Source organism: Microcebus murinus, chromosome 10 (assembly GCF_040939455.1).
Source record: "Microcebus murinus isolate Inina chromosome 10, M.murinus_Inina_mat1.0, whole genome shotgun sequence".
Classification (NCBI taxonomy): Eukaryota; Metazoa; Chordata; class Mammalia; order Primates; family Cheirogaleidae; genus Microcebus; species Microcebus murinus.
This window is the reverse complement of record NC_134113.1, coordinates 92266734-92410912: the sequence shown is the minus strand read 5'-3', so window position 1 is coordinate 92410912 and position 144179 is coordinate 92266734. Positions and strand designations below refer to the sequence as shown.

The 144179-nt window shown below is 36.7% G+C and overlaps 4 protein-coding genes and 2 pseudogenes across 10 annotated transcripts in view; 2 read left to right on the top strand and 4 right to left on the bottom strand.

Annotated features, from left to right (window-relative positions):
- Window positions 1-2884, bottom strand: part of CD69 (CD69 molecule) — an 8260-nt gene extending 5376 nt beyond the window's left edge. Inside the window, exon 1 of the mRNA XM_012739983.3 lies at window positions 2679-2884. Coding sequence (XP_012595437.1) covers window positions 2679-2745 — 67 coding nt within the window. The 5' untranslated portion in view covers window positions 2746-2884. The remainder of the gene's footprint in view (window positions 1-2678) is intronic.
- Window positions 2885-42429: 39545 nt separating this feature from the next.
- On the top strand, window positions 42430-60144 carry KLRF1 (killer cell lectin like receptor F1). The gene is made up of 7 exons (XM_020287637.2): window positions 42430-42625; window positions 47206-47304; window positions 48396-48551; window positions 54508-54644; window positions 55040-55152; window positions 57280-57373; window positions 60058-60144. The coding sequence occupies exons 1-7, from the start codon at window positions 42541-42543 to the stop codon at window positions 60094-60096; spliced, it is 723 nt and encodes a 240-aa protein (XP_020143226.2). The 5' UTR covers window positions 42430-42540; the 3' UTR covers window positions 60097-60144.
- Window positions 60145-70656: 10512 nt separating this feature from the next.
- CLEC2B (C-type lectin domain family 2 member B) lies at window positions 70657-96487 on the bottom strand. 3 transcript variants are annotated; one of them, XM_012739956.3, is made up of 6 exons: window positions 96285-96487; window positions 88664-88705; window positions 87930-88007; window positions 75538-75701; window positions 71804-71907; window positions 70657-70833 (listed from the first exon to the last, which is right to left on the bottom strand). In XM_012739956.3, the coding sequence occupies exons 1-6, from the start codon at window positions 96370-96372 to the stop codon at window positions 70725-70727; spliced, it is 585 nt and encodes a 194-aa protein (XP_012595410.1). In that variant the 5' UTR covers window positions 96373-96487; the 3' UTR covers window positions 70657-70724. The 3 variants fall into 3 exon arrangements, with proteins under 3 accessions (XP_012595410.1, XP_075863789.1, XP_012595411.1); XM_076007674.1 differs by having other exon boundaries at window positions 88664-88707; window positions 96288-96376; XM_012739957.3 differs by lacking the exon at window positions 88664-88705.
- On the top strand, window positions 93055-143944 carry CLEC12A (C-type lectin domain family 12 member A). 5 transcript variants are annotated; one of them, XM_076007670.1, is made up of 9 exons: window positions 93055-93440; window positions 104145-104393; window positions 130003-130106; window positions 132185-132318; window positions 137111-137209; window positions 137491-137679; window positions 138706-138857; window positions 140193-140296; window positions 143648-143944. In XM_076007670.1, the coding sequence occupies exons 2-9, from the start codon at window positions 104274-104276 to the stop codon at window positions 143808-143810; spliced, it is 1065 nt and encodes a 354-aa protein (XP_075863785.1). In that variant the 5' UTR covers window positions 93055-93440; window positions 104145-104273; the 3' UTR covers window positions 143811-143944. The 5 variants fall into 5 exon arrangements, with proteins under 5 accessions (XP_075863785.1, XP_075863784.1, XP_075863787.1 ...); XM_076007669.1 differs by having other exon boundaries at window positions 93055-93538; XM_076007672.1 differs by lacking the exon at window positions 104145-104393.
- Window positions 116162-124903, bottom strand: LOC109730895 (cell division control protein 42 homolog pseudogene; annotated as a pseudogene).
- Window positions 124986-126016, bottom strand: LOC105857537 (mitochondrial glutathione transporter SLC25A39 pseudogene; annotated as a pseudogene).
- Window positions 143945-144179: the final 235 nt, after the last annotated feature.

Below are 144179 nucleotides of genomic sequence, written 5' to 3'. Positions count from 1 at the left end.
GGCCTTGTGGTCATACAACTGTCATAACTCATTAAACTGTACATTAAGCAACTCATTAAATAATGATCTATGCCTTAAACTGTACATTAAACAACTCATTAAGTAATGATCTATGCATTTGTTGTATGTAAATTATACCTCAATTAAAAATCATATGTGAATGAACAGTCAAATATTTGAATTTTCCAAGAGAAGTTAAAATAACAGAGGAAGCATAACAATATTATCAACCAAATATCATGTAGAAGCTGATTTTTTTATTTACTATTCTGTATAATGGTGAAAAAAAGTAGGAAGAATTTTTTGACACATAAGAAATATTTATGTGGGAGAATTTAGAATAGAAATATGATGTTAATGATGATTCTTAGTTACCAAAACAAAAACAAAAGACCTAGAAGGACATCTGTGATAGAATGTAAGTAAATACATTGAAAACGAGAGAAGGGAATTTTCTGACTCTGATAAGCTATGAGGATTCTTAAAATATGACCGCAGGAGGAGCATACAGGTCCTTATTTATGTTTTCAAACACTGAGTAAAATGGCTACTCCAATGATAACTGACAATGAAAAAAGTCTCAAAATGCAAAACAGTCCTGTCCTATGGATGATTTTCATAACTAAAGGATGCCTACATATGACATATCTTGAAATTCATGTATTTTTTTTCCCTTAAAACATTTCTCTAAAGTTAAACTGGATGGAGATGGGTGGTCTTTTTCATAGTAATTTATCTTGCACTGGCTGTCAACATAAACTTTTGCTTCGTCTGGGGGTTCTTTTTCCCAGTGTAGATTTGCATTCATATTTTGCAAAAGAAGCCTTTACTTCACTTTTATCTAGCTCTATTTCTCTCAGCTTCTCAAAGCAAATATTCTTTTTTTCACCCGTATACAGTTACCTCTGGAAGCTGCCTTTGGTAGATAGGGTAGCAAGTTCAGAGCTCGGTATAGTTTCGCTTCTCACCATGAGAGAGTCAATAATGCGACTTAGACTCAAGCCAACAGTAGCTCTGGCTCCTGGCAAGTTCTGACATGTCCAGATAACTTGTGGACTCCAGAGCCTCGCTCAGCCCATTGCTCACCCAGTGCTAAGCTGTGGAAATGACTCTCAGATGTTACTTTGTTCCCATTTGAGAAGGTTATTGTTACCCTCAGTTTGATTTATCACCTAGGCAACAAAACATTTCCCCCAACAGAGCACTTTTCACCCTAATTACAGGCCCTGTCCATTAATGAAGAAGTTGAAAATAAATCCACCTATTTACTACCTGTTGAATCAACTAAGGGTGATGCCCATGCTTGTTCATACTAATAAAGCAACTATGAAGGCAGCATAAATTAGACCTTCAACAGAAAATTGGAGTGATCTCAGGAAAAGTTAAGCATTTCTGCATTAGGTTCTTCTTCTTTCAACTATGCTTTCTATTTATTGAGTAGTTTTATTATAATAATTTTTTTTGGCAGCTCAACTAAGCCATGAAGTTATAGCCTATCTGGTTAGCTAAAAATTTGCATGCTTTGCGTTTGTTAGCCACACTTAATTTTATTTTATTAAATAGAGGATGTGTTTGTCAGAGATAATTGATGCTTCTCTAAAGTAAACCATTCTAGTAGACATACACTTAGAAACTTAGAAAAAAAATCCCTTCCTCAGAGATTGTTTTTGCTCTGCTGTTTCTAACACACCCCTTTTTTACTGGCTGGCTCTTGCTTATAGATAAACTCTAATTCCTAACTGGTAGTGCTTTAAGGCACCTCATTAATTAAAAAGGAAGAAGGATAAATGAAAAAAATCAAGAAAACCTTACAGAAACAAGGTGTAGAAAAACGATGGGAAAAATTCTGGCAATAGGAAATTAGAATAGATATGTTGATAGAATAAATAAATAGAAGAGAGGAAAATGTGTAAGATGATCATCTTTTGGTGGAAAACAAAGAAAAGGAAAAAAAAAATTGGGGGCTCATGTAGAATTTGAAACCAGTTATCGGAAAGGTAAAATAGCAAGATGAATTGGAGGCAAAGAGTCCTACAAAGAATCCTAAAGCAGAAGATTGTATGTTCGAGGATTATATTGTGACATTCTCCTAATAAATCACCATTGAGCACTGCACTGTGAATGTTCAGATGTTTATGTAGCTATTCTCCCAAAGATTGGAAACCTGCATGTTTCTAGCAACTGAAGGATGCTGTGGTGAGAACACAGGATGAGGCACTCAGAAAGCACACAAAGATACAAAGGAAGGCGACCACAAATGTAATTGCTTATATGGAAAACAGAATTTTCCATAAAGAGAAGCAACACTTTCTAGAACATGTACAGGTAGAAGTGGAAAAATGATAGAGAACAACTGGGCTATGGCAGAAAGGTTCCTAATTAAATCGAAAAATTCAAATGATGTAAACTGAAACAAAGAAAAAGGTCCTTAAAGATTTGGAATTACCTTTGTAGCCTCCTCTCATCTCAGTTATCCCATCTTTTTGTAAAGAAGTATTTACTTACCTCTTCCCCGAAATACAACCTAACCAAGTTCCCTAAAAGACAAAGCCTCATTTTCTTCCCTAACTACCACTATGTATCACATATAGAGAGATTAGCAGTATATCTTCTTTAACTACCATGATATATCATATGGAAAGATATTACCAGTGTATAAGAAATCAGATCCGACTTACTTTCTTTTCCTCTCTCCAGATGCAAAGAGCTGTTTTCTGTTGTGAAATCATTTTCAGAATTCATCATTATCAAGATTCCCTGGTTAATCTCAAGTCAAGCCACTCTACGGCGAAAGTCTTTGCTGGAGCGCTCTTTCAGTCTCTGGCTCTCTGAGGCACCCTAGCATTTATATTCCGTTAGGGTGTCTCCACCCCCTTCCTTTTACCTCTTACTCGCTCAGCTGTGCCAGTTCTCTTTCATCTGTGCTCCACTGGCCCAGACGACACACAGTGTGTTGTGGTGAGGTGTGGGTTTTCCCTGTGTCTGAAATATCCTTTCTCACAGCTGTAGGTGTAGTATTAACAGGCAACTGGGATTTCCCCAGAATCATCTGTCCTTACATTTTTAAACAACACAAATAATTTAGGAGACAGCACAATCTAAGTAAAGGGAATTAAAAGTCAGGGATTCCTATCTTTGAGACGGAAATAATTTGGAGAAGAGTGCAACTTTTTGGGGGGAGGAGGGGAGTCCCATTCACTCATTTATTCATAAATTTAACAACTAATATTTATTAGCCACTTGCTATGTACCTGACACTGCAGCCAGAAGATTTATTGTTGAATAAGAATTTTAAGACCTCTGTTCCCATGGGTCTCTTTCCAGCCTGGAAGAGTTTTGCTTATGAAGCTATGAATTGACGGTTACAAGTATGTCATTCACTTCTTCCCTGGGGACTGGTCCTTTTAAGGTGCCATCTAGTAAGTCGTTGCAGGAAATAGAAAGCTTGTGGTCTGGAACTTCCCTGCTCTGTTCTAAAATTGTTTATCTTGAATTATCTGTTTCATTTATCTCCTGCTAATTTTCTTTTCTTATTTTACTGTCATTTAGATTGCCATTATTTCACCTCGGTAATGTCTTCTATTTTTCCCTTATCAGTTTCCAAACCTTTTGCCATCAGGGACCAGTTTCATGGAAGACAGTTTTTTCATGGATTGGCAAGGAGGTAGGGGAGGGGAAGGCAGGAGGGGGAGCGTGGGGGGGGGGGAGGGAGGAGCTTAGTTGGTGATGTGTAGCCAGTTCCCAGCAGGCCACCAGCTGGCAACCAGGCACGGCCAGGGATTGGAGACTGATATTAAGGCTTCAGACATTTGGAGTTTGATTACTATAAAAAATATATTGCCATGTTGTCAACCTCATCCAGATAAGTTATTATGGTCAACACAAAATGAATACATAATGTTTATGTATGGTGATTTAAAGGGGGGAATCAAAATACCACTGTGGTTAATAATTTTGATGCAATACATTTTATCATTAATACCAGTTCTTTAGAGGAAAGTCATTTTGTTTTCTGAATAAAGTCTTGTCAAAAATGGTATGCTTAGGGTGGTTGGAAATTGTCATCCATAGCAGTTATTAATATTTGGGTCATGAGATGCCTTTGTCTACTAAGACACAGAGAGGTACATGTTGCTCCTCAAGGTTCTCTTTGCTTCCACTGTATTTTTCAGTCAATTTCTTAGCACCTTTTCTACATAGCAGCTTGTTTCATAATAAAGTCACATTTTGGTGAGATGTTCAACTTCTACTCCCTCAGCCCCCAAACGCTTCCTATCAAAAGTACCATAAAACCCAAAGACCTTCTTAGAGTAGGGAAGACTTTATACATAATACGGCCCCTGGCTACTGCTCCTACCAGTATTCCTATTAGTCACCACCCTCTCTGACAGTAACCTCCTTGCTGTTTCACAAAAATGCCATGCACAATGCCACCACAGGGCCTTTAAATTTTCTCCAAAAGATTCTTCTTCCGTCTACCTGCATATCTAGCTCTCCATTTAATTTAATTCATCCACTGTTCAACTGCCACTGGCTCAGAGAGATCTTTCCTTGCCATTATATGTAAAATAGAACTTCACACTCTATGCCTCTACATACCTTTATCTTTCATTATATCACTGTCAGTATCTGATATTATGTCATTGTTTATATCTACTTCCCTTACTACACTGTAAGCTGCTTGGGCCAAGGACTTTGTCTGACTGTTCTTTCTGTGTCTCTGACACCTGCCATAGTAACTAGAACCTAGTATGTGCTCAATGCACACTCATTGAATGAGTGAACAATTAATGAAAAATAAGTGTAAAATGTAAAGTTCTAAAATATAGGATGACATTTATGGAGGTTTGCAGGATTGTATGGTTGAGAAATATGACTACAGACTGCCACTGGATAGCAAGTGTACACTTGAACACTGCTGATGAATGACAAAAGAGCAGTTAGAGTTGATACTTAGAGAAACAGCAGAAGCTATTGCTAATGCTTTTGCTATCTTCTTTACTTTAAAGCAACTTACATAATTTAAATGCTTATTTACTCTCCTAGAATTGGGAGGTCTGATTTAACATCCACATTCTGCCAGTAATTATACGTGACTGTGGTGAAGAATGCATGAGATAATATCACTGTTATAAATCTGTAATATTATTTGAACTGTTCCAAGTGTGTGGGGCCTAAAGAAACAGAATGAAAATATCCTTACAGACACTGACAACTTTTGCCATGTGTCTTTTCCACAGGCAAAGGACTTTGCTCCAGCTGACTGGACTCACGTGGACATCATGGTCCAGTTTTACCATTTACTAATGTACTTTCTCCCCTGTAGTGATTCCCATGCAAGTGTTAAGATATTTCTGTAGCTGGATACTAGCTATCCTTGAAGTTTGCATATTCCAGAACATTCCAGGCAAGTTAACATTATGAAAACAGTGCAGGTTTTACACACAGATAATCACCTTCCATCTTTTGCTTCATGCTGTCTACAGGCCAACTAACTACATTGACCTTTATTCTGTTCCTTAAAGAAGATAAACTCCTTTTCTTTTATAGGGTGTGTTCTTGTTTCCTGTTCTTTCTGCTCTCAGATTTTTCTAACTCTTTCTTCTCATTTCTATTTAACCTTACATAGCATGTCCTCCAAAGGCCTTCCCTGGCCAGCTATGTAAACAGCCCCCATCGTTATCTCACTCTCTTTTAGTTTGTAGACCATATTGGTATCTGAAATTTTGAAGTTTGTCTATTTTTATAAGCTTTTAAAATCATTATTATTATTGTCTCTCTCCTGCTACTAAAAAGTAAGGTCTTTCAAGACCGGGGACCATGCTGCCATGTTTAACAGTGACTCTCTAGTACCCATCAGAGCCCAGAACATAGGAGTTCAACAAGTATTTGTTGGGTGATACACAAAGGAACGTGCATGTGAATATGGATGCAAGCATTTGTCACCTGTGTGACTTTGGAATGGAGTCACACAAATCGATGGAGCTTTGGCTTTATTATCTGTAAACTGAAAATATTTACATCTAATTTATAAAGAAAAAATTACAAATTAGAAAATTATTTTTTTAACATAGTGTTTGGTATATTTTAGGCACTCAAGGATGCGTAAGGAAGTGAGAGTTTGATTCAAGTTATGGAAAGAGAAATTTCCTCTCGTAAGGCACTCAAAGATAATGACTGAGAAGTCACAGTATAATTGCTGACGCAATGTAATGTGTCTCTGAGAAGCAGACAGAGGAAGCTGCAATCTCCTCCAACTGCCTCTCACAGGTTTCACAGGGCTGGGACTCTTGCTTATGTACTCAAGAGTTTTTGCTTCTTCAACCATAATCAGGTAAACAGATATTATATATACATTTATAAATGTGTGTGTATATATACACATGTATGGCCAGTGGGCACAGAAAAATGATATCTAGACATCTTATTTTAAGACAATAAATATCTTTAAATATTATGACATTGATCAAAATCTGTTACCTTTATTCTGAAGTCATTTTTTCTGTTTGTCTTTATGGGGCAGCCAAGATACTTTGTTGAAATCAGCTCTTGGGTCAGTGGGAGAAGGCGGTCACCACAAACAGAAAAGCAGCCAAATTACCAAGAACGTAGTTATTGGTGAGCCTCATAGATATCCAGTGGGGCCCATGCTCTTCAGAGTTCTCCTTGAGAGACTGAACTTTGTTGCAATATTAATTTTTTCTTCATTAATCTTTCCTCCTCTTCCACAACTCTATCTTTTAAGTGTAAGAAATCTCTCTTAGATTTGAGAAAGGAATCAACTTAACTTCGTAATGAATAGGGGGTGCCTGGCACCGCCCTAGCTGACACCTGTTGTCCTGCTGTAATTCTTAAGAGCATGCCTTTGACTTGTGAGCATGTCCTCTTAGGTATAACAAATTTATGCTGACACTACTAATCAATATTTGTTAAGCCAAAGGCAGATATCTCTACATGTGAAATAGAACAGATCAAAGTATAATATAGATGGTCAAGATGCCATGTGAGTGAAATTTGGGGGTCAGAGAGTTTATCCACATATGTAAGCAAACTTCTTGTGTGGTCAGCCCTGATGGGTTTAACTCTCTAAAGCCAAGAAACACATAAAGAAACATAAACAAAACTTGTGCAAATAAACTCTTTTCAACCCCCTTATAAAACACACATAACAATAATATTGTATATAACTTTCCACTTTTTCAGAGATATTTTATGTCTTATTTCATAAATAATATATTAGAAATTAAGCAATAGCCATAGGGCAGAGATTTTTCATTAATATTTCATTGTTCAATTGAGAAAACTAAGGCTTAGAGAAATCAGTGCCTGGACAAGGTTGGAAGAAGTCATCCAGGGCACCAAAATTCAACGCAGCTCTCCTTCCTGTGTGACCTTATATGAAGAATCCGGGCGAAGGGCTCGGAAAGGAAATGAAGATGAGGTAATGCGAGCTAGATGCAAAGCGGTACAGAGAAGACCGGATGCGCCGCCCAAATCAGACAGCAGCTGCGGCAGGATGCTTCGGTGGCACATGTTCGCAGGGACCACAAGCTTCCGACCTAAGACGATTTCCTGAGACAACCTGCTCTTCATTTTTTAATTTTTTTTTCTTTCAATGAGTTAGATAGGTTTCTGAGTGGCTTTTAATCTTCTTGTAACTCAAGACTTCAATTTAGGATGCTTCCTCCTCCGCTAAATTAATACAAGTCATGAAAGTTGAAAAAATTATATTTAAATCACAGGTGCATGTGTTTTCAAATTGGTTAATCATAAAGAGTCAATAAAGATAACCGTGAGTGGGGGATTTCCAGTTGTAAACACTTTCCAACCTCCCTCCTCTCTAACTCTTTGAACTTTCTAATTTTCCTTTTCAGTGGAACATCTCCTAAAACACAAATATGAGTTTGGAAACTGTGAGCTAGCGTGTTTCTTCTTCTTAACCTGAGATGGGGAAGATAAGAGATGGTATTCATGTATATGTAAACTTGGACTGTGAAAAATTTGACTGTTTTTGAAAGTAAAAGAAGGTGAAGATACAATGGTTAACCACACGCAGTATTTTACGTGAATTAATCCCAGGCTTCTCACACACACAAAATATTTTGGGGGACTACTCTCAAAAACAATGGTGTAAAAATGGCCAATGTAACTTAGAAATTTTAGGTAGGCCAGGGCCTGGACTTGCTTGATAGATGCATAATGAACTTGAGCAGGAGTGCTTGTCTTACCTGTGGATCTGTTTGCACCTAACTTACCTAGTGAGAGAAAAGCCTCTATGTAGAAGATGTTCAGGGACTTTTATGTTTCCTCTGCCCAACCAATTTGAAGTTCAAATGTTTTAAAATATTTCTGATGAATGAACTGGACTTCACTTAACTTCAAGATTTGAGGAAAGTGAATTCACCAGAAAGTTTAAGAGGTCAAGGTAGACATAAAAATCATGATAGTATATTATGAATAACTGTAGGCTAATATACTTGACACATCCTAGACATCCTAGACAAATGCCTTTTCCAAAAATGAAACAAAATGACACACAAAAAAATAGAATGTTCTATAACTATTAAATAAATTGAATCTATATGATTAAACACACCCTCCTTGGGAAAGAAATAAAGCAAACAAAAACAACAACAACAAAAACCTCATGTTCAGATGGTTTTATGTCCCAATCTATCAAACATTTAAAGAAAAAATAACAAATTACAAATTCTTCAAGACAATACAAAAAAATACCATCAGGAAAACACTACAATTAAAACTTGACCAGCCTATTTCTTCATTAAAATCTGTCAATTTTTTCTTCATGTATTTTGAGGCTATGTTATTAAGCATATTCATATTTAAAATATTTGTGACTTTCTAATGCATTGTCCTTTTGACTTCTGCAATATTTCTCTAAATATGTCTTTATTTCTTTAAAATATGTTGTCATTTTTGTTTTAGTCCCCAAATACCCATTAGACTCAAAATGGGACTCTCTTAACTTCTGTGGGTAGTTATGACAGTTAATATTATGTGTCAACTTGACTGGATCACAGGGTGCCCAGATATTTGGCTAAACATTATTTCAAAATGTGTCTTGAGGGTGTTTCTGGATGAAATTAACATGTGAATCAGTGGGCTCGGTAAAACTGTTTGACCTCCCCAGTGTGGCTGGGCATCATCTAATCCATCGAGGGCCTGGATAGAACAAAAGGCAGACAAAGACAGAATTTGTATCTTCTTGCTTGATTGATTGAACTGGAATATTAATCTTCTCTGCTCTCAGCATTCCTGTTCTTAGCCTTCAGACCTAGACTAGAATGCATATCATCAACTCCTGATTCTCAGGCCTTCAGATTTGGATGAAATTGTACTTGATTTATACCACCAGCTTTTCTGGGTCTCCAGATTGCAGAGGGCAGATGTGTGTGTGTGTATGTAAATATATATGTTATATATATATATATATATATATCTTATTTGTTCTGTTTATCTGATGAGCCCTGATCAATATAGTGATACAAATCTTATTTTAATCTTTTTAGCCTTTGTTGCATTGCTCTGAGTCTGTCCTCTGTCCTGCACGTGCCTTTTCCAGGGGCCAGCCTGAGTGTTTTATAACATTTGAACCCATTCCCTGCCTCTCTCCTTTCTGGAACTTTTATATCTTTCTCTGGTCACTACTGCACTAGTCAGGGATCTGCAAAGAAACAGAACCAATAAGATAGACAGATGGAATGTATATCTATTTTTTATGGCACATAAAGTTAATCATTACACTACCATTTCTTTGATTTCTTTGCCTGTCGGTTATGAAAATGGTCCTTTCAGATCTTTACCTGTGAAGGTCTGACAACCCCAGATTTTGCCCCCAAACTTCATCACCACATTTACAACAAAGCCAATCTTTTCATAGTTTCCTCCCAGCCAATGAGCGAGCTGGAAAGGATACTGAGGGAGGCTTATTTCTAGGCAATGTGGAATTCCTCTGATAGGCAGCGTTGTTTGATGATCCCTCTCCGTCTTGACAAACATTTTTAGAGCCGTGCTACATCCTAAGGCACGTTATATAATATAAGGACTCTGCCATCGTTTTCTGAATCATCTTTCATTTTCCCTCAAATGCATCTCCCCTGATAAATATATTGCATGTCTAATCCTTTATTGGAGCCTGCTTCTCAGAGGACCTAAACTAACACATTTTCTCTGGTTTCTCTAGTCAGAAAAATTGTAGGGTTTCTGTTGGAAATTCATTACTTATAACCAAACACTGTGCAGCAGTCCTGGAGGCAAAGCCATAATAATATTGGGAAAACTCGTCTTCATGCTAGTAACTTCTCCAGCTAGTGATTCTCTTCCACAATACAACTACTTTTAATGGCTCTTATAGATCTTTAAATTACTGTTTTTTGTTTTGTGGTATTTTTTTTTAGACAGATTCTCACTCTATTTCCCGGGCTAGAGTGCCTTGGCATCAGGCTAGCTCACAGAAACCTCAAACTTCTGGGCTTAAGCAATCCTTCTGCCTCAGCCTCCCGAGTAGCTGGGACTACAGGCATGTGCCATCATGCTTGGCTAATTTTTTCTGTATATTTTTAGTTGTCCAATTAATTTATTTCTATTTTTAGTAGAGATGGGGTCTCTCTCTTGCTCAGGCTGGTCTCGAACTCCTGAGCTCAAATGATCCTCCCTCCTTGGCCTTCCAGAGTGCTAGGATTACAGGCGTGAGCCACCACACCTGGCCTAATTTACTGGCTAGGTTTGGGTTTTCTTTGGTCTAGATGGTATAGTTCTAATTAATAGTGTGGGCCCATGTGTGTATGCATTTGTGGGAGTGGGGTAGATAATACTACCATATGGAAGCAGGATCTTCCTGTTTGTTTATTAATGTTTGGTTTGTTACTTCTTAGACATTGAGATTCCTCTTCAGGCTGGTTCCAGAGCATCTTTAATATCTTTTTACTCATCTTTAATATATTTTAACTTTTCTTTGCATTCCAATAATAACAAGAATAACTTTTGCTGTAAGAAACAGAAAACCGTGTGTCAGTTGACTAAAACAATAAAGAATCACAATCTCTGGAAAAGAGAAAGTCAGGGAGAGGAATCAAGATGGCAGACGAGAAACACTGCCAGACAGAGTGTCTCTGCAGAAAAGACAGATCCTAGCAGCAATTAAAAGAAAGAAGCAAGAAGACGAGCATACAGCGGATGAGAGTTGGAAGGAGGGGTACCTGAGACCACGGGAGACTCCACGGGAGAAAGTTGTGGAGAACTGGAAGCAGAGACCTCCAGAGCAGCATGGAGACCAGCGGCAAGGGTAGGTGGAGAAGTTAACTTTCCCCTCCCCAGCATCTGGGAGTGCTAATGGGCTCCCCAGCAGGTGGAGAGACCTACAGACACCAGCCCAGAGATGGCGACCGCCAGCGAGTGGTAAGCCTATAGCGGATGTGTCACCAGGCTCCCAACTACCGTGGGGCACCTCCCTGTGCACAGACCCGAGCCACGCAGCAGGCGCCATATTGCCTCCTTCTCCCCTCCCCCGACCCTATCCACGGCTGCCAAGACAGACAATATAGCCACCAGCCGCAGGCACCTTCAGGGAACGGGACCTTCCCTTTTGGGGCCCTACAGCTGACTGAGGGAAACTCATATGGTGAGCTCCCTGTCTGCCAGCCCTCCCAGGTGCTGCTGGCCTGGTGATCCCAGGAGAACAGGGCAGACCCTGAGGCTGAAAGACATAGACTCAGCTTGGGCTCCCCGTGGGTGAATTGGGACTGGCACTCTTCTCCCTGGTGGGGATATAGTTTGAACTCTGGGGCCCAAAGGTCAGACCTGCAGACCAGATCCTGTGCACTGAGCTCTCGCATTGCCCGGGGCACAGAAGGGATAAACGTGAACAGCCTACTAAGGTGTATGTGCCTTCCGGGGAAAATCAACATCCTAGAGGGCAACCCTCCTCCCAAAGGGAGGCAGTGCACCCAGCCCAGGTGGCATTCCTGTGCAGGGAACCTCCCGGCCAGCATCACAGGCAGGGGAGGGCTGGTGGCGTGAGGTCTGGCCTGCTGGCAGAGGCCCAGGAGTAGCCACGGAGATGGGGAGGGTGGAAAGAATCGAGGCCTGCTCCAGACTGCAGGTCTCAGACAGCCCCACCCCCACATGTAGACTTTCTGACTGGGCGGGGCCATCCCAGCCCCTTCCTGACAGCTTCTCCTGGAAGCAGAGAACAGAACTTTGACCTCTGCTAATGGCATTGGTGGTGACTGAGGGCAGGCTTACTAAACCCAGCTCCACCCAGACTTATTCCCAGACCAGCCCTCACTAAGGGGAAGAAAAGGACACACCTGGAAGTCCCAGGGCCCTACCGACCACCTGAGGCACTAGAGTGCCTCTCTAGAGAAACAAGAGCAGGTTACAGGGCACAAAAACAACAGTATACCTGTTCCTCCAAGCAAGCGCCACCTACTGACAGGGAGGACATTCTTCACACCCTTTTCATGGCACCTACTGACTCATCATACAGGGAGTGGTCGAATCTCACCCACAGACACCACCTACTGGCTCAGAAACTAAACAAGGCGTGTGAATACCCAAACAAAAACCTAAAAGAAAGAAGCAGCAACTGATCGACATGGGAAGAAATCAGTGAAGGAACTCCAGAAATATGAGGAACCAAACGGAAACCACACCCCCAAAGAGGAGCACCAGCCCCTTAGAAATGGACACCAACCAAAATCAGGTAACCAAAATGACGGAAGAGGAATTTCAGATGTGGACATAAGAAAATTAAACAACCTGCAAGAACAACTCCATAACCAACACAAAGAAACCACAAAAAGCCTCCAGAACCTGGAACAAAAATTCACTAAAGAAATCAGTACAATGAAGAAGAGTTTAACCAAACTCCTGGAAATGAAGAATCAATTCAGGGAACTACAAAATACAGTGGAAAGTCTCAAGAACAGGGTAGATCAAACAGAAAAAAGAATCTCAGAGATTGAAGATAACACCTTCCAATTAAATAAATCAGTCACAGAGATAGAGTAGAGAAACAAAAGAAAAGAGCAATGCCTACAAGAGCTGTGGGATTATGTGAAGAAACCTAATGTGAGGGTCATAGGGTTACCAGAAGGGGAAGAAGACAACACTCAAGGGTTGGACAAGCTGTTTGAAGATATAATAGAGGAAAATGTCCCAGGCCTTGCTAAAAATCTTGATATACAAGTTCAAGAAGCTCAGAGGACCCCTGGGAGACTCAATGCAAATAGGAAGATATCACAACATGCAGTCATCAGAATGACCAAAATATCAACTAAAGAGGACCTTCTAAGAGCTGTAAGATGAAAGAAGCAAGTAACATACAAAGGAAAGCCAATCAGAATAACACCAGACTTCTCTAATGAGACTTTACAAGCAAGGAGAGACTGGGGCCCCATTCTCACTCTTCTGAAACAGAACAGTGCCCAGCCTAGAATCTTATTCCCTGAAAAACTAAGTTTTGTATATGAAGGAGAAATAAAGACATTCTGAGATAAGCAAAGACTGAGGGAATTCACCAAGACAAGACCAGCCCTAAAAGAAGTACTCAAAACAGTGTTACCCACGGATCAGCACAATAAACACTCACGAATGTAAATCTACTCAAAGCTAATGATCATAGCCCAGATACCACAATGGCTCAAGAGAGGAAATAAAGCAACAAAGTTTAACCCAACATAATGAACAGAAATCTGCCCTACCTATCAGTTATCTCAATAAATGTGAATGCCTTGAACTCCCCACTCAAGAGACATAGGCTGGCCGAATGGATAAAAAAACATAAGTCAAGTATCTGCTGCCTTCAGGAAACACATCTAACCTGCAAGAATGTCATTAGACTAAAGGTAAAGGGGTGGAGAAAGATATTTCAAGCAAATGGAAGCCAAAAGAAAGTTGACGTGGCGGTGCTGATTACAGATAACTTAGTTTTTAAATCAACAAAAGTAATAAAAGACAAAGAAGGTCATTATATAATGGTGAAGGGTACAGTTCAACAAGAAGACACAACAATTCTAAATATATATTCACCCAACCTTACCTTGGTGCACCCAGATTCATAAATCAAACTCTACTGGATCTAAACAAATGTATAAACAACACCATAATAGTTGGAGACTTTAACACCCCACTGACAGCACAGGACAGATCCTCCAAACAGAAAATCAACAAAGAAATAATGGACTTAAACAGAACTCAAGAACAAATGGGCCTGACTGACATTTACAGGACATTCTACCCCCAAACCACTGAATATACGTTCTTCCCACCAGCTCATGGGTCATTCTCTAAGATTGACCATATCTTAGGACACAAAGCATGTCTCAAACAATTTAAAAAAATGGAAATTATACCATGTATCTTTTCAGACCACGATGGAATAAATGTAGAAATCGATCCTGACAGGAGTCCTCATTACTACACAAAGTCATGGAAACTGAACAACCTTCTGCTGAATGATCATTTCATAAACGAGGAAATCAAGATGGAAATCAAAAGATTCTTTGAACTAAACGACAAAAGTGACACAAGTTACCAAAACCTGTGGGACACAGCTAAAGCAGTCCTGAGAGGAAAGTTTATTTCCATAAATGCCTATATCTAAAAGTCAAAAGATCACAAATAGGCAACCTAATGAATTGTCTCAAAGAGCTGGAAAAAGAAGAGCAGCCCAACCCGAAACCCAGCAGAAGAAGTGAAATCATTAAGATCAAATCAGAACTAAATGAAATTGACAACAGGGAAAGTATACGGAAGATTAATAAAACAAAAAGTTGGTTCTTTGAAAAAATTATCAAAATTGACACACCATTGGCTAGACTAATGAAAAGCAGAAAAGAAAAATCTCTAATAAGCTCCGTCAGGAACAATAAAGGAGAAATCACAACTGATGCCACGAAGATACAAGATATAATTTATGAATACTACAAAAACCTCTATGTACACAAACTGGAAAATGTAGAGGAAATGGACAATTTCTTAGAAACACACAGCCTCCCTAGGCTCAACCAGGAATAAATAGAATTCCTGAACAGACCAATATCAAGTACTGAAATTGAAACAGCAATAAAATACCCTTCCTAAAAAGAAAAGTCCCGGACCAGGACTTTATCCCAATTTTACCACAACTACAAAGAAGAATTGGTGCCTATCCTGCAGAAATTATTCCACAACAACGAGAAGGGTGGAATCATCCTCAACACATTTTATGAAGCAAACATAACCCTGATACCAAAACCAGGAAAGGATGCAACAAAAAAGAAAACTACAGACTAATATCCCTTATGAATATAGATGCAAAAATTCTCAACAAAATCCTAGCCAATCAAATCCAGGTTCTTATCAAGAAAATAATTCATCACAACCAAGTGGGCTTCATCCCAGGGATGCAGGGATGGTTCGACATACGCAAATCTATAAATGTAATTCAACATATAAACAGAAGCGAAAACAAAGACAATATGATCCTCTCAATAGACGCAGAGAAAGCATTTGACAAAATTCAACACCCTTTCATGATAAGAACACTCTATATAATAGGCATAGACGGGGTTTACCTAAAAATGATACAAGCCATATATGACAAACCCACAGCCAACATCATACTGAATGGGGAATAATTGAAAGCATTCCCACTTAGAACTGGAACGAGACAGGGATGCCCACTATCTCCACTTCTGTTCAACATAGTTCTGGAAGTCCTCTCTATAGCAATCAGACAAGAGAGTGGAATTAGGGGCATCCAAATGGGAGCAGAAGAGATCAAACTCTCACTCTTTGCTGATGACATGATATTATACCTAGAAAACTCCAAGGATTCAACCAAGAGACTCCTTGATCTGATAAATAAATTTGGTAAAGTCTCAAGATACAAAATCAATACACAGAAATCAGAGGCATTCATATATGCCAACAACAGTACAAGTGAGAACCAAATCAAAGACTCAATTTCCTTCAAAATAGTAATAAAGGAAATAAAGTACCTTGGAATATATTTAACTAAGGAGGTAAAAGACCTCTACAGGGAGAACTACGAAACACTGAAGAAGGAAATAGCAGAGGACGTAAACAGATGGAAGACTATACCATACTCATGGGTCGGCAGAATCAACATTGTTAAAATGTTTATACTACCCAAAGTGACCTACAGAGTCAATGCAATCCCTATCAAAATACCATCATCATTTTTCACAGATTTAGAAAAAATAATTTTACGCTTCATATGGAACCAGAGAAGACCCCCTATAGCAAAATTAATCCTAGGAAATAAAAGCAAAATAGGAGGTATCAATTTACCAGACTTCAAACTATACTACAAGGCTATAATCATTAAAACAGCTTTGGAGTGCCACAAGAACAGGGACATTGACCAGTGGAACAGAACAGAGAACACAAATATAAAACCATCCTCATATAGCCAACTAATCTTCGACAAAGCAGACAAAAACATACACTGGGGAAAAGAATCCTTATTCAATAAATGGTGCTGGGAAATCTGGATAGCCACATGTAGAAGACTGAAACAGGACCCACACCTTTCACCTCTCACAAAAATCAACTCACGCTGGGTAACAGACTTGAACCGTAGATGTGAAACTATTAGAATTCTGGAGGAAAATGTTGGAAATACTCTTCTAGACATTGGCCTAGGCAAAGAATTTATGAAGAAGACTTCAAAGGCAAACACAACAGCAACAAAAATAAACAAATGGGACCTGATCAAATTAGAAAGCTTCTGCACAGCCAAAGAAACTGTCAAGAGAGCAAACAGACAACCCACAGAATGGGAGAAAATTTTTGCAAGCTACATATCTGATAAAGGGCTGATAACTAGAATCTATTTAGAACTCAGGAAAATCAGCAAGAAAAAAATCAAACAACCCTATCAAAAAATGGGCAAAGATATAAACAGAAACTTCTCAAAAGAAGACAGAATAATGGCCAACAAACATAAGAAAAAAATGTTCAACATCTCTAATCATCAGGGATATGCAAATCAAAACCACAATGAGATATCACTTAACTCCAGTGAGAATGGCCTTTATCAAATAGTCCCCAAACAACAAATGCTGGCGTGGATACGGAGAGAGAGGAACACTCCTACATTGCTGGTGGGACTGCCAACTAGTTCAACCTCTGTGGAAAGCAATATGGAGATACGTCAAAGTGATACAAGTAAATCTACCATTTGATCCAGCAATTCCACTACTGGGCATCTACCCAAAAGATCAAAAGTCACTTTATGAAAAAGTCACCTGCACTCGAATGTTTATAGCAGCACAATTCAAAATTGCAAAGCTGTGGAAACAACCCAAATGCCCATCAATTCATGAGTGGATTAATAAAATGTGGTATATGTATACCATGGAAACTATTCAGCTTTAAGAAACAATTGTGATATAGCACCTCTTGTATATTCCTGGATACAGCTGGAACCCTTCTACTAAGTGAAGTATCTCAAGAATGGAAAAACCAGCACCACATGTACTCACCAGCAACTTGGTATTAATGGATCAACACCTAAGTGGACGTAGGAGTAACATAGGAGTAACATTTATCGAGTGTTGGGAGGGTGGGAGGGGGGAGGAAGAGATGGGTGTATATAACCACAGCGAGTAAGATTTGCAAAGTTTGGGGGATGGACACGCTTGAAGCTCTTACTTTAGGGGGAAGGGGGGCATGGGCAATATATGTAACCTTAACACTTGTACCCCATAATACACTAAAAATAAATAAATAAATAAAAAGAAAAGAGAAAGTCAGTAGTAAGGTGTCTGTGTCAATTACTATGCATGTGTTTGTACATACCAGATAATTTGACTCAACATGGTTCAAAGCTTATCATCTAGTTTTAGATTCATAGATGGTGCTTTCAACACTTCAAGAACCCAAGAGTTATCCCCATTTCTATTTTGCTATTCCTGTGTATTAGTTGCCGTTGTTTGCACTGATAGGCACAAAATGGCTGTATCTGTTCCAAGAATCACATGCAGACACAAAAACAACCAGTAAAGAAGAAGTAAATAACTGTAGACAATTTATATTCTAATTATTAGAGTATATTCCTTCAATTCTTCACATAAGAACCAGAACCTTTAGTAATCTCAATGTTCTCGCCTAGATGCAGCATGTCTCCAAGAAAGTCCATTCCAGATAATCTACCCAATTCCTCTTTACCAGGAGCCATCAAGTCTAGAATAATCAAGTTCAGGTTATTTTAATTTTCCTTAAAATTTCTTAACTTAAAATGAAGATAATGTTTATACTTACCCCATAAAGTAGTTGTAAAAATGTAATGAGCCAATACACTGATAACAAAATAATATGTGACTGAAAGTTGGTGCTCAACAAATGTTAGATATTATGCCTTACTGGCCTTTCCTAAACCCATTCCTGGCGTAAAATTGATGTCACCGTGGTTATCTGAACCAGTTAGGATTCAACTTCTGAGTTACAGGATGGGATCTACTGCTCCTGAAACTCATGACTACGTGGACAAAGGTGAGTGCTTGAATGGACCCCAATTGCTATTAAGAAAGATAAAAGGAGGACTAGCCTGCTGGCTATGAAATCACCACAGTCTGCAACAATTACTGAAAAATATTTGCCAAAAAGAAATCTTTCTTATCAATCTTCATAATCGAGCTCTGGAACTTTGTGTCCCTAACTCACATTTATCTTAATCTTCTAACAGGAAATTTTAAAGCCACATCAGATAACTTGAAACTTTTTTAAAAAAATGTGCTATTGTCCAAATACCAGAGAGGTTTTCTTTGATATGAGGTTTAAAGAAGAGGAAACAAAATAGAATTAGTGTGCACATTGGTAGTAAAAGGTTCAAATGCAGAAGGCCTAACAGATATGATGCAAGTGGCAAAGCCCTCATTTGGAAATCATAAATTAATGTGATGTGAAGATTGAATGTTACAAATGCATGAACTTAAGGAAGTCACTGTATTTCACTGAGCTGTACCCATTCAGTCATTCATTCAACAAGTATTTAATGAGCACCTACTTTGTGCCAGACACTGAAGTAATATGTGCTGAAGGTACAGTAGTGGGCAAGACAACTATGACAGCTGTGCTTTTAGGGAGTGTGCAGTTTAGCAGGTGGGCCATCCAATTATTAGTAATTCAATCTTCTCTCCTTTTTACTTGATAATTCTATATCAAGGTTTATCAATTTTGTTGATCCTGAAAAATAAAACTAACTTTTGGTATTGTTTATTTTCTCTATTGCTTTTCTATTCTGTATTTTGTTTATTTTCTCTTATAGCTTATTATTTTCTTCTTCCTTGTTTTTCATTTAGTTTGTTCTTTTTTAAAAATATAGGTGTTTGTAGCAATAGATTTTCTTCTGAGCACTGCTTTCACTGCATCCTATAAATTTTGGTATGTTGTGTATTTATTTTCATAAATCCTGAAGTTTTTTTTCTGATTTGCCATGTGATTTCTTATTTGACCCACTTGTTATTTAGGAGTATGCCATTTAATTTCCATGTATTTGTGAATTCCCCAAATTTCTTTCTGTTATCGATTTTTTATTTCATCTCGCTATGGTCAGAGAACATACTTTGTATGAACCCCATCATTTCCAATTGATTAAGACTTGTTTTAGCTTGTTTTGACCTAACATACAGTCAATCTGGATGATGTTCCATATTCATCGAATAAGAACATGTGTTCTATTGTTTTGTAGAGTCTGTTAGGTATAGTTGTTCTGTAGTGTTGTTCAAGTCTTCTACTTCCTTGTTGACCTTCTATTTAGTTCTGTACATTATTGAAAGTGGGGTACTGAAGTGTATCTTTTTCTCCCTTCAATTCTGTTAGTTTTTGCCTTTCTTTTTTTTGAGACAAATTCTCACTCTCTCACCCAGGCTACAGTGCTATGGCATCATTAGAGCTCACTGCAAACTCAAACTCTTAGGCTCAAGCGATTCTCCTGCCTCAACCTCCCACGTAGCTGGGACTAGGGGTGTGCACCACCATGCCTGGCTAATTTTTCTATTTTTTTTATAGAGACAGCATCTCACTCTTGCTCAGGCTGGTCTCAAACTCCTGACCTTAAGCAATCCTCCTGCCTCAGCCTCCCAGAGGGCTAGGATTACAGGCATGAGCCACCACACCTGGCCCAGATTTTGCTTTATATATTTTGGGATATATTTTTAAGTGCATATATGTTGAAAATTGTTATATCTTTATAATGGATTGACATTTTCATCATTGTAAAATGTCTTTTTTTTGTCTCTAGAAATTAGAGACAATTGTGTTAAAGCCTATTTTTGTATTAAAGCCTATTTTACTTGGTATTAGTGTACCACCCCAGCTCTCCTTTTATAACTGCTTTCATCATATACATTTTTTCATAATTTTATTTTTAAACTATTTGTGTATTTTAATCTAAAACATGTCTCTTTTATATAACACTTAATTGGATCACATTTTCTGTCCATTCTTTCAATATCTGCTTTTTGATTGAACTTTTGAATCCATCTAAATTTAATATAATGAATGGTTTCTTCAGTTCACACCTGACTTTTTGTGCTTCTTATATGTCTTACATTTTGTTATTCTTCTATTGCTCTATTGCTGCCTTCTATTGTGTTAAATAGATATTTTCTAGTATGCAATTTAATTATATTTTTCATATTACTTTATTTTGTTCACTTGTTTTCTTAGTGGTTTCCTTAGGGATTACAATTAATATCCTATTTTTTAACAATCTAATTCAGATTAATACAATCTTAACTTTAATAGTATCCCCAAACTTTGCTTTTCTATAGCTGTCTTCTCCCTTCTTTTGTGTGCTGTTGTCAAATTACATCTTTCTACGTTATATGTCTACAGAAATCTACAAATTATACATCTACACACTTATAATTATCGTTTCATGCAACTACATTTTAATGAGTTAGGAGAAAAAGAGAGTTATAAACAAAAAATACATTGACACTGTCTTTTATATTTACCCTTATAGCTACCTTTACCAATGGTCTTTATTTTTCATGTGGATTCAAGTTACTGTCTACCGTCCTCTCATTTCAGCCTAAAGTATTTCTTTAGCATTTGTTGCAGGACAGGTCTGCTAACAACTAATTCTTTTAGTTTTTATTTAACCAGGAATGTCTTACTTCCTTCTTCGTTTTTGAAATATAGTGTTTATGGATATAGAATTCTTGACAGATAGTCTTTTTAGCACTTGGGTTGTTGAATGTGTCACTGCACTGCCTTCTCCATTGTTTCCAGTGAGAAATTAGCTGTTAATCTTATTGAGGCTCACTTATATATAGGGAGTTACTGCTCTCTTGCTGCATTTGAGATTCTCTTTTTGTTGTTGTTTCTGATAACATTAGAAAGTGCCTATTAATAGTTCTTTTTACATTTATTCTACTTCAAGTTCATAGAACTTGTTGGAGGCATAGAATATTTTTCAGTAAATTTGGAAATTTTTGGCTATTCATTTTTCAAATCTACTCTATTGTTTTTCCTTTCCTGTGGGTCTTCCATTATGCGTGTGTTGACGCATGTTGATATGCGTGTTAGTGTCCCACAGTTCTCAGAGGCTCTGTTTATTACTCTTCCTTCTTTTTCCTTACATCTCCCAGGCTTGATAATCTCAGTTGACCTAAGTTTCAAGCTTACTGATTTTCTTTCTTTAGCCAGCTCAAATCTGCTGTTGAGCTCTTCTTGTGATTTTTTAAAATTTCAGTTATTGTACTTTTCACCTCCAGAATTTACACTAATATTTAAAAAAATAATTTATATCTCTTTATTGACATCTTTTATTTCTTTAGACATGATTTGCTTTAGTCCTTTGTAAATACTTAAAGTAGCCAATTTAAAAATCTTTATCTTAATCTTTTTTTGTACAGAGCCTTAAGGTTTGTCAGAAGGGAGAGTTTAGGGCCTTTTTAGGTCTTTCTGGGACATGTGCATGGCCCTACACATGCACAAAGTAGTCTATATTTCTAGCAATATTTTGAATCTTTTCAAATTTCTCCTATGGACAGCTTATCCCCCAAGTTTCCCTCTTAAGTTTTTTGGTCAGCTTTTCCTTTGCACCAACTGTTATTCCATCTTAGGCAGCTTAATGTTCAGCATCAGGGGCTGATTGTCCTTAGTAAATGAACCTAAAAAAAAGGAAGCTGTTTGCTCTGAGCAACCTCTGTTTCAAATCAAATAAAGTAATGCCCTACAGGTGGGAATTTCCAAGGACATGCCAGATAGTTCAAATGATGACAGTATTCTGAAAATAGTCTTTGAGGACTTCTAAACTCTTTCTGCTCCCTCTGATGTCTGTTAGGCTGCTGTTTTCTACAACTACTATAGTTGTAAGACCTTTGGTTTTTCAAGGTTACTGTGAAACTGTGGAGGTGGGGATAGGAAAAGAGCAAGTTAAAACACCACAAAGGTCACTGGTCTCAATCAGAATCACCTATTTTCCTGAATAATTGCTTGCTAGATTTTTGAAAATCTCTGGTTAATTTCTAGTGCTCTGAGGAAGTGTGCTTTGGCAATTTTTGTTAATGTTCTTATGGATTTTATGAAGGGATAGCTCTTTGTAATTCTTTATTCCACCATTCCTGCTGGTGTCTATCCAGACAACTAAACATGTAATTATGGTGCAGTATATTTAATATTTTGATAGAGAGAATAAATGGTGTTGTAGAACATATCTTGGAGAATTTACTATTGTGTCAGGGCAGCAGTGTGTAAAATTATGTAAATATTTAATCTGAGAAGTGAAAGATGAGCAAAAGTTTGCCAGCTGAATAGGATAAGGCAGAGAAAAACTTTTTGGACAAGGAAGAATGGTACAAGTCATAGAGATAAGAGAAAGTATGGCCTATTAGAATGAGACTGAGAAGCAGGAGACAAAGCCAGATTATAAAAGGTCAAATAAATGCAATTAAATAGTTTGGAATTATTCTAAGTAGAGAGGAAAATCAATAAATTGCTATATATTAGGAACTAACTGAAATTACATATTCATTTTTAGAAGTACCACTCAGGCTGACAGGTGCAAGAGGAACTAGAATGAGGATTACCACAGAGAGATGACTGCATCTAAGACAAGTGTGATGAAAGTGAGATGAAGGAACATTGTTGCATTAAAGACATGATTAGGAAGTACAGTCAATGATTTATTGGATGAAGGCATTTAAGGAGAGAACATGCACAGAGTCAGAGATGGTCCTGATGTTTTGAGTTAGAAAACTATGGGCAGTATTCCTTTAAGTGAGTTAGAGAATAAGGCAAAAAAATAAGATTTAAGAGAGAATCAAAGTGATGAGTTCAGTTTCAGGAACCTGTAGGGTATTCAATTGAGTATTTTATTTTTATTTATTTTATTTTTTTTTAAGACAGAGTCTCACTCTTGCCCAGGCTAGAGTGCCGTGGCACCTAGCTCACAGAAACCTCAAACTCCTGGGCTCGAGCAATTCTTCTGCCACAGCCTCCTGAGTACCTGGGTCTATAGGCATGCGCCACCATGCCCGGCTAATTTTTTCTATATATTTTTAGTTGTACAGCTAATTTCTTTCAATTTTTCTTTAGTAGAGATGGGGTCTTGGTCTTGCTCAGGCTGGTTTCGAACTCCTAACCTTAAACAATCCTCCTGTCTTGGCCTCCCAGAGTGCTAGTATTACAGGCATGAGCCACTGCACCCGGCCTCAACTGGGTATTTTAATATAGACTTTTGGATATATTGTTCTAGCCCTAAGCAGAGGAGACAGATCAAAAAATTTCTCTCTATCTATATATCTATCTTGGCTTGTCTTCATCTTGTGATTTGAAAAGCCATTTTCCATTTGCAGTGGATGCAATGGTGTGTTTCCACTTTGGACTGAAGTCCTCATTCTCTCAGCTGCTAGTGGTTGGCATCTTTGGCTTTCAGCTGAATCTGTTTTTTGTGACTCTCAGTCAAAGAGAACAGCCCTCTCAAATCCACACTCTCTCCCAGGGCCAGCTGTGTCATGTGACTGGGCCCTGTGGGGCTCTCTTATATCAGGATAAACTTGAAGAGCCACTCAGCTGTAGCGCTCCCCGTGGGGTAAACTGAAGACTGCTGAGACTGCATCACATATCAGCTCAGCATCTGCCTATGCCTACTAACCCTTTCTTTCTCATGCACAGGTGTTGGTTTTGATATCCCTTCCTGTTTAACATCCTTTATGCAGTCCTCCTTCTTGAGGAACCTGACACCACCATCTGAAGAAATTTTGAGGACATATCTTAAGCCAAAAAAGTTAAGTACCATCCTCAATCTATTCTTTGGATGATACATGTAACTTACTCCCTATGAGCCATACTAATCAATACTGCAAAAGAATGAGCAAATGTAGACTTTTTCTGCTGCCTTCATCTCAACAAGAACTGCTTCTTCAACTTCTTGCATGAGGAATTCTTGGAGGATGATTTTAAGGAATGTCTTGACTCTAACTAAACACATGGAAATGAACATTTTGTGTGAAACCTGTCAGATTTGTAAAAACCGTAAAAATGACTCATGCGAAAAGGAAGCAAACATACTTCTATTTGCTGTGGTCAGAGTATGTAGATTCATACTCATTCGCAGCTTCGTCTGCTCAGTTTTAAAGCAGTCACTTCAACCAGGAGATGGTGTTTTATGATTGACAATCTCCCAGGACCATACTGTATGGGCAGATAACTTTTCCAAGGAAATAGGAAGGAAGACGATGGGAATACAAAATCTATAACTTTGACTAGGGTAGCTGAAGCTATGTATCTATATAAATGCATTTTTTACATTGACCAAATGATTGGTCTGAATGACAGGTACACTGAATGAAATACGATTGTGAAATCAATGAGCACCTAGTACCCCAAAGTACTATACGGCATATCTAATATTAAATTGAGGAATAAAATTGAAAATATCTCTACTTAACCTGACCTTAATACCAAAAAGCACTATTGTCCATTCTTCACAATAAATGTCAGAAAAATGAGAGCAAGGGAGGTGAAAGAGGAACACCACAGTCCCTGCCCTGTGTATCTGCAGTCAAATTTTAGGTGTAAGTCTTGTAAATAAATCATTTTACCTGCAAAAAAAGTCATTGTAAAATAATATGATTACACAATTACACAAGGTGGTAAAATGGAGAGATTTAATAATAAACTTTGCTAAAGGGCTGTATCATAAGCTAGTTGTAGGCAACATATTTACCAATCTTGCTTTGAGTGTTGGAATAATTTTTTCGAGTGTTATGGTTTTAGAAAAACTTACCTTCTACCTTTCATTAAAATTTTGGAATTCATTCTCAACCAAATGAGGATGTACCTCCTACGCATCTATTTCCTTTACACGTTTCTCTTCATTTCACCACAAAAGCTACGTAATTTATAGGAAGTCAATTTAACTTCTTTTCTTAGAAACAAGAAGTTACAGATTTTAAGGGTATTTTTAGAGGTGTTGCAAGTTTACAATTTCATTCAAGTTTTAACAAAAAGAATTGTCTATTTAAGGTCATAGTTTGTAATGCTAATTAGTGAAAAAAAAAACTTAAAATATATGCTGAACTAGCAAATAACTAAATTAACTTAAAAGAAGATAAAATGAGAACATTAGAGGCCTAACTTGGTGGCTCACACCTATAATCCTAGCACTCTTGGAGGCTGAGGCAGGAGGATCACTTGAGGTTAGGAGTTCAAGACCAGCCTGAACAAGAGTGAGACCCCGTCTCTACAAAAAATAGAAAAATTAGCAAAGCATGGTGGTGTGCACCTCTAGTCCCAGCTACCTGGGAGCCTGAGGCAGGGCGATCACTTGAGACCAGGAGTACGGGGTTGCTGTGAGCTACGATAATGCCACTACACTCTAGCCCAGGCAACAGAACAGAAAAAAAAAAGGAAAATGAGAACATTAGTAAGAAGTGTAAATATAGAATCCAGTGTACCGTATATTCCAGTAAAGCAACAAGTTGTTTTTCTTAAAATGTTCACGTATGAGCACCAAGTGGGCAGAAATTGTAAAATTCTTTTAGGAACAGCAGAATCATCTTTGCATCGTGACAATGTTGAAATTACTGTCTCTTATCACAGCCCTATGATTTGACTGATTTAATTTGGCTTATGTAATATTCCCCTGCAATTATATCCACTTCTCTGCCTACATTATACCTGCACTTGAATAGGTCTAGCTCGCTGTGTAAAGAACACAAAAGCATGCTGAAATGTCTCAGTTTAAATATATATTCCACTTGAAACCAGGTTTTGTACTTAGCACTCCACGTTAAACTCTTCCTGTAAAGGTCACCAATAAACTTCATTTTACAAAACCAACAACTGATTCTCTGTTCTCATCTTGGTTTCTATTTCTTTTTTGTTCTCTTTCTCGCTTTCAATTTGGCTTGTGTGAAACTCTCTCTCCTTCTACGTTACTAACATTTTTCTGAAGAATCCTTGCTTTCCCCTTTTTATTTTCTTCTGCTTACTCTATTTACACCAGATTGTTAGAGTATCTTGTCCCCCATGGCAGTAATGCTGTGCATATTTTTAGAACCTAAATTCCTTAGCCCTGACCTGCATTGTATACTTGTCTATCAACTGCTTAGTCACCCTCTCTACCTCAATGTCAAATAGAATCTCTAACTTAATATATTCAAAACTCAAATTCTCAGTATGCCTTTCATACCAGCTTATTTCCCAAATTTTTATATCTCATTGGTAGTTTCATCACATACCAAAAAATCTTGAGTCATCTTTGTCTTCTCTTTTTCTTATAAACACTACGTCTAACTCATGAGTGACTCCTTTTGGTTCTTCTTCCAAAACATAGAACCACACTTCCTTGAGATACTGCTACCACTGTATTGCAAGCTCACACCACCCCTTGCCTGCTATTGCAGTGGTGCTCTGACAGTGATCGTTCTGCTTCTACCCTTGAAGAAATTGTAAAGAAACTCCTTGTTTTTCATGCCTGAACCCTGCTCTATTTTACTTCAAGTCATTTCCTTACCAAATGAATTATATAGTTGGGTTTTTTTTGTTTGTTTATTTCTTATCTCCCTCCATTTGAATGTAAGCAGCATGAGAGTATCAGTTTTGTTGTAGTCACTGCTGTGTTCCCATTGCCTAGAACATTGCCAGACAGATACAAGATGGTCACTAATTATTTGTTGAATTAATACATAAATCAACATATGCATTCGATAGTGAGTGACAGAGTGGGTACATTGGTGGAGGGTGGTCACATTAGAAAAAGCAGTCAGAAAGGACTTCTCTGAATAATTCAGATTTCTTCTAGACTTCTCATTTGTAGCTATAGTAGTGCTAATGACAGAATCAGGCACTGCAGACATGACATGTTGATATCAACTCCAAGAAATAAGAAGCATAAGCTTTCTAAGTTTGAGATACAATATATCTGCTTTAATTGTACCCTGCTTAGGCAAGTACCATGACTCTGTAGCTCTCTAAGTTTCATTTCCAATGGTCCATTATATACTCACCTTGAGCTTGCTGAAAAAATATTTAGCTCTTTTTTCCTGGGCATGTGATATTGGCAGCATCTTGGCAGGGAATCTAGTCTGAGAAATGGAAGTTTTTAAATATAGTTTACATTGTATTAATTATTTTCTTGTGTCAGTAAACCACCAAGCATTTATCATCATTTTTATATCCTCAAGACTTTTCATATCCTCTTCATAGGAGAAGGGCAGAAATTCAAGGAGCTGCTGAGGTGCTGTGGGAATGAACACGTTAGCTTTTATATGGGTTTTAGGCAGCACCAGCGGACTGACAGTGTTAGTCTTCACATACAGTCTGGCTGTCTAAAAATTGAAAATCGAGCTGAGATCTGGATGGTGATCGTATTTTAGTTTGAGAAGACACTATTGTTGTTGTTGTTGTTTAATATCTGATAGTTGACCCAGCCATAGTCTTCCTTTACGGAGAAAAAAATCTTGGGTCTTCTGCTATAATTATTCTTCAGTATAAGTCTTAGAATCATTTTTTTCTGATTTTGTCAAGGTCATTATTGGTCTGTTGCTATATTCTATATTCAATTCTCAGTTTTCTCCTTACTGGACTTCTCAGAAGAGTTTGGCACAATTGATATTTACTTTTCCTGTATGCACTTTCTTCCTTTGGCTGCTGGAGAAGTAGTGCCATTGACACCATCCATATCAAAATCTCCATTTTCGCCACCTCTAGTGTTTCCATGGACTCTGCCACTGTCAATCTCCTCATGTGAATTATGCAAAAAGGTTGCTCTTTGTCTCATATGAACTTTCTAAGGTGTTTTCTTTAGTCATAATTGTAACTATATTGTGTAGTTTCCTATGTGATCTGATTTTACAGTGGAGTGTTTATACACAATTATCTAATTGCCAAAATTATGCTTTCATTAATTGGGATAGTATTAATTTTTATTCCTTTTTAAAGAAAAAAATGAGAAAAAATAATTTTCAGGACAGTAAATTAGAACTTGACATAGTTGTGTGTTTTTTTTTTCTTTTTTCACTGCTCCTTTTATCTCAATTCAAAGCATTATAAGACACTCAGATGTTATCTGAGCTGGTTTCAGGCCTTTGTGAATAAATTTTTTCTTTTACAAATATTTCAACACGTTTTGGGGGAAGCAGACATGCATATTTTGCTTTACAATTAGGTATCTGCTTCAAAATCATGAGCAAGTGATTAGCCTTTTAGCATCTAATCTTGAGCAAAAATGACTGGCTACAAAGAACTGTAATGATAGCTCCATTATTTAACTTGAGCTGAAGGGCATGTTCCACTTTGTTTACTTAGTAACTGTTAAGCAGGAACTAAAACATAGTTTAGGACAATGAATTCTAAGAAAAATAAATCACATTGAAGGTTTATACAGATCTTAGTGTGACTTAGTTTGGCACAATGCCTGACAGACATAATTCATTAACTCCGCTTTTTATTCAAGAAAGAAAAGAAAGAAAGAGAGAGAGAGAGAGAAAGACAGACAGGAAGGAAGGAGGGAAGAAGAGAAAAATGAATTTTATAATAATGTTAGAATCTTCAGGACTATTTTTTTAAACTTTTTTTTAAATTTCAGAATAATATGGGGTACAAATGTTTTGATTACATGAATTGCTTTTGTACAGTTTGAGTCAAAGTTATAAGTGTGCCCATTACTCATATACTGTGCATTGTCTTCAGGCCTATTGAAGATTTAGCATAGGGTCTCCTAGAACAGTTTGTCATTGCAGATTGTCAACTCCCATTTCCAAGTTATTTTACTTTGAATTTTAAGAGGAAATATGTTTATAAAGTAATGACATTAGTCTATTTGTGGAATATAAAAATTTTTTATAATGGAACTGAGAAATATAAACTAATTTCTTTACCTACTTGAGGGCAATTGACTTTAACACAAGATAGTTACTAATCAATACCATGCATGTTTATTTTCAGTCAAATTTGAAATCCATATTCAGTTATCTTATACGGTATTCAATAACAGGGGGAAATCAAAAAACTAAATTACTTCATATTATTTTAATCATTTAAATTTTTTTGGAGAAGATAATCTTAAAAACTAAATTTTAAAAGGTGAAGCTTTTCATTATCTTTGTTATATAACAGACTTGGTGAATACAGGCGGATGTCAATGGACAGTATGTGGCAGATGGGCACAAATGCTTAATAAATAAATATTAAACATACATAGCTAGATTGTCTTTTCATGCCTCAAGAAAAGAATTCGGTTAATTAATAGAAGCCACAGGGTCAGCCAGTTAAAGCACACAACTTGATGAATTTTAAGTTGCAAGTGACTGCCTAGGAGTAAATGCACTGGGTTTCTGACACTAGGTTGCCTTTCAGCCTTCTTGTTCTGCATTCCCACAAGAGTTCCCAAGTGTGGACGTTCGGTTCTGCTTGTGAACTGGCGCCCTCTAGTGGTTGTGTGAGGCCTTGAAGAGGAGTCTGCTATTACGTGATTGTGAGATAAGACGTGGAGAATGAACTGCCGGGGTTCTCAGGTTGCTCTCCCTGCCACAACCGTTCTTTCCCCTTCCGGACACCTTCGCCAAATTCTGTCTTCCCATCCAATCATTAGCCAAACACGTGGTGGACAAACTGATGGATTTTGGGAATACAGAATTAAAAGTTACAGACTTTTTCTACCTCATGTGTTTCATAAATAATTAGAGCATATGAATAAAAAGTACCGATTTGCTAAGGATAAACTCCATCGTCAATCTTTGGCATTTCCTTTCTTATTATAAATTATTGTCCTTCAGTTATTGCACTCCCAAGATCTGAACCACTCTAGATATCAAATTAATATTGACTGAGTGAATAAAGGAATGAATGTCAGTCTTCAATGCTCAGATATCAAGGGTAGAGCTGCCTTCTCTATTTATGCAGTGTTTATGACCAAGAGAAAAGGCATAGATACGTAAGAAGAAACAGGGGACTTTGCAGTTCATTTTACAAACTTTGATCTTTTTGTACTTTATGTGATTGTTCAATTATCTGGATTTAATATATTTCCATATATAATTGTCAGTTTCGTGTGGTGTGAAGCCTTTCAAAATGAACGCATGTCAGTCTTCATCCTTCAAAATTATATCATCCATTGCATTTATTATGTGATACCTATCTTTTCTGCTCACATGCAAATACTGGGATGTTGTTTTTCCTTTCAGAGGTCATGGTTTGCATAAATAAACAAACAGAACCCCGATTTAACTAGTTATTTAAGTGATTTGTAGAGCAGTGTGTCCGTAGCTATTGGAGGACTATGGGTTTAAGAGCGGGTAATACCAGTTGTACTACTTAGTAGGGAAAGCTAGTGTGGAGGAAAGTTCCATGGGGTTAGATTTGAAGACTCTGAGTCCCTCCCTCAGAATTTTCGCTACCTCTGGATGACCTTGGGAGAGTAACACGAAACTTCTTATGTTCCTATCCTTCATTTTCAAACAGTAATAACAATCTGAGCTGACACAAAAGTATAATAGGGTCCAATGATATGATGTATATGGAATACATTTAGAAATCACTTCATATTTGAATTATTACTACCGTAAGCAACACTCAGTCAGGAAAACTATCTTAATTCCCACCCTTGTCCTGTTAATCTGTGCCCCTTATGGCCAATCAGATGTTCTTCCAGAGCCCTCAAGCCTTGCAATCATACCCCTCTTCTCTATCTTTGAACTTAGCCTGTATTGTAAATATGAAATCCTTTAAGGCAATTCTTGCTTTTATTAATATCTTTATTCCCTAGTACCCAGTAGTACCTAGCACATTAGCCAGCAAAGAATAAGTGTTTAATTTATGAACTTATAATTTATATGTGCTTAATATTACTAATTTTTAAAATAATTAGATAATGAATATATAAACTCAGGGCATGTATTCATTAAAGGTGTGTTAGCAAAGACAGATAATAAACCCCTATAAGAAAGGGGGTCCCATAATTATTTTAAAAGATGATTATGTAATACTTTGCAGTCTTGTATCTCAAGAATATATATTTGCAGTTCACATATTTTTAATATGCAAAAATTTTATTATTTAAATCTTTTAAAAAGACAATTGACTTTTAAAAACATAGGCCTTACTTTTTAGAGTAGTTTTAGGTTCGTTCACAGCAAAATTGGACAGAAGGTGCAGATATTTCTTATGTTACCCCTACCCCGACATGAGCACAGACTCCCTCACTATGAAAATCTAACACCAGAGTGGTATATCTCTTACAGTTGAGGAACCTACACTGACACCTTATTAAACCCCAACTACTAAACCCAGTTTACATTAGTATTCACTTTCGGTGTTGCACAATTCTAGGGGTTTAACAAATGCATAATGATATATCTCCACCGTTATAGTATTCGTACAGAATATTTTTACAGCTCTAATCCTCTGTGCTCCACCTAGTCATCCCTTCCTCCCCACTAATCCCTGGCAACCACTAATCCATTTGCTGTCCCCTTGATTTTGCTTTTTCCGGAATGTCATATAATTGAAATTGTACAGTATGAGCCTTTTCTGATTGACTTCTTTCACCTAGTAATATGCATTTTAAGGGTCCTCCATGCCTTTTTATGGCTTTATAGTTCATTTCATTTTAGCCCTGAATAATGTTCCATTGTCTGGATATACCACTGTTTATCCATTCACTTACTGAAGGACAGCTTGGTTTCTTCCAAATTTTGGCAATTGTGAATAAAGCTGCTATAAACATTCATGTTCAGGTTTTTGTTTGGACATAAGTTTTAAACTCATTTGAGTAAAGAGCAAGAAGTACAACTTCTGGATCATATAGTAAAAGTGTATTTAGTTTTGTAAGAAACTGCCAAAATGGCTAGGTGTGGTGGCTGACACCTGTAATCCTAGCACTCTGGGAGGCTGAGGCGGGTGGATTGCTCGAGGTCAGGAGTTCGAAACCAACCTGAGCAAGAGCAAGACCCCGTCTCTACTATACATAGAAAGAAATTAATTGGCCAACTAATATATATAGAAAAAAAATAGCGGGGCATGGTGGCGCATGCCTGTAGTCCCAGCTACTTAGGAGGCTGAGGCAGGAGGATTGCTTGAGCCCAGGAGTTTGAGGTTGCTGTGAGCTAGGCTGACGCCACAGCACTCACTCTAGCCTGGGCAACAAAGTGAGACTTTGTCTCAAAAAAAAAAAACAAAAAAAAACCTGCCAAAATGTCTTCCAAGTGTCTGTGCCCATTTGATTTCCACCAGCAATAAATGAGAGTCCTGTTGTTCCACATCCTCACTAGCATTTGGTATTGCTAGTGTTTAAGATTTTGGCCTTCTAATAGGTGTGTAATGGTACATGATTGTTGTGCTAATTGGCAATTCCCTAATGACATAAGGTGTTGATCATCTTTTCACAAGGCTTTTTCCATCTGTACAACTTCTTAATGAGGTGTCTATTCAAGTCTTTGGCCCATTTTTCAATTGAGTGATTCACTTTTTTATTGTTCAGTTTTAAGAGTTCTTTGCATATTTTGGGTTACAGTCCTTTATCAGACATGTCTTTTGCAAGGATTTTCTTCCAGTCTGTGCATCATCATATCCAACATCATCCAGGTTTTCTCTTACACCATCTTTTATGAGTGTTATAGTTTGGCATTTTATATTTAGGTGTATGATCCATTTTGAGTTAATGTTTGAGAAGAGTACAGGGTCTGTGTCTATATTCTTTTTGGTTTTGTTTTTCGCTTGTGTTTTTCTTTGTTTTTTGCTTGTGGATGTCTAGTTCCAGCATCAGTTGTTAAAAAGACTATTCATTGCTCCTTTATATTCTCCTGCTCTTTTGTCAAAGATCAGTTTACTGCATTTATATGGGTCTGTATCTGAGCTGTCTATTCTGTTCTTTTTTTTTCTTTGAGAAGAAGCATTTATCTTAGTATTAATTCCTATCAAGCACAATATTTTCTACTTTAAAATGTATTGTGTTTGTTCATTCAAAACATATTGATCTATTTGTCTATTCTTTAGCCAATGCCATGCTCCTCAGTTACTGTAGCTTTATGGTAAGTCTTGAAGTCAGGTGGTGTCTGAATTTGTTCTTCAATAATGTGTTGGCTGTTCTGGATCTTTTGCCTCTCCATATAAATCTTAGAATAAGTTTGTTGATATACACCAAATAATTTTCTGGAATTTTGATTGGAATTGATTTTGATTGATTCAATCCATAGATTGAATCTATGGATTAAGTTGGGAAGAACAGACATCTTGACAATATTGAGACTTACCATCCATGAACATGAAATCTATTTCCATTTGTTTAGCTCTTCTTTGATTTTTGAAATCAGAATTTTGTGGTTTTTATCAAATAGATCTTTACTGATTCTTTCACAGTTTTTCAGAGATAATCATATCATCTATAAAACAAGACACTTTGATTACTTTCTTCTGAATTGGTATACCTTTTATTTCCTTTTCTTATCTTATTACATTATCTAAGATTTTCAGTATGAGGTTGAAAAGGAATGGTGAGGGGGGAGTATACTTACAGGTTCCTGATTTTAGTGGAAAAGCTTCAAGTTAGTTTCTCACCATTAAGTACAATATTAGATGTAGGTTTTTTGTAATTGTTCTTTATGAAGTTGAGGAAGTTCCCCTGTATTCCTAGTTTGCTGAGAGTTGAATGAATGTTTGCCTTGGATGGACACGCAGGTGGCCGCCAGGTCAGTGAGGTTCCGCTTGTTACATTCCTCCTGTGGCGCTGCTCGCCTTTGGCTGTCCGCAGGCTGGGCCCTCTTGGCCTGGGCAGCGGGGACTTACCCCCTGCCCGGTCGGGGCCCTGCGGCACCAGCTCCAGGAACCCACCGCTCCACCCCCCTGGCGCCCTGGCTTCACCGCAGGTGTGCAGGCGTCCGTGCTGGGCCCCTCTCCATGGACCCCCGCCTCCCCTCAAGAAGGACCCTAGGGCACTTCAGGGACTGTGACTAAATTTCACTGGCGGCTGCAGACAAAGGACTGTGGCTGGAGTTACCTGAGGAGGGTGGACCACCGGCTGAGGTCAGGTTCTGAGCCAGAGGCAGCTGCCGGAAATAGTTTCTTAACTATGATACCAATGGTGCAAGCAATCAAAGAAAAAAATAGGTAAATTGAACTTCCTCAGAATTAAAAGCATGTTTGTTTTCAACGATACTATCAAGAAAGTGAAAAGACAACTCACATATTGAGAGAAAATATTTGCAAATCATATATCTGATAAGATACTTATAACAAAAATATATAAAGAACTGTTACAATTCATTACTAAAAACTCATTTTTTTAACTTTGATTATTATTATTATTTTTTTAATTGAGACAGGAGGGATCTCACTATGTTGCCCAGGCTGGCGTCAGGGGCTGTTCACAGGCGTGATTCCACCGTCGATCAACGTGAGAGTTTTGACCTGTTCCATTTCCGAACTGGGCCGGTTCACGCTCCTTATGCAACCTGGTGTGGTGGTCCCCCGCTCCTGGGAGGTCACCGTATTGATGCCAAACTTAGTGCGGACACCCCATTGGCATAACACACCACAGCCCAGAGGAACTCCAAGGGTCAAGCGGTCCTCCTGCCTCAGCCTCCCGAGTAGCTGGAACTACAGGTGCGTGCCACTGCATCAGGCAAAACTCATTTGTTTTTACTGCTAGATAATATTCCTTCATGTAGATATGTCACATATTATTTATCCATTCATCAGTTGATATATATGTGGACTGTTCCCACATTTCAACTATCATGAATAATTTTTTCTTGATATTCATGTATACATTTTCTATATCTCATTGTACAGATAAAAAATGGAAGTATATTTTTATTTCCATTGAGTATATGCCTAGAGTGAAATTGCTGGGTCCTGTAGAAACTGTATATTTGACATTTTGAGACACTGTCAAACTGTTTATCAAAGTGAGGGCTTTTACACTCCCGCTAACAATGAAGGCCAGATCCAATTTCTCCCCATTCTTATCAAGGCTGTCTTCTTTATTATACCTATCCAAGTGGGTAATAGCTGGGCCTCTCGAGATTTTAGCACCCCAGTAATTTTATTGGCTGACATAATGTAAATTCTCATCAGGCTCCTATTTGTGGGCACCTTATAACCGCTCGCTTCCTGCCCAGGGCTCTCCATTCTGACAGTAATTATCTTTAACTACTGGTGTATGGTTTCTGTGGGTTTGGGGAGGTTTTTTGTTTGTTTGATCAAGCAGTTGTCAAGAGACAACGCCAGGGTCACAAAAAAATTCACGAGTCTGTTTTGCAGAAGGAATGAATGTCTTTGAGGAAATTAGCTGCTCATGCTCAGACGGCTGGTTGTTCATGATGTTGAGACTTCACCCTTGGTCCCCAATACACCTCCCCCCTCCCTTACCCAGGGCATAAAACCTCCCCACCTCACGTCTGTGAGAAAACAGGTTTGTGAGATTGCTCTCCTGTCTCCTGGCTTTGGCCAAATCGAATAAAACTTTCTATATCTCTAAGCACTGGTGTCACGGTGTTAGCCTTTAGCTGGGCATCGTGTACAAGGGTCTGAATTTGGGTTGGTAGACAATATTAGAGAGGGAAGGAGCACATGTAGAGGCCATTAAACTCATTGGCCCCTTAACTGACTCCAAACGCAAGCAGGCCCAACCTAAGCTGAGGGAAGGGCGAAGGGTTCAATTAGATAAAACTTGGACTTCAGATATTAGATTGAATTGGAACTCTTATTATTGTTGTTAACAAAAGACCATTGAGATCCATGGAGGAAGGAAAGGAGAAGGTTTTACTTTCAGAGGAGAAACAATCCTCGGAGGGGGAAACCAAAAGTGAACGCTCCACAGGAGGGGGAGGTTGGTACATAGTCCCACAGAGTCAGTCTTACATGCGTATTGAGCAGGGTTGGGGAAAACCTATGACTATCCATAAAGGAAGTCGGATGCTCATGCATAGGGTATAGCTGTATGTAACATACATCTCCTGTTCAAGTTAGGGTGTGGTTTTAGCATTAAAATGAAGTGGAATTTGGCTCTTTACCTAGAGAGGAGAACTATAGAGCACAAAGACAACTTGTGTGCAGTCTCCACAAATTGGCTGAAACTGGCTCAAGGTCTGCAGCCATTTATCAACAAAGAGTGTTTACCAAACCAAGTGACCAACCCTCAGTCCAATCCAAGTTATAGCACCGCTGTAAGGGGTAGGGAGTGGAGTAGGGGGTGTTGCTGGCAGTCTGTCAGGGTCAATTAGGAAGTTTTCCGGCTTGTAGTTAGTTGTTTCTGCAGTGCTTTTCAGGAGCTTATTTCTGTCTAATTACAGGAAAGAAATCTTATGCCAATTATTATAACACTGAGATACGTGACCAATCCCTTATTCTGCTAACCATGAAATTCTGGGTGGTTTTTGTTAATTTTTTTGTTTGTTTGTCTCTCTCATTTTAGCCACAGGGAGTCCATTGCTTCTATCTGTTGGGGTATATTTGAACATACTAAATAGAGAGGACAATATTTATTACCTGGGAAAGCATGGAAAAATTATGGGAATTGCCTAACATGTGGGAAGAATGGAGTCTATAAGTAGGGAGAGTTCTGAGACAGAATATTGTTGTTTTCTCCTTTCCTGCAGTTTGATCCTAATTGTTGAATTAATTAGGATTTTTAGTGTTAAGTACTTTAAGTGCTTGACCTAACTGACATAAAAATCTAGCAAAAATTTTATTTCTAAAAGCTTTGTAGGATTATTATTATTCCTTATTTTTTATTTTTAGAGACAGACTCCTCAGTCACCCAGGATGGAGTGCAGTGGTGTGATCATAGTGTTACTCAAAGCTTGGCCACTTGTCCATGAGGCCAAATAACGTGGACACGCGGTTTGAGAAGGAAGGAAAAAGAGAGTTTACTTTGCTGGCAAAGGAGGAAATATACTAAACCTTTTCTCAAAATCCCGTATTTCCTAAATATAGGCAGGAATACAGAGCTTTTTAAAGGAAGGGTTCTCAGCTTCAGGCAATTACTGAGGTTAACTATTCTAATCCTTCCACCTCATCCAGCCCCAAACGAAGCCTGTAAACTCTGCCAGCCGCCCACCTGGGAGTTTTAACAAAAGATTTAACCTGCCTCAGGGATGCAGGCCAGGCTGCAGTTTCCAAAAAGAGTTGGGGAAGTTTTAAAAAGACAGAAAATCTTTCTGTCCTTTTTTTTTTTCAGCCCATTCCCTCTGGTACAATAGCTCACTGCAGCCTTGAACTTCTGGGCTCAACAATCCTCCAGCCTCAGCCTCCCAAAGTGTTGGGACTACAGGTATGATACACCGCTTTGGCGGTAGGATTTTATTTAAATAGAATAACAACCTTACAATGTGGCAATGCAGCAGTTCAGTTTATTTCACACATTTCAAAAGCAGAGTAAGAGAACTTTCCAGAGAAATAGGCTTCAGGTTTGCTAAATGGAGGCACCCAGCACTCCCCTCCTCCACAATAAAGAACCAAAACGGCGAGTAGATAATCACACTTCAAATATAGCATCCCAGAGAACAATGGAATTCAGCAGGAAAATGGCAAGAAACCTTTGAGGCAAGCTAGAAAGGGAAGCCAGGCAAACCACCCAGAAGGGATTGGCTGGGGGCCCAGAAACTTCCAACTGCTGGGAAAGTGTGATGAGAGACCCCCAGCAGCCCACTTCCCCAGCGGAGACTCCTGCGACCCAAGCCAGGGGAGAGCAGAGACTAGCACAGGGAGCTGCTCTGGGGCGTGCGCAGTGGCTTTGCTCCAGACCGGGCGCTGCCCGCACCCCTGCTACCCCCTCCCCCAAACAGCAGCCTGGCGCAATTTGGGGAGCCCAGCCCCTAGCAGCACCACGCCGGCGGGCCCCGGGCCTGTGGCGAGGTCCCCAGCACTCCAGCCCACGGGCGTGCAGCGCTCCAGGGAGCAGGCAGAGGCGCACCGGGGAGGCTGCCGCCAGGCCGCGGGAGGCAAAGCCCGCGCTCCCCCAGCCTCAGAGCCACCTGCGTGCGTCAGGTCGCCGCCCCTGACTGCAACCCGCAGCCGCCTGCACTTGCCCTGCGGCCAGGCTCTTTCCGCCCGCGGCCACCACGCGAGCACGTCGCCCGGGCCTGGCGATGGTCCCATCTGCCGCGTGCGCAGCATCCGGGGTGGGAGGGCTGAGGACAGTGTGGTTCCAGCAGCCGCAGCCCCAGCGAGGGCCCGAACACCGCCTCCTCCCCCGCCCTGGCGCCTGGGGATCTCCAGTCCCAGCGGTGGCTCTGGAGTGCGAGTGCGCCGCCGACCCTGCGGGCCTGCCAGCGGGCCGAGCGCAGGCGTGGGGCGGGGATAGACCCGTCCCGTCCCAGTCCGCCGCTGCCGGTGTCCACGCGCACCGTCGAGAGGCCTGAGATAGACCTGCACCGCTTGGCACTGTTCCCAGTCCCCAAGTGCGTCATTCAGGGACCTGGGGATCGCCCTGCCTCGTCCACCACCAAGGACACCTGCACACTTCTGCGTGCCCGAGGACCCGCCCACGCAACCCGTTGCTGCCACCGCTGTAAGAGCTAATCTCAGGAAGCAGAGAGTAGAATGGCAGTTAACCAGTGGAGCCTGGTTAATGGGTTCAAACTTACAGTTAGATAGAATAAGTATTGTCCGATAGCACAGTAGGGTGACGTTAACAGTAATGTATTATTATATATTCCGAAGTATCTATAAGAGGTTTGAAATGTACCCACACAAAGAAATGATAAATGATGAAGGTGATGGATATCCTAAATACTGTAACTTCATCATTATGCGTTTTAGGCATGTATCAAAATACCACGTGTACCCCCTAAATAAGTACAAATATCATGTATCAATTAAATAGATAATGGAAATAAAACAATAACTGTTTCTTATAAATCTTGATGACAAATAATAAGATTACAGAAATTGTACATTCAAATTTGCTTGACAAGGCGACTCCTCCTGGTTTTCTAACATGCTAGTTTCTAATTTAAATGTGAAAAGCTAATTATTCCAATGAATAAAAAACTTACTTGTGGAAGTAACGGAAACTTCACAATAGACTATGGATTTGATTCATTTTATCATTTCTACACTAACTTCTGAGAGAAGATTTGACAACAGGCTTCTGGGACCTAGGAGCTACCTACATCCAGGATGATTTTATCTGAGCCATAGATGGACTTCTTTGTTCTTTTTGTGTGATGTCTATTTTCTTTGCCAGAAGATACTCACCACTTGAGTAGCCTGAGACAAGATATAGAGTGCTAGCCCTTCCATGTTTCTTCTGTTTTACTGTCAAGTTAACTGTACAAGATGTGTGGCTCATGTAATGACCTAGATTATCATTCTTGTGGGATGTGAATTCTTGTTAGTGTTTTTATTGGGTTGGCTCAGCATTCTGTTTATGAGAACTATTGGGAAAACTGGTCCTAAAATATGCTACTTTAAATCTCTGGGTTCAAGGAATAGTCTTTCTTACCACACTATAATAGTGACCCAATTCCCACCCGCACCGTGGTCCTCTTCTCTGCCAGTTGCTGCAATGATTCCATTCATCAGGATTATCATGTTCCTCATTAGAATAGTCTCGCCTCAGGCATTAGGATCTCTAACCCCCCAAAAGCACGACCTTGGGAAAAGAAAGCAGTTTTCAAGTGGATTATTAGGTGTAATAGTGTGAGGCCACCACAAATTTGAATCCTAACCCCATGCTTTGGTTCACAAACCTGTACATTCTTGCAATGGCAGGGACAGCAACACACACTGGTAAGGCAAATACTACGTGTTGTAGAACCTAACGCCATATTTGCAAGTTGTTTTATCCCAGGTGATGTCAATAAGTGTGCCTTGGGATAGTCATTTCAATACCTTGTTCAGCCAGTTACTTGTAATAGTCAAGTAAGTAACTTCTGTAGTTGTGAGCTAATTGTCAATCTTTTTTCTTTTCTTTTCTTTTCTTTTCTTTTCTTTTCTTTTCTTTTCTTTTCTTTTCTTTTCTTTTTTCTGAGGCAGAGTCTCACTCTGTTGCCTGGGCCAGAGTGCCATGGCATTAGCCTAGATCACAGCAACCTCAAACTCCTGGGCTCAAGTGATCCTCCTGCCTCAGCCTCCCAAGTAGCTGGGACTACAGGCATGTGCCACCATACCCAGCTAATTTTTTCCATATATTTTTAGTTGTCCAGCTAATTTCTTTCTATTTTTAGTAACGTTGGGGGTCTCGCTCTTGCTCAGGCTGGTCTCGAACTCCTGACCTTGAGAGATCCTCCCAATCTTTCTTTTATGTAAAATGTCAAATACAATATTGTGTGGGAAACCATGACAATGAATAAGATATTCTGTAACTCCATGAATACTGATGGTAGAAGTACTGTAGGCAGAGAAACCAAATCTGTTCCTAAAATATAAGATTTTTCCTATAAAAAGAAAGCACTATCCAGTCCAAGGTGACAGGTGCTTACCTTAAAGATCTGCTACCAGGTGACTGGCTGGTTTCCCTGGGGAAAATGTGCTCTTGCTATAGTCTCTGGACTTGACAGGTTGGTCATTTAGCAGAGGTCATAGCAAAATTACCCTCTATGAGGTTAGACCATACCACTGAGCACTTGTTTAGTTTCCATCCTGTTGTCGTGGACAATTTCCAGATGCCTGTTTAACAAGCTGGGGAAAGAGGCTGACTGTCACCCACAGAATAGGTACTTTGTCCACCTGACTATTGAACTACACCAAAAAGTTGAAGACACATGGTGAGAAGACATAGACCAGGGAAGCAGTAACCCAAATAATGCTACTCTGTCTATGACAATATTAAATATAATAGTCATTAAATCTGATCGTGCAGGTATCATTAGTTTGCCCCTCCAGCTCTGATGCTCACTTTCCATACCTTACTCTTTGCTCCGGGAGACTTACCTGTGAGGGAAACTCTGCCCTCTGGCTTCTACTTGCCCTTGGGCGATAAGTGCTCAGCAGGAGAGCAGAGGAATGAGACTGGAGTCAGGATGGACTGACATCCCTGGGCCCGTCTCTGTGAGGCCAGGGCTGGCCGTGCAGCTTGCAGGGGACATCTGCTCTACATGGCTCTTTCCTCGGTGAAGCCTATGGGGCAATGGCTAAAAGCTTTGGATTTCCATTCTAGATTTGCTACAGTTGCCAGACATTTGGGGTTTATTTGTCAAATTATTAAACTACCTTATTTCAATTTATAAAATTAGTATTTACAGAATTGTATTACTCTTTTTAGTTTGAGCTCAAAGGAAATTTTTGGAGTGTTAGGGAAACTTTGAAGCTGGAGTTTGGTGATGGTTGTTGCAAAGCTCTAAAATTTTGCTAAAAACCATCCAAACATACATATAGTGACAATGGGTGAATTTTATGGTCTTTAAATTAGACTTCACCAAAACTGAGAGAAAAAGGATCTCAAATTTCTGCCCTGTCTCATCAATATTGGGCATTGCCTGCAAATACTAGAAAAAGGTCATTGGAAATATGAGTTATTTCCTCCCTAAATATTTTATTTTTTTGTATTTGGGATAAGTCTTAGAATACCAAAAAATTACCTTTCTATTTTCTCTTCAAATTATATTGTTAAATTATTAGCATGATTTATAATCAATATTTTAGGATAAGGAAGTAATTTGATTGTTAAGTAATTACAATTTATTATATTAAATTAAATATCAAAACATTAGGAAGTATAATTCAAAATTTATATTTATACTTAGGCTAAAACAAAAGATGAGTATGTATTATTTACCTGAATTCTGAAAGGGGCATAATTTCTATTTCCCTGACTTTAGGGGTATATCAGGAGAAATTTTTTAAAACACTCAATATAATATCCAAATCAATATGTGGCAGAGAGTTGAGAAACTATGTGTTATCTAGGTCATGGAAAATCAACTTTTTTAGAAAAAAACATTTCCTTTGAGGTTTTCACCAATACATTAAGATGTGAACCCTTGACCATACTGTGAAAGGACACTGAGGAGAATCTCTGATTAGCTGCAGGTTATTATTCTTTCTTTATTTCATATCATACTTAATGAAACAAAACATACACATAATTGTACACATTCACTCACATTGAAGATGCAAGATGAAGAAGGATACATGACGTTGAATGTACAGTCGAAGAAAAAGAGCTCCATCCAAACATCTCAGCTTAGATTTAAAGGTATGGAATTTGATTTTGTTTTGCAGTTGGTATGGATTAATATAGTAGTTTCCAATATTCTGTTCTATTGTATTCTTGGACTTGATTCTTTTTTTGATGTGTCTCTCTTTCTGTCTCTCTCTCCCCACCTCATTTTTCAGTGTGGCACTAATATTTATTTGCAGTAATTTGTTTAGTGTAATTTCTTAAGGATATTCTCTAGGAAATATATACATTCAATTAAAATTAACATTTTAAAATTGATGAATATTTTGTGCCAGTCATTCACCCCCCTATCATTTGTAAAGTATGGTATTTTAATGCTAGTTTTTAATTCCACTTCTCAAAAATGTCAAAATATGTTCTTCACCAGGTTGACTCAAAATAAAGTTTGTACACAACAACCAATGTTTAACTTATACTTCAAGCATACCCTCTACACATGATGCAAATCCATTCTGTCACCTTAATGTTATATGGCAAAAAGAGATAAATAGAAATGAAAGAGACCATCGCTGTTATAGAGACTGTCCTGCGTTATTGCTTTCTAGATATTTCTCTTTTGATCTCATTTCTGGATTTTTGTTGAGATAGTTCCGTTAAGAGTACACTTCCCAACTTCTGCACCTATGGGAATTTTACTTTTGAGTCTTGCCTCAAGTATCATCCACATCATTAAAAATCCATAACTTTCACCAGAGAAATATTTGTTCCTACTACTGCCATTCCTTCAGTTGGCCTTTTAGCACTCATGTCACAGGTTCATCTTAGAGTTACATGTATTCCTACTTATAAAAAATGTATTGCTGCTTTCATGTGGACTTTTACAGATTCTCACATTTTCAAAAGTCTTTCATTCACTTCCTACATTCAATTTTTACTTTATTTAGGGGACCAGAGACATTAAAGCTGAAGGACAGGCTAAGCACCATGGGTCATGTCTTTAATCCCAGCACTTTGGGAGGCTGAGGCAGGAGCATTCCTTGAAGCCATGAGTTTGGGACCAGCCTGGCAACATAGCAAGATCCTGTCTGCAAATTAAAAATAAAAATAAAAAAATTAGCTGGGGGTGGTGGAGTGTTCCTGTAGTTCCAGCTACTGGGAGGCTGAGGGAGGAGGATCACTTGAGCCCTGAAGTTCAAGGTTGGAGAACCTATCTCTAAAAAACAAACAAACAAAAAAAGCTGAAATACCATAAAATATAGTTACTTCCCTGAGCAGACTTTTCTTTCACACTTTTTGTAGGTGTCTCTGTGAAGCCAAAAATGTGTGGATTTGTAGTTCCCAGATATTTAAGTGATGTGTTAATATGCATGTCTTGTACCTCTTGCTAATATTTCGTAAAGCTTGAGATAAGACATATTTCATGTGAATTGGATTGACAATTTGAGCGTTGTCATTTCTTGATTGATATACACATGTATATCATTTCTCATATGTTGAAAATCTTGGTTGGCAATGATAGTACGAAATTACATAATTGTTGTATCTCACTACTGTGCGTGTGTGTGTATATATATATTATATATATAGTAGTTTCAGAATCACTATAGTAATGATATTACTAATAATATAATTACTTAAAACAGATTAAAGCATTTTTAAAGATATTTTTATCCTTAGTATACATTCCGCTGGGCAAGCACAGTTAAATTATGTTTTATAATAACTTGAAATAATTCTTCTCTCTACAGGGACACCATTAACAATATCTAATTAGGTTCTTTCTTTTCATTTCATTTTCCATTTTATTTTTATGGATCAATATTTTCATTTTGGTTCAATTTATTTCATAGTTATGTAAAACATTTATATATTTTCAAAGCCAAACCTATATAGTAAGGGATTTTAGAGAAATCCACCTTCTATAAATCCAGTTCCCACTCAGTTCCTTCCACCCTGTTCTCTCCTTCCTTCCCCTGTAAAAAAAGTACATATATATATATATATAAAATATATAAAAATATTATGTGTATGTAGTATGTGTATGGATTCCTCAGGAATATATCCTGCAGATTACTCTATAGCAGCTCAAAGAAATAGCCTTTATATAGCAGGGTATTTCTCCATTATGTGGCTACACTGTAGTTTATTCAACTGGTCATCTATTTTATTAATGGAAATTTATGACTTTTTCATTCTTTTCATATTATATTCCTACTCAAATAGTGTTACAATGAATAGCCTTGCACATATGCATTTTCATATTATACCAATATGTCATCGGGGTAGATTTCTAGAAGGGAAATTGCTGGGTATCAACATATTGCCTATATAACATTGCAAATATCTTTTCATAGGATTGTACCATTTTGTATTTCCATCTTTTCACTATTTACTAGCTATTCTCACTTGTTTGTTCTTCCAAATAACTTTATATTAATAATAAATTTTGCAGGTTCACTCACCACAAACAACAAATACTAAAACCTGTTATAACTTTTCGGTATCCTAAATTACTTCCTAATTTATCGATTAACTTAGGGAGAATTTATCTTTTTGACATTTAGCCTTCTTATCCAAGAATATGATTGTATTTTTATTTATTCAAGTCTACCTTCATGTTATTCAGTGTTTAGTTTGTTTTGTTTTCCTTATATTGGTTTGGAGCACTTGTTCAGTTTAGGTCTACTCTTCTTTTTGTTTTTGTTTGGTTAGCTATTCATAAGAAATGTCTTCCTCTCATCTATGTTTTTTTTAATGGTTACTGGATATATGTGGGGAATTGATTTTTAGTATGTTAACTTTATAACTGCAGCTACTAATTATTTTATTATATGTGGGATTATGATATTTTTTTCAATCGATTCTTTTGGTTTTGCCAAATATATACTTATATTGTCTTCAAATAATTTTGCCTCCTTTTTCTAATATTTCTACCTGTGATTGGGTTATTTTGTCTAATCACATTAGATAATATTTCCTAAACAACGTTAAATATTAATAATGATGAAGATTTGAGATATCATTATCTTTCTTTTTCTGGGCTTTTGTAAAAAGCTTTCTCAATTAAATAATATGTTAGCTTATTAGACATAAAACTGTGTAGGTTTAACAGTATTCATCCATTAACTCCTGTTTTGTTTTTAATATAACAGTGTTGGATTTTATCAATTTTATTTTTTTATCTATTAAAATGATGAAACATTTTCCCCCAACTATGTTAGTATGATATTAATGAGTTTCCTACAATTGAATAATTCTTGTATTTCTAGAATAAACCCAATAATATATTTTGGTTAGTAGTAGTATATTTAACATTTTTATATGGATATTACAAAACTGGTTTTGATTTTTTAATTTTGTCTTATTTTTATTTTTTAGTGGTAGAAGGCATATATTTTAACCTTCGTAAGTTAAATTATACCACTTTCTTACAAGGAGAAAGCACAGGATAATGAAAATGTAATTTTTCTCCATTATTCTGAAACTTAATATGCTTTAAGTGCAAACTATGAAGATCATCTTATAGTGCTTAAAAGTAATAATTGAGTCTGAATTTAAACAGTCTTTCAACCCCTTTTTCCTCATATCTTCTGATAATTACTTTTCTGTCTAATTTTTAAAATCAATATATGACATTTTAATACATATGTTTGATTTCTTGTCATTTATTGTTTAACATTATTAATATATCCAAAATTCATAAATAACCTTAAAAAATTCAGGACAGTCATTAAGTGAATTCTGATAAATTTTATTTTAATATATTTGTCAATGTTGTGATGAAAGAAAAGCTGCAAACTATTTCTCTGAATAGTTTATCATGTTCTTTTTTGACAGGGTTCAGCAACTTCAAATGTAGTTTGTCTGTTTCCTCAGATTTAAAGAGTATTTGGAATATGAATTTCAGTATTAATAATTCAATGTGTAGACTGAACAATAGGAATAATCACAGTTATGTGGAGTGATTCTTATCAATTATGCATTTGCGTAAATTATTTTTGATAAGGACAAATTATTTTGCAAGGTATAGAATAGATATTTATTTATTCAGTATAAGATAATTATTTATATAATTTCATAAGTCAGTGCCTGCCAAATCTAAATCCTTTTTAATGATGCTGAAGAAAATAATAAAATATGTAGTGGAGGCACAGGATGAGACTGTCAACTTTCTAATGATAGCAGACCAATGATTAATATAAATCATTGAACAAGCACTCTTACGAACCTGGAAGTATAGGTACAAGAAAAATAAAACAGTTCTCCTTCTTAAAAAGTTTGCCATCTAATGAGAAGCTGACATATTATTGCATGGGTTAGGAAAGATTTCAGGATTTTTTTATATTAAAATGGTAGTATACTTGAAACCATATTTAGTTCTGATTCATGTTATATCCTTAGTAAGTGAAACAAGTGTGAATGACTTGTGAATATTATATTAATTCTTAAGATTTGATATAACATATCATAGCTCTTAATTATACTATCATTATTAAATAAACTAAATATACACCTTTTTCTATTTAGCCTTTATAATTTGTTTGCCTAACATCCTTTGAAACTCCAAACTAGTATCTTAAACAATTCTACCACTACAATTGCTATTACCTCTTGGAAACAGTTTCCTAAGCTAATTCATGTGATTAATGTCTCAGATTCTTCAGCAGTGTTGCACTGGTATAAAATCCGCCTGGGAATATCTGGAGCAGTGAATGGTATTCTGGCTTTCACTTTGGTCTCCTTGATCATGTTGGGTAAGTTATATGATCTTAATCAAATAAAAATATATGTATAAAAATATTTATATGCATAAATATTATATGTATAAAAATAAAAATATTTATATAAAAATATAAAATCAAATCAAAATAAAAATATGAAAGATGCTTACTTTTCTCTTATGGATCTTTTTATATTTATTTATTCACTCATTAATTATATTAACCAAGATTTAATAAGGAGCTACTACACGTGAAGCTCTATGCTACACTCCAAAGTGCTACATTTAATACATAATCAAGTCAGATAAGTAAGTCCTTCCTACTCTAATAGGGAGAAAGAGGTGTTTGTGTAAGTGTGTGTGTGTGTGTGTGTGTGTGTGTGTGTGTGTGTGTGTCTGAGGGGGTACATATGTGTGTGTGTGTGTGTGTGGTGTTTAAAACCATTTTTCTGGAGTTCTTAGATACTTGTCAATAGGTAAAATTTCACTTTTTTCCTTAAATATTTTCATATATTTTATGTAATTTTATGTATTTTTTTGTAAAATTGTGTATTTTATGTAAAATTATGTATTTTATGTATGTAATTTTATGTATTTTCATATATTTTATGTATTTTATGTTATATTTAGTTTGCTTTTACTTTTGTCCAATAAATATTTACTGAGCAACTACAATACTCAAAATATTATCAAAAATTCCCTAAATTATAAAAAAAAGTGGATGGTCGTGATGAGAAATCTCATATTTTAGTGGGAAAAGCAGATGTCAAGTAATTATGGTCCAATGTGCTAAATACAGCATCAGAGGTTTCAGCAAAACATTAAGAAAGTGTGTAAAGAGCCTTTATACTTCCTGGAGCAGAAACTGCTTTATTTACTGTTTTATCACCAGTTCTTAGGAACGCCTGGCACAGAAGAGACCTTTAGTAAATATGTGTTCTATAAATGAATGAATCATGTAATACTTGAAATTATTTTTTATTCATAGACATGAAATTTTTAAAAAATTCATTATCCCTTCAATTATTTCTTGTTCTAATTATAAGAATCATTCCAAAGAATGTATCTGTGAAACGTTACATGAAGAAGATATTTACCTAACCTTAAAATAATCCTGTATTCAAGTTTCTCAGGGGGTATTGCTAAAATGCCCAAGAGGAAACAATTCAGATATCATCCAGTATGATGATGTTGGAAACCTGAAAGTGAATAATGGCACAAGAGGAGATATAAGTAATAAGGACACAGGCCACTGTGTTTCCAGAGCTGCAGACCAGACAGGTATGTCTCAAAGCTTTGGCCTGTACTAGTTTTAAATCTTTTAGATTTTCTAAATTCAAAAAATCCTATTGATTAAATTAATCCAATAGATTAAATTAACAAATAAATGTTTGACAGAAATCTACTTTTCATCTAAAACTTGATTCAGATATTTTTTATTTTTTGCAGTGGGAAAAGAACTGTAAAATTTAACAAAAGAAATAGGCTCTGCCTTCTAGGAATTTAAATTCAAGTTCAGACATGTAAATATAGAAAGTTAGTTATTATTAAAAAGCAGTATGTAAATAACCATTCTTGTCATTTATTTTTTCCTGAAATACAGAATGGATAAAAGTCATTATATCTAATAAATTATCCATTATAATTTTAAATTTAGATTTTTAATCTTAGAAATTCCATTCATGGAGTTTTTTTAAACATTCCCTTCTTTCAATTTTTTTAGTTTAACTTTTTAATACTTAATTCTTTGAACATTTTGACATTTATTTTATTGTATAATATGATATATGACTATATATTATATCACTAGATATGATATCACATGCACACACACAATTTGTTTAACCATTCATGTGTTGATGAATATTTGGGATGTTTCCATCTTTTGGCTATTGTGAATGATGCTGCTATGAGTATTTGTGTACAAGTATTTATTTGCGTGCAAGTTTTCAATTCTCTTGGGTACATAGCTAGGAGCGGAATTGCTGGGTCATATGATATTTCTTTTGAGGAATCACTAAACTGTTTTCCACAGCAGCTATGCCATTTTGCATTCCCATCAGGATTATACAAGGGTTTCATTGTCTCCACATCCTGGCCAACTTTCTGTTTGATTATAGCCATCACAGTGTCTGTGTAATGTTTACACATTGTGGTTAGATTTGCATTTTCCTAATGACTGATGATGTTGAGCATCTTTTCATGTGCTTTCTGGACATTTGTATATCTTAGGGGAAATGCCAATCGAAGACTTTTGCCCAATTTTAATTGAGTTGTTTATCATTGTGTTGTTGACCTGTAAGAATCTTTTATATATTCTGAAACTGAGATCCTTATAAGATGTATGATTTACAAATATTTTCTTCCATTCAATAAGCTGTCATTTCAATTTCTTGATAATATTCTTTGATGTATAAATTTTTAAATTTTGATGAAGTCCAGTTTATCTAAGTTTTCTTTTTGTCATTTGTGCTTTTGGTGTCATATCTTAGAGTGCCAAATTCAAGCACAAGAATATTTACCCCTGTTTCTTTGATGTGTGTAGCTACTGAAGTCTCTGTTCTGTTAACTTGGTAGTGTGCCAATATTTAACAGAGATGTTTCAATCACCTAGAATAGCAACAACAAAAGTATCTCCCAGTCTTTGCAGATGGTCTCTGCTTGTGTACTGGCAAACTCCTTTGACACTCAACCACTTTGTTTATAACTGTATTTTAGCCTTCATTTCTTGCGTGCATAGGCCTAAAGGTCAGCCAGAGGTAAGATCTTAGGACCTCTTCAGATCCTTTCTGAGTGTGTACCCAGCCCAGATGTGTCTGGTGCTCCAGATTTTCAGGATTTTGTGGGAGATTTTCAAAGCCTTTATTTCCTGAAGCATCTCATTCCTTTGCCTTCCCTCTTAAACTTTTTGGTTAGTCTATTGTTTTTTTCCAACTGTTATACCTTACCCCAAGTGACAATGACTAACACATTTGATTTCATTTTTTACAAACATCGCTGTGTAGCCTCGTGGCAAATATAAGTCCTCTTTACTGACAATAATAGCTAATTCTAAAACAATTCAAAAGTCCATAGAAGCTCTGGATTTCATAGAAACTCATGAAAGACAAATGGAGTCAAGAGTAGTTTATGTAAATAACACCTCCTCTGACCCCAATCAGAATTACTATTGATAACAAGACTACCCTTTTCCCAGGCCAAACAGACAACATACAACCAAGCCCCTGTTAAGGGTGAGCCCTAAGAATAACAAGAAAGTTTATATTAGGACTCAACTGAAAAGAGGGTCCTATATCAGATAATGTTCTGTAAATTGGAGAAGCAATTACAGTACTTTTTAGGGTTAGATGACAACCAGTGGCAGTCTTCTCCTTACCTTCTAGAGGCAGACTTTTGCCCTATTCCTGTCTCTACATTAGCTAGTGGTGGGAACCTCCTCCCACAGAAGGATGTGGTGGTCATGAAAGCAGGTACCTTCTAGCAGACAGCCACTCTTCTACCACATTAACTATGGAGTAGTGTCCCCAAATCAAACAACACTCACTGGCTCTGTTGGACATGGGTGCCCAACCACCACCACCCCCATCCCAGGAAGCACTCCTGCGTTCAAGTGACTCTGCTAGGAGGTAACAAACTTGGGAGAAAGTTTAATTAAAAAGGTAATTACTTCCTTAACTATTAAAATTGATCCAGTTTTGCTAAAAGGTGCTTCTTTTCTGGTTGTCCCCCTGAGACAATCCTTTTTTCCATTCTTGGAATGGACCTCCTCAGACAACATGGGATCTCATGGAACAAGCTGAAGGCTTTTCTGCTATTGGTGGGCACTACATGTTGAGAATCTATTAACCTTCCTCTACCAGTGTGGGTGGTAAATATTCCACAGTACCAACTAAGGCAAGGCACTGTAGCATCACACTCTGTCATAGTTGATTTAATCAAAGGAATTCTAGTCCCCATCATTTCATCTTTTAACTTCCTGTTATGTCCTATGCTTAAAGCCACTGCTAATGAGTGGAGGCTAACTATAGATTATAGAGAGTTAAGAAAATTATTCTTTTTATTAGAGCACCTCTATTGGATATCATCACTTTAATGAATGACCTTTGAAACAACATGGGTAAATGGCTTGGCTATATAGACTTAGCTGAAATATTCTACTCAGTAGAAATTTTGCAGGAGAATCAATCACAATTTTCCCTCACCTTTGCTTAGTTGTCACTATGAACTGAATTGTACCCCATCTCCCAAATTTATGTGCTGAAGCCTTAATTCCTGATGTGATGATATTTGGAGATTGGGTATTTGGGTGGTAATTAGATTTGAATGGAGTCATAGGGGTGTGTATTGCTTAGTTTGGGCTGCTATAACAAATTACTAAAGACTAGGTGGCTTCTAAAAAACAGAAATACATTCCTCACAGTTCTGAAAGTTGGAAGTCTGAGATCACGGTTCCAGCATGGTCAGGCTCTGGTGAGGGCCCTCTTCTCTATTGCAGACTGTCAACTTTTCATTTAATCCTCACATGGCAGAGAGCAGAGGTAATCAAGCTCTCTTGGAACTCCTATGGGTACTAATACCCTTCCAATCCTCATGTATTCCTAATTATCTCCCAAAGACTATACCTCCTAATACCATTGTATTAGGAGGTAGAGTTTCAACATATGAATTTTGGGGTGCACATTCAGTACATAACATTCCACCCCTAGCCTCCCAAAATTCATGTTCTTATCACATTGAAATTGATAGTCGGCCCTTGAACAACAGGTTTGAACTATACAGGTTTACCTCTAAGTGGATTTTTAAAAATAACTATAATGAAAAAGTATTTTGGAGATTTGCAATAATTTTTACAAACTGGCAAATGAACCATGTAGCCTAGATATATCCAAAATATTAAGAAAATTTTTTATATATCATGAATGCATAAATATATGTAGATACTACTCTATTTTATCATTTGCTACTGTAAAATATATAGAGATCTATTATAAAAAGTTAAATTGTATCAAAACATGGGCATGCAAACACTTACAGACCATACATGGTGTCATTCATGTTCTAGTTATTAATCCCTTGTCAGATGAGTAGTTTGCAAATATTTTCTCACATTCTACATCTTTTCTCTTCACTTTGTTGATTTTTTCCCTTTGCTGTGCACAAGCTTTTTAACTTGGTGTGATCCCATGTGTCCAATTTTGCTTTGGTGGCCTGCGCTTTTATTATATTATTCAAGAAATCTTTGTCCAGATCAATGTCATGGAGCATTTCCCCAGTGTTTTTAGTAGTTACATAGTTTTGGGTCTTAGATTTCAGTCTTTAATCCATTTTAATTTGAGTTTTATGTATGTGGAAAGATAAGGGTCTAGTTCCATTCTTCTGCATATAGATATCCAGTTTTCTCAGCACCATTTACTGAAGAGACTGCCCTTTCCCCTACGTATATTCTTGGCAGCTTTGTAAAAAATGAGTTCACTATAGATGTGTGGATTCGTTTCTGGGTTCTCTATTCTGTTCCATTGGTCTATGTGTCTGTTTTTATGCAATCTCATAGAGACAGAGAGTAAAATGATTACCAGAGGCTGGGAAGGGTAATGGGAAGTAGGGGATAAAGGGGAGAGGTTTAATGGGTACAAGAATATAGTTTTTTAGCTATATAATTAGATAGAATGAACAGTTAATAGTTAGATAGAATGAACAATATCTGCTAGCACAACAGATTGATTGGCTGTAGTCAATAATAAGTTATGATATACTTTAGAATAACTAAAAGAGTGGACTCGGAATGTTTCTAACACAAATGATAAATGCTTCAGATGATGGATACCCCAATTACCCTGATTTGATTATTATACATGGTATGTCTTTCTGTATTAAAATATTACATGTATCTCATAAATATATACAACTATAATGTACCCATAATAATTAGAAATTTTTAAAAAGCAAGGTACTAAAGGGGATCATATTATATAATCTCATTTATATGATAGCCCCATTATAGTCAAATCTGTAGAGACAGAAAGTAGACTAGTGGTTGTCAGAGCTGGGAGATCAGGGGATAGGTAGTGACTGCTTAATGCTTATGAGGTTTCGTTTTTCAGTAATGAAAATGTTCTGGAATTAGGTAGTAGGAATAGTTGTACAACATTGAGGATGTACTAAAAACCATTGTATTTGCACTTTAAAATAGCTAAAATAGTGTATTTCATGTTACATGAATTTTACCTCAAAAAAAAAAAGAGAGGGACTATAATGATCCATAAGTTAAAATAGATTGACCTGCATGCGTACTTTGTCCTTTATATCTCACTTTTTCTCAGTTTTATGCCAAAAGTGTCAATATTTTCCATTGAGAAGACCTAAATATAATTTTAATTTAGGGAAATTAAAGGACTTGGTGATCTTCCAATTATAAAGAGATTGAAGGTCTGGCGCAGTGGCTCATGCCTGTAATCCTAGCACTCTAGGAGGCCGAGGCAGGCGGATTGCTTGAGGTCAGGAGTTCAAAACCAGCCTGAGCAAGAGCAAGACCCCGGCTCTACTATAAATAGAAAGAAATTCATTGGCCAACTAATATATATAGAAAAAATGAGCCGGGCATGGTGGTGCATGCCTGTAGTCCCAGCCACTCGGGAGGCTGAGGCAGCAGGATTGCTTGAGCCCAGGAGTTTGAGGTTGCTGTGAGCTAGACTTATGCCAGGGCACTCACTCTAGCCTGGGCAACAAAGTGAAGCTCTGTCTCAAAAATAAATAAATAAATAAAGAGATTGAAACTAAATTGTTACTAACCCTTGATATTATCTAGTAGCAAGAGAGAGAAGGGGATACAGACACAAAACTACAAGGAGAGAGATTCTAAAACTTTAAGCGGGTAAATTTTAAGTAAGTGGTATAGATAATATTTTATCTAAAATCTCAAATAGCATTACTGATATATATATATATATATATATATATATATTCATTTGTTCATATTATTTTAGTCAATTGCCTAGATCTTGGCATTAAAATCATCCCTTTATGCTTTTGCTTCATCTTACTAAATTAATTATCTTAAATTCCCATGAATTCTCATTTATGTTGTGGCCACCTTGTGAGTCTGAATGATTTGCTATGAGTGATTTTATTATGGCTCCACTGTTCTTCATATGACACATAAATATTGTTCTCACTGTCAATTTCCAGAAAGGCATATTTAATTTAATTTTATTTTGCTTCCTCCATTTCGTTATAGTAGTATGCCCATCAGAATGGCTCAAATATCAAGGGAAGTGTTATTGGTTCTCTGCCGAGATGAAAACTTGGAATGACAGTTATGTGTACTGTTTGGAAAGAAAATCTCATCTACTGATCATACAGGATCAACCTGAAATGGTATTAATTGGTTTAGTATCATGGTTATGGTATTAGCTTATATGCAGTTAAAAACAACTTTCCTCAAATATCTTCACATCCTTGCATTAAACTATCGTTTATCTTGGTTACTGAGTTTTGAGTACCTAATTTAATATTGTGCTACAAGCAAGTGCCTCACTTTACTCATGCTAGACCTGTCCCAAATACTTGCATTAAACTTGCGATTATATATGTGTGTATGTGCATATTATGCATATTATATAATGAGTGTATAATTAAGATATGAATTTGGTTAGTATAAAATCCTCATGCAGAGTGCTGGCCTTCCAATAAAATTCTAAAATCTTAGAATTATCAATGTTTTCTGAATTAATATATTCTGTTCATTTAGTTATTCATTATCTATTCTATAGGCTTTTATACAGAGAAACCTGAAACAATCAAACTATGTGTGGATTGGCCTTTACTTTACTTCCATGAAGAAGCCCTGGACTTGGGTGGATGGTTCTCCGTTAGATTCAAAGATGTGAGTCTTTACTAAAAGGCAACCCGATTATCTATTGTAGAATATGTCTTCAGAAAGTACCTCTATGTCTACCAAATTTAACTCTGAAATAGTTCTTGGTAATAAAGAACTCAAAAGAATGGAAATTAATTTAATATTCACAGGAGTGAATGACAGATATTGATTTGATTTTCAAAGCAAAAAGATTTGAAAAGAATAATGGTTATATAATGCTTATTTTTTTGATTTTTTTAATAAATAAAAGGAGCTTATTTCTTACAGTTATGGAGGCTGAGAAGACCCAGGTGGGGTCACATCTGATAAGAGCCTTCCTTTTGGTGGGGACTCTGCCAAGGTCTAAGGGAGCCCAGGGCATCATGTGGCCAGCGGCTGAGTGTGCTAAGGGCTATCCTCACAACTTATATGGAAAGGTGGGCTGCACTAATGTCATCTTTTATTTTCAAAGTTCTCAATGCTTACTTTAGCCATCTTTAGTAACTGACAAAAGCAATGTAAAACTTTTTGTGTTGTATGATTATCATACTGTTAAAAGATAAACAATAAATACAAGATAGAACAAAATAACCCAAAATTCTCTCAACAATTGCATGGGATTATTGAGGATTTAAAAATATTTCATCAACAATTTTTCATGTGCTTTATTTTATAATAAAATATTTAATTCAAAATACAAATGATAGATCAGGTAAACTCCAAATGTTATTCCAATGTCTGTAGGAAAGATAAAGTTCCCCAAAGATGCCCACATCTTGATCCCTAAACCCTGTGAATATGTTATCTTACATGGCAAACAAGGCTTTGCAGATATGATTAAACTAGTAATATTGAAGGAGGGATATAATGTTGGATTATCTGGGTGGGCGCAACTAAATCATAAGTGTCCTTATAAGAGGGAGGAAGTAGGGTCAGAGTCAGAGATGTGAAAAGGAACACAGAGATTCACATGATGTGACCCTGAGCCAAGGGATACAGGCAGCCTCAGATTCTCCCCTGGAAGGCAGCTCCGAAGACACCTTGATTTTAACCCTGTAAGACCAATTTTGGATTTCTGATACCCAAAACTCTGAGATAATAAATCAGTGTGTTTTAGGCCACTAAATCTGTGGTAATTTGTTACACTAGTAATAAGAAACTAATGTATTATACTAACCAACCAAATTATGCCATTGCATAATTTTCCATTTGCTCTTATTTCATCATTAAATATTATATAGTTTCTATCTCACTGCACTATCTCAATTAATCTAAGGAAATGAATGAATCAAGACCTTATTTGGAATGAAGTATAAAATTATGGGCATGTGTCATCTGAGGGCAGCTGCTTATGCAGTTGCTAACCTTGGTTTTGTCCTCACAATAAGTCCACTCAACACTGCCCTTAGGATTGAGTTTTGCCTAGGGATTTTTTGTCCAAAAATCAATACAAAATTCAATACTCAATACAAAATTCAAATATAAATTTGAACAAAGTGTAGCTTACAAACTGAAGATTCAATACTTACTTGCCCCCATCAATTTGGAAGCTTTGAAGATCGTGTGCGTCTTTTCCGAGATTCTTTCTTGAACTTTATTTACAGTTCAAACAACTTCCTCACAGAATAAACTACTAACACTATAGTACTTTATAGAAAACTTTATTTTTATGACATATTGCTTTAGAGATAAATAATTATATAGCTCTTACAGGGGTCAGTTTGTATGTTGAGTTCTTTACAAACTTCAATTAATTTAACCTCTATAATAATATGAAGTAAATATTATCATCACCATTGTACAATTAGATATAAGAAACCAAGAGAAGTTGTTAAGTGAGCTGTCCAAGTTGAGTTAATCTTAATTTTTAGTCCAATAAACCATAGAAAGCAATAGGTGGAAAACTAGAGTGGGAATATGGAGGGAAATTTATTCTCTGCTCTATTATTTGCAGATAGACTCCGGAAACCCTCTACCAATCACAGATAATAAATATAAGCTATAGACATTTTGCTGTGGTTAGTAAGTCAAGGTATTTAAAAATGTTTTGAAATTTTTCATTACCCTTTTATTTAAAAGAACGTATTAGCTGAAAACATAAATGCATGTCTTTAGCAACAATGATTAACACCGTATTTATTTTCCCTTCCCTAGGTTCGTCATAAAGGGACCAGCTAAAGAAAGCAGTTGTGCTGCCACTAAGGAAAGCAAAATTTACTCTGAAACCTGCGGCAGTGTTTTCAAATGGATTTGCCAGTATTAGTGTTTAACAAAATTGATAGTGAAATAATTAATAATCACTGTTTTGGGGCTATGAAGTTCTAATATTTGTTAGGCCAGAGCAGAGAGAGAGACACACACGAAGAAGCCTCACGTGTAGCAAAAATGCTGTTTATTTTGAGCATCTGGGTGCAGATGGGTGGAGGCCAAAAGAGTGTCCACCCCGAGGGAGGGGAAAGCCTTGGGTTTTATTGAAGGTTTCTCTGCAGAGAGTGAGTACCTGGGCCAGAACAGCCACTCTAATAATTTTTTTTTTAAAATAACCAATTTCTGGGATCCCTGCATCAGTCTAACCCTGAAGAGATAAGGGAGGGGGAAGCTTTGTCCTTACTGGGGCTGGGCGGTAGGAATACTGGCGTCTGCAGCTGTCTGTAGATGTACAGCCTCCGAACTCTCCAGACTCCTGCAGCTATTGTTTTACAAGCCTAAGTTTTCCATTAACCTCATTCCATCCTATACATGCTTTTTGGCTTCCCACCTGGAACAAACCTAACAATATTAATCTCCAGGAGATACAATTAAACACCAAAATCTCTTCTCCCTTCTCCCTCTATAATCTACACTGGTCCTAACCTCAGAGTAACCCATGTTAACAAACTAAAGTGTACCCTTCAGTTTTTTTGTGTGATAATCCAATGTGAGCTCATGTAATTATATTCAGGATTTTTATTCATTTTTTACTTTATACCAAACATGACCATATTATGCCTGTTTTATTGTATCTTGCTTTTTTTATTCTCAATAATATCCTAAGCAAATTATATATAGTTCTAAGGGTTGATTTATGGTGTGAATTTATATATTTATACATTGTTGAGCACTAACTTTTTTCCAGGTTTTTGCTACTGTGCACTACGCTGCTATAAATATCCTGAATATTTTCTTAAATAGTAGCACTTTTATTTCTATGATCTAAACCCTAAATGTAGAAATTCTGGGTAAAAGTGTTAAATGTGTTGTTTGTTTTAGATTTTATCCAATTTTTATATGTTGTACTTTTTTACCTAAGTTTAGAAACTAACACACTTATAAGAAGATATCAGGTACAGAAAAAAGAACATACTTTAATTCTCAAACCTCTTGAGAATGAGTTGCCACATCAATACATTTCATTATAAAATTTCAAGCATCATTGGATATGTTTGTGTGTCAATACAACCTCCTACATAACCACAATACAATTAGCAAAATCAGCATATTAACACTGACACAGAACTATCATCAAAATTTCAGATTTCGTTCGAGGTTTTCCAACTGTCAAAAGAATGCTCTTTAGAGTAAAAGCCTCTAGCTCAGAATCAAGGTCTGCATTTAGTGACTATTTCTCCTTGGTGTCTTTCAGTTTAGAAAAGTGACTCAGCCTTCCTTGACATTCATGTCCTTGACAATTTTGAATAGTACAGGTTGGTTATTTCATAAAATGTTCATTCAACTGTAATTTGTCTGATTGTTTCTCATGGTGAGATCTAGGTTTTGCCTCCTTAGGAGGCACAGCCAAGAAGGGACACATGGAGACTTGTTCTCACTGCAGCCTGGCAGGTGGCACTCCAAAATATGACTGCTTAGATTAGAGCAAGACAGAGCGAGATACCATCTCTACCAAAAATAGAAAAAATTAGCCGGGCATGGTGGCACATGCCTATAGTCCCAGCTACTCAGGAGGCTGAGGCAGGAGGATTGCTTGAGCCCAGGAGTTTGAGGTTGCTGTGAACTAGGCTGATGCCATGGCACTCTAGCCAGGGACACAGTGTGAATCTGTCTCAAAAAAAAAAACCCCACAAAAAAACAACTATATATATACACACACACATATATATGGGATATTAAAATCTGAATATCAGGTTTAATTGCATGGTAACTATAATCACATAGGGCTTCGTACTGACAGAATGCTTCCTTTTCTTCCAACTTGCACCTTGTTGCTGCAGTTTGCCTGCTCATCTTCACACTTTTTTTTTTTATTTTTTTATTTCGGCATATTATGGGGGTACAGATTTTGAGGTTTCAATAAATTTGAATTCACCTGCTCTTTCCATAATTCCTGAGGGTATTTGTCAAAAACACTGGGAACAATTGTTTAACTTCCTGAGGCAGCAATAATAACTGAGACAACGAGCTAGCCAAAACATTAAGAAAAATCCTGGGTATGAGATGTCTATACTGAGCTTTAAAAAACTCTGATATATTTCTAGGAATCTAGATGGGCGGTGTGCATTTCCAGGGCTGTATGTGTTTCTGAAAACTCAGCATTTGTCCTCAAGGCTGCATCAGCAGAACAAGAACAAGTGGTTTGAAGAGAAGGAAAAAGAACTTTATTACTTTGTTGGCAAAGGAGTCCAAATGTCAGAACTTTTCATCTCAAAATCCAAATTTCCTGAACATAAGCAGAAATATAGAGCTTTTAAAAGGATGGTCCTCAGTTCTAGGCTATTGTGGTTAACTATTCTAATCCTTCCGTCTCTGCCAAAGACAAAGCCCCACCTGGGCCCACCTTGGGGACTGGCACCAGCCTGGCTTGGCTGAGTTATTTCTTGTAACACAAATAACAAAAGCCTTAACCTACCTTAGGGATGTAGGCCAGGCCACAGTTCTCCAAAAGAGATGGGGAGGTTTTAAAGAGACAGAAAATCTTTTTTTCTGTGTTTTTTTCAGGTCATGTCCAGGAATTACCTGAGAAGAAGCTATAAGTGATCACCTCTAGCTGACCCTGAAACTCAACCTATATAGGAAGTGAAGGATAATCAGAATTGTAAACTGCTTGCCTGAGGGTTCAAAGTGTGCACACCTTGAACATCATGCACACAAAGTCTTTCAGCAAAGACTGAGAAATTTGGACTTCAAAATGTACAAATCAATAAAAAAAGATAGATAACACAAATCTTTAAGTGGGAAAAAAATTTGAAGAAACATTTCACACACACAAAAAAGGATGCCAAAATGGCAAATAAGCTTATCGAAACACTCAAATTAGTCATCAGGGAAATAGAAATTAAAACTAAAAGGAGTTAGAACACATTGACTAGGATGTCTAAAATGTTAAAAGAAATAAACAAAAATAAAAACTGAGAATACCAAAGGTTGGTGAGAATTTAGATTAACTCTCATAAACTTATGGAGGGACTGAAAATTGATAGCTACTTTATTAGTTTCACAACTCTACTCATTTGTTAATAGAACCAAATTTGTGTATACATCCAGAGAAAGGTATACATATTCATAGCAATATGAATTAGCACTATGAATTCATAGCAATATGAATTTATTCATAATAGCCCTGAATTGGAAACAGGTATCCATCAACTGTAAAACAGATAAATTCTGATGCATCCATACAATAAGCACTATCCTCACTATATACATAAAAACACAAATAAATATTGAAAATCTACTGATAAGCAAAGATGCCAGAAACAAAAGAGGACAAATTGCATGATTCCATTTTCATGAAGATTTTTAAAAGCCTGAAATAACAAAGGGAAGCCAGACTCACACAAATTAGTACATAAACCAAAAGTGTTTCTTCACAGCCCATGTCAGTGTGGTTTCAGCAGCTTTGTTTCTGTCTTTCTTTTTTTTTTTTTTCCAAAATATTAAGTGAGTACAAATAGTTTTGGTTACATGGATCATTTTTGTAATGCTGAGTCCTGGTTATAGGTGTTTCTGTCACCCAAATGGTATCATAGTACCCATTAGATTGGCTTATTCCCCTTTTCCCTCCACCCCAGTTGCCCTCCACCGAGTTTTCTTCCCTCTGTGCACTCCTATGTTCATTGGTTGGTTTTTATTTATGTATATATTTATTTAGTTAGTTTGTTGAACTAATTTTTTTTTTTTTTTTTTTTTTTGAGACAGAGTCTCACTTTGTTGTCCAGGCTAGAGTGAGTGCCATGGCGTCAGCCTAGCTCACAGCAACCTCAAACTCCTGGGCTTGAGTGATCCTTCTGCCTCAGCCCCCCGAGTAGCTGGGACTACAGGCATGCGCCACCATGCCCGGCTAATTTTTATATATATATATCAGTTGGCCAATTAATTTCTTTCTATTTATAGTAGAGACGGGGTCTCGCTCTTGCTCAGGCTGGTTTTGAACTCCTGACCTTGAGCAATCCGCTCGCCTCGGCCTCCCAAGAGCTAGGATTACAGGCGTGAGCCACAGCGCCCGGCCTGAACTAATTTTTAATTCTTTTTTTTTTTTCAGAGTTATTCTGGGGGTAAAAATGCACTTGTTACATAAATTACCTTTGTACTGCTCAAGTCAGAGCTACAAGTGTGCCCATTACCAGACAGCATGCACTGCACTCATTAGGTGTGAATTTACTCAGGCATCCCCCCACTTTCCCCTTCCCCACACCCTATGAATGTTAATTCCCATATGTGCACATTGATGTCGATCAATTAGTAACAATTTTATGGTGAGTATAGGTGATATTTGCTTTTCCATTCTTGTGATACTTCACTTGGAAGAATGGTCTCCAGCTAAATCCAGGATAATACAAGAAGTAGTTCACTATTTTTATTATCACTAGTAGTACTCCATGGTATATATATATCTCACATTTTATTAACACACTCATGTATTGATGGGCACTTGGGTTGTTTCCCAATATGTGTTTTTTCCCTTTGGGTAGATACTCAATGGTGAGATTGCTCAAGCAAATTGTAGTTCTACTTTTAGTGCTTTGAGGTATCTCCATACTATTTTCCATAGAGATTGTACTAGTTTGCAGTCACACCACAGTGTATGAGTGTCCCTGTCTCTCTTCGTTTGAGCAAGCACTTGTTTTGGGACTTTTTAATGAAAGTTGTTCTCACTGAAGTTAAGTGATATCACATTTTGGGTATGATTTGCATTTTGATATTGATTAGAGATGCTGAACATTTTTTCATGTTTGTTGGCTATTGATCTATCTTCTTTTGACAAGTTTCTTTTCATATTTTTTGCCCAATTTTTAATGGGGTTGCTTGATTTTTTCTTGTTGATTTTCTTACATTCTATATAGGTTCTAGTTATCAGCCCTTTATTGGATGAATAGCATGCAAATATTTTATCCTATTTTGTAGGTTTTCTATTCTCTCTATTGATAGTCTCTTTGGATGTGTAGAAGCTTTTTAATTGAATCATGTCCACTTATTTATTTTTGTTGTTGCTATGATTGCTTTTGGGATCTTCTTCATAAATTCTTTGCCTAGGCCAGTGTCTATAAGAGCTTTTACATTTTCTTCTAGAATTGTTATGGTTTTATGCCTTATGTTTAAATCTGTTATCCATTGTGTGCTGATTCTTGAGAAGTGAGAGGTGTGGATCCTGTTTCAGTCTTTTACGTCTGGCTATCCAATTTTCCCAGCACCATTTATTGAATAAGGATTCTTTTCCTCAGTGTATGTTTTTGTCTGCTTTGTCAAAGATCAGATGGCTGTATGAGGATGGTCTTATATCTGGTTCTCAGTTCTGTTCCATTGGTCCATAGCTCTGTTCTTATGGCAGTACCATGTTGTTTTAGTTACTATACCTTGTAGAATGCCTGAAGTCTCATAAATTGATGCCTCACTTTTTGCTTAAGGTTGCTTTGGCTATATGGCATCTTCTCTTGTTCCATACAAAGTGTAGAATTACTTTTTCTAGACCTGTGAAAAATGATGTTGGTATTTTAATAGGGATTGTATTGAATATGTAGATCACTTGGGGTAGTATAGACATTTTAACAATGCTGATTCTGCCGATCCATGAGCATGTCATGGTTTTCCCTCTGCTTATGTCCTCTGCTATTTCCTTCCTCAGTGTTTCATAGTTTTCCATGTATAGGTCTTTAACTTCCTTAGTTAAACATATTTCTAGGTACTTTATTTTCTTTGTTGCTATTGTAAAAGGTATTGAGTCTTTGATTTGGTTCTCAGTTTGACTGTTATTGGCACATATGAATGCTACTAATTTGTGCCCATTGATATTGCACCTGAGACTTTGCTGAGTTTATTTATCAATTCCAGTACTCTCTTGGCAGAATCCTTGGGCTTTTCTAGGTATAGATATAAGATCATATCATCAGCAAAGAGTTATAGTTTGACCTCTTCTTTTCTGTTTTGATTGCCATTGATTTCCTTTTCCTGTCTGTTTGCTCTGACTAAGACTTTTAGAACCATGTTGAATAGAAGTGGTGATAGAGGTTGACCCTGTCTGCCTAAGCAGAAATGCTTTCAATTTTTTCCCATTTGGTATGATGTTTGTTGTGGGTTTGTCTTATATGGTTTTTATCTTATATGGCATTTTGGTATTACATGGCATTTTGAGCTAAGTCCTATCTATGCCTATTTTGTTAAGAATTCTTATTGTAAGAGGGTGCTAAATTTTGTCAAATGCTTTGTCTTCATCTAGAAATGATCATATGGTCTTTGTTTTTGTTTCTATTTATATGGTGAATTACATTTATAGATTTGTATATGGTGAACCACCATTGCATCTCTGAGATGAAACCCACTTGGTCATGACGGATTTTATTTATTTTTTTGGATGAGCAGCTGAATTCAACTTTCTAGGATTTTATAGAGAATTTTTGCATCTATGTTCATGAGGGATATTGATCTGTACTTTTCTTTTTTGTTGAGTCCTTTTCTGGCTTTGGCATCAGGCCTATGTTGGCTTTATTAAACATGTTAGCGAGGACTCCTTCCCTCTTGTTATTGTGGAATAATTTCTGCAGAATAGAATAGGCACCAGCCCTTCTTTGTAGGTCTGGTAAAATTTTGAGGTGAAACCATCTGATCTGGTACTTTTTTTTCAAGAGGTATTTAATTGCTGCTTCAATTTTGGTACTTGATATTGGTCTGTTCAGGAATTCTATTTCTTCCTGATTGAGCCTAGGGTGGCTGTGTGTTTCTAAAAGTTTGTCCATTTCCTCTATGTTTTCAATATTATGTGCACAGAGATTTTTATAGTATTCATAGATAATATTTTGTATGTCATTGATTTCAGTTGTAATTTATCCTTTTTCATTCCTGATTGAGCTGTTTAGACTCCTTTTTTTCTGCTTGTGGTTAATCTAGCAAGGTGCATGTTCATTTTGTTTTTCTTTTCAAAGAACCAACTTTTTGTTTCATTAATCTTCTGTAGAGTTCTTTTGTTATTAATTTCCTTTAGTGCTGCTCTGATCTTGGTTATTTCTTTTCTTCTGCTGGGTTTGGGACTGGTTTGCTCATCATTTCTTAATTCTTGAAATGATTCATTAGATTGTTGATTTGTGATCTTTCTATCTTTTAGATGCAGGTATTTATGGGTATGAATTTTCCTCTCACGACTGCTTTAGCTGTATCCCACATATTTTGATAACTTGAGTCCCTTTTATCATTTAGTTCAAAGAATCTTTTGATTTTCATCTTAATTTCCTCCTTGACTTGACTATTATTCAGCAGTAGGTTGTTTAGTTTCTGTGACTTTGTGTAGAGATGAGTGTTTTTGCTGCAATTGATCTCTAATTTTATTCCACTGTGGCCTGAGAAGATGTATGGTATAATTTGTATTTTTTTAAAAAAATTGTTTAGACATGTTTTATGGCCTAGAATATTGTCAATCTTGAAGAATGTCCCATGAGCTAATGAGAAGAACACATATTTCGTGGTCTGGGGTAAAATGTTCTGTAATTATCTGTTCAGCTCATGTGTTCTAGAGTTCTGTTTAAGTGCATTGTTTGTTTGTTTATTTTCTATTTGGAGGATATCTCCTATTCTTTCATAGGGGTGTTGAAGTCCCTGTGTATTACGGCAATGTTGTTTATCATTATGTTAGATCAAGTAGGATTTGCTTTATCAACCTGGCCATGCCTGTGTTAGATGCATAAATATTTAGAGTTGTTCTGCCTTCTTGTTGAATTGTTCCCTTTACCGCTATATAATGACCATGTTTGTCTTTAATTACTTCTGTTGATTTAAAGGCTAAGATGTCTGATATAAGAACTGCTATACCAACTTTCTTTTGCTTTCCATTTGCATGGAATATTGTTTTTCATCCCTTCACCTTGAGTCTGAATGAGTCCTTCTGGGTTAGATGTATTTCCTGAAGACAGTAGATATTTGGCTTGTGTATATTTATTCATTGGGCTAGCTTATGTCTCTTCAGTGCACAGTTCAAGCCATTCACATTTATTAAATGAGTTGATAATTTGGGTGGATTTCTGTTCATCCTGTTGAGTAGAACTTTGTTGTTTTGTCTTATCTCTTGAGCAATTGTGGTATCTGGCCTTTGATCTTTAGCTTTTGGGTGATTTTACACTGGTTAGTGTCTATTTTACTGATTCATGTATAATGTAGTTCCCAGTACTTCTTGCATGGTAGGTGTTGTCTTGACAAATTCCCTCAGTGTTTGCTTGTGGAAGAAAGACTTTGTTTCTCTCTCATACATAAAACTTAGATTTGCAGGATACAAAATTCTAGGCTGGGTGTTTTTCTATTTGAGAAGAGTGAGAACAAGGCCCCAGTCCTTTCCGGCTTGTAAGGTCTCAGTTGAGAAGTCTTCAGTTAATCTGATGGGTTTTTCTTTGTAAGTTACCTGGTGCTTTTGCCTTACAGCTCATAGGAGCACTTCTTTCATATTTATTTTGGCCAGTCTGATGACTGTGTGTAGTGGTGTTTTCCTCTTTGTGATGAATCTCCCAGGAGTCCTTTGAGTTTCTTATACCTGAATATCTAGATTTCTAGCAAGGCCAGGGAAATCTTCTTCCATTACTCTCTCAAATACATTATCCAACCCTTGTGTACTTTGTTTGTTACCCTCAGGCATATCTATGATTCTTACCTTAGGCCTCTTTACATAATCTGATATTTCTTGTACACTTTGCTCATTCCTGTTATCTCTCTGTTCTATCTCTGTGACTGACTTATTGAATCAAATGGTGTTCTCTTCAAGCTCTGAGATTCTTTCTTCTGCTCAATCTAAACTATTCTTAAGGCTTTCCACTGTGTTTTGTAATTCCTTGAATGAATTTTTCATTTCTAAAAGTTTGCTTGATTTTTATTTAATAATTCAATTTCTTTAGTGAATTTTTCAATTATTTCCTACATTGTTTTTATGATTTCTTTGTGTTAGGTTTTCATTTTATCTTGCATTTCATTGAACTTCCTTACAATCCATGTTCAAAATTCTTCATCTTTCATTTCAATAATCTGATTTTGATTGGTATCCACTGCTAAAGAGGTGTGGCTCCCATTTGGGGGTGTCCTTTCACTTTGCTTCTTCATACTTTTATAGTTCTTTCACTGATTCCTTCTCATCTGGAGCAGCTTTTGCTTCTTACTTTTAGATTTTCCTTTGTTTAGATAATGGCATGCCCAGTTTAATATTTGAACCATTAGGTGGTGCTTGTGGGTGAGAATTGACCACATCCTGTATGATGAGTCTGTCAATGCAGTAAAAGGGTATGCAAACTGACCTTCCTTTCAGTAGGTGGTGCTTGCTAGAAGGAATAATTTGCAGTGTTTTTTTTTTTTGATCCTGTGACCAGTAGAAGCACTCTACTGCCCCAGGTGGTGGGTGGGTTCTGGGACTTTCAGGTGTATCCTTATTTCCACCTCAGCATTGTCCAATGGGGAATAAGGCTTGGCACGACTGTGTTGGATAAGCCTGCCCTGAAGCTCCACAAATGCTTTTAGCAGGGTCAAAAATCTCTGTAAGCCATCTCTGGGCAATGTTTCCATATAGGGGCTTAAGCGGCCCCACTCAACCAGAAAGTCTGCGTGTAGAGGCAGGGCTGTCTGTGACCCTAGTCAGGCAGTCCGGAGCAGGCTTCACTCCTTTGCATCCACCCCTATTCCATGGTTTCCCCAGACCTCTGCCCACAAGTAGGACCTCCAGCCAGGCAAGCTCCCCCACAACTTTGATGTAGGCTGGGAGGTTTCCCACCCAGGGACCCAGCCTGAGGTGGGAGCATGGCCCTCCCATGGGAGGAGGGATGCTCCACAAGCATGTCACAGCCAGGACCCATTCTGCACTCTCACCCTTAGTTTGCCCCTGCAGACACCCACACCTCTTGAGACTAATCTACAAATATCCCCTCTATACCCCAGGACAATGCAATCAAGGCCTGGGGGTATGGGATCTGGCATGTGGGCCCCTGAGATCAATCCTTGATCATGCTAGGGAGAAGGATGCTGATCCCAAGTCACCAACAGGGTGCCCAACCTGGTGCAATGTCCCTCAACCGTGGAGTGTGCTCTGCTCTGCTGGAGTTACTGGGCAAGCAGCACCAGGGAAGACTGGTGGGCAGGGAGCTCCCAGTCTGTTCTTCCCTCAGTCCCTGCAAGACCCCCAAAGTAAAGGTCCATGCTCTGTTCCTTTTGAAAACCTCTATGTGGTGGCTCAATTGTCCCTCTCAGCAGCCATGGGTGTGGGAAGGGGAAGGGAGAAAAAGAGTCTAGGTGGGAGAAAGTTAGCATTCTGGTCATCTCTGACCCTCTCTCTGGGAGGCAGTGCACCCATAATGACCAGGCTCTGTAGTCATGAAGATCACCCAGGATCCACTTGCCCCTGTAGTCTGGGTGGGAGTTGGGAAATGTCTGTATGGGAAGGAGCAAGATGAAACCTGAAGGGTTGAGGCCCCCTGGGGTGGACAAAGGCATCATGTGGGCTGAGAAGCAACAAGGCACCTGCTGTGGGGTGAGGGGTGGTGCCTTGGAGGTGTTGGGAGCCTGGTGCCCTGTATGCAAAAAGGTATCCACTCAGTTGTGGCAGCAGTCTCTGGGCTCCTGCTGGCAGAATGTCTCTCCAGCTGCTTGGGAGCCCACCAACAGTCTGAGATGCTCCACTTACCCTTCTTGTTGGTTTCCAAGCCTCTTGGGGTTTAATTCACACTTCCTTTCTCCTTCCAGTTCTGCCCTGCAACTTCTTCCTGTGGAGTGTCCTGTAGATTCAGGCACCCTTCCTTCAGACCCTAATCTGATCTGTTTGTCTGTGTTTTTTTTTTTTTTCTCTCTTTTATCTAAAACTTCTCCTTCTCACAGAGACACCCTGGCTGGTGGTATCTCTGGTCCACTGTCTTGTTCCCCACTCCAATTTTCAATTCTTGGTTAGTTCCAACTTAATAGTGAGTAAATGTGGTATTTGAAGAATTCTTGAGATATTTCACTTAGGAAAAGGCTCCCCAGTTCCATCCAGATTGCTGTAAAATGTATTAATTCATCTTTTTTATTTTATGGCTGAGTAGTACTCCATGGTGTACATATACATTTTATTAATCCACTTATTTTTTGGCTTTAAATTTTATTTTTTATTTTGTTCTTGCTTTTGTTTCTATTTTTTATTATTTATTTGTTTTTCAGAATTTTACAGGGGTACATAAATTTTGGTTATATAATTTGCATTTGTAGTTTGAATCGAAGTTGTAAGTGTGCCCTTCAGCCAGTTGTACCTGTTAGGTCTGAATTTACTGTACCTGTTAGGTGCACTGTGCCTGTTAGGTCTGAATTTACCCATCCTCTCTTCCCCCCTCCCACTTACTTGATTTCCTTTGGATTTTACTTCCATATGTGCACTTAAGTGTTGCTCAATTAGTTTCAATTTAGTATTGAGTACATGTGGTGTTTATTTTTCCATTCTTGTGATACTTCATTAAGAAGCTTGGTCTCCAGTTCCACCCAGGTTGTTACAAAAGGTACTAGATCTCTATTATTTTTATGGCTGAGTAGTTCTCTATGGTATACATATACCACAATTTATTAATCCACTCATGCACTGATGAGCATGTAAGAGAGAGGAAGGCATGGAAAAAAAAAATGTGTGTTCTGTCTTTCACTGAAACTGGCTCCCCTGCCTGAGGCTGGTGGTTGGAGTGTTTTCTTTGTAAAATCCCCTCACCCTTTAGAATGTGTGTTGTGTCTCTCACTAAGACCCACTTCCCTGCCCAAGACCAGCAACTAGGTGAGCCAGGGCCAGATGAGCCAGAGGAGTGCTGTCTTTGATTCTTTGCATTGCAGTAGATACAGAGGACCAGAAGGCACTCTGAAGAGACCCTGGGCAGCTCTGCCCAGCTCCAGATCGGTGGGGGGTCCCAACAGATTCTGGAGATGAAAGGATCAGACCATCAACAGTAGCTGACCACAACACTGTGAAGCTGAAAACTCTCCCCTTTAAAAGCTCTGTAGTTTTGCTTATCAGGGAAGAAAAACTGGATTTTGGAATGATAGCCTGTGTTTTTTCTCCCTTTGCTAGCAAAGGAATAAATCACTTTCCTTCTCTTCAACAACTTGTTCTTGTTCTTCTGATTTGGCCTTATGGACAAGAGCTGAGTTTTGGTAACAGGCACTTAGGTTGATTCCGCATCTTTGCAATTGTGAATTGTGGTGTTATAAACATTCAAGTACAAGTGTCTTTTTTACAAAGTGTCTTTTTTTCTTTGGGTCAGTACCCAGTAGTAGGATTGCTGGATCAAATGCTAAGTCTACTTTTAGTTCTTCGAGTAATCTCCATACCATTTTCCATAGAGGTTGTACTAATTTGCAGTCCCAACAGCAGTGCAGAAACGTTCCTTTCTTTTTGTGTTCATGCCTGCATCTATTGGTTTTGGATTTTTTAATATAAGCCATTCTAACTGGGGCAGGGTGACATCTCATTGTGGTTTTAACTTGCATTTACCTAAGGAATAGTAATGTTGAGCATTTTTTATATGTTTCTTGGCCATTTGTTTCTTCCTTTGAGAAGTATCTGTTCATGTCTTTTGTCCACTTTTTGATAAGGTTATTTGTTTTTTTCTTGATGATTTGCTTGAGTTCTTTGTGACTTCTGGTGATTAGCCCTTTATTGGATGTATAGGTTGTGAATACTTTTTCCCATTCTGTAGGTTGTCTATTTGCTCTGTTGATTGTTTCCTTGGGTGTTCAAACGGTTTCTAGTTCTATCAGATTCCATTTGTTAATCTTTATTGATGTCATGATTGTCACTGGGGTCTTTTTCATAAATTATTTGCCAAGGCTGATACTAGAAGAGGTTTTTCTACATTTTCCTTTAGAAGTCTTATGATTTCATGCTTTAAATCTAAGTCCTTTATCCATGTTGAATTAATTTTTGTGAGTGGTGAGAGGTAGTAGGGGTTTTGTTTCATTCTCCTGCATATGGCTTCCATATGTATGTGAGAAGGGGCAACTTCTCTGTTTCACTAACCTCAGCAGAATGCCTGTTATCATTTTTACCAATCTTTGAACTGATGATTCAATGTATCCTCTAACTCAATTCACAAATATTACTTACCAAGACTGATATCAAAATGAATCTATTTCTTTGTCTAAATAGTTTGCATTTATTTGTGTCTTTAATAATTTTATCTTCTATCTCTCCCATCTTCAAGTTAGTGTATATTTTTCCTACAAATCCATCTTCTTTCTGTGTAGCACCGAGCTGTTCCAGCACCATTATCATTAAGGTAAGCACATTCTTCACTGCCTTTCACATTAAACCTGCAATAAAAAAATTAACAATTATGTACTATGGAGTCATGTGATTTCTTCCTTGTCCAGTGACACCTTTAAACAAAAATCCTATTTGTCCAAAGACCTGAAAAGGTACACTGTGATACTGTGCTCTCTTGCAAGGATTGAGATACCTATACTAAGTCGGATTAAAAGAGGCTCTTTTATAAGAATTTATATTTGTTAAACTGACATTAGGTCATTTTACATGTATTTAGCAGAGGTACCAATTTATACTAACCAAAGTTTCTCAACTACAGGAGATTTTGACCCTCCCAGCCAAGGGATACTTGGCAATAGAGGAAATGTCTGGATAAATTTTTGATTTTCACAACTGGAGGCAAGGGTTTGATGGGGTGGATAGTTACTATCAGCTAGTGGGTAGAGGGTTGCTGCAACATCTTATAATACACCTAATATTACCCCATTTCCACAGAAAAGAAGTATTTAGTACAAAATGTAGGTAGTGCTATTGGTGGGAAACTCTAATATGAGCTAAGCAGCTAAGTCACGAAGAGTCACCATCTCAGGTGTGTATGCAGATTTTCAGTTTTATAACAATGAAGATATGAAGCCCAGGACAAATTGCACAATAGTGCAATTGCAAATAAAATCAAGTTAAAATGAACACCAAACTGTAAAAGACATCAGAACACAAGTAACATGATGTTTGTGGAAGAGATGTAGAATTTCAAAAGATAATTTAAAAGTAGCCAAAAGTTTAATTTGAGGGTATATATATATATCTCAGGTCTTTATGTTCAAAACAGCCAACTAGAAGATCTGCTCTTCCAGTCTTTATAGTTGACTCTTAATCTCAATAAATGATGCAATTCCTCACTTCACCTTTCTAACATGCACAAAAATCTAGGGCTCTAGGGAAATTTAGCTAATGCCCAGGTCCTAGAGAACATTGCACTATCTAAATTTAGGTAATCTCAGAAAGAAAGAAACTCACCATTTGGAAAATGGGGTTCCATTTACCCATTGTCCTGTTTGATTTTTTGTCATCTTCAGCCCAATCCAATGATCAGAACCGCATTTGTACCGACTAAGAAAAGACTTTAGAGATAAAGTTAATTTCAAAAATTTACCTCTCAGTTTTCACTACAATCTTTTGTACACCTCCTGCTTTGCAGTTTGTAAGGTGCAAGACACTAGAAAATAGCGATGGAATTTTTTAAACAGTACTTTTTCCCTCTGATCTTTAGTTTATTTGTTTATAAAAAAAGATGTGGGATACAATTTATTTAAATACTTTTTGATTCCAAATTGACAAAATATAATTTAAAAATCTATTCCTTCAGAATTTTCAAACTGTTAGCTCCTGAAAGCCAAGGTTTATAATTGAGTTCTTGTATATCATTCCTAATCACCAGATATTTATTATAATATTTTTCCACTTCCCAGTAAATACTGGTATTTTCAATTTAATGCTATATTATACCTCAATTTATCTCCCCAAACTACATGCATACGTACACACACATACACACAAACACACCTCTCATATATCCAATTCCCTTAAAATCTAACTATCAAATTTTACTTTTCTACCAAACATTTAAATTTCTAAATACATCATTCGGGGATAAATACAATATTTCTTCCTGATATTTATATGTCTATGCATTATTTAACTTTCTTGTTACCTTAGACCTTTTTTTACCATAAAATTACATGGAGCACGTCCTTGAGTACACTCTGCTACTAAATAGCTGGGAAATTATATGCTTAACATTGTATCACTCCATTTTTTTAAATTTTTATGATAATATAAAGGAGTTAGTCCAGATTAGAACACTATGGTTAAATCCTGTCTAATATCAGTAATACTTATAACTTTTGGCATTTTAATATATCAGCTTCTGAAGAATTTAATAAATTTCTTTGAAAACTGTTCAATTCATTGGGCTAAGCTATGGTTTTGCAAAGAAAAAAGACTAATGCAATGTTGTCCCTGAATTCAAAGGGCTTCATTTGTAAAATAATGTAAATATAATATTAGCAAATATTCTACTAAATAAGAAGATAATGTGTATCATAAATACAAGTAAATTGCAGTTTACAGAAAGCATCATCTGAGCCCTTAAGGCAAACTTTTATATAGGATGTACTCTAAGGGAAGAGTAGAAGATTCCATGGTAAATACAGGAGGCAAAGAAGAAAAGGGCAATTCATATTTCTAGGCTCAGGAAAGAGCTTGCTTGAATGCAGAGAAATGTAAGAAAGAATCCATGTGTTGGAAATAAAGGAGTTCAAGAAATTTCATCCCTAAATATGACTCCTTGGTATGAAGAATATTTTGAATTAAAGGCCCTTAGAGATCAACAGGGCCTTGGAAGGAGATTTCATTCTATTTGCGTAGAGAGGCCCATCAAAAGAACAATGGACTTCCCTTCCTTCTTATCTCACTATATTGCAGGAAGGAAAATCAAGAATGCAACCAGACCTGCCTCAAATTATTTTAAATATAATATCTGTCTGTCAAGGTTAGTTTAATTTGCAAAGAGAATCATTTACAAGTCAAGCTGTTTCCTCCATCCATTCATCCTCCCTAGCAACCATTTATTGCCCCTATACATAATTACCAATATTCCTCATCTCCCTCTCCCCTCTAAAAGGAGTGTATAAAAATATCTGGGTCCCATTGGGATATTGGGCAATCACTCTATGATTCTCCGAATGTGCATAGTAAATAAACCTCTTTCACCTCTTTCTCTTATTAATTTGCCTTAGTTGTGAATTAATCTCTCAGAAAACTTTTTGGGGAAAGGAAGTATCTCCTCACCCCCACAGAAACCAACAGAATATATGTTATCAGATAATTGGGAAATTTGAATGAGGCTCAGTAGATGTCTTGGTGCCAGGCAACTGGGAGGTGTGATTCTTAGAGCATGCTGTGTGAAAAATGGTAATCATTATTTGTTCAATTAAGCAATACCCTATGTAGCTCCTTGTTAAAAATGCAAGAATTCTAAACAGGTGGAAATAAATATGAAAAATATTTCATAAACACACTGGATATAAACTCACATTTAACTAAGATGTACACTACTTTATAGTTAAAAATGTATAATATTTTAATTAAACAATCCATTAAAAGTCTTCTATAAATTACTTCCCCACTGCTTCATAGACAGCTTTGCCTCGTTCTGTTTGTCAGTTAAACTTTGCCAATCTATGTAGTACATTAGCCATCTATGATCTTCAAAATATATCAGGGTATTTTTGATCATTCTTTTCTCTTGATCCAAACAATACAACTGTCTTCCTTGATATGTTTAATAATTTCTGCTAAGTTCAAAACTAATTGTTTTTGTGTACTTCTGTTCTTTGTGTTCCTTGATCTTCACTATTTTTGCCAATCTTTGATGACAGAATTCCTATAGTAAATATTTTTTAGTATTGGTTGTGTTTCCATTTCTTTATCCTTCAAACATTTTAGTAACACTCATTATGTTTCCATCTTGCTCCTAGAAAGCAAGCTTGTTTCCATTTAGCTTTCTTTCCCCCAGGAGGAACTATAAGGAGCAGTCAGAGGATTTCTTAAATGTTCATTTTCAAAACTCTTGCAAAATTTAGCAGTGACACTATTGACTATGGAAGCCCTTCCTGTTAAATTGTGCTACCACCTTAGTTCTTCATTTGCTATATCTAGTCTTAACACATCTAGTTTTTCATGTTTTATTAAGCTTTCCATAACTTTTGTTGCCTGCAAAATAGTTTAGTTTTCTTGCCCTGATCTATAAATTGGCCTAGCCTGATTCATGTGCATTTAAATTTGAATGAATCTTCAGGTAGATTGTGTAAATATACTTTATTCACCACAGACATAACACACAGCTGTCTTTTAACAATGTTGACCATTGTGCTGTTCTGCTTCACATTGAAAACACTTCTCAATTGTGCATTATTTGTAAAAAAAAAAAAATTGTAATTAAAGTTCTATTACCTTTTATATATTATTAGTCTCTTAAAGAGACTAAATAAAAGTAAACACACACACTTACCATATAAGGGAGTAGGGGAAAGAACACATTTCTCAAATCCATAGGTACCATTTTATAATCCCTTGTTAAATTTTTTGAAGAGTCTTCTTACTCATAGGAATTTTGTCATATAAATCAATATTTATTCTACCAGGATCCACTAGCCTTTTCATTTGTACCTGACTTTGTGTGATATAGCCAAGGATATAATTTCAGACAAGACGTGGTGTCTGTTCCTTGTAAACTCATACTTTGGTCTGGGGGAAACTTTTCTTTTCACTATTGCAATACTGGCAGAGAGTGTTCTGATGGAGGCTGCCATGAGAACTCAGGGACAGACAGCAAAGCAAGATGGAGAATAAATTTCCTCAAAGGGAGTAAAATGGGGTTATGCCTTCTTCCTGAGGAGATCTTCCTTTCTTGGTGGAATATAAGGTTTCCAAATATTATCAAGCTCTTCTACTTGCACTCTTTAAAATATAAAGACAAATATCAAGACTATTACTTGATGTGAGTCTTAACACTCTTCAAACAAAATATCCCTAGGGTTTATTTAACCTCATATAGCATATTCTGAACACCTTCAACATTCTACATAGATGGGAATGAATGAAAAGTTTTTTAAATTGTAATGAGATTTGAATATTTCTAGTGTTTCAACTCAAGATAATTCATAAGAAATGTTTATTAAATTGCTTACCATTTCCTTATCAGTATCAATCGTAGTTAGATCAGCATATGCAGCAGTACAGTTGTCTCTACTTGATGCCCAATCCCTTTCTTTTTCAGAGAAATAATAACATTTGTCTTGAAAACCAATCCAACCATCTGGGCAAAAACTTTGTCGACACTTAACTGATAAAACTGAAAATGAGACAAATATATATTCTAAAAACCAGATAAAGTAATATGCTATTGTGTTTTTGGATCGCTGGGGAAAGACAGGATTGTAATGTAAAAGATTATGGTCATGACCAAATTTGCATATCTATCACACAACGGGGTAAAAAAAGTGTATTCCTTTTGTCATATTAGGTCAAACATGACAGTTTAGAATTTAACAGGCCTCTTATTTTCCTTTCAACTCCAACCTTAGTGACTGACATATAAGCATTCCTTCCTGGAGCAATCAGTAGTATTCTACTTGCATGGGTCAACCTTGCCATTTCTGGGTAAATGAAATATAATGAAATCCTAACATTATCTGGAAGTAATAAAACCTTAATTTATATTAGACTGTAATAAATCTAGGACACATGATTTAATCTGCAAGGATGTAATTAAAACAATAAAACAGAATATATAATAAGATATTGGATTTCCTGTTGTCAGCTGGTTACCTCCATCACTTTGTAGCTCCAGGTTGGCTAATGAAAGGAATCCACATGACATTTGGAAAGTAGAGATAAAGAAGACATTATTCCTAGAGATCATGGAGACAGGGGCTCCACAGGCGTTTCCATGAGTTTCCCTTTTGTAGTCTTGGCAGCCAGAAGTCTTAGCTTTTGAGACTTTCCTTTAGTGTTATCTGTGTTCCCCAAACACATTGGTGCATCAAGCCAATATCGTTAGTGACTATTTCTCCTCCAGATATATAGCACCAACCTTCAGATATGCATTAGTCCCCAGACCATCTCACATTCATGTTATCACTAATTTCTATATTAAAGTCTTAATTCTTATAATATGTGTTTGTTTTTCTGAACACTCCCAGACTGAATCAGCTTTTGGTATAAGAGTGATACTAAAGGAATAATAGAACCATAAAGATGAGATATAATTTTGGTTTTCTAATATCATTTACTTTAAAGGCATTGATTTAATTATCAGTTATAAATAGGATGCTGATGGTCTATGGGGCACCTATAGTCACTTGATGTCAAGAGCCTATAGAAAGTAAAACTTTTAACACCCTTCTTTCAATCATTGCTCCAACAACAAAGCAAAGTAGTGAGGACCATCATATCTGAACACCATGATTAACAAATATAAGCCAATTGACATACATAGAGAGCTATGTACAATAGCTATAGAATACATATTCTTTTGAGATGTATAAGGATATGTACCATAATATAGGAAAATAAAGTACAAACCACAAATTTTAAAAGATTGAAGGCATTTATAGCATGTCATCTGAATGCAGTGGAATTAAGCCATATATCAATAACAAAAATAAAATTAGAATATCACAAAGGTCGTAAATTAAACAATGCAATGATATACAGCTCACAACTCATAGAAGAAGTCATCATGGGAAGTAGAAAATACTTTGAACTGAAAAATAGTTATATAAATTCTGGTGTATGCGGTACATGTGTCTATGTATATACATAAACACACACACCATATATACTATATCAAAAATATGTACTATATATATACATACATATATATACACACACATACACACACACACATAAACACACTCTTTCTATATCCAAACTTAAGGGATACAACTAAACTTGTGGAACACCACATGCTCCTTTAAAGGTTAGTGGAAAATTAATGTTTTTAAAAGAAAGAAAGAAGTTTTGAAAAGACAAATGTCTGTCTCAAAAAGAGTGATGAATTAAGCTCAAGTAGAAAGACACAATTAAAAAAAACCAGGAATCAATTGAATAGCAAATTACTGTAAAATAGAAAAATTTGACAAAGTAATAAGTTGTCTTTTGTTGAATAATAAAATAGTATAAATCACTAAGAAAACTAATTTTAAAAAATTTAAAAGAGAAAAATAAAGGCACTCACTAGCAATACCAGAAATGAAAACATAGAGAAATTCCTAGAATAACACAATTTTAGCACAACTGACAAAGAAAATGTAGTATATCTTAATATCTTAATTATATATCTAGTTAAGGAAATTAAATCTTAATTTAAAAAATTTCACAAAAAGAAACTCCTAGGCTGGATCACTTGAACCCAGGAGTGTGAGGTTACAGTGAACTATGATCTAGCCACTACACTCCAGCCTACCCAACAGAGTGAGACCCCCTCTCTAAAAAAAACAAAAAGAGAGAGAGGGAAAGAAATAAAAGAAAAGAAAGAAAGAAATCTCCTCGTATAGATGGTTTCAGTTACGAATACTTCTAATCCTTTAGGAAAGACATAACATCAATATTATACACACTATTTCAGAAAATAGAATAAGAAGGAATATTTTCCAACTCAGTTTTAGAAGCCAATGCAATCTTGATATCAATTCATGACAATAGTATTATAAGAAAGGGAAATTATATGTCAATCTTTTATGAACACATATGCATATATCTTAAACAATATATTTGTCAACTTAACCAATGTTAAGTTGGTTAAGAATGTTAAAGGGTTAAGAATGTTAAAAGATTAATACATTATTATCAAACTGAGTCTATGTCATAATTTAAAAATCAGTTTAACATTACAAACTCTATAATTCAAAACATTAACAGTAAAAAGAGACGAACTAAGTATTTCAATAGATCAAGATAAAGCACTTGATAACATTCTATAATTAAAGGGAACTCCCTTAATATGATTAAGAATATCCACAAATACTTTTACCTAATAGAGAAATAGTAAAACCTTTTCATGGGTATTGAAAATAAGAAAAAGATTAAGTTGCAATAACTTCTACTCAACCTTGTACTGGAAGATATAACCAGTAAAATAAGGCAATAAAAATGATTAAAAAGGCATAAGAATTCCAACAGAATAAGTCAAGCTATTATTATTTGCAGATAATGTGAATGTTTACATAGAACATCAAAAAAACCTGAAGATAATTTCTGAAAATTAATAGGTAACTATAGCAAATTTTCTACATGAGACATATATAGATATATGCAAATATACATACATACACATGTATAATTTCTATATGTCAACAATAGACTAAATAGAAAACAAAATTAATAAAAATATCATTATACTACTTATAATTGCATTATATAACATTGGATATTTAAGAACAAATTATTAAAAGAATGTGTATGGGTGGTTGGCAAAATGGTGGATTAGTGATGGCTTCCTGGCTCACTGCTTCCAGAGAAGGAGGTGAAGAACTCAGACAGCTATACACAAGTGGATCATTCCCCCACCTCCTGACCCCCCAGAATAGCATTGTGAATCTGCAGAGAAACAGCATGGGACACTAAGCACAGGAGGAAAGGTGAAGTAGAAATGCATTCACAAAGACTGGAGAGTGCCAGAAACACAACAGGGAATAGACAGCAGCATGGGAGGGCCGGCCACCCAGCCAGTGTAGTACAATCTGATCCATAGGAGGACGCCTGGCTCCCCAACAGACCTCCAAATCCACTCAGACAGGGACACATCTGAAGTTGGTGCAAAGTTGGGGCATGGGCCAGCAGGCTCTGTGGAGAGGAGACAATAGCAGGAAACATTTTTAACTCTCTGGTGGTCTGTGCTGGGACCACAGTGGGTGGGGGAGTGACTGGTCTGAGTGGTTACTTCCTGCATGAGGGAGTTTGGAGACAGGCACTTCACCTCTGGTGGTCAGTGGGATCAGAGTACAGGAGGTGAATGCTGAAAAGGGGGCTCTGCCCCTGGAAACTGCTGGTGACTTGGCCAGCTCATGGGGGGGAAAAAGAGCAGGGTACTCAGCTAGGCAGAATTGATACTGAGGGACTGTGATGCCAAAGTAACAGCTGGTGGCCTACTGATTCAGCCAACCTGACTGGCTTCTGCAGACTCTTGAGTGGTAGCCCCCAACACTAGCTCTCCAGAGGCAGCCAGCTGCCGTCTTTGGGGTTCCTAGCCTGGAGATGCTGCAGCAGCAGTGGTTTCAGGCACCACTCCACCCCAGTCTGGAAACTTTCATGCCAAGCATGGCAGACTCCACCTGTGCAGATGGGGAGAAGCAAAAAAATCCATTTTCTCTGTGTGGCTGGTATGAATCTGTGGTACTTTGGTGCTAAAAAATAGTCGGAGGCCTGTTGATTTGGCCCACCAGACCAGCTTCCACAGACTCTTGAGTGCTCTCCCCAATGCTAGTTCTCCAGGGGTGGGAGGCTGCCATCTTTAGGGTCCCCAGCATGGAGATGCTGCTGGGCATGGTGGTTTCAGGCAATATCCCTTCCGTAGCCTGAGGACTTTCATGCCAGGCACAGTGGACTCTGCCCTTGGAGGTGGGGCAGAGCACGAAAAGCTACTTTTTCTGTGTGGCAGGTGTGAATCTGCAGGACCTTCAAGCTGAAGAAATAGTCAGTGGCCTGTTTGATTAAGCCTGCTGGACCAGCTTAGGCCATCTAATATGAACATAACTCCAGGGCTTGCTCTTTGGGTCCTGGTGGCTGCCAGCACCAGGGTTTGTGGACAGGGAAGGAAAAACATGGCCAGAGACCACAGCAATTGCACCAATTGACCCCACCCATTAGGAGCAACCTTCCAAGTATGGTGAAAGAGCCCCAAATAACATATTAGTAGCTCCCCTTAGCAGCAGGTCAAGCAACCAGAGAAATACACACAGCCAGGCTTCTTGCTCCTGCCCCCACCTTAAGGGGGAACAGGGTCCAAGTAACCCTCAGGAGTGGCAAGGCCCTTCCCAAAGATTGGGGCATTTGTATACCCCAGCCAGGGCACCAGAGCGTATGACAGTTACATCAGATTACCTCAATAACTGGCTCTTCCATGCAAACTGCAATCAATGACAGAGACTGTAACCCCATAGCTCAACACAGTGTCCTTGATCTCAAGCTATTGGACAGCAGTGGAGTCATATGCACAAGTAATCCACCAGCTTGGAGCTTAATCTGAGGGATGAAACTCACTAGTCTCCATTGGCAACAGGTGAAGACAACAGGTCATAGGTAAATCAACTTGCTAAAATACCCCTAAGGCAATAATGGACCAGTGCACCTCTTCCCAGCACTGTCAAAGAATGACCCTTGGGGACTTCGATATAAAGCCATAAACAAGTAGCACCCCCAGTTTTTGACCAAGAAGCCTGTTGAGAAAGAATCAGTGAAAGAATGTAGGAAACATCAAAGATCAGAGAGAAGAGTCACCCCCAAAGAAATCATTAGATCTTTAACAATGGATACTAACTCAAACAAAATGATTACAATGTCAGAGGAAGAATTCTGAATATGGATTGTAAGAAAAATCAATGTAATTGAAGGGAAAATAGAAACTCAACACAAAGAAGCCACAGGAATAATACAGGAAATCAAAGAAAAATTCTCTAAAGAAATTGAAGTATTATAAAAGAACCAAACAGAAATACTGGAAATAAAAGAGGCATTCAAACAACTACAAAATACACAACAGAAAACCTTAAGAATAGGTTGGATCGTGCAGAGAAATGAATCTCAGAGTTTAAAGATAATGTCTATGAGCTAAACAAATCAGATGAAGAAAAAGAACACAAAAGCAAGAGACATGAACAAAACATACAAGAAATGTGGGATTATGTAAAGAAATCAAGCATAAGAATTATAGGCATCCCAGAGACAGAAGAGGAAAACATACAAGGGATGGAAAAATCTATTTCTTGGAATAATAGAGGAAAACCTACCTGGCCTAGCCAGAAACCTAAATATCCAAGGACAAGAAGCACACAGAACTCCCAGGAGACTCAATGTGAAAAGGCAGTCACCACATCACATAGTTATTAAGCTGGCCAAAGCAAACATGAAAGAAGCAATCCTTTGAGAAATAAGATGAAAACAACAAGTAACCTATAAAGGAAAACCAACAGACTAACTGCAGACTTCTCAAATGAAACCTTACAGGCCAGAAGGAACTGGGGACTCATCCTCAATCTTATAAAATAGAATAATGGCTAACCTGGAATTCTTTATTTGGCAAAAATGAAGCTTCCTATATGAGGGAGAAATAAAGACTCTCCCAGATAGGCAATCACTGATGGAATTTGTGAAGATCAGACCTGCCCTGCAGGAAGTACTCAGACCTGCATTATACACTGAACAGCACAATAGACACCCACTAAAGTAAACTCACTCAAGAGTTAAAGTTTATAAACCCCAATTCCACGATGGCTTTAAAGATAAAACAAAACAATAAGAATTTATCCAATAGTATGAACAGAAATATACCCCAAACATCAATTCTCTCAATAAATGTGAATGGCTTGAATTGTCCACTGAAAAGACATAGACTGGCCAAGTGAATTTAAAAAAAAAACCCAAGGCAAGTATCTGCTGTCTCTAGGAAACACATCTTAGCCACAAAGACTCTTTCAGACTCAAGATGAAGGGTTTGTAAACAAACTTCCAGGCAAATGGAAGCCAAAAGAAAGATGGGGTAGCTATTTTTATATCAGATAACATAAACTTTAAAACAACAAAAATAAAGAAAGGCAAAGATAGTCACTATATAGTGGTGGAGGGAAAAATTCAACAAGAAGACTTATCAATTCTTAATATTTATGTACCCAACATAGGAGTGCCCAGATACATAAAGCAAATGCTGTTTGATCTAATTAACATGATAAACAGTAATGACACAGTAGCTGGGGATTTCAACATCCCACTGACTGAACTAGACAGATCCTCCAAGCAGACAATGAGCAAAGAAACAATGGGCATAAATGGAGCTCTAGAACCAATGCGTCTAACAGACATCTACAGAATATTCCACACAAATAAAACTGAATATACATTCTTGTCATCAGCTCATGGAACTTTTTCTAAAATCGTTTACATTCTAGGCCACAAATCAGATCTTGACAAATTCAAAAAATATAAATTATACCACGTATCTTCTCAGACCATAGTGGAATAAAATTAGAGATTAATTCACTCACCACTTCACAAAGTCAGGGAAATTAAACAATCTATTGGTGAATAACTATTGTGTCAAAGAGAAGATCCAGATGGAAACCAAAAGATTCTTCAAAATAAATGATAATAGGGAATCAAGTTATCAAAATCTATGGGATACAGCAAAAGCGTTCCTGAGAGAAAAACTAATAGCATTAAATGCCCACATCTAAAAGACAGAAAGTTCACAAATCAACAAACTAATAACCATCTCAAGGAATTGAAAAAGGAAGAGCAAATCAATCTGAAACCCAGCAGAAGAAAAGAAATAACTAAGATCAGAGCAGAACTAAATGAAATTGAGAACAAAAGAACTATACAGAAGATTAATAAAATCAAAAGTTGGTTTTTCGAAAAGATGAACAAAATTGTCCTCTTCCTAGATTGACAAGAACTAGAAAAGGAAGGACTCTAATAACCTCAATAAGCAATGTAAAAGGAGAGTCACTACAGACATCATGGAAATAGAAAACATTATATTTGAATACTATGAAAATCTATATGTCCCCAAACTACAAAATGTGGAGGAAATGGACAAATTCTTAGAAACACACAACCCCCCTAGGCTCAATCAGGAAGAAATAGAATTCCTGAATAGATCAATATCAAGCACAGAAATTAAAACAGCAATTGAAAATCTTCCAAGAAAAAAAAGTCCTGGACAGATGAATTCACACTTGAATTTTACCAAACTTACAAAGAATAACTCATACCTTTAGTGCAGAAATTATTCCACAACACTGAGAAGGATACAATCCCCCCCAACTCATTCTACATAGCCAATATCACCTTGATACCAAAGCCAGGAAAGGACACAGCAAAAAAAAAAGAAAACAACAGACCAACATCCCTCATGAATATAGATGCAAAAATCCTCACCAAAATTTTAGCAAATTGAGTCCAACAGCACATGAAAAAACTAATTCATCAAGACCAGGTGGGGTTTATCACAGAGATGCAAGTCTGGTTCAACATACACAAATCTATAAATTTAGTTCACCACATAAATAAAAGCAACAGACAAAGACCAAATGATTCTCTCATTAGATGCAGAAAAAGCATTTGACAAAATCTAGCACACTTTTATGATAAAAACTCTTAATAAAATAGGCATAGATGGGTAATACCTCAAAATTATTAAAGCCATATACAATAAACCCACAGCCAATATCATACTGAATGGGGAAAAATGGAAAGCATTCCCACTTAGAACTGGAACCAGACAAGGTTGCCTACTATCTCCACTTCTATTCAACATAGTGCTGGAAGTGCTTGCCATAGCAATCAGATTAGAGAGGAATTAAGGGTGTATAAATGGGTCAGAAGAAGTCAAACTTTCACTCTTTACTGACGATATGATATTATATCTAGAAAATCCCAAGAATTAAACAAAGAGACTCCTGGAATTAATAAATGAATTCAGTAAAATCTCAGGATTCAAAAGTAATACACGCAAATCAGTGGCATTCATATATGCCAATAAGAGTCAAGCTGAAAATCAAATAAAAGATATAACACCTCTCACCATAATATCAAAGAAAATTAAATATTTAGGAATATATTTAATAAAGAAGGTAAGAGACTTATAAAGGGTGACCTATGAAAAACTGAGAAAAGAAATTGTAGAAGATGAAAACACATAGAAAACCCTACCATGCTCATGGGTTGGCAGAACCAATATTATAAAAATGTCCATACTACCTAATATGAGCTATGGAATTAATGCAATCCCTATCAAAATACCATCATCATTCTTTGCAGATCTAGAACAAATAACACTATGCTTCATATGGAACCAGAGAAGACCTCATATAGCCAAAGCAATCTTAAGCAAAAATAGCACATTGGGAGGCATCAGTATACCAGACTTCAAGCTTTACTATAAGGCTACAGTAATCAAAACAGCATAGTATGACCACAAGAACAGAGATATAGACAATCCTCTTATAACCATTTAATTTTTGACAAAGCAGACAAAAATATACAATGGGGAAAAGAATCTCTTTTCAATAAATGGTGCTGGGAAAACTGGATAAACACATGCAGAAGATTGAAACTGGATCCCCATCTCTGACCTCTCACAAAAATCAACTCATGTTGGATAACAGACTTAAACTTAAGGTGTGAAACCTTAAGAATACTAGAAGAAAATGTTGGGAAAACTCTTATAGACATTGGCCTAGGCAAAGAATTTATGAAGAAGACCCCCAAAGCAATCACAACAGCAACAAAAGTAAATAAATGAGACCTGATCAAATTTAAAAAGCTTCTGCACAGCCAAGGAAACTATCATTAGAGATAATAAACAACCTACAGAATGGGAGAAAATATTTGCATGCTACACATCTGATAAAGGACTGATAACAAGAATCTATATAGAACTTAAGAAAATCAACAAGAAAAAGTCAAGCAACTCCATCAATAAATGGACAAAGGACATGAACAGACACTTTTCAAAAGAAGACAGACTTATGGCAGGCAAACATATAAAAACCGTGCTCAACATCTGTAATCATTAGGGAAATGCAAATCAAAACTACAATGTGATACTGCCCAACTCCACTGAGAATGGCCTTTATCAAAAAGTTCCAAAACGACAAATGTTGGCATGGATGTGGAGAGATAAGAACACTCTTACACTTCTGGTGGGACTGAAAATTAGTACAACTGCTGTGAAAAGTAATTTGGAGATACCTCACCATTTGATCCATCAATCCCACTACTAGGCATCTACCCAAAGGGGGGAAAAAGACATTCTGTAATAAAGGCATCTGCACTCGAATGTTTATGGCAGCACAATTCACAATTGCAAAGATGTGGAAACAATCCAAGTGGCCATCAATACATGAGTGGATTAATAAAATGTGGTATGTATATACCATGGACTTCTATTCAACTACAAAATACAATGGTGAACTAGCACCTCTTATATTATCATGGATAGAGCTGAAGCCCATCCTTCAAAGCAAAGTATCACAAGAATGGAAAAACAAGCACCACATGTACTCGCCATCAAATTACTACTAACTGACCAACACTAAGGTGCTCACATGGAAGTAATACTCATCGAGTGCCAGTCAGGTAGAAGCGGGATGGTGGTGGGTAAACTCACAATGAATGTGTGCGGAGCACACTGTATGGGGGAAGGGCATGCTTATAGCTCTGACTTGAGGGAAGCAAAGACATTATATGTCACTAAAATTTGTACCCCCATAATATTCTGAACTTAAAAAAAAAAGAATGTATATGATGCCTACTCTGAAATCCATAAAATATGGGTGAGGGAAACTATAGAACTCTGAATCAACACTTTAAATGTATGATATAACATTAAGATGATGATTTCCTCAAAATTGACTATGGTTTAATGAAACCTCAAGCAAAATTACAAATAATTTATGTGACAATTTAAAGGATCAAATGTTTAAGGCAAATTTGAAGAAGAAAAACAAGGCCTTTAAAATACTTAAACTTCTAGATATCAAGACTTTTTATAAACCTGCAGTATTACAACAAAATTATATGAACATAAAGATAGATAAAATAGAGCAATAGAATATAATAAGAATTTAGTAAAAAATATATCTTTATCTACACAGTTGATTTATGACAAAGGATCAACTGCAGTTAAGTAGGGAAAGTGTGGTCTTTGCAAAAAATTTTTCCAGGTTGATAAAGTACTTAAATGGGGAAAATGCATCCTAATTTTTATTTCCCATATTTATGAAAATCAATTTCAAGAGGATTGTACTTCTAAATGTGAAAGGAAAATAATAACATAATAAAAATAATAGAAACCCTCTTCTACATGTCTCTGGAGTGCAGTGATTTTCTTAAACAGGATGCAAAATGTGACAATAGTGAGAAATAAAGTTATATTTCTTTAAAATTAAGAGATTCTATTGATTGAAAGATATCAAAGAAAGAGTAAATTTTTTTGACTCTGTTTTGGGAAGACAAAGGGCAAATTTAAACTTCATAAGATATTTGCAATAACTATAAAGTGAAAAAGACTCCCATCTAGAATATTATAGAACTCTTATGAATCAAACAGAAAAAGAGAACTAACTTGACAAAATACGGGCAAAATGTTTAAACATGTCTGTCACAAAGTATTTCACCTAAATAAACAGTAAATATGAAGATACTTAACAGTATTAACAATCAGAAGAATGTCAATGAAAGCCACAATAAGGTACCAATATTCACTCATCAGAATGGCAAAAATGGAAAAAGCCAACAATAAAATATTGACAAAGATGTGGAGCAACTGATATTCTCATACACTTCCTGTGGGATTATTTACTCTTTATGGGATTATATACTAAAGCTAATCTATATGTATTCTACAGCTTATAATTCTTCTCATAATTGTATCCTGAATTATATCCACTATCTATTAAAAGATTAAAAACATAAAGTATATTCTTGTATGAAGCCATATTATTTGCAATAGTCAAAATGTGGCATTCCAAATGTCCACCAAAAGTAAAAAAAAAATTAATAAATGATGCTATATACATAGCATGGAATGCACTATACGAAAGGTCTGCAAACTACAGTCTGAGGCCAAAGTCAGCCCATCTCCTGTTTTTGTACAGCCACCAGCTAAGAATGATCTATACATTTTAAAATAATACAAGTAATCAAAACATTTAAAAGAATAATAATATTTTGTGAAACATGAAAATTATATAATATTTAAATTCCCATGTTAAATTTTATTAAAACACAGCCATGCTCATTTGTTTATGTATTTTAATCTGTGTTGGCACTACAAATACAGAATTGAATTGTGCGACAGAGATTGGCTAACAAAGCCTAAAATATTTACTATCTAGTCATTTATATAAAAAATTTTCCAACAATTTTTTACAACAATGAATTAATGAACTTTTGCTGCATGTAATGACATGAAAAAAATCAAATAAGCATAATGTTGAACAAAATAGAAAAGATGCAATACTACATGAAAGTTACATGATTTTACTTATATAATTGTTTTTAAATGAGCAAAATTAACCTATGAAAATAGAAGTCAAAACAATGATTACCATTGGCAAGAAGTGTTGAATGGAATGTGAAACTATCAAGGTGAACATTTTTGCCTTAATCAATCGTGCCTTCATTACATGAATAAGTCATGTAATTAATAATAATTCATTCATTGGTACCCATTAAATGTATTATGAAAAATGGGAAAAGAATGAGTATAATGAGAAAAGATCATGATTGAGACAGGAAAAGGATCATAAAACAAAGCCATGGAAAAGAAAAAAATGAGAAAATAAAGGATGAAACTTACCTATTGTACTCACTGCTACATTGATTGTCAATATAAATAAAGTACATACAATATGCTTTTTATATCTGCACATAAGACCTGAAAATAAAAATAAATACACATTTAGGAGACTTCTAGTTTCAAACTGGTGGTGTAGAAGCAAGCTAGTTTCACTACCCTCTATAGAAAACAAACAAACAAATAAAAAAAATACCCACTGAGATTATCACCAGCAATAGCCCATAACTCAAATATGAGGATGATTCAGTTCCTGGAGTCACTAAGAAGTGAAAAATCTCTGACCTGATAATAAAAGAACTGGACCTCCATATCTATGATGCACCTCCCCTCAATCTGCCCCCTGACTAATAGTTTCTATACTGGAAGAAGTGAGATCAAGGTGGACAACCAGCTTCCCCACTATCTTGGGTTCTCTCACAGAAAACCTGCCCCTGCCTCAACCCACAGAAAGCATCAGGCACGCCTCAAGGAAGAAATATCCATGAGGACATCCAGAGACAAAAGGTGGAGGTGGGCTACTGTCACCAGGCCTGGAAACTCTGTTCTGTTACTTGGCCAAAAAACATCCAAATCAGGGTGACTGTTCAGCAGCACCACACAGGAGGAGGTTTGTTCCACAGGTCCTCTGGGAACAAACCACTAACCAGCATTGGCACACTACCAGGATAGTCCTTTGGGACCTCCCCATTTTGGGATGGGTGACACTCTAATTGTTTACTAGAACAGAGGCACACCTGTTGTAAAGCACCACATAGTCATGAAAAGGAGGCAGCAACCTAGAGGGGGGAAAAAGAAAATCAACAGGTAAATTACAAAGAGTATTTAGGCAAACATATCCAATATAAATCAAAACAACCAGATAGAGAAGAGTGGAAAAAATAGCTAATCCTTCAATACAAAGACATTGATGTATATTCATAAGCAACAGCAGCAAACAGGAAACCAGAACCTCCCTAAATGGACAATGCTAGGAACCAGTGATTGACCCTACTGAGACAGCCATATATGAGCTCTCTGGCCAAGAATTCATAATGGTAGTTTTAAGGAAATTCCATGTTCTCTAAGATAACAAAGAAAAAGCAATGCATAAATTTATCACAGAAGTTTAACAAAGATATTGAAATAATAAAAAAAATCCAGAAATCTTGAAACTGAGAATTACTTTGCTGAACTGAAAAATTCATTAGGGGCTCTTAGTAGCAGAACAGATCAAGCCAATGAAAGAATCAGTAAGCTCAAAGATAGGATATTTGAAAATACACAGAGAAGAAACAAAGAATAAAAAGAAATATAAAATGCCTACATAAGACCACATCTTAGAATTAGTGGTGTTCAGGAGGGAATTGAGCAAGAGCAAGGGATAAAAAGATTATTAAAAAAAATAATAACAGAAAACTTTCCAAAATTTGAGAAAGAGATAAATATTCAGGTAGAGAAAGGTCAGAGAATACCAAACATATCCACCCCAAACAAGACTACTGCTAGGCATATAATAATCAAACTCTCAAATGTCAAGGACAAAGAGAGAATCCTAAAAGTACCAAGACAAAAGAAATGAATAACAGTTAAAGGAGTTCCAAGCCATCAAGCAACACACTTCTTGATGTAAACCACACGGGCCAGGAGGAACTGCGATGACATTTCCAAAGTGCTGAAAGAAAATCAAAGGAAAAAAAAAAAAAAGCTGTGACCTAAGAATACTGTAACCAGCAAATGTATCCTTCAAATATTAATATTAAGGAGATATAAAGTCTTTCCCAAAGAAAAGCTGAAAGAATTCACCACCAGCAGGTATTTCCTACAAAATATACTAAAGAGAGTTCTTCAACCTGAAAGAAAAAACACTAACATGCAAAAAAAGAAAAGAAAAAACAGTTCAGGTTATAAAGCCCACTGGTAAAATTAAGTACATGGACAAACCAAGAATATTCTATTAATAATACTGTAATCATGGTATGCAATCCACTCATAACTCTACTATGAAACATAAAACACAAATCTATCAAAAACAATGATAGCTACAACAGCCTGTTAAGGGATAAGCAACCTGAACATATGTGTGGCTCTTTAGGGTAGAATTTCTTGGCCCTGTAGCTACCTCCCGGCTTTGGCTTCCTTCCTTTGGGGAAATACCAGCACATTCTAACACTGAATATTTCTAAGAAAATCTACTTTTTAAAATGTATAGTTCCATAGATTTAGGGGTACAAGTGGTTTTTGGTTGCATGGATGAATTGTATAGCAGTGATATCTGAGTTTTTAGAATATCTGTTACCTGAATGGTGTACATAGCCCCAAATAAGTAGTTTTTTCTTCAAGTTTATTTTAAAGGAGAGATAGCCAAGCATAGTCAAAAGGTCATAGGTCTTAGAACAATCAATCAGAGTATTTGTATTTGAGATTTTTGCCACAAACATGCAAAAGGAATTTGGGTAAGTCATTTTTTTTCCTGATCTTATATTTCCTCATCTGCAAAGGAAGTAGAACAAAGTAAATATCTGGTGAAGAATTGTTGTTCTCTTATTAGTATCCACTCAGGAGGAAATAAAAATAGAAGACATAATATTTTGAGATGATTGTTTTATTAATTTATGTGATTTAAAAATATTCATCTTCATTATAAAATTTTATAATATTTAAAAAATCATAGAATTTACTATAAGATGTACTAATACTTTTTGAGATTATTGAGCATTTCTATCTTTTTCACCTAGTGAAAAACTAATTATCCTTATGAAGAGTAAACTTTGTCAATATATGAAAATTTAAGTTTATACTACTTAAAGATAACTAGCATTATCATTTGGGTTAACATCCTTCTATCTGTATATCTCTCTAATTTTATTTTCACACATATAACCATCATCTTAAATACACATAATTTTAAGTGATTACTACAATCATAATGCACCTATTATTTCATATGCTAATGTTTTCAATTAGCAATTTGCTCTTTTTGATGTGTGGTAGATTGTTAAAAATGACTTCCAATTAATCATATCTCCTTGTGTCCACCACCCATTTGACACATGACCTTGCTACTCCTCCCATCAAGAGGAATACTGTATTTCCAACACTTGAATATGAATTGGCCTTGTGCCTTGATTTGACCAATATAATACAGTAGAAGACACACTCTGGACCATTGAGGCCTTGTAGTTTCTATCTTCATTCTCAGCATCCCAGCCACCATCTAAAGAAGCCCAGGCTCTCCTGCTTAGGAAGAGGAAGGAAACTGGGGGATGGGGCAGGTGGGGAGAGAGAGAGAGAGCAAGAAAGAGAATGTTTGTGGAGGATAACCAGCTGACATCCAGCCAGTGACTCTGCCATTTTGAATTCTCAGTCTCTGCCCAAATACCCCAGTTGCCATTGCATAGAGGCTTATTTATATAAGCCATTCCCACAGACCCTTATGCATATTTCTAACCCACAGAATCTCAAACAAGATAATGATTTTTGTTTTAAGAAACTAAATTAGGGCATGGTTGCTCATTTGGAGCAATAGAAAAATTTATACATCATATGAAATTATAATTGACATCATAATTATAATGGCTATTATATGACTATATCATTAAAGAAATAAACTAATCCTCTTCTGATATTTAGGCCATTCTATCCCTTTTTAAACCAGAACTGGAATAAATATAATGTAAATGTGTCTTGTATACTTGTCTAATTATCTTCTTAAGATAAATTTTTATAAATAAATAAAATTGGCATATATTGGTTGAATGTTCTTCTGAAAGTATTGTACTAATTTGAAATATTATGGACAAGGCATGAAAATAATAGTACCCATAAACATTCATAGAAAGTAATTTTTGTTAAGTAGCATAAAGAGTGAGAATGAGTACAACACAGAATATCAGCACTGTTTTTGAGCCATCAAATTCAACTGTCTAATATTATGGAGTCATGTCTAACTTTGTATAGTTCTGCCAAATATTAAAGTTTTATTATTAGCTGTACATTTCTTCTGATTTTCTGGAATTTCAAAGCTACACAGCAAGCAAGAACTGCAGTATTTGCAATACTTTACTTTTGAACCAGTACTGTGTTTATTTAATCGTTCATCTTCCAACAAATATTTATTAATCAACTAAAATGTGCTTGTTTTCCAGAAATACAGTAGTAAACAAACAAGACAGAGTTCATGCCCTCCAGAAACTTACATTTGATAAGAAAGACTGATACTAATACAAATGAGCCCAAAATTACAGATTTTAACAAGCACCAGAAATACAATAAGCAAGATGCTCTGTATGATAAGAGGAAACATCCTCAAAATGATAGTCACGAGAGCCACTCTGTGAAAATGACATTAAAACCAATTGAAATATGAGCAGTGACCCTCTATGCCAAATAAACACTAGAAAACACTGCAAGCAAAGAGGACAGTGAGTGCAAGTGTCTGAATCAAGAAAAAACTTAAAAGAATGTGGCAGAGTACAAGTGGATTTAGTTAGAATGGATCCAGAATGGATCCAAGATAGTGAGGAGAATGGTGACTAGCTAGACAGGAGCAAAACTATGCTGAGTTTTGAAGACTTTGGAAGGGGATATTAGGAGTAGAGATACCATGGTTTCAAAATCTTGGTCAAATATTTGTAGTGTGTAATTTTATTTTCTTACCCCATTTGATCTTATATCTCTTTATCCATTAAATAGCACAATCTCTATTTTTTTTAAATTAAAGAGCACAGGTATATTATGGTTTTAGAAAGCATGGCATATAATGGGAATTAAATAAAAGGTAGCTTTTGCTATTATTTTTTTTTGTGTTATAGCTGTCCTGTTTTTCAATATTTTAAATATTATGTATGTGTGTTTGAGTGTGTATGTGTGTGTGTAGAAGGTAAAGATTATTTTCAGATGCAGCGAGTGGAAATATTTTTTGGTATATGTTCATATCCATTATTTTAAGTAGATAGTAGGCCATTTTGATATCCTTTTCTTCATCATTATTGTTGAAAAGAAAACTCAAAGCTATTTGAAATCAACTGCCTTTTCATTTTTCAAAAAAAAATCTTAGCTTTTTGAAGTGATGTTTCTGAGAATTGTGAAGTGATTTTTTAAGCAGGAAATACTCTGAGCTAACAGGAAGAACAAAGGGTGTGCACATCCTGACAATATAAGAAATGATCATTTTCACACACTGGCTGTAATAAGAGCCCTTTCCATGGCAAAGCTGGCAAGATGTCAGAGCATAGACTTTATGGGGCCCGTAGAAATGCTACATCCTAAGTGCTGATGACCCCAGCTTCAGCGAAGATGCATGAACTTCAAATGAGACAAAGGAACAACATGGCTTCTGTTGTAAATGTGGCACAGAAATAGCAGAGCTAGAACTAAAAAGATAATTCAAATTGGAGCCTCCTCTTCTCAGAAGTAATCAGTGAAAACATGACTAAAAGTCATCTTGATGCTTTGATGTCTCACACAAACCTGGGAAACTTCATATAACCTTGGAAGAAACCTCCCACTCTTACCACCACCAAATGACAAAAGGTAAATAACCTGTTCACTCAGGAAGATGGGACCCTGGAGTGGCATTTCGATTCATTTAAAGAGCTAATGAATTGAACATTTCCTATACTGCTTAAAATGTGAGTACAAATCTATCCCTGCTATATGTTCATTCTCTATTTCCTGAGCCCTAAAGTTTCATTTTCTACGCTCAGTATAAGTTGCTTTTATTTCCCTTCTTTTTATTCTTTCCCTTCTTTCTATTCTTTTACTCAATCTTCAGCACCTATTTAGAAGGCTATAACTATTTATATGAGTTACCTAAAACATAAAAAATGAGTGGCATTGGTGGAATAGTGATGAGCATAGCTGCCTTCCAAAACAAACAAAAAATGGTGGTTTCCTATTATGGGACTGATATTTAAAGGTGAATTTCAAAGTTGCTGAGCCTTCCTGATTAACATGTTTGAAGAAGCTATGTGAAAAAGGAAACTCCCCAGGGAAACTCAATAACAACCTATTAACAATGTAACTAACACAGTTCTCTCTTCAAACCTAGTTAATCTAAACAGCTAAGGACTACACCTATTTTCCCCCTAGAGAAGCTTCCCTGAGGGAACTAACCATTTTCGGTGTTTCTGATTCTGATCTCTAAGGAGAGATAAGAGGAAAGATTCAGGGTTCCCAGTGAATCTAAAATGAAGCAAAATATTCTTTTTCCTATCTCACAGCTATAGGAAAAAAAAATCATAAAATACTGATAAGCATAGAGAACAAAATAGAATATAAAAAATAAATTGTAAATAAAAAGTATGCAAATTATATCACTAAATTACCATTAAAATGGTGCTCATAATTTCAGATTACATACATGTATACATAATATACACAATATTATGCATAATATATATTATTCAATAACTTTTAAAACATACTCATATGTAATATAATATATAATGTACTATTATACATAATATTTGCATACATAAATATATCAATTCATACTGTTGATCAATATGTGAGGTAGAAAATAACACTGGTTTTGCTAGTCGCTAGAAAACATTCTTAAAACTTTTGGTTAAGGCTATATTTTTATGTGATCATCAAATAATTGATCTCATTTCTCCCAACTCTCTTTTTTTCTAAGGCAGAATTATCAATTTGGCTAAAGCAAGCGGACCGCAGGGGTGGAAATAACTATGTGTCCTATTGCACTACAACAATAATTTTTTGACAGTAGTGTTACAGAGGGAATGGCCTGAAAAAATGACAAAAATATTTTCTGTCTCTTTAAAACATCCCTCACTCTTTTTAGGGACTGAAACCTTCATCCCTTCAACACTGTCTCAGGCCACTGATGAGGAAGGGTAGGATATCGTCTTTTGTGACTCAGCCCAGGAAGGCAGAGGTCCTAGAGGCCTGGGTGGGCCTCCCAGGTGGGCAGAGGCCACGGGATTGTTTTAGGCAGAGATGGGACAGAAATGGGGCCATTAGAATCATCAACTGTAATTGAACAATTGCCTGAAGCTGAGAACCCACCCTTTATGAGCTCTGTATTTCTGCTTGGCATTATAGACAAGGGTCTCCATCCTCCTTATTTGCCAGCAAATTAATAAATCTCTCTTTCTCCAACCACTTATCCTCATTCTTCTGATGCAGCCTCAAGGATGAGTGCTTGTAAAGCCTCAGGCTAAGTGCTTTCTTTTAGCTTATGTATATTGCTTGTTTTCAAGAAGTTGGGTTGAGCGGGCTGATCACAGTAAATTTTGGGATAAAACAAAAGGGCAAGCGCATAGGCACAAGGGGCCAACCAATCAATGTAAAGGTCAAGTGCGTGGGCACAAGGGGCCAACCAATCAACGTAAAGGTCAAGCGCGTGGACAGGTTATGCACCTGGGGTATAAAGGGCTCCGTCCCACAATGCGCCAGGTCTTTGTCCCAATAGAGGCCGCCATATCGGTGCTCTGGGACTTGGACCCTAGCTTGAGCTAGTCAGTAAAACTCCTTTTGATGATTTCAGCCTCAGTGACCCTGCCTCTTTATTCTGTGGTACTACGGTTTCCTGCTCTAACATGCTGAGCTTTCAGTAACAGTAGCATACGTTAGTAGGTCGAATTAAAATTAAGTGGGAAATATTTAAAGCTCACCATAGTCCCTAAAACGTAGATCGTTGTATTTAACGCACCTTAGTTTCATCCCCTCCCCCTTCACCACATTTTTACTATAAATGGGCCCTGTTAAAATGACAAAGATTTTCTCCTCAGGTTTAGAGTTTGGACCTTACATACTCTGAACTTAAGTATTTAAAAATCTAATATTATCAAGCTGTTTTATAAATGTTCTTTTCTAAAGTACATTCTCATTCCTTATCCTCCTTAGGTTTGGTAAAGACATCTCCAAGGGTATGAGATTACTGGCAATTATTTAGTAAGAGTGGGAAAGGTAGATGCTCTTACTGTTAAATACTTCTAAAACCCAGTATATGTTGACTCCACTCAACAAAGCAATCTTTTAAAATGTTAGAAACAGTGGCTAAGTTTTTTATATTATGTATGCATTCTGAACATTGCCAAAGTATCCGGGTCATGTTTAACCTCTTCTCTAGTATTTGTTTCATGAAACACTTAGTGAAAATGATACTAAATTTTGAGCACTTTTAAATCATGTTTAATACTTCTCCATTATTAATTAACTTAAAAGCATATCGGAATTTATTAGGACAACAGTCCATTACAAATCTTAATTTTCTTGCTACAAAGAAGGAATTTTCTAGTTTGACAAAAGAAATCATAAAACTCAATTCTTTCTTTTAAAAGCTCTTTTTAACTTTATGAGTCATAATTTGGATAAATAACTTTCATTCTGAACAATCGAAAATGTCCTTACCTTGCTTCTTTTTATCAGTCCCCGGGCTGTTGTTCTCAATTTTCGTCACCCCTTTAGCCAGCGTTTTCATCTGGATGCTTTGTGTCATATCTTCCAGAACCTCTTTTCAAAGTTGTAACTTTGTTTAACTTTAATATTAAAATGTTATTGTTGTTTTTACAGCATACCTCCAAACTAGAGGTAAGCTGCCTTTGAAGAGTGATTCAAAATTTACTCAGCTTTTGTTTCATCATTTCCCAAACATTCAGTGACTCTTTAAAACCACGTGGGTAGTAGGAAGTCATGTAAACCACAATATTCTTCTTGTGAACAAAAAGATGTTTGTCAGGGAGGGATGAAGCTTAGTAAAATAAAAATTAAAAGGTAACTAAGAACATAGACACATTTTCTTACTTTCTCAACAGGAATACTTTTCTAAACCACATAACACAAAATTATTCAAGTGGCTATTTTTCCAATTCTCCCAAGAGTGGCACAGAGCTAGTATCCTTCAAGAGCCATAGGAGAGACAGATACTAATTAATTATCACAAAATGCATGCTTTAGGGTATTATTGCTTAATTATCTTGTGTTAAGAAAGACCACCTTAAAAGTAATGAAATCAAAGAAAAACTTTGAACTTTAAACTTTAACCCTTGCTTTAAACCTGGGCTTCTGAAAGAACAAAAGCTATTCCCTGTCTCTCACTCTCTCTCTCTAAGATAAGCACAAGTGCCCAGGCACATGCATACACACACACACACACACACACACACACACACACACACACACTTATGTTACCGAAAGCTCAGCACTTGTCCTTGAGGCCACATGAAAAGAATAAGAATAAATGGTTTGAGGCCGGGCGTGGTGGCTCACGCCTGTAATCCTACCACTTTGGGAGGCCGAGGCGGGGGGATTGCTCAAGGTCAGGAGTTTGAAACCAGCCTGAGCGAGATCCTGTCTCTACCAAAAATAGAAATAAATTAATTGACCAAACTAAAAAATATATATATACAAAAAATTAGCCGGGCATGGTGGTGCATGCCTGTAGTCCCAGCTACTCAGGAGGCTGAGGCAGTAGGATTGCTGAGCCCCAGAGATTGAGGTTGCTGTGAGCTAGGCTGATGCCACGGCACTCACTCTAGCCTGAGCAACAAAGTGAGACTCTGTCTCAAAAAAAAAAAAAAAAAAAAAAAAAGGAATAAATGGTTTGAGGAGATGGAAAGAGAAGTTTATTACTTTGCAGCAAAGGAGGAAAAATGGCAGACTTTGTCATTTCAAAATCCAATTTTTCCTGAATATAAGCAGAAATGCAGAGTTTTTAAAGGGATGACCCTCAGTTCTAGGCTACTCTGTTAGTTATTCTAATAACTAATTATTAGAATAATAATTATGGTTACTAATTATTAGTCACTTTTTATAAAGTGACTTCTTTTACTTGGGTAGATATCTAGTAGTGGGACTGCTGAATTGAATGGTAGGTCTACTTTTAGTTCTTTGAGAAATCTCCATATTGTTTTCCATAGAGGTTGTACTAGTTTACATTCCCACCAAGAGTGTATAAGCATTCCCTTTTCATCACATCCATGCCAACATTCATTGTTTTATTTACTTTTTAATATTGTCATTTTGACTGGGGTAAGGTGATATCTCATTGTGGTTTTAATTTGAATTTCCCTGGTGATTAGTGATGTTGAGTATTTTTTCACATGTTTTTTGGCCACTTATCTATCATTTTTTGAAAGAAATCTGTTTATGTCTTTTGTTCACTCTTGGATGGGGTTATCAGTATTTTCCAATGATTTTATATCCCATCTCCATAAATATATTAGGGAGGAAACTGAGGATAAGAAGCTGATGTCCCCCAAGCAGCTCCAGAATTGCCAACACATTGGTTCTGAGAGAGAAGCTATAAAAGAGGAAGTGGCCTGAAAAAAAACCCCAAAAAACAGCAAAAATATTTCCTGTCTCTTTAAAATTTCCCCCACTCTCTTTGGGAACTGTAGCCTGGCCTGCATCCCTGCCTCAGACAGGTGGTTGGGAGGGGCAGGGGAATGTCTTTTGTTCTTTGTATTACAGGAGATAGTTCAGCAGTCCCAGTCCCTGGCACCAGCCTCCCAGGTAGGCAGAAGTCACAGGCTTTGTCTTTGGCAGAGATGGGACAATTAGAATCGTTAATGACAGCCTGAAACTGAGGCTCATCCTTTAAAAGCTCTATATTTCTGCTTATTGATAGGAAATTTGGATTTTAAGATGACAGTCTACCATTTTCCCTCCTTTGCAGGCAAAGTAATAAACTTCTTTTTCCTTCTCCTCAAACCATTTGTTCTCGTTCTTCTGATGAGGTCTTGAGGACAAGTGCTGAGCTTTTGGTAACAAAGCTGTGAGGGGGAAAAGAAATGAGAATAGAGAAGAAAGTGTAGTATAAAGAAATGAAAAAAAAGAAAATGTGAAGAGAATAAGATACAAGATTAAACACATCTGAGTGACCTCAAACATATAACTCTGGTCACTTTTTGAATAAGGAAATTATGCAAGGTAAAATATAGAAGGAAAGGACAGATGATAAAATTGTTCTTTCCATTTTGGAACAGAAAAAAGAAAGTTTGTGGAAAAATAAATATATTCTACTTTTTTTTTAAACAAGAGATGCTATCCAAACACTATTAGAAATGCATGTATAGAAAAATATGGAGATCATACAATCATGGTTGAGTGATATCTAGTTTTGTTTCTAAAAGAAAAACAGTCAAAATATAAAAATGGACTCAGAATATAAAACATTTCATCACCTCAAAATATTCCTGATGTCGCTTTGCAATTCATCCTCCTGCCCCTGTAACCAGGCAGTCTTTGACTTACTGTCAATAAAGTTGAGTTTTGCTAGTTTTCGAATTCTGTATAAATAGACATACAGAGTTTTCATTCTTAGGAGTTTACTGTCTTTCACTCAGTATAATATTTTTGAGTTTCATCCATGTTGTTGCTTAGATCAATAGTTTATTTTTATTACTGAGCAGTATTTCACTATATAGATATATAACAATTTGTTTATCCATTACTCCATTGGATTTTTTTTTCCATTTTTTGGCTATTGTAAGTAAGGTCAACATAAGCATTTGTGCAAAAGTCTTTCTGCGGACACATATTTTCTAATCTCTTGAAGAAATATCAGGAAGTGGATATTTCCACTAGGTTATATAGAAAATATGTGTTTTATTTTATAAACATAACAAGTTTTCAAAAAAGGTTGTGCCATTCCCATCATTAATGCAGGAGGGTTCCATTTGCTCCACATCAATAGCAATATTTGATATGGCTAGTCTTCTTAATTTTAACCATTTTAGTAGGCATGAAGTGAAATATAAATGTAGTTTTAATTTGCACATCTCTAATGTGATGTTGAGCATTTTATCATGTGCTTATTTGTAATTCATTTTTTGTGACCTCTCTGTTAAAATATTTTGCCTATTGGGGGGGGTTCAATTCACATAGAGAGAGACACACATAGATACACATAGATATGTATATATAAATAAATGCAATGGGTTATAAAATAGTATATAAATAATATGGAAAAATTCCATTATCAGATACATATGTCACAAATACTTTCCACTATTTGTATGTAGCCTTTCAGAAAATCTTTCTTAAAAGTCTTAAAAAATCTAGAACCTTCTAAATATTGAACCTTCTAACCCTGAGAAAGCTATGTACTCTCCCCTGCTAAGGTCTAGCCCTTTTCCTTACCTAAAGAAAATTTTGAGTGCTATGCCATGAAAGAAGCTACACACCTTCCTTATAATCCTCTCTTCCTTCCCTTCCTGGCCATAAGGCCAATAACGAAGAATAAGTGCTAATCCTTATAAGGGGCAAAAAGGACTATGCTCAGAATGAATTTGGACTTAACCTATATGTAATGACAACCTGGAGTGTGCATAGTGGGGTGGGATTCTGGGGGGCCAGATCAAGAGAGAAACATAAAGCTGGATAAGGGGTATTTTATCAAGTTTGGGGCACTCTGTTGAAATATAGAATTTCACGACTTGGCAAAGTGCTGGGAAACGGAGCAGATACTGCTGAGATAACTCCAAGAAGAATGAAGAAAGCAATGGCTCATTCCAAGCAGAGTAAAATGTCAGAATCACTGTGGCAAGTAGTTAAAGAAAATATAAAATGACTTAGAGAAGGTGCATGCTATAGTGGATATACTACATGAGGACAGAAAATTCACCAACTATGTTCCATGGGATGGTATAATAGGCACTTTATTTGCCAACACAATAAGCAACACACTGGTGAAAGAACATGAGTCCTTCACAAGCCTCACTGAGGAGCGCAGCATGGCTTGCTTCTGTAGGCCAAGGATTACAGTAGGAAATTCTCACACAGGGTTGGATTTACTGAGAGATTTGGGAATGATGGGATTTGGAGTAGGAGAGACCAAGAGTCAGAGCTCCACTGGTAAACAAGGTGGACACAATTGTGGTAATGAGTGTTGAATCTGTAATAGCAGCCAGGATTACTGACACACAGAAAGCTTTCTATAGCTCTGATATTTCTATATATCAAATAGAGCCCAGTGTTCCCAGAGGGAATATAGCTAGATAATTAAAACGGGTGTGTCCACTTCCGTGCTGGTCTTTTAACAAATGGTGACACAGAAGAGAAGAAAAAAAACCTCAACAAGCTCTGGTTTGTTATATTTGCTGATTTCTGTGGTATAATTATTCCCACAGTGGCTGATTTCAAGCTACCATAACCAAACACAGAGTTGGGAAGAGATGTGCGATACTACACCATTACATATTATTTCAACTATATAGATGTCAATAGCTTCATGCATACATAATAGTAAAATGTACTAGAAATCATCAGAAATTGATGAGTTCTAAGTATCTTACCTTTGCTTTTAATATTAATTTAATTTTAAATTTAGATAATACAATTTTTGATAGTGCCTATGTTTAACACTTAGCTTACAAAATCCTAAAACTTTAACAGGCAGCTATTGCGACTATACCACTGGTTTTGTTCCACATCTACAACAGAAAATCCAAAGATGGATAGTAGGCTAAGGGCAACCACACCCCCAAATCTTATAAACTATTACCTCAATCTGGTTTAGCCTGAGCCAGTTTTCTGACAGAGGACTCATTAAAGAAGAACACAAGTCTTCAGAAAGAAGACCTCTTCGATACCAACACTACAGTAAATGTTAATTATTCCTTTGGGCTATCCCCAAAGGGACTTGTATTGGTCTTTTAAAAATAAGGGGACACAAAATCTGGTTGGCCTTGTCAGGTACTGGAGGAGCATTGCCATACCTGGGAACTGGGTTCTGACACATGCATTCGGTAATGCAAAAGGCTGCTGGGCTCTCAGAGCAAGAAAGGGCTCTTCAGCAAGTCTAGCTGCAGTTGGAATCATCCCTGCCACTTAAGCCACACAATTTATGAGCCACTATGACACCAGAGTCTCAATAGTGACAAACGATTCTGTGGGATTTATGGCTAAGCCCTGACAGCTGACACACAATGCCAACTAGTCCTTTGGGTTCTGCAGCAAGGCCAGAGCAATTACAGGTGAGCATTATAGAACTTTTGTAAAACAGCTCCTGGTATCCTACTGGACATAAAAGAAATAGATCACCTGACACTGCCTTCCATGAAGTAAGTCCTGTGAGACTCACCAGATATAAGTTCAGGTGGTCTCAGTAGCAATTCATCATAAGATGACATTGATAGACCCTGAGTCAGCACAAGCAGAGTCTGAGTCGAAAGGCAAGCTGAAGTTCCCTACGCCAAGTGGAGGGCAGGCACAGACAAGATTCAGACCTTGTGTTTTCTAACCTTGCTCCACTGGTACCTCTTCCTGGGCTCATGCCTGCAGCTGTTTGAGGTATCTCTTATGACCTGCTGATGGAGGAGGAATAAAGTTGAGTTGATTCTTAGAAGGGTCTGTTTGGGTTGTATGTGTCCGCTCCAAACGGACTATGGTTATACTATAGTGCCACTAACTGAGCTTCACGAGGCAACAAAAGTAGTCTACATTTACAATATATATAAACACCTGGGCAGTGACTAATATGTGTCTCTACTAGTATGGAAGCTCTATGAAACCATGAATTCAGAGATTTTTTTATTTATTTGTTTTCAGTGATCTATCTTGAGTACGTAGCACAGTGCCTGGAGCAAAATATATACCCAAAAAGTCTTATTAAATGAATTAACACATTAATAAACACAATGGTGAAGTAATCATTAAGACATTAATAACAAAAAATGAACAAAGGCATGAATAGTTAACCCATATAACAAAAGGCATATAGTCAACGTATGCACAGTTGTCTAAACACAATGAAAATTCAAGAAATGTAAAATGCAATAATACAATAGCCTATCAGATTAAAATGTGGCTATAAGAGTAACACGATAATTTTGTATGGCTGTGGGAAACCTTCAATTTCAATAGAAATGTAAAGCTTGTAACATTTCTGGAGAGAATAAACACTTCTTTTTGTTAAGTAACTCATCCGCGAGGTTATAAATTTTACAAAAGGTATGCATTTCTTATAACTATTTTGTTATTTTTTTTGTCACCAAATCGATTTAGTATCTCAACCTTTAAAATGACCCTGTCTTTTCTCTTGCATGGGCCAACCAGGGGAGAGGGCAAAAGTAGACCAAATGCTGTGAAGAATGTAGGATTGCCAAGACAGAGGTTGGCCACAGTGATGGCTCTGAAAATGTGCAGTAATAAACTGATAGGGAAACGTACTGGGGATTGTGCTGACAGAACTCCATGACTAAATGAGTAAAAATTATAAATCTAGAGTTTGATGTCTCTATTATGAAATATGTTTCATAATGTGTATTATGAAACATATTTTAGACGTCTTCAGATTGAGGTACTCTGAAATATCTCAGCATTCAATCCCACCAAATCATCTTGCCATCAGACTCATAGTGAGAAAATTAGCCCAGAGACAGTAAAGGAAAAAGAAACAAAGTTTCGGAAGCTACTCGAAGGTGCTTGTGTGGAGCTGAGGGCTGGGGAGCCCAGGATGTGGGTGGGGGAGCAGCTTCAAGCTTCACCAACTTTTGCAAGGTGAGGGGGCTGGGTAGACGTGGGGCCCTTTAAAACTCACCTTCCCCTCCTCTCCACACCCTTTTTTTAGCCTTTTCCTACCTCTATTAAGGCCAATTTTGTTAGTTAAATATTTTGGAACGTATGAGGGGTGGAGAATGCATTAGTGAGAGCGATGCATTGGTGATGGCCTGTTTGTGGCGACTGTTCTCTGTAGATCAGAGGTGGAGTGGGATAAACCACAGTGGAATTGAGGTTTCTGATATTACTGGTAACAAATCTGGTTCTAAAGGTCAAGAGGTTGCAAGTGCCTCAATAAGCAAGAGGAACTGATTGGTAATCAGAGTTTTCATCACAGCAATCTATGACGATGATGAGTTGATTTTGGAGATTTTGGAAATTAAAACATAAAAAGGAAAAACGAAAAAAGAAAGGCTATCCTACTAAGGAACTGCTTGATATGCTAAGGAAAATTCTGGGAGTGTTGACCAGAAGCTTAACTGATGTTTTGAGAGAGGAGATTCACTGTGTCTTATCCAGTTCCCAGACTTCAATGTAGTTACTAGACAAAGCTCTTCCCATGCAAGGAACCCCTCCATTGGGTGGAAGGTAAGCTGGATCCCTATGGGGTGGGGCTATAACATGGTCACAGGTGTAATTATGATATTTATTCCCCAAATATTATTTCCCTGGATGACTGTATACTGGGGAAAAGCTCAGAACCTATGGTGATTCCCAGATTGTGTTTACAAACATAAATAACAAATATTTCTTTGCCATCTTGCACAGGTACATGTCAACTCTCCTAATCTCTGTCATAAGGTGGCCCAGAAGGAGCTAGATTATCCTGGTACAGATCCAAACATGACCTACCTCAGAATTGACTGCATAGACTAGACTCATTACGTTGATGCCACCATGCTAACTGTACCTGATAAAGAGGAAACAGTAAATATCCCACATACTTTAGTAAAATATATGTTCACCACCATACACTCGACCCAACTTGACTGCTTGGAGCCAGTGGACCCTAAACTGGTAAGTGCACAGCAGCATGCTATCAAAAACTCGAAAGTGGCATTTGGGAGGTGAGGTCTGAGCAGTTCCAAAGAGTAAACTGCATGAGCAGATGGCTCAGACTCCCATGGCACATGTTTGCATTAATCTGCTATCTCCACCTCAACCATGCCTGTGGCCTCGGTTGGAGGAGCATGCAGAGGGCTCCACATGATTATATAATTGAAGAGTAAAAACAAAAGGTGGGTTATCAACGGAGATGTAAAATATGGCAGGTGGAAACAGATGCCACCCTACGGTCCCAGTCAGAGGTGGCCCTGAAAGACAGAAGTGAAAGTAAGTCTTTCCATCGAACAGAAATTTGGTTGATATATCTGGTTATCCACCTGGCAAGGATAGTACCCAGAATCACAAATCTAAATTGATGCATTGTCAGAGATCAATGGGTTACGTGGCTGGTCAGGAACTCAAAAAGAACAAAATTGGAAAATGAGTGAGGAGGACATTTGGGTGACAGGTATGTATAGGAATTATGCAGGTGATTCTATTCCCACTAATTTGAAACTTATTGATCTATTATTTTCCTGTTTTAGCCTCATCTAAGCATTGTTATCTGGGCCCTACTAGTCAGATATGTCCCCAAATAGCAAAATGTCTATTTTAATTTTTTTTTAATTTAAAATTTTTATTTTTATCTCTCCAGACACTTGTTTTATTTGTTTGGTGTTTATTTTTTGTTTATTTATTTATTTTTTTTTTTGAGACAAAGTCTCACTTTGTTGCCCAGGCTTGAATGAGTGCCGTGGCGTCAGCCTAGCTCACAGCAACCTCAAACTCCTGGGCTCAAGCGATCCTGCTGCCTCAGCCTCCTGAGTAGCTGGGACTACAGGCATGCGCCACCATGCCCGGCTAATTTTTTCTATACAAATTAGTTGGCCAATTAATTTCTTTCTATTTATAGTAGAGAGGGGGTCTCACTCTTGCTCAGGCTGGTTTCGAACTCCTGACCTTCAGCAATCCACCCGCCTCGCCCTCCCAGAGTGCTAGGATTACAGGCGTGAGCTACTGCGCTGTTTTATTTTATTTTTTTCTCTTGCTGAATATAAAAGACAGGCAGACAGGACGTATGTCTATCTTGTTCATGATTATGTTCCTAATACACCCCACACAAGTGGCTGGTACACAGTAGGTGCACAGTAAATATTTATTGAAAAGAATAGAACAAACCAGCTACCTTTACCTTGAAATATACAAAATTTTGGCCAGAAACTAATAAGTCTATCCATTTTCATTTACCAGCATATCCTGTGTGGTTTTAGATAGCTATTTTCGTATTTCCTTTTAGTTTTCTCTTGTACCTTGCACCTAAGAGAAATATCTGAGACTGAGATTAGTCTCCATTTTCTTTTTACTATTTTCTGGATAATCGCACATGAAAATATTTTAAGAGATGGAGAGTGAAGATGGGCATATGACACTGAATGTCCAGAATTGTTTCAAATCCAGCCAGAGATCTGAAGGTAAAAATATTGCTCCCCCAATTCAGACTGCAGCTTAAAACTGCATTATTCTCCTAAGAAGATAATTTAACGTATTAAAACTGACCATATTCTGGGATTTTTTTAAATAAATAGTTGTAAATTGTCTAAGATAGATTATTTTTTTTTAGATTCATGTAGGCACCAAGAATAAAAAGGTAGCATTTTCATAGCCAAAATCAGAGAAAAGTTTGTATCATATGTAATCCTTGGTGTTGTAATATCATAATTAGAATGTAACTTTCAAATAAAAATAGTGTTTTTTACAGAAATCATTCCTGCTGCAAAACATAGGTTCATGGAAACACTTATGATATCTGTGAAAGTATGTGTAGTGAAAACACCTATTATATTAATAGCTGGAAGGTAAGATCTAGCAGTGGTGGTGAGAGGAACAGTGGTCCCACAGTGATTTAGAAAGTACACGTATATAGATATGTAGTATATTTTTAATTTTCACAAAAGCCCTGTAAGGATTGGCAGAACAATTCATTGGGAATGACAGAAGGGCAAAAGAAAAGAAAACATTAATCATTGCTACTAGGATTACTGTGTCGGTTGTTTTATTGTTTGCTTTTTCAGGTCTGTTACAGACCCTATTTACAAGTTTAATAAATAACATTCTGGTGCCTAAATTCAGTTTGTCTAAAAGGAATTTTGAACCAGTGCACTACAGGTACTCAATTCTCTGTTTGCATGGTTTGATACAGTATGTAAACTGTGGCTTATATTTAAAAAATTGATTTTTAATTCATAGCTAAGATTTTTATAAATGTTATTTGGCAGTGAATTTAAAATCTCCCTCCCTGGAAAGTAGGGAAAGAGGACCTGTTCTACATTTCCAGTTAACTGCAGATCCAAATGCTTGTGATTGTTATCTCCTCATAAAATTGCAGAAGTATATTTTCAGGATTTTCAGCTAACTAGAGGTATTTTCACATTTGCTTGAGCAGAAGAAATACTCATAGGCAAGAAAAAATTTAGAAACTCATTTGGAAGTATTCTGTAATACAGACAGTTGGGTAGTAAATTTCAAAAGTTATACTACATTTAACAAATCCTGTAAGTGTATCCTACAGCTATAATAAGATACACTAAATCCACAAAATATACTGAAGTAAGGCAGCCACAGAGCACTCAGATTTGAGAAATGGCACTTTCTATTATGGCTTAGAAGGTAAATTATTTGTAAAATGCACTACCAAGGTGATATAATTAAGTGTTTGTGTTTATATATATAAACTAACAAAAACTAGGGAATAATTATCAGAGTATCAAATGACTCAACTCTTTCTTTGCCACTTGTGTAGCCAGTTGTCTGGTCAGAATGATTGTAGATCAAGATAATATTCATATTATGTCTGCATGTCAAAGGGTATGTGTCTTCATTTTGTCTGCAAAAAGAGTGTATACATCCAACTTATTCAAAAGTGCTAATATGTGGAAGAAAGCAGATAAAGTTGAAAGAGGATCATAACATATGCATTCCTGTTTAACCTCTCAGGAGGTTACCTGTTTATTCCTCTGTATGAAGACTTTTCTTATCAGTTCTGACCCAAGGGATACTATGGCATAGATTCTATAAAAGGATCATTAATTGGAAATCTATGTTGCCTAGGCTGACACTGATTCACCTGAAAAGTCAAAGTCAGGAAAAAATAATTTATTATATGTAAAAGGTGAAATAACATGTGAATATTACCAGTACAGTGATAGAACTTCAAAAATTTTTCCTTTCCCTCTTTTATTTCTTACAATAAGTAATTAAAATAAAGAATAAGCATAATAGTGCTTGCTATATATATGCCATATATATAATTTATATTATATTGTATATTTATAATATTAATAGGTTTATAATATATAAAATAAATTATTTATATATTAATGTTATAACATATTGATATTTTGTATAAATAATATATATTCCATATATTATATTTATTTGTATGTATGTATAATGGAATAGAATTTAAGACATCATTTTTTAAGTCATCAAAAACACCACAAAATAATTAACAGAGCAAGACAATGACAAAATAATGGCAATATGATCCAAAACATTAAATAATAGTAGCATCTCTTTGTTTTTGGATTGTAGATTTTTTTATATTCAAGTCTTCAATTAATCATAAATTATAATGGAATGTCTAAAATGAACATGAATCATTTCTGTAATAATAATAAAACAGGAAAATGTTTATAAAGTGAATAATCACAAGAGTTCTAAAATTCATGAAAAAAAATTTTAACATTTCATATTTCTCCCTGTATCAACAATATTATACTTTTATGCTTGTATTTGGATGCATTAGGATCATTATTTTTGTGATGAAAGTGATTGGCCTGAACTTTTGGGATGAGTAATGGAGTTTTATTTAGTTGTACACTTTCAGAAGGTAAGGTAATACTGAGGTAAGCTACACAGTCTAGCCCCAAATTGGTAAACTGACCACCCGTATATGTCACATTACAAACTTATATTAAATTTAAGACAAATTAAGAAATGCTCAAGTATAAAATTAGCATTTATTCTACATTTTTTCTTTCAAAGAATCTCCAAGAAATATTGACTTTATCATCTCATAATAAAAATTAATAATGTATTTTTTAAAAAATTATATGTGCTCATTGGTATCACTTTGAGAGATAAAGATTTAAATGTACGAAAGCATTAATTTTTAAAAAAGGACATCTTTGAAAACCATTTTAGGTAGACCACTAGACTTTTCATTTTCTTCCTGAAGTGGTATTTGTATGTGTATTCTGTAAAAACAACCAGACTAGTTTACAATTTCAGTAATTTTCTGTCTCACTCTTATGCCTGTGAGCTGTAATGGGCAGTGTCTTACATATAATACTGACATAAAACATAAACTCTTGAGGCCTTTGAGATGAGATTTCTCAACTTGGTGACCCCTAAAGCAACTTCTCTGAGACAAAGAAGTAAGGGATTTATTTTTGTATTGAGCAATTATATTTGTTTTTATGTTTTTCCTAATACAACAAAGGAATGTATCAGACTTCTCTCAGACCAAATACACATACTCTACTTAATGTAATTTTTCTGTAATTACCAATCTATCTCTTAAATGTCTTCAGTGCTTATACTGAAATCAATTACTAATAATATGAAAATTTCCCCCAATTTAGCTTTCAATATTAGATGACTAATTTTAGTTAGCATTGATTTCTGTTAACCAGCAATTCTAGGGAGTTGAACTCATTGTAATTAATTATAGATGTATAGAATTTATAAATTTATAGATTTATAAAATTTATAGATTTATAGAAATAATATAGAACTCATTGTAATTATTATAGATTTAAAAATGCTCCTAGAATTCAGGAGCAGTTTCTTGTTAGGCACTGAGTATGATCTTCACAGGCTACCATGATCTCTTGTGAATCAGTTTTCTCTTCTGTAAAATATAAATGGTAAAATGACATTATTGATACAATAATCATTCTTTTAGAGACAATGCTACTGAGGAGAAGTGAATAAAATTTGACATATTGGTAAATTATTTGTAGGAAAATTGTTTTTTTCCTAGTGATATGTTTTATTCTAATAAATTAGTGACAATTTGAATGAACTTGAAGGAGGAGGGAGATAGCCATGTGGATATATGGGGGAATGTCATCCTGGCAGAATTGTGTGAAGATCCTAAGACCAGTGTATGCCTGGCACATTCCAGAAAGAGTGAGGAAGGCCGTTGTGTCTGGAGGAAGAGAGTAGTGGGAGATGAGGTCAGATAAATCACAACAGGCTATTTTTGATTTTGGCATCCTAATGTCTCTGGCTAATCTAAGTGAAATGGGAAGATGGACAATTATTTTGAGCAGAATAATAGCGTGATCTGACATACATTTAAAAGATTCACTCTGAGTAGTGTCATCAAGGTAAAGTGGAATGGGATGAAATATACTCACCTAGCCTGAAAAAGTATGCTTTTTAATATGTTTAAATTCCTGCCTGTCATGATCATATAGTTCACCCACTACCCTTTCTTTGTTTCATTCTCTTTCCTTCTTTATTTGTCAAATTTTCATTATTGAGCATGCTGGCTCTTTTTAATATTATTTCCATCTCAGCACAGCTTGATGGCAATTTCATCATTATCTGATGCAATCTGGCCCCCTTCCAATATGATAGTCACCACCCCAGCCATGACCTTGAAAATGCCACATCCTCCTTTTGATGATGATGGTCATCTTTTGTAGCACAATAATCTGAAACATTTAGAAAATGTTTGGCTCTTGCACAACATGTAAATTAATAATAATTTAACAAAGCCTATATTTAGCCTGCTAACACAATTTATACAGTAATAAATTCCAGTCCCTGTAAAGAATGAAAAGTTGTTGACAAAATTTGCTTCTGGTGATGCTAAACATATAACATCTATTTTTTTTTCTATACTTTCCCCCATACTGATTAAATGTCTGCAATGTGCATGAGGTATCACTGAGTTTCAAATGTGGTTACCATTTACTGCCATTGCAGGTAAATAATCCAAGCTTTCATTTGCTCGTTTATTTAAGAAAAATTGATATAAAATATTTACCATTAAAGGGTGAAAATACTTTGAATAATTCATGGTATAAATTAATACTCAAAAGAGAATACTCATTATATTAGGAAATATAAAAATGAATAAAATAAAGCTAAAGTGAAATATTAAAAGGTGCAGATATTTTTAATGATAGCTGGATATCACCTCTTGCCTTCTGTTTGTCCAAGACCTATTTAAGTACTACCCAGAATCTAACTCCCCTAGCATTGTGGGAATCCAGAGCAATCTCCATGATTTCCTCAAGTCTCCAGGACTCCTTTCTTCTTGGTCCTCTCTCTCTCTAAATACGTATGCTCTGCTCTCCATGACTCATGTCACAAACCTGATTCCTTCACTATTATTGGCGACAACAGTAACGACAAATCTAGTTAATATAAGTAATTCTTTAGTTCAATAACTTGACTAAGCACCTAGGGAATCACAGAAAGTTGTATGTGGCTCAGTATGAACTTTATTTCCAGGGAATTTGGGCTCTGGTGAGGGACCAAGATGAGGGACCCTAATCAATTTCCTAATATTTCTTCCATGGACCTTCTTTACAAATTCCAAACAAGTTACATACCACTTAAGGCTGAGTAAAACACTCTTGATCCTCACCAAATGCTGTACCTATTCCATCTCTTTTAAGCAGACTTAACTGAATTTAGGCCAAGTAGAGGCACCTTTCACTCCCTTACTGTTACCTTCCAATCTGTTCCACTGAGGCACTGCTGATGAATCAGTTCTGACCAAGGCCACTATTATGCCCATAGGCTGAGATGTACTGACTTACGTGGTCTAGCAACACCATGTAAAAACTCAGTTTAATTTCTAGGCTTCTTGATAATTATTTAGATGAAGATGAAAGTCATTTATATTCTCATCAATCAACTGAAAACAAAACATATGGTTCATGGGAAGGACAGTGTATCTCTATGAGTTCATAATGCATAGAAACGATGATTTGTTTTAATTATTTTATTTCCTGTATGGGAGAACTCTAAGGACAGTAGCTTTTTCTGCTGCAAATGTACTTTCTTGTATGATTATAATTAGCACTATTTATGCCTGTCTTAAATATGAAGGCACAATCGCCACCTTCTTCAGTATTGAATCTGGAACAAAACAAAGAGAGGAATTCTTTATTTACTGGACCTCCATAAAAATAACTGAGTAAAGCTTCAGATACAAAATATAAACTCTGGCAACCATGTCTCTAAATGTGCAATGCGTCAGCAGTGGAGAAGGCAAAATATGCTGTTTCTCTTTTATCTGTCTCCAGACTTTACCCTGGGACTCTGATAGTGGGAAGAAAAGGACACTGTGGGACTTCACTGCCTAACAACCGAGCCCTGGAACTCTATGTCGGTGATAATGTAGTAAACATTGTAAATCATTTTGTGAGGGGTTGGATTCTTCCCTTTATACTTTAGAATAAAAATTGATAAATCTATTTAGACATTTAGAGATTACATAGACGGGGAGTGTAACTGACATTTCATTGAACTCCTTTCATGTGTTACAAAATTAGTCTATTTTAATGCTGAAATAGATGTTCAGTTGGCCACACTTTGCTACCATCACAATAGTAAAATAGGTGTCTTTTACCTGATAGATTATGATACCTACAAGTAATCATAAATAAAATATCTAGAAAGGATTTCCTAAATTTATATTTTAGGTCATGTATAAACATATGACATTCAAAAATCCAAAATGAGGGAAAAATATTAAATAGAATGATGAGTCATGATACATTTTTTTGTTATTTCATAATTAAAATTATTCCAGACTTCCCTTTTTGGGAACTTCCCATATTGGTATATATTTTCCTTACTTCTAGGGTACCTTCAAATTTTTATCCTGCCTACTCCCAAAATATATGTGCATTTCCATTCTATCCATTCTCTAGTACCAATAGAGAACTCATCAACGATTAGGAGCTGAATTATGTCCCCCCAAATTTCATATATTAAATACCTAATCCCCTAGTACCTGAGAATATAACCATATTTGGAGATCAGTTTTTGAAGAGGTGATTAAGTTATTGTAAGGTCTTTTGTGGGGGCCCTAATTCAACATAACTGGTGTTCTTACAAGAAGAAATAAGTTAGATGCAGACTTGAGTATGCAAAAAGGGAAGACCATGTGAAGACAGATTGAAAAGACAGCCCTCTGAGAAGCAAAGAGAAAGGCCTCCAAAAAAATCAACCCTGCCAACACCTTGGTTCAAAAGTTAGATCTTCGTTCCCTTGCTCGTTTTTCTAATGCTTTATTTACTGGGTTGCAAAAACTGGAACACACAGGAAATAAATATAAAAAGAGATAAACATGATGGTTGTTTGCTTGTTGTTTGTTTTTCTCTGGAAGATAAACAATGATATGTTCCCTTAGGTATAGTAACAAAAAAATAACGATAGTCTCCTCGAGTTTGATATGTGGAGGCATTGCATTTCTTCTTTGGGGGTTTTTAGAATTTTCTGAAAAAAAGTAAGTGACAATTTCTAATCTGATATCCAAACTAGCATTTCTTTCCCTAAAATTGAACAGTTGGAGTCAGAAAGTATTCTCCAGTCCAAAGCATCGAATTGCTATTCAAACTTAGCTGTTTTACCTTCTAGAATGATCAGTCTTTCAGTAAATATTTCTTGAGCTTCAGGCACAGGGCTAGGTGCTGATGATACAAAAATGAAAAATGGTATTTCTTGCCTGAAAGGAATTTACCTTTAACTGAAGAAACAAGCATGTAAGCAAATGGTTGCAACACAGTGAAATGGTTGCTAAATAGATGCTCAATTTGAAGCAGAAGAGAAGTTGATTATAAAGCAGGCTCTGGTGGTCAAGTAAGATTTTACAGAGGAAGTATTTGTGCTGAATCTTAAGGCCAGGCAGGCATTTATCAAAGAATGCCTTAGAAAGAACTTCCTTATTGGAGAATCATATCAAGTGTTATTATGGTGGAGTTAAAAAGAAGTAGGATGGAGAATGGCAATTGCATTACATTTCTCTAGTGCATTAGCACTTTCACTCCTATAGATTACTATTCTACACCTTCTCCTTTTTTTCTTTTTTTTAATTTTTTAACTTTTTAAACATATTTTTCTTTTGCCCCTCACCTGCTCACTCCCTATACCTCCTTTATCTCCAAACTTTTATCACCCTTTTCCTCATCCTCACCCTCAAGTCTATATCCTTGCTTCAAACTTATTCTAATTTTAACATTTAGTAGAAAACTTCCAACTATTTCTATCACCACACCTACTTACTTACCTCCGTTTCTACCTGTCCACGCTGTTTGCCCTCCTGGTACAGCAGATGGAGTGTTAATGCTCTGCACTAGATCCTGTATCCTCTCATTTGATCAGTCATGTCACTCTAGTAATTCTCTTCTCTCCTACATCATTTTTTTCATGTTCAGCTGAAATACAACTGAGTAATACAACTGAACAGTAATACAACTGAAATACAACTCAGTAATACAACGTGGTAGTGTCCATACCCCCAACCTTCAAAAACAAACAAACAAACAGAAAACTCACTGGACTTCTCTTATCCTTTAGCTCCTATTTTTTTTCTCCTTGGTAGAGAAACTTCCTTCGAAAATTGTCTTTGATGGTTTTTTTCTAATTATGTTCTTCCCATTTTCTATTAAATCTAAGCTAAACAAGCTTCCCCTTCTGCTTTTTCCAATGAAACTTGTCTTTCGAGTTCACCAGTAACTTCCATAGTGTTAAATCTAGTGGCCCCTTCTCAGTCTTCACCTTACTGAAGCTATATGCGGCCATTGACAGACACACCCTCTTCCTGAAAAAAATGTCTTCGCTTGGCTTACAAGCTACCATATTCTCATGGCTTGCCTCTCCCCTAACACAGCTCCTTCTATGTTTCCTTTTCTCATTCCTTCTTTTCTCCCTGTGTTAACTCACTGCAGATACCTGGTGACCACCGACAGACTTAAGGAGTGACACGGTTGGTTGTTAGTCACAATGCGTATATGTTGTGTATGCAGTGATTTGTGAGCTGGAAAACAAGCATTCAAGTTTGTACTTTTTACAATTTCTTATAGTAAATATACTATAAACAGAGATAGTATACTGTAACACTGAAATATGAACCATGTTGACAGGGTGACGTTATTTTAATAAACTTGGAAAATGAAGATTATGAATATTGGAACCATGCATACATATAAACAAACATATATGTATATACCTTATTCTACACATATATGATATTCTATACTTATTCCTTTGATAGATTCCTGTGACTTTGGCAATTAGCACAAATTTCACAATCCTTGGTGTTCTACCTTGAAGCTACATCATGCCAATTTCTGCCTCCATCATATTCAGCAGAGGAAAACAGTTGCTAAAATTCTTTTTATTTTTTTTGATGGGTTTTTGTTTGTTTAATACATCTGAAAAGAATGCATACACAAAGAATTGAGAGATAAGAAAATTGGTTCAACACTAACGAATGCACAAGAATTAGGATTTTGGGAAGGTAGAAAAGATTATGTACACATTTTTAAAAGTTGGAAACTGCAACCAAAGTAAGATGATAAAATCTCTAGTAACACTTTGAAGAGTCTTCATAAGACTCTTTCTGTGATTTTATTAAACTAGAGAGCCTCATCTGGCTGTTCCAGGGTTCCTTATCTGCAAAACAGAAATAAGGGGAGTCCCCAACTTGTCCCCATACAGTTAAGTGTTCTCCCAACCCCCATCCCACCCCACCCCTGGCTTCTTCGGGAAGCGGGCCTCCACCCTCACAACCTGAGAGGATGTGAATCATTCCACAGACATCTGTCTTCTAGCACCATCCCTCACATCTCTTCTACATACCAGGTCTTCAGCTGCGTTCTAGAAACACCTTATGATATACTATTGAGTTGCAAATCCATGCTAAGCATATAAGACAATGAGTAACAGGGAAAAAATTTAATTATGAACTCAATCCATTTGGTGTATTTTAAAGGTGCAATACTTTTCTTCATTTGTCAGTGAATGAAGTTAGAAATGAACTTCCAAAAATATGAGAAAATGGCGAGCAAATTTCCCTGAAAGTCACAGTCACATGTACAGTGCATCCTAGAAAAGAGGAGACACGAGGCAGTTTCTACCCACTTTCATGAATGTCGTCAAATACTGGATCTACTCAAGGGTGGAGAGAAAAGGCAACTTCCCAAAAGGAACATGTTATAAAATGAGGAATTTACTATACTCCTTCCTGAGAGCACTAGATCAGGAGCATGTTTTCTAAACTAGTTCTAGGAAGTGGAATGTGGAATTAATCCATTCTCCTCCCCTTAAGGGCTGTCCACTGGTTAATAAATTTAAAAAACAAGACTAAAAAACAACCCCCATACACACTCTCCCCAAAAGCAGAGGAAAAAAACACTAAAATATCCCAGATTACTCTCCAGAGTGGGACCAGAGAGCAGTTCAACAATTCAAATTAGTCTGTTACGAGACAACGCAGGCATGCCTTGCTTTAAAAAAAAAAAAAAAAAAACTTGGAAACTATAAAACAAAAACTAGTACTTGTCACTTTTCTGACAATACACAATTATTCAAAATTAACCATTAATAGTATTGGGAGGGGAAAAGGGGGCCATACCTATGGGCTTCATCTCACACGAGTACAGGTGCAGGACATTTGTCATATTGCAAAAACAAATTTTAATCTTTAATCTTTAGTTTGATTTAAACCTTGCTTTGAGTATGAAGCCAACACCTGCTGTGCAGGAAAGGCTGTGGAGAGATGCTCCTAGCAGTGCACACCTGCGGCTCTTCCTTGCTTCTGGAGGCTCCAGGGCAGTCAACACTGCTGCGTCAAACACATTCTTCAGGCCCCTTCCTGTCTGGGTGCAGAACACGCCACATACTTGACAGCCTGCAAGTCACAGGCCAGCTTTTCAGCGGTCTTTGTAGTGATAGGCTTCTGTTTTTCCTTGGCAAGTTTCTCAATAGTAGAGGGGTCATCTCTGAGATCACTTTGGGTCCTGGTAAGCAAGAAAGGAGTCTTTGGATAGTGGTGAGTTATCTCAGGCACCCACTTTTCTTTCACATTTTCAAATGAGGACGAAGAGACCACTGTAAAGCAGACTAGAAATACATCTCAGCAGTTGTGATCCACCATAAGCTGCTTGCCCCACAGTATCAAAAAGTGCAAGAGTATATAGCTCGCCACCAAGCATCACTGTGATGGGATGATCATCAAAAATAGAACATATTAGGGTAGAAATTTGTTTGTTGCGTAGGATATCAGCAGACATGTTTTACCAATAGCACCATCGCCCACAACAACCGCACTTAGTTGTCTGCATTGCCAAGATTGTTTTAGATCCACTTTAAATATTTCAAATCTGATGGTGACCTCAGCATCTCCACTGGGGCACTGTGCAGGGTCTCCTCGGATGCCGGATAGTGGCACTCAGTTGCTAGAATTCAACCAGAATATTTCCTCCATTTTTTTATTCACCTTGCTTGGTTCATGTAAGATGACAACCTTTTTTTTTTTCCCCCAGAGGCAGGGTCTTACTCTGTTGCCCCATCTAGAGTGCAATGATGTCATCTTGGCTCATTGCAACCTCAAACTCCTGGGCTCAAGTGATCTTCCTGCCTCAGCTTACCGAGTAGCTGGGACTGCAGGTGCACACCACCATGCCTGGCTAATTTCTCTGTTTTTTTGTAGAGACAGGGTCTCAATCTTGCTCAGACTGGGCTTGAACTCCTGACTTCAAGCAATTCTCCTGTCTCTGCCTTCCAGAATGCTAGGATTACAGACATGAGCCTCCATGGCCAGCTTAAAGTGATAACTTTTAAGAGGACTAGAAATACTATGATTTGCTTAAATTATACGCAATTAAATTAGTATGGATAAGGTCAACCTTTCTCTCATAGAAGGGAGTATATACTACACTCACTAAAAGAAAAGAAACAAAAAGAAACCTAATTATTCTCTTCCACCTTTCCCACAACACTCTCAATACTTCACTTCTGGCACCAGATGGGGGAGAGGGAGATGTTCTCCACAAATCAAGAAACTCTCTACAGCACATGAACTGGATGTCCTCTAATTCAATACCATTCAGACAAAATATTTACCTGGAGTTAGAGTCAGATCCCACAGATTAAGGGCTCAGTCCTCCAAGGCTGTCTCCTGCTCAGATGCCAGTCACAAGTCTGGGCTTCTGGAACTTCTGGCTGACAAGCTGTAAGTTGGAGGGTCCCATGACCCCCTCCTCACACCTGATTAAATTGATAGAATGGCTCAGAGAACTCAGGGAAACAATGTTTACCAGTTTATTACATTAATATATATATATATTACATTACATACCATGCATGGGGGAGGTAGGGAAGGCTCCAGGTGCAGGAATGTCTGTCCCTGTGGAGTTGGGGTGCGACACCCTCCCAGCACGTGGATGTGCCCATCTGGAAACTGTGGAACCCTGTACTTTGGGGATGTTGATGGAGACTCCACCATGCAAGCATGGTTGATTACTAACTCTTTTTTAGCCCCTCTCTCCTTTTTGGAGAATGGGGAGTGGAGTTGAGAGTTAATGGCTTGGTCTTTCTGGTAAACAATCTGGCGTAAGAGCCTTCCAAGTGTCACCTCATTCGAACCAAAGATGCTCCTATCTATCACCTAGAATATTCCAAAATATTTAGGAGCTCTGTGCCAGATTCTCCTATCAATCAGGCAATTACAAGGTGTTAGCAACTCAGTGTCAGGAACTGAGGTTAAAGACCACATACTAAAAGATGCTCCTAGCACTACTATTACTCGGGAAATTACAACAATCTTAGAAGCTCTGCACCAGAAACCAGGGGAAATAACCTTTGTATATATATGTTATATATTTTTTATTATTTCACACACACTGACTCCCCACATCCAAAATGGGACTCTACCTGAAATACAGAAGAGGAGAATTGATGTGGATATGTAGCATCTTATACTTGATAGTATCTTATACAGTCTTATTGCCAAAAGCTTTTGAAAAATGTGTGTGAAAAGGTTTTTCACTGCAAGGGACAAAGAAAGAAAGTGGTTCCAGTACCACTCACACACACACTTTATCACCTTGTTACAAAGTCTTATACAGAGAAACCAACTCTGCTCAGTTTCTGCTGAGGTCTCAAAGGTGAAGACAATTCAGAAGTTCTAAGTAACCTGTATCCTAGAGCCAGGTGCTCTATCACTAAACAGGACACATTAAGAGAGTATAAGATCAAGTTGACCTACATTAAGCCATAATTCTCCTTATGAGAACAGAGAAATGTAAGTGCAAAAATAGAAACCAGAAACTTATTTGGAGAGGGTTGTCAGTATGCTGCGCATCATCTCAGTGATCCACAGTGAGAGAGGGAAAGTCCTTTCTACGTATTCACAAAGGTGAGAGGAATCTCCCAGGGACCACCCCACGGATACAAATGTGGCCCCTAGAGTTAGAATGGAGTAGTGACCATTGTCAGACTCTAACTAGGGAAGTCTGAAAAGTGTTTATAGAGGAGCCTGAAGTTGTTAGAGCAGAGAAAAGACTGCAAAGGGGTTCATCTACTTCCACCAATCACAGAGTAGAACCAAATAGGCACCTTACCTTGGGGGCCTGGCTTGGGGTGATTATACAATGTATCCAATACAGACTTAATGCAATCTCTATCAAAATCTCAGTGTTTTTTTTTTTTGCAGAACTATAAAAACCCATGTTAAAATTCATATATGATATATTAAGAGACTCCAAATGACCAAATCAATGATGTAGAAAAAGAAGCTCAAAGTTAGAAGTCTCACACTCCCCAACCTGAAAACTTATCACAAAGTTATAGTAGTCTAAATAGTGTGTTACTGGAATAAAAACAGACATATAGACCACTGGAATAGGATCAATAGCCTAGAAATGAACCCTCACATATGTGGTCAAATGATTTTTGACAAGGGTGCCAAGATCATTCGATAGAGAAATAACAGTAAATGGTTTTCAGTAAATGGTTCTGGGGAAACTGGATATCCACATACAAAAGAATGAAGTTGGACCCTTACCTTATACCACAAAAAACCTCAACTCAAAATGGATCAAAGACCTAAATGTAGTAGCTAAAAATATAACTTTTAAGAGAAAAACCTTCGTGAAATTGGATTTGGCAATGATTTCTTGGATATGACATGAAAAGCACATGTTGCCTGTGCTTTTGCAAAAATAAAAATAGGTAAATTGGACTACTTCAAAATTAAAAACTTATGGCATCAAAGGGCGTAATAATCCACAGAGAGAGATGGCATCCTATATACTAGGAGAAAATTTGCAGATCATATATCTGATAAGAGCTTAAAATCTAGAATATACACAGAACTCCCACAGAGTAAAGAAAAACAAACAAATGAAAGAACAAATAACCTGATTAAAAACTGACAAAGACACGTTCACTCGAATGTTTATCACAGCACAATTCACTACTGCAAAAATGTGGAATCAACCTAAGTGCCCTTCAATTCATTAGTGGATAAAGAAAATGAAGTATGGGCAGGGTGCCGTGGCTCACTCCTGTAATCTTAGCACTTGGAGAGGCTGAGGCGGGTGGATTGCCTGAGATCAGGAGTTCGAAACCAGCCTGAGCAAGAGCAAGACCCTGGTCTCTACTATAAATAGAAAGAAATTCATTGGCCAACTAATATATATAGAAAAATTAGGCGGACATGGTGGCGCATGCCTGTAGTCCCAGCTACTTGGGAGGCTGAAGCAGGAGGATTGCTTGAGCCCAGGAGATTGAGGTTGCTGTGAGCTAGGCTAATGCCACGCCACTCACTCTAGCCTGGGCAACAAAGTGAGACTCTGTCTCAAAAACCAAAAAAGGAAATGAAGTATGTATATATACATACATATATATATGTATGTATACCCACACACACACACACACCATGGAGTACTACTCAGCCATAAAAAGGAATAAAATAATGTCATTTGCAGCAATGTGGATGGAACTAGAGACCATTATCCTAAGTGAAGTATCTCAGGAATGGAAAACCAAACACCGCATGTTTTCACTAACAAGTGGGAGCTAATAGGTGGGTACACATGAGCTCAAAGTGATATAAAAGACATAAGAAACCAAGAAGGGGGGAAGGCAGGAGGGTGAGTGTGGGATAAAAACTTACCTATAGGGTAGAGTGAACACTATCCTGGTGATGGACATACCAAAAGCATTATATAAAATATCCATGTCATAAAAACACTTGTACCCCCTTACTTAATATGTTGAAATAGAAAATAAATGTGAAACCCTATGAATAAATAAATAATTTTAAAACTGGGCAAAGGACTTGAATAGGCATTTTTCAATAAAACATATACAAATGGCCAAGAGGCATATGGAAAGATGTTCAACATCACTTATAATTTGGGAAATTCAAATCAAAACCACACTGAGAAACCAACTCACACCCATTAGGATGCCTCCTTTCAAAAAAACAGAAACTAATAAATGTTATGGATGTGGATAAATTGGACTCCTGTTGAAATTTTGGTGAGAATGTAAAATAGTGCAGCCACTAAAGGAAACAATATGACAGTCCCTCAAAAATTAAACACTGAATTATAATACGACCCAGCAATTTCATTTCTGGGTATGTAACCAAAATAATTGAAAGCAGGGTCTCCAAGAGATGTTTGTACACGCATAGAACGTTAATCATAAGCCAGCTGATTGAAGCAACCCAGGTGGCCCTCAATGGGTGAGTAAATAAACAGAAGGTGGGATATACATGCAATGGAATATTAGCTCTAAAAAGGGAGGAAATTCTGACATATACTACAACATGGATGAAACTTGAGGACATTACACTAAATGAAATAAGCCAGTCACAAAAGGAAAAATACTGTATGACTGAGGTACATAGAGTAGTCAAAATTATAGAAACAAAAAACAAAATGGTGGTTGCTAGGAGATGGGGAAGGGGGAAATGGAGGTTGTTTTTCAATGGGTGCAGAGTTTCAGTTTTTCAAGATAAAAATAGAGGTCTGGAGATTGGTTGCACAACAATGTGAACATACTTAGCACTACTGGACTGTACACTTAAAAATGGTTAAGATGGCAAAAAAAATTTTTTAAAAAGAAGCAACCAAGAGCACTACCAGGCAATAAACTCTTAATAGTGAGAGTCTACAGAACCCTAAACGTTGAGGAGAAATAAGCTGAATAGAAGTATGGCTGACAGGAAGCAAGTTTCAGTTAGAAGGTGATTTCTGAAAAACTCACAAAAGTACTTGATGAGAGGAAGAACCACAAACATCACGCATCTATGCTGCTTTCCTCTCCCCGCCAGGAATCAGAAGCAGACTGATGAGTAGAGAGTTTGATGACGCTAGGGAGGAAAGACGAGGCAGACAGCATGCACATAATAGTTTGGAGTTTTGATTTTGTGCTGCGCTGAACATAATCATTTCTGGCATGAGACTCTCATGTGGCTGACAGGGGGAAATCTAAGCCTTAGCGTGAGTTTAATGGAGAGAGAGAATAAAGTTGATTTCAGTGTGTACATGCAGAGCTGCAATGCTTTTAAAACACCGGATCCACCTGTTTTTCTGTCCTCTGCTTTCTGTGTACTCTGCCCATCTTCATGAATGTGACTGGGGGATGTGGCTTAGTGGTTTGTCCTTGACTGTAACCATAGTGTTGCCTTTCCTGTGGGGGCTGGGGGGAGAGAGGCAGAATCTTAAGAGATGTTTCATCCATGCCATTTACTTTTTTATTATAATAAATATAGTGTTTTCTGGAACTTCATAATTGTGTTGGAGTTTCCCCTGTTTATTTCATTAACTGTTTCATAAGGAAATATTTCCTCTGATTTCTCAGAACATACCACTTCTCTTAAACCTTTGAGTCCTGGCATCTGCCTGTAATTTTTCCCATTATGCTCAGGTTTTTGTAGCAGCCCTTTTTCACTCCTGAGCTCAGTAGTGAAGGAATACATAATGTTTAGAGAGAAGGGGGAGACCAAAGTCTGAAAGTGGCCTCCTCAGCTAAGCTCTTTCCCATATTTATTAGCAAGGATATGTGCACAAGGTGAGGAAGTAGACAAGAATGTGGGAACTCAAGCGAGCTTAGCTCTTTGCAGATAAGGAGCAAGATATGTAGATACCAGCTAATAATTCTTAGAACAAAGACTTAGCTGGATGACCCTTTGCTAACTTCTTTAACAATATCCATACATGGTCAACAGTTGGCACGCAGCAAACAAGCAGCTTCGGGTAGGTGTTTTCGCCTGTCCTTTCATTTACTCTGCTCACATTCTTCCCATTCATCCATTCTTTCTTCTGGGCCTAGCCCCCACAGTTTTTATAGCATTAGACTTTTTTTTTTTTTTTTTTTTTTGGAGACAGAGTTTTATTCCTTCACCCTGGGCTAGAATGCAGTGGCGTCATCATAGCTCAGTGCAACATCAAACTCCTGGGCTCAAGCGATCCTCCTGCCTCGGCCTCCTCAGTAGCTGGGACTACAGGCATGCACCACCACATTTGGCTAATTTTTCCATTTTTAGTAGAGACGGGGTCTCGCTCTTCTTGCTCAGGCTGGTCTTGAACTCCTGAGCTCAAGCGGTCCACCCGCCTCAGCTTCCCAGAGTGCTAGGATTACAGGCGTGAGCCACCATCCCTGGCCTCCAGCATTGGATTTTGAGATGAGTTACTTCAGAATGAATATTTAAATGTTTCAGACAAAAAGTAGAAAATAAAAATTTGCATTATTGATAACTACATTTTATAAGATTTGGAATGCAACTTGAGTGTGGCAATCAAAAGTCTGGAGCACAAGGCTCAAGCAGAGCTGGCGATCCTGGGGCATAACGGTCTGAAGCAGCTGCATTGGTTCCTTGGCACCATTCCTTTGACTGGCCTCACCGCCAGGGACTGCTGCGCAGGGATTGTGGGGTGTTTGTTCCCCGCCAAATCTCCACTTGCCTTGAGAAATAAGGACAGGCAGAGATGATCACTACTGGGCCAAGCATTCTGGTGTATAAGTGCATACTAGCAAACTTTCTTTATGGAAGTCTTAGTAGCTATTCTCTTGCTTCATTCATTAAGCTTCCTGTGAGTCATGCAGGCTGGGACCTAGAGGAGCAGGCAGCCATTCTGTAAAAGAAACACAGTCAATATCCTGATGCTTTTCAGTCATCTGGGAAATATTAATTGGGCATCTAAATACTTGATAAATGTTGGGGAAAAAACATGGGGTTGGGTAGTGGACACATTGATAATGTGTGTGGAGGGGTGGGGAGAGTATAAATCTCCCTTCTCATTGAAAGAATTTTTGCTGCCTATACAAACACGTCTTCATTTTTCTAGTCAACCCACTGTAACGGGCTTATGTATAGAGTGGCCATATTTAGAAATTAAAATACAGGACTTCCAGTTGAATTTGAATTTCAGATCAACAACAAGTATTGCAAAGATGACAAATACAATGAATGAAAAAAAACTAACATTAAAAATAAATAATTTGCATCGGAAATTCAAATTTCACTGGATGTCTTCTATTTTATCTGACAACTCTACTTAGGTCACAAGAATTTTTCTTATCTTTTAAATTGTTTGGTATTTTCTCTACCTACACCTCTGATTACAACCTCCCTGTGAAGCTTTAGGTAGTGATACAGCCTAGGGACTGAGTACAGGAAAGAAATATGCAACAAAAGAAAGAGACATGTGTATCAAAACACCACACTGTATACCTTGAATATATTTAACCTTTGCCAATTAAATATTTAAAAGGAAAGAAAGAATACAAATAGGTAGATAGATTGCTGCCCCTTGACTTCAAGGGTAGAAAGGGTTGTGGAAAAATACGTTAGATTCAGGGAAGCAGCACCTGAGAGCTCTAATGCAAGCAGTTTATTTGGAAGGTGAAAGAAACACTGAAGAAAAGTGGAGAATTGAGATATGGTATATTATCAAGCAAGTTATCACTGGAATAACCAGAACTTAATTTAGCAGGAGACTTTTCTGAAAGCCATTGTAAATACTGCTTAGGGTGTTTTTCTGTTCCCCTTCTAGGACTACAGAGATTTTTCTGTTTCATTTCCCCAGCTACAATGGGTCATCCGTCTCCTGAGAGGGAGAGTGTGTTGCTCTTTTTCCAGTGGCTTAAGTCTTTTTTTCCCCAGAAGTTCATCATCTTTAGACTTAAGGTATTAGCAGGGGTGGGGGAGACTAAGCCAGGCCCAGGGTTTCTGGGCTCCTGGCGACAGGCCCAGCTACAGCAAACACAAAGGGAAACACAAAGCAGGGGTGTGAGGGACAGACAGCAGATTTGGTCTTGAACTTGGAGAGGGGGACAGTGGTGATCCTCAGGAGTGGGGAGAAAGCTGTGTCTGAGGATGGCTTGGGCAGCCCCCAGGACAGCCCTGGCCCCCGGGGCTTGTCACTCCCCTCCATGCTGAGGAAAAGGCACTTGGCTCAGCCTCCTTCTCCTGCTCGCCCCATCCGTGGAAAGACAGGGTCTTCGCTTCCCTCCCCTTCAGCAGCCCAGGAGCTGGGCCTGGTTGAGCCTCTGGAAGAAGCTTTTGCCAAACTCATAAGTGCTGATCATGATGGCGCAGGAGGGCGGCCTTGATGATCCTGGGGAGCAAGCCTGCAAAGAGTCCGCTGGGATCCCTCGCAGCAGCAGCCAGGTGGAGTCCACGTGCACGGGTGTCACTGTCACAGCCTCCATTGCTCCCAATGCGACCCGGCATTGGGTCTTCACCACGTCAAAGGGTAAAGCCGGCACCGCAGCTACAGTCCCTGAGATGCCGCCTGCCACAAAGCTGGTGCCCACAGACGTCTGGTCCTTCGGCCTGAGCCCGCTCAGCCAGCACTTCACCAGCTCAAAGCTGAACCAGTACAGGGCTGAGGAGGGCACATCTCCAAGGGCAGTGGGGCCCCAGCCCAGCCACACTGAGCGCCAGCCGCCCTGGGCCACCGCGGCGCGCACGCAGGCAGCCAGCTCCCGGCACGACACGTGCTGTGGCTGCGGCTTTGTGCGCACAAGCTCCGGGGGAAGACCCCAGTCACGGTGCCCGGCGGGCAAGTGCACCAGCCACCATGGGTGCGTGGAGGTCAGAGATCGGGGCTCGAGCACACAGGAAAGCCTTGAGTTGGTCGTAGGCAGCGAAGTAGATGGCGGTAGCTGGCACAGTCATCGCCAGGTGGCTGGGAGGCCGCTCCACAGGGTCCTGGTGCCTTCATGCCTCACAATCTTCACGAAGGCATCCACGGTGCCAGTGAAGCGGGTAGGGTCCTGAAACCAGGTGGCACAGCGGGAACCACTTGGGCACAGGTACAGGGGCTCGAAAGCACCATTGCAGCACAGAAGACACTTCCATTTGGCATAGGAGACGCTCGAGTCTGGAGGAAGACACCAGCTCACTGGCCACTGATGGGCGCTGAGACTGCACGGACCTTCACCACATCGAGGGGCATCATGAAAAGGGAGGTGACCACAGCCCCAGCGCCTGAGGCCACCATATGTTGGAGGGGGCTGATGCCCCCAGGGTTCTGGTCAGCCATCTCCTAGTTTCAGACTTGGGTCTAGGCCGGTGCAGGCTCCGCGCGCTCGCCCAGCTCTGAGGTCGACCAAAGGCTTTTTTATTTTTTAATGTGGGAGACATTTTCAGGTGGCGCTTTGTGTCTCTGTTCATCTCCCTGATGCCTGTGACATACAGGAACCTCTCTAGAAGTTCCTAACCTGCTCTCAACCTTTCAGCATCTGGTGAAGTCTGCAAAGTGACTACAAGCGTGATTTATCTGTGCCTGCAGCTTACAGGGGTTCTACGAGCTCAGGCAAACCCACACTCTGCCTTTAGCAAACTGTTAAAAAAATTTTTTAGCCGAGTCCTTTATAAAAGCTTTTGTGGGTTAAGTCTTACTCCAGGTATGCAAGATTCCATGTCCTGTCTCTACTTGGAAGTGCCTGTCTTTCCTTGGATTTCAGCTTAATTAATTGCTGTACAACCTCAGATCTCAGAAGGCCTGAGAAAACATTTAAGAAAAGTGATGAATTTGCAGATTATCCAGCTTTACTTTGTTGTTGTAAAAGTGGAAGTGACATGTTCTTCCGCTTTCAACATGCCCAGTGGAACTGGGTCTTCTCTGCCAGTGTCTATCGGCTACAGTGACCTCTTATGCGTTCAAGTGTCTGTTTATGAAGTGAAATAAATTTCAGCTACCCTTTGAAGTCAAGACTAGAATGAGAGGCAAGAATTAACTCATTCAATGCTGACTTGCTTCAGGTTTAGTTCTTTATGTCTCCAAAATAACTGTCTTCAGTATTGTGTTTGAAGCAGTATATATATATATATATATATATATATGTATATATACATATATATATGTATATATATATATATATATTTACGGAGAAAGTATACATTTTATACAAAAGGCAAGAGGAAAAGTTCTAATGCTGGCCATAGAACTGTAGCTTGTATCAGATGAAACCTTCTACAAAAAGATAATTATAAAATACATGAAAACAACTGAGAAAACAACTTGAGGGGCTTCAGTTGATCAAGGTTTACTGCTTATATTCTACCTGCATGCTAGAAAAAAAGAAACAAAACTCTTTTGTAGGAAAAAAAGATACCATTCAGAATCTTTTCCCCCCTTTCACTTTCAGTCTTTGTGTGTCTTTAAAGGTGAAGTGAGTTTCTTGCAGGCAGAATATAGTATCTTGTTCCTTTATTCATTCATTCCCACTATGCCTTTTAATTGGATAACTGAAACCATTTTCATTGTTATTATTCATGATCAAGGACTTATTACTGCCAATTTGTTGCTTTTTATGTGGTTGTTTTGAGACTATTCCCTTTCTTAGTATATTCCTTTGTGGTTAAATGATTTTCTCTGGTAGTATGTTTTATTTATTGCTTTTTTTTTCTAGTGAATGTATTATAGATTTTTGCATGTGGTTATCATGCAGCTTATAAAATATAACAAGTTATTTTAAAGAGATGACAACTTATTTTAGATCACAAAGAAAAGAGACAAAAACTAAAATTTAGTTTTTATTTCCATCTCCCCCACATTTTGACTTTCACTTGTCTCAATTAAAAAAAGTTTTTTTTTTTTTTTGAGACAAAGTCTCACTCTGTTGCCCAGCCTAGAGTGTTGTACTGTCAGCCGAGCTCACAACAACCTCAAATTCCTGCCCAGAGAAATTAGGCAAAAGAAAGAAAGGGCATCCAAATTGAAATGAAAGAAGTCAAATTATCCTCCTTTACAGATAATATGATGTTATACTTAGGAAAACCTAAAGATCACAAAAGAAAACTTTTAGAACTGATAAATGAATTCAGTAAAGTTGAAGGATATAAAATCAATATTAAAAAAGTCAGTAGCAGTTATATATGCCAACACTGAACAATCTGAAAAAGAAATCAAGAAACCAATCATATTTACAATAACTACAAAGAATATAAAATATGTAGGAATCGATGTAACCAAAGCAGTGAAAGATCTTTATAGGGAAAAGTATAAAATTAAAAAGGACACAAAAGGCCGGGCGCAGTGGCTCACGCCTGTAATCCTAGCTCTCTGGGAGGCCGAGGCGGGCGGATTGCTCGAGGTCAGGAGTTTGAAACCAGCCTGAGCAAGCGTGAGACCCCGTCTCTACTATAAATAGAAAGAAATTAATTGGCCAACTAATATATATAGAAAAAATTAGCCGGGCATGGTGGCACATGCCTGTAGTCCCAGCTACTTGGGAGGCTGAGGCAGAAGGATTGTTTGAGCCCAGGAGTTTGAGGTTGCTGTCAGCCAGGCTGACGCCACGGCACTCACTCTAGCCTAGGCAACAAAGCGAGACACTGTCTCAAAAAAAAAAAAAAAAAAAAGGACACAAAAAATGGGTAGCTATTCCATACTCATGGAATGTAAGAACTATTATTGGTCAAATGGCAATACTACCCCCAAAAACTTACAGATTTCATGCAATCTCCATTAAAATATCAATGAAATTCTTTACAGAAATAGAATAAACATCTTAAAATTTACAGAGAACCACAAAAGACCCAAAATAACCAAACAAATCTTGAGCAAAAAGAACAAAGCTGGAGGTATCACACTACCTGAATCTCAAAAATTTACTACAAAGCTGTAGTAACCAAATCTGCATGGTACTGAAAAAAAGAGAGGTACATAGACAATGGAACAGAATAGAGAACTCAGGTATAAATCCACACATTTACATTCAACTCATCTTTGAAAAAGATACCAAGAACATACAATGCGGAAAGGACAATCTCTTCAATATATGGTACTGGGAAAACTGGTTATCCATATGCAGAAGAATGACACTAGACTCTTATCTCTCACCATACACAAAAATCAAATCAAAGTGGATTAAATACTTAAATCTAAGGTCTGAAACTATAAACTCTAGAACAAAACATGGAGGAATTCCAGGACATTGATCTGGGCAATGATTTTCTGTGTGAGACCTCAAAAGCACAGGCAACCAAGGCAAAAACAGGCAATTAGGATACCTCAAGCTAGAAATCTTTCATACAGCAAAAGAAACAATAGACAAAGTAAAGAGACCACCCACAGAATGTGAGGAAATATTTGCAAGCCACCCATCTGACAAGGGATTAATAACTAAAATATACAAGGAATTCAAACAACTCAATAGCAAATAATAATAATAATCCAATTAAAAGATGGGCAAAAGATCTGAATAGATATTTCTCAAAAGAAGACATAAAAATGGGCAACAACCAATGTCCCATTTTTTTTTTTATTATTCTCTTCAAACTCCTCTTTTAATGTATATCCTGTTTTCAATTTTGGACACCAACAGTGAGTTTCTTTTTGTACCTGAGTATATCACTGTCACTGTGGTCTCTTAACTCTTAAATTATGACTGTGAAGGTACATGTCTTAGAATTTTTGTCACCATTTTGTCACCACTTCACTTCTATTTCTTTCCCTTCTTTCCATTGTACCAACCCACAAAAATATAAGTATTTTATCATTTATGTCTAATATTGGAAGACATTTGTAGTTGTGTCTGAAGATCATCTTTTAGTATTTGACTAGAATCAAGACTGATATAGGCTGTGAAGGACACTACCAGTAAATAATCCCATATCTCAATTTGTTCATGTGGAAATAATCATTTTAGCTAGCATTAAACCAAATACTTTGTATGGAGTTTTGGTTACTCAAATATTTTCATCAAGTAAGAACACATTGTAAATCAGACTTTTTAAGTTTTCATTTGCTGCCCCTGCCAATTTGTTGCATACTCTGCTTTCCATAGAGATGACAACTTTCTATGTGAAACAACAGAATGATAGAACACAGAATGCGTTGTGCCCATGTAGTAGCTGGCTCCCACTCTCCCCCAAACAGAGAGATACTTTAATTCATTCATACCTTATTCTTTCAATGTATGTTTAGTTAGGTTCTATGTTGGAAACTGGGGCACTAACCTAGATTATTTATATTTCTGTTACCTTTTATACATTGTTAAATGCTTATTTTTTTTCTCTTAGAATATGAAGATTGACCACGTAGAAAGAGAAGGAAGAAAGGAAAGAAGAAAGGAAGATAGAAAGGAACCATATACAGAAGAGCACTATAAGATACAAAATAAAAAGTAAAAGCCTCTATCATCTTGTTTTGTTATCCCATAGAAATAAAATTTTAAATTATTAACTAATTCTTTTCAATAAAGGAAAATAATTAGCTTGTCAATGATTGATGCCAATTTTCTTATTAATAACCATCTTTTTCTTATTGATTTGTATAACCTCTTTGTAAATTTATAAAATTAGCCCTTTATGATTTATTTAACATATAGTTATATATATTGTCAATTTTTTCAGTATTTTTATTTTATCTTGCCACATAAAGAAATTTAATATTTGTATTGTCAGTTGTGCCAATCTTTTTAATGGCTTCTTTTTCTTTCTTGTTTAGAAAGGTTTTCTCTACTCAAAGATGATGATAAATAAATCTACAGATATGTGTTTCTTCTAAAATGTCAATGTTTTTATTCCTTATATACAAATATTTGATCCGTCTAGGAGGGTTGGAGGGTTAGTCTTTTTCACCAGAAGAAGGATGATAGTATGTGAATATGTATTTGAACAAGGCAGCCAGGACTCTCTGGTTGAATCTCAACTCCACCACTTACAAACTGTGTGATGTTGAATAAAAACGTAACCAATTTGCAGCTCACTTCCCCATGTATAAAGTAAGGTTAATAATAAAAAGACCTGGCCAAAAGGTTATAAAGGTGAAGCCAGCATTAGTACTTAGGATGAAATAGTCATTATATGTTTTGAATATATTTTCCTTTAAATTTTGCTGCTAACATTTTCATGGCTATATTTTCATATGAGCTTCAATAGCCTTTTTAAGTATCAAGAAAAATTCTTTTAGTGTTTTAATTGAATTGACATCATTGAATTTTTTGATAAATTTGTAATTGATCTTATTTTTTATAATATTGATACAATATTGCATTTTTAACAATATTGATACTTCTAATCCAAAGCATGTTTTTCTATGTTAGTTTTTCCTTGATAGTTTTAAAGTTTATGATTTTGTTTGTATACATTTCTAGTTAATTTGTATCTGTGATTTTTTTATTTCTTTTTATTTATTTCACCTATTTTTAGCAGCTCTTACAAACAGAGCCTTTTATTTTTACTATGTCTCCTAACATAATAAAGCAGTCAATTTTTTATTAATTAAAAAAATCTTTATACATTCTCTTTTATGGTAAAAAAACCAATAATGCCTATCCATTTTCTATTATTTACATGTGGCAATACCAATAAGAATTTTAAAGTAAGGTTTACTAATGAAAATTAGGGGAAAACTTAAAAACAGTCTTTCCCCACCCCTTAGCTCCACTTGCATAGTTGATCAAGAAATGAGATCAAGACTACTAAGAATTTTGAATCACAATGATAAGACCCAAATCTGGATGACCTTGGAGACTCATTCCCTTCCCCTTTTGGTACTTCAGCTAAGAACTGGCTCAAATGGGTGGAGTGAGTCTCTATAGATTCATCAAGGCTGATCTTAGTTTTCCTGGCTGGTCCTAGAGCACTCAATATACAGACCTTGACCATTAGTATACATATTCCTGGACATTGTTCCAGAGCCCTAGATTCCTTAATGTATATCTTGTTGGGGAAACTAGGTGTCCCCCTAGCTCCTTTTAGGCAAACCCATGTGACAGCATGAAGGGATGGTGCTTACTCTCTCACTCTCTTTGGAAGTGCTCACTTCTAGCTAAGGCAACTCTACTCTGTATCTTCACCATGATACATACAGAACATCTAAGACAAGCTACTGGTGTGAATTAGTGAGTGTTTGAGAACTGCTCCCTCTCTGTGATTTCTCTGCCTGGAAGTTTTTTTCCAATAAATCCTATGCTATATCTGCACCATGTGATGCTAGTTATTTGTACACCCTTGCATGACACTGATGTTACTGTCCAAATACAATTTCAAAAATTACTTTCTGTAGGCATATAGAAACGAGGAAAAGGAAGAAATATGAGGAAGAAAGTTGTTCCCTTTTGCAATAGTTCTTGTCTGAGACCACAGATGGGTTGCAGCTGGTTTGCAAACTTATGGGTGTTGGGTAGGGTAGGTTTATAAACAGAAATTTAAAATCATAGATCCTGTTTAACATTCAACTCTGTTTTCTTACTCTTAGCTTTTTTTTCACAGTTGGTCACGCTTTCTTTGCATATACATCAATGTCTGAAGAAGTTACTTATGCAGATCTGAAATTCCAGGACTCCAATAAGACAGAAAATATCCAGAAACTTGACAAATTTGGGAACAAAGGTAAGATTTTGATCTATGGATGTGTTATAAGGTGGTATGAGTGGTACATCTCTGCACCTTAGGTATTAGTGAGTGATATTGGTATCATCGGATTTGAATTTTTAATTAATCTTTCCATATTTAAGCAAAGGCATCCAAACAAAATGATCATAAAGGATTTTGTAAAAACATTTTTTAGTGCTTTGAACACTCCCAATCTTTTAAAAATTTTCTGTTTTTTGGTATTATACTCAAGATAACTGGGACAGGCGGGAGAGGAGGGAAATAAAAAAAAAATAACTGGGACAGGACTTTTCAAATGACTGGGTTTTGTAAAGTTTTTTTTTTTTTTTACTCCTATGAGATGAAGCCACGGAACAAGGAACATATGTTGTCCAGGAAAGTCATAATTTTGTGTTTTTTCTTTTTTATAAGAAAAGGCTTTGTGTGTGTGTGTGTGTGTGTGTGTGTGTGTGTGTGTGTGTGTGTAAAAGAGAGAAACAGACAGTCAGAGGGATTTTTCAAAGATTTCATTTGACTATCTACCAAATTAGACACATATGTAAAATGTGTAAAATTTCCCCTATATCTCTTAGGGAATTTTTCCTAACTTACTAAAAAATAAAAGATATTAAGTTAAATCAAATAAATCATTAAGAAATAAAAAAGGAAAAGAAGTAAAGAAATACTGCAAAGCTTAATTTTCAAAATCAGACTGCACCTGGAAGCTTTGTATTTTTCAGTTCTAATTTAAATCATGATACAAGTCTGGACCATCTGTGTTGACTTTCATTTCTTACTTCAACAGGAGTCTAATCTTCATCATATTTATAATCCCATATTTCTTTTATTATATATAGTTCCTATCTTCTGGCTCCTAGCCTTTTGGAGTGTAATCTACCATAGTGTATCTATTCTTGAAATCAGTCTGTTTGAGTTAAAAATAAACAGTGGGTGGGGAGAACACGGAGGGTGATAGAAACAGTGAAATTAAAAGAGAGTGACAGAAGAATTGTCATATATTATTTTAAATCCCCCCCCCAACACACACACACAGAGTGTAATATCTTTACAATTCTGGCTTTGCTAACAACAGAAATTTCATTGTTAGATCTTGGATTTATTTATCATTAGCACAGTAAATCTTAATAAAGGATAGAGATCAAGTTAGTTCTGTGGGCTTTTCCTTTTTTTGAAAGAAGAAGGGTCTAAAGGATTTTACAATATTTTCTGTCTTCATTTCCTAGTTTTTTGTTCTTCTTTAATATTGTGAAAGAGGATGGCATACCATGAAACTAATATTACCAACAATTATCCTTTATGTACCCTATCACACTGCTTCCCACCTCCTTTCTTACCAAGCCACCTTATATTAAATTCCCAACACGGAAATTCCGTGACTCCATGGAAATCTTGAATCCATGTCTTGTTCACTTTCTTAATCTTCCTTATCCAGCCTGGAGTCTATATTACATAATATACATTTGTATTATGTAATAGCTACCTTTACCTCCCTCCAATGTATGTTATTTTTTCCTTAAAGAACTCCTGTTCTGGTTAAACCCAAATATTCACCCACTCTGTGCCCCACAGTTGAATACTGCTGATGAAAAATACACAAATTTTCAAGCTCTGTTTATTCTCATCTTTCCTCCTACTTCATTCTATACTTTTTCTTTCCACTACCAAAATTTCCATTCTGATAATATCTTCCTTCCTTCCAGATACAATTTGTGAAGTAGTTACTCTAACCCAAGAACAGCTCCTTGTTTTATTCTGAATTTCAGTCCGTGTGTTCTTCTCAAAGACACACGTCTGTAAGGTTTTCCTTTCTCTCCTGCGTCATTAGTCTCTCTTCTCTAATTATCCCTTTTTAGTGCTCTAGCATGCTCTCCTACTCCTGTTCAAACAAAACACAGTCCATGCTCAACCCCTTAAACCTCTCCATGATTATTTCATTTCTTTGCTTCCTTTCACAGTTCAACTTTTTGAGAGCCTTGCCTTTGGTCACTGACTCCCAGTTCACTTTGCAGCTCCTTCTCGGCCAACTCCATTAGGCTTCTGCCCCCATGGTTTCATGGAAACTGTACTTCTCTGGGTCACTGAGGGTCTCCCTGTTTCATCCCAGTGTTCTTTCATTACTTTACTTGCCTGCAGCATTCACAAAGTTGAACCGTCCTTCTTTAAACACTTTCTTTGCTCATCCTCCTAGACACGTCTTCATGGTCTCTGCTATCACAATGGCAGCTCCTTCTCCGTCGTCTTTTTTGACTCTCTCCTTAATTCAAACTCTAGATGATGGACTACTCCAGGCCTCTGTTCTGGGTTCTCTTTTCTTGTGTCACTCAATATGCTCTTCAAGGTTTCCTCCCTCAGTCATTTGGCTTTGAATAGGATTACTCCCACATACATCCTTAGGACCGTTCACCGTATCTCAGGACTGGAAAATACAAGTGCCTATTTCACCTTTCCACGTGGAGTTCTAATTTCTTCTTAAATTTAAAATGGCAAAAATAGAAATATTTATTTTTTTTCTTCCAAAATGGTCTCTCTCTCTCTCCAGCCATCCTCATCTCATTAAATAAACATATAAGCACATATTTAAATACAATCACCAAGTGTTTGCTATGTGCCAGCACTGTTTTAATTGCATTACAAAAGTATCCTTTAATCTCTGATACTTTGCAATCTTGGTCTTCCTTTCTTCTTTCTTTCCTTCCTTCCTTTCTTCTTTTCTTTCTTTCTTCTTTTCTTTTCTTTCTTTCTATCTTCCTTCCTTTCTTTCCTCTTTCTTTTTATTCCTTTCTCTCTCTCTCTCTTTCTTTCTCTTTCCAATGCAGAAACTGAGACACTGATGGGTTGAATATCTTGCCTAGGGTCCCACAAGTGATAAGCAGTAGAACCAGGATTCAAAGCTAAGTATCCTGTCCCTAAAGACTGTATTGTGATTTTTGTCACTATGAGATTTACCACCTGTAAATGTGTTTATCTTATTTACCAACTTTTTGAAGTCAAAAATTTTGTAAATTTATGCTATAGATTCTAACTTCAAAATTCCCTTTATATGGATCATTAAATTCCCTAACACTAGTAAATCAAGCTACTATTCTCATTCACATGGTAGATTGCAATAGGTTTCTTACTCTTCTCCCTGTTTCAATACTGCAACTCCACATTCATCCTCAATATGTACACACAGTGATCTTTGTAAGAAACCAATATGGTTATTTTTCCCTCCTTATTAAATCTTTCCAGTGGTGTCCCAAAAAATCCAGCTCCTTTATTCTGGCAAAAGGGGCTGTGAATAATCTGTCTCTTGCCTATTTTAAAAACTTCTTCTACCATTTCTCACATTGACCACAATTCTATAGCCACAAAAAAATGAAATTTATTCTGTTTTTCAAATAGAAACCTTTCCTTTGAACTGGATGTTCTTGTTGTCTGTAATGTTCTTCCCACTGATTTTGCATAGTGGCTCCTGTTTTTCATAAGATCTGAACTATTTTCTCTCTCATATAACTCACCTTCAAATCTCTGCAAACCATAGCCCAATTTGAGATCAACTGATCTATCTACTATTTATTTGTCTGTTATCTATCATTTATATGTGTGTGTGTGTGTGTGTCTATTCATCCATCTCCTCTCACAATTATAATTTATCTCCACGAGAGCAGAGACTTATGTGTCTTGCTCACTTCTGAATTGTTAGTACCTAGAATAGTGTCTGGTATATACAGAAGGTACTCAATAGGTAACTTTCGAATAACTAAATTCATACATAAATGAGAAAACAATTTTAAGAGAGATATACTTAAATTTATAATCTAATCTTAGATAAAATCTTGACCACATAGTTCTTTCACTAGTAGCTATTTTCAAAAGTCTAAAGAAGTTAAGTTTCCTGTTTTATTAGCAATTCTCTCTGGATTTCACAATATTATTGCACCATCAACTGTGAAATGTAAGAAATAGCTCAAAAGTATGCATATAGTAAGATTATCATGTAATCCTGGAAAGGTATTTTCTTTAAATATCTAGTCTTTACATATACACATTATGATCATTTAAATCATAGAGATTTAAGAATAATTAATTCATGATATAAAGTTCATTTTCCTGTTTTTTTTTAATAGGAAAATGATCTGTTCTGGGCATCACTGTTCAATAGAAAAGAAAGTGATCAATAAAGTTTCTTACTAAAAAACATGAAGAATACTGAAAAAGTCTAATGAAGAAATGCTGTCCATCTGGACTAAGATCAAAGGCTGCTGGAAGGACACTCAGCGATATTATTAATACAAGAGACAGCCTATCGTGTATGTTCTGCAGCCAAACTCTCAGGATTATCAGGGGAACACATAAACAACTGAAATTGTTTTCTCTGACATTGGACAATTTTCTACTCAAAGACTGCTTAGATTTACTTCTCTGTTTGCTGCCAGTTACTCACTTTCCCTAAATTTGTACAAAAAAAAAATACACTTTTTCTAGTTTAGTTGGTTTTCCCTGCCCTCAATATAAAGCCCGTTTTTGCCTCTCTGTTTCTTGAATCAGTCTACCAGTTAACAGGTTCTTCTGTGAGAATCAGTTTCCTTGCAAAACAATGAACCAAATATTTTTGACTTACACTTCAAAAAGATTTAAGATATCCTTTAGTTTCTAGCAAATGACATTTCCTTATAATTGACATGTTAGGAAAGAAATAAAGGCAGATGAATGAATGAATGGATAGATGGATGGATAAATAAGTCAAATGAAGGAGTATACCATTTGTTACTCTTTGTTAATTTTGCTTTAATTTTTCTCTCTACAGCACCTCCTCCTCCTTCCCATGTATGGCGTCACACAGCCTTGTTCCTGACTCTCCTATGCCTTCTGCTGCTCGTTGGATTGGGGGTCTTAGGAAGCAAGTGTATGTACTAACTTTGTTTTGATTGAAAGGGAAAGCACCTAGAAATTCAAGAACTTTATAACCAAAGTTTATTCTTCGAATTGAAGCATTGCAATAATGATAAGTGACATGCCCACAAAGGAGACTTACTTTGTGGTACCTAGTCTCTTTCCCGCACTCCTTCAAAGTAACTGCTTCCCTACCCCTCTAGCCTTCTTAATACAACTTCCAAAAAAGATAAAGGGTGATGGCTCTGTTGAGGGTTTAAAATTCTTTGTCATTTCTTTTTTTTTTATTTGTAGTTTACAGAACTTTGAAGATAGACATGGAAAAATTGGATAAACTACAAAATATGAATGAAGAACTTCAGAGAAATGTTTCTCTACAATTGATGAATAACATAAGTAGCTCCAACAAGATCAGGAACTTCTCCATCACACTGCAAAAAATAGCCACTAAATTATGTTATGAGCTATATAGAAAAGAACAAGGTAACCATTGATTGCTCTTGGAGTTATTTGCTAGACAATGAACTATAGAGTCCGTTAAGAATCATTTCATTAGCTCTTACTCAAGGGGTGAGGGGGGGGCATGGGCAATATATGTAACCTTAACACTTGTACACCCATAATACGCTAAAAAAATGTAACTTGCTTTTAACATGTATTGGTTAAGTCTGTGAAATAAAACTTAATAAAAGAAAAAAAATCATTTCATTAATAGCTATCAGCCTTTCCCTGGGAAGCATTTATTTGGGGAAAGGAATTAAATGTGGTTGACAGAGAACTCATTGCTATTTCCATGTAGTTAGAAGAAAAACAAAAACAAGCAATAATAATTACAGGCCCTGAAATTATCAGAGAATGACAGTTACACAATAAAACACAATACAGTTTCTCTTTCGTTAACTACAGTTGTTCTGGGCACCTAGGTCAACAGAAGATAGAGAGGAAATGACACCTCTTTATAGGTGACTTCATTCCTAAATTTCAGGCAATAATTGATAGCAAAGAGTCCATAGAAAATAAATAAACTGAGGTGTTACTTTTGGGATTTGGGGGAGGTGGTCTTATAATATCTATAAATTTCTGTACTTACTGTAGTTAAAATATATTTCTTGTGCTCCTGAGAAGCCTCTCAAATATTCACTAAGTCAGAGAGCTAGAGGTTGGAGGAGGCAGGATTAGTATAGGTGTGTAGGGTTGATTGTTTCTGTACAGAATGTTTCCCATGATTCATTTTTATTGCCATTAAAGCATACAAAAACTGACAAAGGGAGATTGACACAGAAAGATACACTTGAATCCAAGTATTTAATTTAAAATTTATTGTTCAAGATTTGTTTCTGACACATTATAGTGATATACAGGCATCTACAATACAGGATTCATTTTCTTCCCCTTTGATGTAAAAGAGAAGAAACAGTAAATTTGATCCATGTCACACAGAGTAAAAGAAATAATAAGAATGGTAAAAACTATCAACACAAACCAAATAAAACTATGTTCTTCTTCCAGAGCACAAATGTAAACCTTGTCCAAAGAAATGGTTGTGGCATGAAGACAACTGTTATCTTCTATATGATAATATTCAAACATGGCAAAAGAGTGAAAAGCAATGTGCTTCTCAGAATGCCAGACTATTGAAGATTAACAGCAAGAGTGCATTGGTAAAACCACGTCTTTCTTCTTTTGAGGAGGAAAAATACTTTTCCCATCATAGGATGGAGAGCGGTAGGGCATGTTGGGAAGACTTGGATCCACTCAATCATGATTCTAGCTGATTTTAGTTGGAGTATGTGTGAGGTTGACTGAGACTTTGTACATTTATGTCAGGAATTATAGTCAAGGCAAATCATATAAAAGCTTAGCTTAGGACCTTATCATCAAAAGATTCATAGAAGATGATGGATAGATGAGTAGATATGGGGCACCCAGAATCTACAAGTCTATGAACGTTTACAAATTGGAACTCTGAAATCAAATCTCAGAACATAATTTCCATATGATTATGTAAAAAAAAAGGATCTAGAGATGATTTTTGAGATTTAGAGATTATTTAATGCCATAAAAACCACAAAAGTCTGGTTTCTACTGTTTTGTATTAAGATTTTTTCATTTACTAAGAGAAGAAGCCAAGTTATACTAGGATCTCATAAAATATGTATAAACAAGTAGAATTGAGATGAGACAGCAAAAGGCAAATGCCAACCAGATATATTACATTGAGTCCTTGGGTCCCAGGAAAAAAATGGGTTCTCTGGTAGCTTTATTTATTTTCTTTTTTTCCCCCATGTCTAAATGACATCTCCATATTACAATTATTAGTTAACATTCCTGGTCTTTCAGAAAGTAATTGTATATTTTTAAGGAAAATTACATTTTCCTAAAAGTCTCAGCTTCCCTACTGTAAGAAACTTTGTTATCTTTTATAGAACAGGTAAAATCAATCCATAAGCTCTTTTCTGATCAGATTATTTTCAAATAATCCATTCATAGTGACTTACTCAAAAAAATTTTTTCAAGACTGAAATAAAAAAAAAAAAACTATATAGCTGCCACTTTGGCTACAAAATTCTGAGCTATTTCTAAATCCTATTCTATAACCTCTCTCATCTGAGTTTGCTGTATTTTTTCCTACTCTTTTTGTTTCTATTACCTTTTCTTTACAGTTATTAACCACCTTCTTTGCCCCTGGACTGAGTATTTACTGCTAAAATTTTTGAATCATAAAATTTATGGACTTTTCATTGACCTAAACTTAAAGCTATACATGGATTGGTAGGTCCTTTCTTCATTTAAGACAGGAAGTAATATTGTAAAAAAAATGTCAAAATCATATAATAAGGAGTACCTTCTTTCAATTTCTTTTAATGACATTGAAAAGTAGTAGTGCAATGTCAAATATGTTACCTTAAAACAGTATTTTGTGAGAAATGACATTATAAGGCAATGTACAAAAATAGGAAACAGTTTTTTAAACAGACAATCTCTATTTCCTGTAGGACTTTATAAAATCCCGGGATTTATATGACTATTGGCTGGGATTATCTCCCAGAGAAAATTACATCTACTTTAAGTTGGATGAGATAGTCAACTCCCCTGACTGGTAAGTAACCATTATTTTTAAAATTTGACAGTTAAGTTTGAGTAGACATATTTTGCTCAGGAATATTGTGCATTCCAATATTCCAATTAAAATTAGCTTAAGTTGAAATTGCATTTTTAAAGAACCCTTTTCTATTAGGTTTCTTTGATGTATTTCAAAATGCAGAAAGTTGCCACAAATGTCTTGTTATTATTTTGACAAGTCACTAAACAATTTATAGTAAACAAATTATGGAGAATTTCTGTAAATAATGCTTTTTTTCTAAGAAAATTATGGAAGTTCACAAAAGTCACTGAACTCTAACAAATACTTAATATTGTGCTAATATCTGTGATTCAAAGATGAATGAAAGATTGATTTTTTAAAGTTACTTAATCATCAATTATATGTACAGACTGTTAGAATAATTCTGGAGATAAAAAGAGCATAGTGTGATAAATGCTTCAGTAAGAATGCACAAAATAGGGCCAGGCGTGGTGGCTCACGCCTGTAATCCTAGCACTCTGGAAGGCCGAGGTGGGCGGATTGCTCGAGGTCAGGAGTTCGAAACCAGCCTGAGCAAGACCCTGTCTCTACCATAAATAGAAAGACATTAATTGGCCAACTAATATATATAGAAAAAATTAGCCAGGCATGGTGGTGCATGCCTGTAGTCCCAGCTACTCGGGAGGCTGAGGCAGCAGGATTGCTTGAGCCCAGGAGTTTGAGGTTGCTGTGAGCTAGGCTGACGCCATGGCACTCACTCTAGCCTGGGCAACAAAGCAAGACTATCTCAAAAAAAAAAAGAATACATAAAATAACCAAAAATAAATTTTAGTTTTTGAACTTTTGTTATAACTGACATTAAAAATGAGCATTTTTGAATAAAAAATTTAGAGACTGGCTAGAGCATTTCAGGTCAAAGGTGATAAAATAAACTTTGGCATGGTATCTCACATACATTTTATATAGAAAACAATTTGTTATGTAATACATTGAGGAATGTGGTTATAAACACCCTATTATAAATGATTTTATTTGCTCTGCTTGTAATGGAAAACATCAAGGTGTTATATAAAAACAGTGCCAAAATTTCATTTGTGTTTTATAATCCCTGAAATTTTAGAAACAAATAGTACCAGACTAAAGAAAGAAGCCAGAGCTCCAATCTGCTGGATACTGTTGGAAGCTCACTATTTAAGACATATTTTTTAGTTGATGACAATTTTGGCAGGAGGTTGCTCAGAGGCAGTGTGTTGAGGTGCTGCCACTCTGAGTCTGGGCACTGAGGTCTCTGCATGCTCATCACATTGAACCACACCACAAACACAAATTCTTGTTTTGTTTTATTTGTTTGCTTTTTCCTTCACATAGAAATGGTAGCTATAGGACTGTGGGTCAGAAAGACAAGGTGGCCCTATCACTGGTGGTTGGTGATGATACAACATACAAATGGAGGGGAGAAGGATATATATTTTAAAGGTCTCATTTGGAGTAAAGGACTAGGGTAAAGGTGATGTGTGCGTTACAAGAGAGTATAGATGGAATCTTGTTTTGAAAAAAGTAGAATATACATGTGCTTTTTGTATTTATTGCAAATGGGAGAGTAATCTATAATGGAATGGAAAACATTGTGGATATTTTAAATTATTATGTAATACAGAAAAATGTATTATATAAATGTGTTAATTCAGAAAAATACATTATGACACATGTATATATATATAAATAATTTCCTTTTGTTTTTTCTTCTCAATGTTATTTTGGGGCTTGTTTCTGGAAAGGGGTTGATAATAAATGACATAAATAAATAAATAACTTTATCACCACAAACAAGGAACCTTATTCTTAAAAACTTAATTGGTGGCCGGGCGCGGTGGCTCATGCCTGTAATCCTAGCTCTTGGGAGGCCGAGGCGGGCGGATTGCTCAAGGTCAGGAGTTCAAAACCAGCCTGAGTAAGAGCGAGACCCCGTCTCTACTATAAATAGAAAGAAATTAATTGGCCAACTGATATATATATAAAAAATTAGCCGGCCATGGTGGCGCATGCCTGTAGTCCCAGCTACTTGGGAAGCTGAGGCAGGAGGATTGCTTGAGCCCAGGAGTTTGAGGTTGCTGTGAGCTAGGCTGATGCCAGGGCACTCACTCTAGCCTGGGCAACAAAGTGAGACTCTGTCTCAAAAAAAAAAAAAAAAAAAACTTAATTGGTGAATTTCTTTATTGATTGATGGTCATTATTTACTGACCTAGGTATTGATGTTGCATTTATCCAAAAGATAATATTTTTAATTAATTTATTTTTAAAAGGTTTATTTATTTCAATAGATTTAGGAGGTACAGATGTGTTTTTGTTACATGGATGAATTGTGTAATGATGGAGTCTGGGCTTTTAGAGAACCCATCACCTGGATAGTGCACATTGTACCCAGTAGGCAAGTTTTCATCCCTCAGCCCTCTCCCCCCTTCCCCTTCTGAGTCTTCAGTGTCCATTATACCGCTCTGTGTAACCATGTATAGCCATTGTTTAGCTCCCACTTATACGTGAGAACATGTGATGTTTGTTTTTATGTGCCTCAGATACTTCACTTGAGATAATGGCCTCCAGTTCCATCCAAGTTGTTGCAAAAGACATTATTTTATTCTTTTTTATGGCTAAGTGGTATTCCATGGTGTGGAATTTTCTTTATCCACTCATCAGTTCATGGGCACTTAGGTTGATTCCATGTCTTTGCAATTGTGAATTGTGCTGCAATAAATATATGGCAAATGCAAGTGTATTTTTGATATAATGACTTCTTTTTATTTGGGTAGATACTTTTAATTTACAAATTTTTCCTTAGTACATAGTCCTTGTTCATTAATCTAGTATGTGTGCTGGTAATTAGTGAGAACTTCAGAGTAAAAATCTCTGAAAACTGTCTAGAAGGAAATGTCATTTGGAAATGACGTTGAGCTTGTGTCATACATAGGTTATTCCCAATTTTGGTGATTATAAAAACACTTTAGGAAGACAATGTCAAAGATATACTACTGAGTCAGTTAGACTAGAGAATTTTATGGAATGGAACTCTAACTCATATTAGCAGTGGAAGAGGTGGGGTGCTAAGCCTGGAAGTGAAAGAGAGTAAATACTCCAGATGTGGGAAAGTAGGGAAAGCAGGGAGAAACAAACCAGCATTTGACATTGCATATTAATCAATACAGACAACAAACTTGTACATTCTTGATATTCTGAACATTAAATCAAATTTAGCTTTCACCATACAGACCCAGGGGCAATAATGTCTTGTTGGAAAAGTAAATTTTTTTTTTTGTAAATATGTTTCAAACATCTGACTTGCCAAATGTAGTTCTTTATTTTCTCTTTCAGGGAAATAAGAAACACAACTGACTTCAATAACAAGTATTGTGGATATTTAAGTGGACAATATGTTTATTATTATAAATGTGATATAAGAAAAAAAATGATATGTGAGAAGATGGCCAATCCAGTGAAGATTGAAAGTGCACTAGCCAGTGAAGTTCCAGATTAAAGAATGTAGTTAGTGCAATTATTTTGTATCAGTTAATATCCTGCAAGTGCAGGCAACTTTAGAAAGCACCTATCTCCTAAACCATACAAATAAAATGAAAATCCTGTGAGAATAAATTTTTGCTTTTCTCCTAACATTTGCATCTTGAAACTTTCTTCTTTCTCCTCATTTGCTGAGTATAAGGAACCTAAAGTCATACCTTATCAGTGAGATACAGTATAGATGCTGTTCAGAATTAAAATATGGTTTCCTGGTAAGAATATAGGAATCTGAAACTCATATTTTTTTACTTTTCCAAAAATAAACAAGGGCAATTCCAACCTTATAGAAAATCAGAGAAAATTAAATCCAAAAAATATAGAAAGGATA

Excerpts from the sequence above, each read along its gene's own strand:
- KLRF1 (XM_020287637.2), top strand. The coding sequence starts at position 42,541 with ATGCAAGATGAAGAAGGATACATGACGTTGAATGTACAGTCGAAGAAA. Across the intron at positions 54,645-55,039 it reads TACAGGATCAACCTGAAATG|GCTTTTATACAGAGAAACCT; the intron begins GTATTAATTGGT and ends TCTATTCTATAG. Across the intron at positions 55,153-57,279 it reads TCTCCGTTAGATTCAAAGAT|GTTCGTCATAAAGGGACCAG; the intron begins GTGAGTCTTTAC and ends TCCCTTCCCTAG.
- CLEC2B (XM_012739956.3), bottom strand. The coding sequence starts at position 96,372 with ATGACACAAAGCATCCAGATGAAAACGCTGGCTAAAGGGGTGACGAAA. Across the intron at positions 88,008-88,663 it reads TATGTGGTGCTTTACAACAG|GTCTTATGTGCAGATATAAA; the intron begins GTGTGCCTCTGT and ends TTTTATTTTCAG. Across the intron at positions 75,702-87,929 it reads TGTAGCAGTGAGTACAATAG|TTTTATCAGTTAAGTGTCGA; the intron begins GTAAGTTTCATC and ends TCTCATTTTCAG.
- CLEC12A (XM_076007670.1), top strand. The coding sequence starts at position 104,274 with ATGCTAACTGTACCTGATAAAGAGGAAACAGTAAATATCCCACATACT. Across the intron at positions 137,210-137,490 it reads GGGGGTCTTAGGAAGCAAGT|TTTACAGAACTTTGAAGATA; the intron begins GTATGTACTAAC and ends TTTTATTTGTAG. Across the intron at positions 140,297-143,647 it reads ATAGTCAACTCCCCTGACTG|GGAAATAAGAAACACAACTG; the intron begins GTAAGTAACCAT and ends TTTCTCTTTCAG.